Raw genomic sequence first — 144,179 nt, forward strand, 5'->3', positions numbered from 1 at the left:
CCCCGCAGAGTATTGAAATGTTCCACAAAGCAGCAAGTGAAACATTTGCTCTACACCCCAAATACTCTCTTCCCACCACAGGCCTGGACGTTCCCACGGCGGCGGCAGGTGCCCGCGAGGACCGCTAGGTGTCGCTGTGAGCCCGCGAGACCGGGCCTCACGCGGCGGGCGCACTTGAGCCCGGTCTGTTTTCAATCAACACGTTGTCAGTTTTCCTCCCCGAGGCCCCAGGGGTGTGCTAGGAATTTTTATTTCTTGAGAAATCCTGTGATTCAGCTGCCCTTTGTTGGCCCTGCTTGAGAAAATGAAGCCTGTGCTTGCTCTCCCAGCCCCCCAGGCAGGGGCTCCCTGGCAAGGGTCTTTGGACCATCAGCTACCGGGCCACTCCTTCCCGGTTCATGGCCTCGGCCCTTGCTCTCCCCCTCCCTTTTAGCCTCTACTCTTTTTATCTTTCTCTCCCGGTGCCCCGTGACACTAATGAGCCCTCAGGGGTTCTCTGCCATGCTAGAAGCCTTGGCCTGGTGAATTTCATGACACCCCAACCAGCTCCCACACCAACCAGCTTGCAGATTCCGTCCTCACCTTCTACCTTCCCCTTCTGATTCTACCCCTGACCTTGTGCCCTTTCTCCAGCGCAGCCACAACACTAAGGCCATGTTGGGGTGGGAACAGCAAGAGGCTGAGCTATCTTACCCTAGTCCTGGCACAAAGGGGTTAGGAGCCGCGGCGACTTTCAGACCCCCACCTCCCTCTGCCACTCACTAAACTGTGAGACCTCTGGCCTTACTTAGCTGTGAAAGCTTTCTGAGTTTCGATTCTTCAGAGGTAAATTAAATAGTACCTCCAGATGCATCCATTAAGTAAAATTATTAAGCACAAAGGACCCCATGGGATCTTACACACTGCAAGCATTCTATAAATGCAAAGTGATTTTAATTGTTATTACATGGACATTTAGGCAGGCACGTTAGCACACACTCAGCCAAAGGTACAGACCTTAGGCCCTCATTTCTCCTGAAGCCCATGGTAAGACGGTGTGTTAAGGAAACAGCGTCTGGGGGCACTCGGTCAGACGTGCCAAGCAGCACCGCTGATGCTAAGCCTCTCTACTCATGTCAACAGTGATGAAGCCGTCCTGAGCCCAGCTGGGCGCTGTCTTGGTCAATAGCAGTAGCTTGCTTGGCAAACCGCCCTGCGTGTTGTCCTGGGGCCTTCTGGGAAAAGGCCACTTGTGGGCGGAGCCGACCCGCACTCCCTCCTCCCGAAGGTTCAGCACACCGCTCCCTGGTTTCCAGCTACCACACAGCTACTGTGGGTTTTTGTGGGTGACCACGCGGCAGAATCCTGACTGTGGGTGCCCTGTGGCTGCCCTGCAGGCCTCGAGGCCTCACACCCTAGAGAGCTTGGAAAGAAGGCAGAGTCCTCTGTCTTTTACCGAGGCGATTCTGGACTACTCCGTAGAAGCAGCTAAATGGTAACTAGAGCCCCTGCTGGTCGGGACTAGTAACTGCAGCCGCATCCGTCTGCCTCTAGAAGAGGGGGCTGATTCCCAGTGACCTAGATCTTAATCTACCGTCTTTGGAGGCACTTGGATACTCATGGCCAAGACGAGCCTGCTTTTTTTGAGCAGCAGACAGGTAGGGGGTGTGTACAGAACGGGGGAAAGAATAGACTGCTTTTTATGCCGCCCAAAGCCCAGGGCTCTGAGCTTGGCAGGACTCTGGGAGATCATTTCAGATCTCAATCCAAGCCAGACGGGAAAGGACAGACACCCTTGGGGCGTATCTGCTGGTCCAGAAGCTGGTATTGATGCTGTTCCTGTGAAAGCTTGATTTCTGCAGCCGACAGAAGCCTTGGACGTTGAGCGAGGAGAGTGATTCTATCAGAGGCCACTTGAGTGTTCAGTGGTCCGACACCTGTCCCCACCAGAATGCAGATCGAGGGCCATTGCAGAGCCCTTCCTGCTGAGGCTCAGAGCAGGCACCCCTAGGTTCCTGTCCTGGCCCTGTGACCTTTGGGTAGGTCCCCTTATCTCTCCAGCCCTCAGCTTTCTCAACCATGAAATGCAGGTGACGGGACCATCGCAAAGGAATGCTGAGAGGTTGAGGTCATGCAAGGCAGCGTGCCCAGCACATCTCAGACACACAGTCACCATCCTGAGGTTGGTAGAGGCCTAGCCACGGACTACCCCGGGGCAGAGGAAGCTTCCATGGAGAAACTCGGGGAGGTCCACCTGCACTCCAGACCACCCCTGAACTCCTCCTACCACAGTGGCCAGGATCTGGGAAGGGCTGAACTCCCCACACCACAACCCAGACTGGGGGTGCCTCCCTTTCTTTTAAAAATTTGGGAAACTCTCATGCCTTGATGGTGAGAAGGCAAAATGGTACAGCCACTTTGGAAAAATCTGGCAGTTTCTCAGAATGATCTAGAATTACCACATGACCCAGCAATTCCACTCTTAGAGACGGTCCAAGAGGAATTAGAACATAGGTCTGCAAAGAACGTGTACGTGAGTGTTCATTGCAACATCATTCCTAATAGCCAAGAGGTGCAAACAACCCAAATATCCAGCAACTGATGAATGGATAAACATAATACGGTGTGCTCATCCAGGAGACCATCGCTCAGCCAGAGAAGGGAAGGAAGTGCTAGTATCTGCTGCACCAGAAATAGATCTTGATAACATTATGCTAAATGAAATAAGCCAAGTCACAAAAGGACAAATACTCTATGATTCTATTTCTGTGAAATGTCCAGAATAGGCAAATCCATAGAGACAGATGGTGCCAGGGCCTGGGGATGGGGAATGACCATTTATGGGATCCGGGTTTATTTGGAGGGAGACGAAAATATTTCAGAATTAGGTAATGGTGGTGGCCATACCACTTTGCACATATCCTAAAAACCCACTGAATTTTATGGTATGTGAATTAAATCACATTATGAATAATAAAATTGTTAACAACAAAAAAAAAGGCAGTTTCGCATGCCAGCTGGAGAATGCTCTTACTGGGGATGGAGAAAGGAGATGGGCAGTGTGGGGAGGGGCGGAGAGCCTTGCCTATAAATCAGATTAACCAGCTTCCCTCCCTCCACGGTTCCTGGCTCGGAAGAGGCTGGGGCTTCCTCCCCATTTTCTCAAAGCCGCAGAAATCAAAGAGCCGTGGGGATGCTGAGGCTCAGCGTGTGGGCAACAGGATGCGGGCCTCCAGGCACTGCGCCAGCCCCACCCAGTGGGAAACACAGAGGAAGAAAGCAGGGCTCCTGAGTGTGCTTTGCCTTGGTCCTAAGATTTACAAGGACCGTGTTTTCCAAACCCCAGATCAGGACTGATAATTACAGTTTGTGCTCATGGGGACGGTGGGACATACCATTTTAAGTTGCGACTGTCTCCCCAAATCTGATCATAAGGGTTCCGTTTTCTTGGACACCTCCCTCTAAAAGCTTAGACTTTTGGGAGAGTCCCAGGAAACAATTTTTTTCCTACAACTCAGGCCTTCTGGTGAAAGGTGTTTAATCAGAGCTGGACAGTGGTCAACCCTGATCTGTGATTTCGCTTTCAAAGATTTTCATTAAGTGCGGTCGACTGACCACGTTCTAGAAGCAGTGATCCTTTTTCTGGCATGGGGTCAGAGGTCGATAGTACCTCCGTGTCACCAAGCTCATGCTGTTCATCTCATCTCACATCATCACAAGGAGAAGAATGAGTACAGGACAATACGAAATTTTAAGAGATAGAGACCATGTTCCCATAATTTTTAGTGAGCTGTATATTGATAAAATTGTCCCATTTTATTATGAGTTATTGTTAGTAATCTCTGACAATGCCTACTTTATAAATGAAAATTTATCATAAACTTTAGGTACGTATAGGAAAAAATAATAGTACATATAACGTTTGGTACTATCTGCTATTTTCAAGTATTTCAGGTTTCGGGGGTCTTAAAATGTACCCCCCCCCATGGATGAGGGGGAACTACTGTACTTTTTAGACTGAGAGCAAATCTAATGCACTTCTTGGGTCAAATGAAGTGCCTATAACCTTTCCCAGGGCTGGGCACAGACTCCAGACTTAGACAATCGATGCATGTTTCCTCTGTTTCCTCAAAGCCTGTTTGAGACATTGACAGGAAGTTCAATGCAGCAGAAACGCCGAGGGGTTATCTTTACTTCCCCAACACACACGTGACCACCAGTCCCCGAGAGCAACAGATGTCACAGACCAGGCATGGGAGCAGTTGCATTTGGGAGGAACTGTCCGGTGTTCTCTGAAACAGCCGGTAGCTTCCACTGACCAAGTGCCCAACACTGCTGGGGCGTCTTTTTCTTTCCATCTCTCTCTCTCTTTTTTAAAGATTTTATTTATTTATTTATTTGACAGAGAGATCGCACATAGGCAGAGAGGCAGGCAGAGAGAGAGGAGAAAGCAGGCTCCCTGCTGAACAGAGAGCCCGATGTGGGGCTTGATCCCAGGACCCTGAGAACATGACCTGAGCAGAAGGCAGAGGTTTAACCCACTGAGCCATCCAGGCGCCCCAGGGGGCACCTTTTTCTAATATGGAATAGGGCTCGAGAGAATTCCAGACTTCCTTCTTCTCTGAAATACTCAAAAAGTCTCCTTATACCCACCATCCCCCACCTCTGCCACCTTGGACCAAGCCACCGACATTCATATCTGGATTCATCCAGGAGCTGCTTAATTGGGCTCTACTTCCAGCCCTGTTCCCTGCCCCCCAGTCTATTCTCGAGTCAGCAGAGAGATGCTTTTTGTTTTTTTGTTTTTTTGTTTTTTTTAATTTTATTTACTTAAGCAGGGTGGAGGGGAGAGGGACAAGCAGATCCCACCCAGATCCACTGCGGAGTTCAGTCCCATGACCCAGAGATCACCACCTGAGCCAAAAGCAAGAGTCGGCCGCTTAACCAACCACGCCCCCCAGACGCCCCCAGAAAGATGTTTATTAAAATATAAATGATATCACCCCTCAAAACACTGCAATGGCTCCCATCATACTTGGAGTAAAAGCCAAAGTCCTTATTAGGATCCCCAAAGCCCTACTTGATGATCACATTATCTCCTGACTCCTCATCATACATGCCCCACAGACACACATTCCCAGCCTGTCCCCACAGAGACGTGCTCCCTCCCTCACAAAACCCCTCTGCCGTCACCTCCAGTCCTTATGCTCCTCACCCTGTTCTCCCCACTGAGCCTCGCAGCCCTTGCCTTTGTATTCCCAGCCCGGAGGCTCTTCCCACTTCCAGCAATTGCTTCTCAGCTCACCACGGGGCCATTCCCTGAGCACCCTCATTAACGTGGGCGTCCCCACCCTCCTCAACCCTGACCCCATTCACTTTTCTCAGTGGCATTTACCACCCTTAGCCCGTCACACATCTGTGGATGGCTTATATATATACAGATACAGATGTAATATGTATAATCCATTTGTCTGTCATTCCTGTGGCGATAAGCCAAGACCAACCAGATGAGAAAAGCAAAGGCTACTACTTAGATGGCGAGAGAGGGAACATAATAATCATGGGCAGGGGGAGAGGGAGACACAGGGTCCCTATTGATCAGGGAGCCTGATGCAGGACTCGATCCCAGGACCCTGGGATCATGACCTGAGCTGAAGGCAGATGCTTAACTGTTGAGCACCTCCCACATACACACCACTTGACTTCTTGCAGACACTCAAAGGGAAGCTGAGGAACAGGAACAAAGGGAAAGCTTCAGGCATGGTCTGCCTAGGGGCTGTGGGCTTGGGGAGGCTGGAGGTGGGCTCACTGGAGGGGGCGGCGTAGCTTCTGTGACTGGTGAGGAGTGGATATGTGGCTCTCTGTTGTTGGTGCTCAGCTGAAAGTGGACATAAAGTTAGCTGTCAGTAACTCGTCAAGCCCTGGACCTTCTGGGTGGATTGTTAGAGAAGTTACTGCTTGCCTTCCTGGAGTGTTTCTGGAGGTAGCAATCTGGCTTTCCTTGAGCCTGACTTACAGAAGGCTGGCGTCCCGTCCGCTCAGTGTAGATCGGGGCATGGTTTCCTGGGGGCTGTGGGTCAGAGTGCTGTTTTTATCTACGGTCCGCCCACCATTGTTCCTCTGTCTACTCAGTCTCTCGTCCTTCCCTAGGATATAAATGGTAAGAATGTTGTTTTATTTACTGCTCAGACCCCAGAGCCTAAAATAGCGTCTGGAGCCTCATAGGCACACGGTGACTGTTTGCCACCGATTATCATAATGTTTGTCCAGATCTAGTGAGATGTGCCGTGGTTCTGCTGCAGGACCCAGGCAGCAAACCCACCGCAAGCTCGTAGGATGCAGTCCGAGTCTCCCAATGTTTGTTGAATGCTCTCTGCATATCCAGGAGGCTCTGTCTGGGGCTGTGTTCCTCAGTCAGGTGATGCAGGACAAGCATCGGCTGAAAATGGGTCCAAGGCTGGGATTCTGCGTGCTTTCACCTTTGCTCAAAATTTCTCTTCTCTTGCAGTTTGAACTCATCTCCACCTTTAAGGACTCGAAGGTTCCAGATCCCGCATTAGACTCAGAGACTGCTGGGGCCCACACCTGCTTTCTCCAGCACCCACTACCTGTGAAGCTCGTTTATCCCCCACAAAGGGGCTGTGTGGGAGCTGGTCACCTTTTTAATGAGCTGGTTATCTTCTCAGTTGGATTATTCCCTTTTAGAGCAGGAGCTGCCTCTTACCCCCAAAACAGGTGGTCTGAGCTTCTCTCCATACCCCCTCCCCTGCTATGTTTGACCTTTTCCCTGATCACACATCTTTCGATCACATGTCTCACGGGCCCTGGGGTCCTGCTCAGCACTGCCATTTGGAGACGGATGCCAGCCTGACAGCCCAAACCCAGGACCCCCTCTTCGGGCATCTTAATTATTTTCTGAGACGGGCTTCCCATTAAGTCTTCTATGAAAATATTTGAGTAATTCTGAGTTATTTGTTCTTCCAGAAAGATTTGGGTTAATTTATCTTTCAGACAGAACATTCCAGGGAGGGGGCGCCTGGGTGGCTCAGTAGGTTAAGCGTCCTGACTCTGGGCTTCAGCTCAGGTCATGATCTTAGGGTTGTGAGATCGAGCCCCAAGTCAGGGTCAGCACTCAGTGGAGAGTCTGCTTTGGAATTCTCTCTCTCCCTCTGCCCCTCCTTCGGCTCTCTCTCTCTCTCTCTCAAATAAATAAATAAATCTTAAACACACACACACACACACACACACACAATTAGCTCTCTCAAGGAACCAACAAATGAATAGGCCAGGATGGTACGGTGAGTAGAATCTTCGGGGAGGGCTTATCAGCAGGGTAAGGTCAACCGTAACAGAAGGAACAGAAGCTCCTCAAGGGCAGGGACTTGGAGGCAGCTGTGTCTACTCAGGAATCAACACCTGGCACACAGTAGATGCACACAGTAGATCCAGAAATACTTACTGAATGAATGGGAGTTATAAACACGCACATTAAGTTTGAAACGCGAAACGCCAAGTTTGAGTAGCTATTGTTTTCAGTAGTCACTCGATTCGTCGCCTTGACTGCCTCCACCATCACAAAGCACATTTCATTTAAAAAAAAAAAAAAAAGAACAAAAAGGCAAAGATAGAAGCATAGATGCGGAAGAGGGCTCTGAGGCGTGAAAGCGTCCATGTGCGGTTTCTGTTCCGGAGCCACACGTGCTCGAAACGCCTTGCTTCCCACGGAGCGCGAAGGAAAGCTTGAACTCCAGGATTCAGCACGTGGTTTCAGATCCCTCAGCGAGGACGGGTCCCCCTGTGGTCTCATCCCTGAACACCTCTGCCCCAGTTTCATGACTCAGAAGCAGGCGACCGGACGTCAGTTACAGAAGTCTGTATGTGTTTAAGGCCTTGAAAGGGAAATGTGAGAAAATTTTTCACAAGATCCGTAGCACTCCCTGGCTTGATTTTACTCAGATAACACCGCCTCCCGCCCCCAGGCCCCAAACCTGGTTAATGTTAGAAAACAAATGACCTCTGCCTTGGACCTCAGACTTCTGATTTCCCTCACCCAGGAGCCAAAAGTGCAAAGGAAAAAGCAGATTTTCTCTTAGCCAAAGAAAGCCTCTCCTGGTGCTGCTCTTAACCCCGTACCTCGGCTTCCTCCAGGCTCTCTTCTTGGGGCTTAGAGGGTAAGTGGCTCTTCCTACCCGACACCAGAGAAGACTCCGAGCCCTTTCAGCAGACCCCAGCCTTCAGGAAGTCCCTCCCTGTGCCTGACTTAAATCTCTCTTGGCCGAGAAGCCCAGCTCCCGCTTGCCCTGTCATCTCTGGAGAAGGGGGCAACAGCTGCTCACTACTCTCCTTTTAATCATCCTTAATGGGCTCGTAAACAGTTACGAGATCCCCCTTCAGCCTTCTCTGAGCCTCATTTTACTTGCATTGAGGCTGAGAGCTTCTGAGGAAGGCATTCTCTCAGAGCTCCCCAGACTTGTGGAGTCTTAAATGGGTAATCAGCCTCTTCACCCACTTTAACCTCCGCAAATGAACAGCTCTGCCTCCTTTTGCGAAATTTAAATCTATTCAGGGGAGTTCCCTGGCAACCAACCCTTATTAATAAATCACGCCTGCTCTAGGCCAGGACAGGGCATTTTTTAAAATGTTTCTCTCTCTTGAGAAGTCACACTGATGCGCAAGCACACAGTAGACACACAGCTGCTCCCTCGAGGTTCTGCATTGGCGGGATTGTGGGCCTGGGGAGGTCGCATCTGGCTCCCCAGCTGAGAAGGGGGTGTGTTGCTCGTAGACTCTCACCTGGGCCTTTCTTGTGGTTATTGGACTAGGAGCAGAGCAGCAGGCGGGGGGCAGCAGGACATAGAGTTATGGCAAGACCTGCTCAGCCTCCACTAGGCACATCCTGGAAAGTTCCACTTTCTGTTCCATCCTGCTATGGCTCATGCCCACTGGGGAAAGTCCCAGTTGTATGGTTGGTTTGAGCTTCCCATTGTGTCTCCACTTTGGGTCCTGTGGTTCCCTCCAATGGCAGGAGGTAGGGGAGGGACAGGGCAGGGAGGTGGGACCGTGAGCATTGCTTCAGCTTTGAGAAAGAGTGATTTCATTTCAAGAGAAGTTTTCACCGGGATGGCTAAGATGAAAAGGACCGACAACACCAAGTGTGGACAAGGAAGTACAGCCATCAGAACTCTCAGTCATTGCTGAGGGAAGCGTACATCAGAGCCACCCGCTTTGGGATTCTGGGCCAATTCCAGCAACAGCTCTGACAATTCCACTTCTAGGAATATACTCAGAAGGAACAGGGGTTTATGAGCTGTGAAAAATGTGCAAAAAAAAGTTCATAATGATGGGATTTATAAGAGTAAAATAGCAGAAGCAGCCACCCAAGTGCAGAATGGATAAATAAACCGAGGCATGGTCCTGCCGTGAAAGAGGACACACGGCGGAGAGAACTGAATGACTAATCTACAGTGTCATGTGGGTGATTCTCACAGACGTGATGCCCAGCAAAAGCAGCAGACATAGGAGGACCTCAGTGGCTCAGTGGGGTAAGCTTCGACTCTTGGTTTGGGCCCGGTCATGATCTCAGGGTTGTGGGATCGAGCCCTGAATCCGGCTCTGAGCTCAGTGGGTCATCTGCTTGAGATTCTCTGTCTCGCTCTGCTCCTCCCCTGACCAAGAGAAATAACTAAATCTTTAAAAAAAAAAAAAAAAAAGCTACACACAAAAGAGCATGTTCTGTGTGATTGCATTTATAGAAATTCAGAAAAGGCGAAAATTAATCTATGATGATAAAGATCGGAATAGCGGCTGCCTCAGAGGGGAGACTATTATGAGTGGAATGGCTTAGATCTGTGCACTTGACTGACTATAAGCCATACCTCCATAAAAAAAAGAATACAAGAAGGTGTCCATGTCCATTGTGTTTTCGTCTTCCCAGATGAATATCTCATTATTTATGCATCTGTTTTTCTTTCACTGCTCTGCTTCTTTTGAAACAGATTTGAGGTGACTTAGGAAGGTGTGTGGCTTTGGGTGTGTTCATCAGGGAAGCCATCAGAGCGGTGTTACACTAAGGGCAGGGGATCGTGGTGAAACCCACTGGGAGGGGAGCCCTCTGTGTTTTCATCAGGAAGTCCCCGAGTGCTTCCTACAGAGCTTCCCAGCAGTCAACACGAAGAAGAAACACGATTCCACATCCAAAAGTTAACAGTTTATCTGATCAGAGGACAGAGACCCAAAAGAAATTTCTCCCACGCTCTCTCAGAAAAGGGCAACTACATGTGTTTTAAACATCCCATTTGGGGCCCTGGTTGTCCGAGTCCTTCAGCCCATGTTTTCACCCCTGGTGCTCCCACCCCTGCCCACGTGGGAATTAGGGAGAGGCAGTCTCCCAGGGACACTCAACTCCCCTCCCCCATGCTGCAATGTGGGGCCTGCACCCAGATACCCCTTACTTTCCTGGGTGCAGTTTGGGGGAAGCCCTGACCGGGAGGGCTGGGTTTCTGCTCTTTGGGGTGCCGGGCTTGGCATCCTGGTTTCTGGAACTGGGTTGTCCTCAGCCGGGGCTTTGCTGCTCAGCCCATGTCGCTCACTGGTGCTCCTCAGTGGCCTGGCCCCTTCCCCAGCAACAACTCTATTGGGAGCAGCTCCCTGGGTGCCAGGCTCTTTCCATCTTGGCATTTGGGTTGAGGGATCTTTCCACTTTCTGGCTCCCGTGTTTGAGTTGAATTCATATACTGCCCCAGTAACTAGGAGAAAAAAATATATAACCACCACATAAACGAGGGCATTCAAATGCTGTCCTCCCCCACGTCCACCCCACTCCCTTCTAACCCCAGGGAAAGAGGAAAGGCACGAGGAGGGGCGAGTCGTGGAGAGAGGAAGCAGGCCCGTGAATGGCATGATCTTCACCAGCCTGCCCTTTCTATGAGCTTTAGGACTCTGACCACATGGATAGCAAATATCACACCTCCCTGGGTAGATGGGCTTAGGACAGGCTCCTGGTTGCAGGGTTAGAAAGCCACATAAATCTTGAATTCTACATCCACATTGGATAAATTCAGTTCAGTTTCTAATGGTGTTCCCCATTATGTTCTGATTTTTTTTTTAAAAGATTTTATTTATTTATTTATTTTGGGTAGAGAGAGAGAGAGAGAGCAAGAGAGCCTGAGCTGGGGTGAGGGGGGCACAGAGGGAGAAGCAGGCTCCCCGGTAAGCAGGGAGCCAGAAGCAGGGCTCAATCCCAGGACCCCAGGATCATGACCTGAGCCGAAGGCAGATGCTTCACCGTCGGAGTCACCCAGGCACCCCTGATGGGTTTAAAAGTCCCGTGAATCCCAGGTATAAGAAGGAAGTCCCCGGGGTAAGGAGAACGGGACTCTGATTTTGATGTCTGTTGGGTTAGCGGGCATCTGGAGGCACAGCCACGGAGATGGTGCAGAGAAGCCATCTTGGCGGAGTCAGAGCGGCAGACACTAATTGGTGTGCCTGTTCGCATAGTGCACTTGGCGCCTCTCTTTCTTGCCCCCTTCTCTCAAGCACACACGTGTAGATAACAGCCATGGGCTCCCGGGCTTTGGCCCCAGGAGACGGAGTCTCAGGCTACCCTCTGCTCTTGTCATTTCCGTGCGGCATGAGTGGCCTCTCGGCAGAGGATCCCACCAGCACTTATGCTAATGTGGGCACATTATGGTAACAAGTACCTAATAATAGAGGGAAATTTAATTCCAGCAGCAGCAGCAGCAGCCTCTCCTGGAGAGGAGCCATCCTTCCGAGAAGGACCGAGCGGCTTGTGTGTGAGGATGGCAACGTGCCAACACCCTTGCCTCCCGAGTTTGGTTTCCTTCCCTTTATTCACATCTATAATTGAGCCTTTGTGAGTGGAGGGATGTGTGTAAAGGAGCTAAATTTGGAGCTGATTTCATGGGGGTGAGGGGAGCGCTAGGGGCCAGCTTTACCTTATGTTCATCTTGCCGACCGAGAAGAAATTCTTGGCCCTGATCTAGGGGGAGAGGGAGCCAAGCGTGCCATTGCTCCATCTCTCTCGCCACCCATGGGACGGGATTAGGAGCATTCAGAAAGGACTGGGGGAGGAGGTCGCACCAAAGGGCAGGCAGAAGGCACCAGTCCCCTGAGCTGGTTTGCCATTTAGGAAGGGAGGACAGCCGGGGCGGGGGGCTTTCCGTGGAAATCCACGGAAGACCTCACCCGTGGTTGGGCATCTGCCAGCTCCGAGGCCATCTCCCCCTGGGGTGACAACCAGACGGGTCAGGCAACTTCATCAAAAGGGGGGACAAACGGAGTCAAGGGCAGGACCTTGGATAGGGTCCCTCCATGACTTTACCCACCGGCATTATAGAAAACACCTTTTGGATGGACAGCTTTGCCACTTCATTACCTGGGTCGATGGCTTCTCCATCAAAGACAGAGTTCATCTGGATTGTTTCCTAAGGAGGAGAAAGAGACAGCTTGAAGCCCAACTCTACACACACCCCGCCAGGCCAGGCCGCTCATCATCACAGCTGGCTGCTTTCTGTACCCAGGGCCTTCTTGACCCTTGTCTACTCGCTAGGCACGTGCTCGATGCTGGGGACCCAACAGTGAACATGACAGGCGTGGGGGCTGTGTGCACAAAGCTTGCAATCAGGGGGAGCGCCTGCCAACAGGTGCACAGCATAGGGTAATAAAGTGGACCGTAGGACTCTGCCGTGCTGGGGAGGGGGGCGCAGGAGGGCATCTAATCCAACTTGGGAGGCAGGAAAGCATCCCAAGTAAATACTATCTAAGCTGCACAGAAAGAAGAGCAGAAATGCCACACAACCTTGGCCGAGACCCCTTTTGCCTCAGTGGGATCTGTCAGACAAGCAGCCAAGGCAGGCAGAATGGAAAACTCACGTGCTCCCACCTGTGGGCTCTGACTGTGTCCCCTTGCCTAGGCCAACACAGTGTTGCATCTGGGCCGGGCCTGCCTTCCCTACGCCCTGGGCTCCAGCTCCTTGCCTTCCCCCTTTCTCTGTGCCACCCTCCTGGGACTCGACCTCTGTACCCATGGAAACATTCCCTTCCCTCACAATGTACCCTCCGGAGCTGCCCCTCTCTAGCATGCTAATGAGGACGGTATTTGGCGTCTAGGGGGCCTTTCCACACCAGTTCTCATCCCACCAGCCATCATCTATGTACTGGTCCACAGCTCCCCAACTCCAATGACAGAGGAAATGGAGACCATATGGGTTTTATTCATGCAAAGAGTTCAACACTTTTTATGGCCATGGAGATTTACTTATTTAATTGATTAATTTAATAGTACATATTTCTAAGGTGCTCTCTGAGTGGCATCACCAAGGGACTTAAGAGATCCCCTTTCTCCCGAGTGTAGACAGGCTCATCTGGATACGCACTTAGGTGCCGGACCTGAAGCAGAAATGCTGAAGCACAGAATAGCATTCATCACTGTGCATCTCATTCCCCCCATTTATGGGTCTCGGATCATAACAGAATCCAATTATCAGGGGGTGAGGGAGACTGGGAGGGTCACCTTCAAGTTCTGTCACTTCCCAGTGGGCAGATCAGGTTCAGTAAAGGAAGGCAAGGAAGTTAGCGTTGGGGGGTGCGGAGGAGACTCTCCAGCTATATTGTAAACCTTGGCATTTGTGTGAGTTTCAGCAGCTTGCAAGGTAGTTCCTCACCTGCGACCCCAGGGCAGGTGTTCTCACGCCCATATGACAGGCCGAGGGAGACTGCAAGGTCATAGGGCCAAGCCAGCCGAGCGGACCTGTGGCCCAAGCACCGCCCCATCTCCCTCGCTTTTCCACGAGGTTGTGGAACAGCAAAGAAAAAAAATCAATCCCACCGAAGGTTGAGGCTCCCGTTCTGGTCTTTAAGCTCTTCTCCCCCCAACTCACGCTCCCGGGGAGCTGGTGTAGATAATAAACACCACTATTCAATATTTATGAAATCCACTTCTTCTGCAAATATATCAGCAGACATGTTCAGTGGAGGGAACAAATTCTATCAGGGGCCCGTCACACAGCAATCTGTTCCAGTGGCCAAATGTAGGCGTCTTCCTGAATGATAAACACGCCCGTGAGGCTGGGGCGGGCTCTGCCCGAGAGGGGACGGGAGCGGCCCACCACATGTTACCCAAGCCAGGGGCCCCGCAGCCACCCATACTTACCACCAAAACCTCGGGCCTCGTATCCTTCATTTCTGCAGGGAGTAGAACAGATAGAAGTGAAGCTCCTTGGACACTAAATTGACCTTAAAATTCTACCTCTACAATGGGATTTTTCTTCAACAGGCTTTGAACCTAGTATTGCAGACCCAACAAGGAATTCTCTGTCTGTAGAAATGTGTTGTTGTTGTTGTTGTTTAAGATTCTATTTATTTATTTGACACACAGAAAGAGAGAAATCACAGAGCAGCAGGCAGAGAAAGAGGGGAAAGTAAGCTCCCCGCCAAGCAGAGAGCTGGATGTGGGGTCAATCCCAGGACCCTGAGATCATGACCTGAGCCAAAGGCAGAGGCTTAACACACTGAGCCACCCAGGTGTCCTGTCTGTAGAAATGTTTATTGACAGTTTTCTACTTTCTCAGAAAAATACAAACACACACATGCACACTCATATAATAATTACAGAATTTGGGGGGGGAATGTTACTCTTTTCCCAATTTACTCCTATTACTGGACCTGGGTAATAAGCTTTTCACAGAAAGAAAAGAACGAAAGATCCAGTTGATACGTTTGTTCATATTGTGAGGATTCTTTGCCTCTGTTCCCCGAGCCCTTTTTAGAAAGTAACTAGGGTGGGCGACAGTCTGCGAAGACCTCATTAAAATCTTTTCATTTGATGTGATCAATACCATTATAGTCAAATTTCTAACCCCACTGAGTGCTTTGTGCACATCAGCCAGGCATGCCTATGGATTGAGTGATAAACACAATCTTTTTGGGGATGCCTGGGTGGCTCAGTCGCTTAAACAACTGCCTTTAGCTCAGGTCGTGATCCTGGAGTCCCAGGATCGGGTCCCACACCAGGCTTCCTGCTCAGTGGGGAGTCTGCTTTGTCTTCTGACCCTAGTCCTCTAGTGCGTGCTCTCTCATTCTCTCTCAAATAAGTAAATACAATCTTAAAAAAAAAAAGCTTTTTTTTTTTTTTTTTAAAACACACTTCCCAATTCTCTGTTCTGTCTCTCTCCATAGCCTGGGTTCCCCTCAAGGCAGCAACTTTCAGGGCTGGTCTGTCATCCCCCTAGACTTGGTGACTTGGTGTCCTTATTCAGGTGGGAACTTGCTCAACTCACCAGCGGCCCAGCTCTCCCCGCCCATCTAGCTGTACCCCGCCCCCCTTTCCCACTCGCCTGACCCAAATAACTTGTGAAAATGATCAAATCTGCTACAATCTGGGAATAAAGTGTTATTTGTTCTTGCAAAAGAGGCATCTGTCCAATACAGAGCATTCGCTGTCCTCCGGCGCCGTCCCACCCCTCCATGTGCAACAGCCAGTAGATACTGTCTGTGTCTCACTCATGCAGAATTCTTCGCTCCTGTCCCGCTTGGCAGGGAACAGACCTCATGTGCCTCCGTTCCGCTGGAAGAAGGCAATCCTGGGTAGGGACCAGGCAGGACTCAGAGGAGAGATCTGAGTGCGCAAATGGCACCGTGCGCCCTGCCCTGCCCTTTCTCTGGCTACATCTGACCTCTGTGTCATTTCAGCCGCAGAAGACATGATTGAAAACGCACTGAGACAGAACTACACCCCGATTCTCTGCTTAGTTGGAATCCTTCTGATTAGTACAAGAGAACAGGCAAAAACCCAACAACAACAGCAGCCACAGTCAAAGGGAATCGGCGTGGTCCTTACCTCCTTTCTTCACCCTATGGGGAAAAACGAGAGATGGATAAGAATGAGCCTGAGAGTATTCTGCTCTTGTTCGCATGTAATAACTTGGGGCCTTTGGGCAACTGTGTTCCTTGGGATTCAGGGACTGATTAAAAGAGGGGCCAGGCCTGGGGACTAAAGTGAAGGCTGGGTTCCCACCCCTGCTCCAAACAGAGCAGTTCCATCACTGTTGGTGTGGGAACTAAAGAGGTTCTGGGAGTTGGCTAAGTTTGAAAACTACTGCCTTATCGAACTTGAGGGAAAGTATTTCCTCTGACAGCACAGGTGAGGAGGGCATGACCAGCGTGCCCAGCAATTCTTCCTGCCTCCTTTTCCTCCCCAGTAGCCAGCTTGAGCAGAAGGCTTGGCCCACAGCGGAACCTTCCAAGCTGGCATAAACCCTGTTTTCCTATAACAGGAAGACCTGGGCTAGGATGCTAAACCCCTTTTGGGATAACCCTGGGTTCCATAATTTTGCAACTCTCTTATCTTCTTTGCTGTTGGACAAACGTTGGCTGCCATATAGTTCACCTAATTTCCAGAGAGGCCAGGCCTGAGTCTGTATTACTAGCCAGTTTTTCTTCTTTAAGTCAACCATGCCGGAAACAATTAATATTTAGGATGTAAATTAAGGCAACCAGGGTCAAGGTACACATAACCACAAATTACGTGAGAGTTATGGTGTCTAGTGGATGACTTCCTTTAAGGACTTCTGTCCAAACCTCATTATGGAGCACCAACCATCCTTACAAGCTTGTGTGTCACTCTTTTGGAGCCAATTTTTTCTTCCAAATCAATTTGTGAGTAGAGCCCAAACAAAAATGTCTCTTTTAATTTCAGCAGATGCTCACGGATTTCTTACCTTGAAGTCAAGGTTGCCAATAGCAACGAACTTCCCCAATAAATATGGCAAAATGCAATGCACATCTTTATGCTAATGCCTTATACTTTGGAACAGGCTTTTCGTCCATAGATTTTAAATTATTCGACAGTACTCAGTAATCGGCAAAATAACCTTAAAAGGTAGAGGAAGTCCCATCTCTCTCTCTCGTTGTGCCAAAACTTGGGTTCCAACTGCCCGAGATACCTGAGCATAGAGCTAAACTTGGACTCTAGAATCCTGAGCTCACTGGGACTCAGCCACGAAAAATAATGCAACAAGACCCAACAAACACTATATTAAGCATTTACTCAACATTGGGAACAGTGATAAGTGTTTCCTTTGCCTTTGCTCATTTGATTGTTTACTTTTCAAATAAGGAACTGAGATTCACAGAGGTCGCCACTGATCCGAGGCCATATAGAAAATGGTGAGCCCAGATCCAAACTGGTCCTTGTCCCTCTCCAAAGCCCAGGCTCAGAACCATCATGCTGTCATGGTGGGACCTTCTGAGACTCAAGAAACTGGGTCTTGGGGAAGCCTGGAACAAAGACGTGCTCTCTCTCCATTTCACTCTGGTGGCTCACTTCAGCCAGGAAAAGGCACTCCATGGAGTACCTGGTAAGAGGCATGTGAGTGAGCAGGAGGAAACAAGAGGGAGGGGAAACGGCCGCTTCTTCCAGCCCTGGAGAGTGAGAGATTGGGGTCACATGCAAATGAACAATGATGATTTAGTCACGCAAAAGCCCAATGAGTCACTGGAGCCAAAAGCTTAAATCCCTTATCAGTTTTCTGTGCTTCCTCTAATTCCCTCCCATCCTTTAGATATTCTGCAAATACCAGCATAGCATATCCTATCACTGCTCACAACCAGCCTTTTTTTTCCCCCTGAAGCTTTTATCCAGGGCAAGACCACTGGAGGGTGAAGCCCCGGTTTCATTGGGAATGTATCAAGGACAGAGCCGGTGGCAGGGAAAACCAAAGGAGCCATTTCCTGGCCCAGCAGGTGATGAAGAGGGAACCAGGACTGAAGGGAGCTGGAGTTCCTTCCCCCCACCCACTCCTTCCTTCACTCTAGGCTCCCTCCCTACCCTGGAGAGAAATCCCAATTCCTTCCATTCCTCTCCTGACATCGCTGAAAACGGTGTCCTAAAGGAAGTGGTGCAAAGGTCCCAGCCCACCGACAACTTACGGAAGTTTCCTGTGCTTCCTAGTCTTGCGGAGACAGTGTCTGTGGATGGCTTTGGCCAACAGGACGAACAGGGACCCCAGGAGTCCCAAAAGCAATATGGAGCCCAAAGTGATGACAAAAGGCACGTACCACGCTGATGGAGAATAGACGTTTTTTCTCAGGACCTGGTAGATGACCCTGGGCTTGAATGACAGAGGGGGGTGGAGCGTGCACGGAGAGTGGTTTTAGAGCCATCTCTGACATCAGCCCTCTCTCACGTCAAGTGTCTGGGGCATCTGTGTGCTCCCAGTTCTTGCTGCTTCAACCCGTCCCCTTATTTATAGTCTTTCCAAGCACCCAGGAGATCAAAACCCAGAAAATTTAGGGAACTGAAAAGCAACTCCAGGCCTATTTTTACTCTCTTTCTTCCCCTTCCCAAACGCTAAAAATCCCATTGGCTTTTTTCCCTGCCAAATCATGGCATAACCCTGGGACGAATATAGCCATTGTCTCTCACTGGGAAGGCATGCGCCACAAAAGTTGTTCTCTTTAACACTTTGTAGGCTTTGCCGTGTTCCCTGGCTGCAAGCTGCACTGACAGATAACACGGGGCTAATGGCACAGGGAAGCCTCTAGCCTGCTTTCTAGAGAGGGAGACAGGACCCAAACAAGGTATGGAGATCCGTGGGCTGGAGAGATGTCACCGTTGGGTCGTGCAAGCCCCAGAAGGGTGGCAGCTCCTTATGCACGAGAGATGAACGTGGACCAGCTCATGGTAGGACTCTGACAAGCAGAAATTGACCACTGGTCACGGGTAGCTAGGTTCTGACGACTTCTCCTCTAGCACACTGCATGTGTGGGGCTGCCTGCTAAGGACTCATCTTTTCTAGGAACAGGAGTTAGAGTCCCTCCAAGGACAGGGAGGAGATAATCCTATTGTCAGACTCCAAGCCTCTCCCTTCCTTCATCACACTGCTTTTATTAGGGCACCTGCTTGTTTGTTTCCTACTATCTACTATGATCTGCAGTGAATGAATGAATTAGGATACCTGTCTGTCATCTGTCTCCCTCTCTAGATCACAGCTCTCAAACTGTAGAGCATTTTGGGATCCCCTTGGAGCCTTACTAAAGTCCCAGACTGCTAGGCCCCCACTCCCGGAACTTCTGATCCAGTGGTTCTGGGGACATGGCTGAGGACTCCAGGTTCCAGTATCTTTCCCTAGAGGTCATGGTGATCATCGCAAGGGCAGTATTCTGGGGGTGGGCCTAAGAATTTGCATTCCTAACAGGTTTCCAAGTGATGCTGTTGCTGATGGTCTAGGCACCACTGGTCTATTGGGAGCTCGTGACAGCCGAGATCATTTTTGGCTGTTCACCAAAGAGCTTGGTGTATTATAGGTGTTGAATTGATATTTGTAGATTGAACCAGTGAATTTTTTTGGCGTGGGGGTGGGCAGTAGGGTACAGATCGGTGCATAGGGACTCTTCAAAAGAAGTGGAGAAGAGCATACAAGCAGCTGTGTTTATGGACGTTGACTCACGGTGGCTCTTAAGAGCAAGCCCCAAAGCGACTGAGACAGTAGCTGCTGGCCACATGTCCATGAAAACTGACTCCTGTGCCAGCCATACACGGTCAATACCTGATCTGTCGCAAGTCGGTGTGGAAGTGCACATTCTTCTTTAACAACACCGGGAATGCTAATGGTTCTACGAATCCAAGGTCTCACTCCCAACTTTGTCTACCACCCAGCGACTGCTCCAGTCCAGCCCATGGTTGGCGCTCCTTGCAACCTCCTAGCACCTCACCTCTTTTCAGCCCATCCTATCTCTCTCCTGGGTCAAGGGGCTCCATCCCTGTGCATCGCAAGGACCCAGAGCCCTTACCCTGGGGGTTGCGGTGACAGCTGTGGTGGGGTGAGGAATGACGCTAATACTCAGCGTCACCGTCCCTGTTTCAACGCGAGCCTGAGCTTTCTTCCTGCCGGACAGCAAGTTGTCGTCGGTTACATAGACAAGGAGTTTGTAGTCCCAGATCTTGTCAAGCCCACTGGCATAGTCAAAGCGTGTCGCAAGGAGCAGGCTTGTAATGTTGGACCCGGCGTTGGGAGAGAAGGCGAAATGACTGTTGATGTTGCCTAAAGGCGGTGTGAATCAAGGATTTGGGGAAAAGAAAGAAAAAAGAGTGAGAAAAGGGTTTAGATGAAAACCGCATTCCATCGTTTGCTCAAACATCCACGCCTCAGTCGTCGGCCGTGTTTCTGACACACCAGAACTAGGTCAGTGATGGGACGGGGGCCATAATGACACCAGAGATCTCATGGGAACAGAAGAGCTCCTGTGCGGCGTCTGGGTGGCTCAGTCGGGTAAGCATCTGTCTTCAGCTCAGGTCATAATCCTGGGGTCCTGGGATGGAGCCCCTCGTCGGACTCTCTGCTTCTCCCTCCCCCTCTGCCTCTCTCCCTGCTCATGCTTGCTCTCTCTCTCTGTCTCTCACATGCTCTCTCTCAAATAAATAAAATCTTAAAGCAAAAACAAAAGCAAAAAAAAAAAAAAACCACCAAAAACTCTTGCTCACAGTGAGGCTGCAGCAAGAATGAGGTAGAAAAGAAGAGCAGCATGCAGGTCCCAGGAGGATGGCTGCCATCTTTCTGGGCATCAGGTGGAGATGTAATAGTCCTGGGGCAGCCTCTCTAGCCAATCCTCATTGCCAGCGTTTGTTTGCTAATAGTGAGTAACTCACACTCAGACCCTCGGGGTGGGGAGCGGCAGGGAGAAGATAGAGGAGGCTGCGTCTCCAGCCTTGGGTCAAATTCACTCCATTGTCTTGAGTGGAACCTAGCTGGCCACCTTGGTGGCCACAGCGGTGGTACCTCCTGGCTCACAGAGGGTCATGGTCCCAGGTCCTCCTGCATCCACCCTGGACCCACTTTCCCCACAGTGCGGCTGGGGCTCAAGCCTCCCAGCTCAGAGCGCCCCTGGGGCAGAAAGGTTCCCACCCAAGCAGCCCCTGCTCAGTCCTCTGGTGGCTCCAGACTCATTACCAAAGGCAAACCCGTAAATGGAGCAGGAGGTGATGTAATTTTTACTCCTTTAGCGGCGAGGAGTTCCATAAAGGCCCGAGGGTTCTCTGTACAGATTATTTCCATCTTCAGCGACTGCCGTCGGAGGCAGTCTCTGCCCCTGGGTTTTGCGACACAGCCTGCTCACAAGGTTCCCTACCCTCGGAGTTACTGCTCTGCTGGGGCAGCCGGGATAGATTTGTACTCTTTTCCATGGAATTGCTCTGCTTATTTGGGTTTCAATCTCTGGCCCTAGCCCTTCATTAGATGAGCTATTTTGTTCCCATTTCCATCGAGGGGTGCTCTTTTTTTTTTTTTTCTCCCCACGGTGGTATATTTTTAAAGAGAGAAAGTGAATGGAGCAAGAGAGAATTCCTGAGGACACGTTTCAGAATGCATTTAATCTATTTAATCTATTATTACCCAGAGAGAGGACTGGGATTCCCTGCCCCCACGGCAGGCTGGCAGAAAAAGAGGTGGTGGAGGAGGGGGACCCCCCAAATTTAAACTATACTAATACGGTTCATGCACCATGGTGGGTGGGAATTGTGAAGGGTGGGGGGTGCCATCCGTGGGGTTCACTCTTCCTGGGGCGTTTGCACAACCACAGACGGGAGTCTGGGAAGACTTAGGTGAGATGGGGAAGCAGGAGGACTTGGAGGTCCGGGACCATTATGTCCCTCAACCTTGCTTCCCTCATTCAAAATACTGCCCCCCCCCAAACACACACACACACACACACACACACACACACAGCGCTCCATTCAGTGTGTGAGCACACAGCCCCTTCTCCCTAAACAGCTGCTGAGGCCTCTAACACCAAGAGCCCCTGGAAACTGTGTACCTGGGCCCATGGAGTAACGAAACGACCGGGGGCTGGAGTCCAGGTCGGTACACGTCAGCTTGAAATTCTGAATGTTTGTGCCCACTTTCAGATCCACTGGGATGGCCAAGAAATAAGAGTCTGGCATACAAACTGGCTTTTCATCATTTTCTTCAAGGATGTTCACAGTTACCTAGAACAGCAAGAAGGCAGCCATGATTACCAGCCAACGCTCACGGAGAACTTAGGGTACTTGTGGTGCCCTCCCCTGGCTCTCACGGAGCCTCCCCCGAGCTGGACGATGTGGTTATTCCCATTCTCCGGATGTGGAAGCTGAGGCTTAGGGAGATTAGGTAGTGGACCTCAGGGCGTCCCATTTGGTGAGGGGCACAGTTCAAGGAATTTGATCTCGGGTCAGTCCTATTCCAAGTCCTGGGCTATTAACCTCTGTTCTGTGAGTGTGTGTGCTCTCCTGTACATAATAAATACGCACACTCACTTACCACCCCAACCCACGGGCATCTAAGAAACATGGGCTCATCCCCCCAGGATGCAGAGCTGTTTTTCCAGTAATGATGATGAATTCGCAGTGACCACCTGTCGTCCCTTGCCCATTGCCCTTTCGAACTGGAAGTTCTGTCTTTAACTTCGGCATATAGAACACTGGTTCTCCTGCTTTCGCAGGCTTGCTCCAGACCAGGTGAACTGGACTCCCAGGAGGGTAGGGCCCAGGCACGTTTGTAAATGTTCTCCAGCTGATTCTAATATGCAGCCAGGGTTGAGAAGCGCCGGGATAGAAGGAGTCGACCCAGCTAAGCCGGGATCTCATCTGTGACCTGGGCTATGAGCACGACACAACGCCGGTGGCCTAACCTGCCACGAACAGGAGTGAGCCCCTTCTGTTTCCTTGTCGTCTTTTATGCCTGGTGAATTGGAATATGGACTGGGACGCCTGCCAGCACGGAATACTAGAACGTCAGCCCTGAAAGGGACTTATGTGATCATCACCCTTTTTAAAGGCTTATGAATTTTGAGTCGTATTCATTCTACCTTTGAAATTTGGGGATTTCAGCTATTTCTGAGCCCGGGAATAAATTGAAATGTTCACTCCAGTTAGCTCCCAAAGTGGACTCCATTCATTTTTTCAAAAACCCAGCCGAACAAACATGACAATTATCTGCGACTTAGCACGCCGTTTGCTCAGCAACGCCGGGCCTCGCACATCATTAAAAAAACATGTCCCATTAATTCAAAGCCAGTCATCAGAGGAACTGGACTGTTCAGGTGATGGGTTATCAGGTGACTCTCCATTTAAGAGAGAGAGAAAGTGGGACACAAAGATAAGCCTTGCTCAGACCCCCTTGGAAAATTGGGATCAAAGTTGAGAAATGAACTCCATCTCCTGACGAACAGTTGTTCTCTGGATCACACGCGGCTGCCTGCTGCTAGCCAAGAGTTCATTTTGCCTCATGTTCCTTCACTTTACTAATGGGAAAGACCAAGAAACAGTTTTGTCCTTGCAACCATCATATTACCTCCAGGTAATTTTAACCATGGACAGCACAGACTATTAAGCCCTTGTTACTCAAAGAGTGGCCCTGGACCAGCTGCATCCGTGGAAGTGTGGAAATGTGTTAGAAATGCAGATTCCGAGGCCCACTGAGACAGGCTGACTCAGCATCTACATTTAAGCAGATACGCAACACCACGGTTGAGAAGCAGCCCCTCCCTGGGTCAAGCCACATCCTGTGAAGGTCTACTCCATCTGATGTGAAGTGGGGAGGGGTGGGAACACGGCAGAACTATTAACAATAGAACCACACCACCCTTCTGGAAGCATGCATCTCACCACCAGCCCACTGCCAGAGCGAAGAGAGATCTAAAGGGTAATGGGAGGAAGCCGGCCTCGCAGTGGTCGGCCATCAATCTTGGCATGCCTCCCAGCCACCCACAAACTTGGACCTATGGATGCACTCTTTATTTCCTAGCCCTGCTAGTTGTGTCCAAGTGTGGCGTCCTGAACACCATGAGTCACTCCTCCTTACATCTGTGGGATGTGCCTGTCAAAATTCTTTATCACTACAGCTGCACGTGGAAGGTGCCAGAAGAATCCTAAGTCAACGGATCGGGCTGGTGTGAACACACCCATGGCCCCACTCACAGTGACTGAGTTGCTGTCCTCGCCGTTGGTGGCCTGGATTCTGAGAATATAGCTGGGGGTTGTTTCGTAGTCTGCTCTCGTCACCAGCTGGAGTTCTCCCGTCTGGGGGTCGATCCAAAATATGTTTGGGTACTGGAGGCCGGCTCCTCCCATGGAGATGGAATACACGACCCTGCTCTGGGGGAAGTCTTGATCGGTGGCGCGCACTAGTCCAACCCGGGTTCGAGCTGGAAGAATAAAGAACCTGAGATTGGTCCCACTTGGGCGAGGGGGAGGGGAAACGACAGGAACCCACACTCCCACTGACACGGGCAGACAGAATTTTGGAGGTCTCTCTCCTGTTCAAATTCTGTTTATGTCTTCAATTCTATTAAAATCAAATTATGCTAATGAATACACACCAGGTATTGGCCCTATGAGCCAAGCCTTTCTACAGGCTCCAAGCAAGCCAGTTATCACGTGATCATAAGCAACACCGCAGAGGACATCTCACACCTGCTCTGGTCGCAGCAGTGCCGTCTAATGCAGCGCTGTCTCTTTCAAATGATCGGTAGTGAGTGTGAATTACTCTCACGAACAAGATGATAAAGAAAGTTTTTAAAAGGGTGTGGCAGCAATGACTATAGACTTTTAGAGGCTGTTCCATTTTGCTTATTTGACAATGTCTGTTGGTGGGGCTGCTGGAGTTCTGGCTGGCCCCTTCTAGATCTTTCTCACAGATCTTTCTCGTACATTGCACTCCTCAAGGGCAGAAACCTCTTATTTAACTGTATAGCCCCAGGGCTAAGTGCTGGACCCCAAATCGCGATATGATCTGTGAAGCATGAGAAGCCAATGACTACTGCATCTGGTAGCCACTGGATAAGGTATAAGGAATTAAAAGCATTCTCATCAGAGACTTTTTGCACTTTGTTTAAAACTTAACCAGGAAATGGAGACCATCCTCAAGACAAGTAATAATATGGAGAAGAGATCACTGTCGAGGGAGTGTTTGGGTTGGTTGGCTGAGCAGAGAAGAAGAGGAAGTATCCAAGTATCCATGGGTAAAGGATCAAAAGTAGGGCTGAAGTGGGATTATCCTGGAGGTAACGGTCTCCCTTTGAAGTCAGGGGAGATGGGAACTCACAGAAGCTGGAAGAGAGGAAGGACCTTCAGAAACCGAGATGTCGACAGAGGGCACAAAAGAGGCCTCCAGGGATTCCCGTTATGGGCGAGAATCTTTACGTTGTTTTAAATGAAGGAAATCTACAAATGGGAAATCTGTTCTCTATTTTTACATTTCAGTTCTCTGCTCGAGCAGGATAAAAATCACAGTGGAGACCGAGGGAGAACTTAGACCACATAAAGGGAAGATGAGAGGAATCAGGCACGCAGACAAGGAAGCAATCAGGGATTCGGAGAAACACGGCTTAAACAATAGTTTTCAAAATCTAGGTTTCATCTGAAGAGCTCCTCAGCGGTTAGGACAATTTAAAAAGAAACAAGAGATGGAATAAACAAGAATGAGCTGTGAGTTGCCGTGGGCAAGCACTCTCAGGGCCCCTGAGCTGAAGGCAGTTTCCGCTCCGGGGAAGGCGTGTGTGGATGACGGCCCGTGGACAGCGCTGCCCTCGGTGTCCTGTCGCCTCCTTACCTGGCCTTAATTCTGACACCTCAAATACGTAGGATGGCCTGTCAAAGGCGAGAGGAAACTCGTCTTCGGGCTTTGTGAAGATATAAATGTAGATGTTGTCTGAAAGCAGACACAGGAAAAAAATTAAATTGCAACACCCATTTATTTATTCACCATTTTGAAAGAACCTTCTGTGTCCCAGGCTCTGGGCAAAACGGAGGGGATACAAGGCGAAGAAGACCCACGGGTCCTGCCTTCACGATGCTCGGAGTAGTTAGCACCTTTGGCTGAACATGGGTGCAGGTCACCGCGGACACCGGAGGAAGGGCAAGAAGCTGGCTCATAGGGATGTTTAGGGTTACACACGTGGGCCAGTGTGAAGCCGGGGTACGGGGGCGCGGGGTGGTTCTGGGCATGCGCAAGGATACCGAGGTCGAGAACTGCAGGACTGTCTCGGGGAAATTGCGGTTTGGGAAAAGGGGAGCTCAGAAATGGGCAACCAGAGCTGAAGCCAGAGAGTTAGGCAGGGGCCAGAGATGAGAGCACTTGTGTGCCAAGCCAGAGTTTGGACTTGAACTTGATAGCTGCGGGGAGACACTCGGAGGGCTTCCAGAGAAGAAGTAATATAATGCTATTTGCATTTCCCGAAAATCACTGTCAGAACGTGGAGGGTGCCCTGGAAAGGGGCAAGACAAAAGCCGGATGGAAAGATCCTTAAAAGGCTCTTAGTGTTGTAATTGAGCCAAGAAAGGAAGGTTCTGCGTTCGAGCACTATTAGGGGAGGGGGCCGGGGCAGGAGGGGCAGCAGATCCTTGCGATTTTAGGTGACACCGAAGAAAGGACCCAGAGACAGATCAAAAGTGTCTGGCAAAGGACAGGAGAAGGTGGGACCGATTCCCAAGTGTTTGGGTTTTTGAAGTCTGCTTTTGAACACAAATGCCTAGCCCAATACTGAGTGCTGCCTGACACAGTTTAGCTGTTCCTACTCAAAGATGCTTCATGAAATAAATCAAAACGATACTTGCTTTTATAGTAAGGAAGGGCAATGTCCTGCACCTGGATTATCATGGTGTACTTATTGCCAGCTGCTAGATTACTTGAATTTTCATAATCTAGGTCACCAATCAACTAGAGTAAAACAGAGATATCATATTACACAGAATAAACAATCCTTTCAATTAACTGACAGAGACACTTACATGGATGGACTGTTAGTGGATATGTAAATTGCAAAACCTTTCCTATGACACATTTTGCATGTAAGAGGAGTTTTAACAAGTTACATCCATACCTTTCCCCACTGTTAGAGAATTTATTCAAAAGAATTTACCAGGAGAAAGAATCTACGTTTAAAGATGTTCATCAGGCACTATTGCCTAACAGCATAGGCTCAAGACTTCAGGTTAGTTGAAGAGAAACATGATATAGAATCCTATAGGTAGGGATATTTCCATCCTTTAAAATATTTATGCATATGTGTATGGAATATATATAAAAATCTATGCATAGGGAAGAAGACAAGAGGGTAACATATCAAAATGTTAATAATGATTAACATTGAATAGTAATGTTGTTCTGTGTTTTCTACATTCTGCAGTGAAGATGTATTATTTTCCTAAACAGAAAAAATAGAAATTATTTTTTAGTTGACACGTGTGCATAAAATTGTTAAGTCTTTCTTGGGGGTGGAAGAAGGGCTTGAGGTGGGAGGTGTGGAGAGAATGCCTAGTGGGTTGCTTGTTCTCTCTGAGGCTCTCTATCCCTGATGCAAAGACCTCCCCCCACCTCCCAGACTGCTCTGCCCTTCCACTTCCCTCTCCTCTTTTCCCAACAGCCTTCAGCAGGAGCCCTATAGGTAACGGTCTTGCACAGCTCCCTGGGACCTGCCTTTCATGCCCCTCCGACTTCCAATTCTGCTCTTGTGCCCCTGTGGAGATGCTGCGGAGGGGGACATCTCCATACCCCTACTCCCTCAGGTCCCACAGTCAAGGTGCTGGACGTTCTCTCCCCTCACACCCCTCTGGGCCAGAGACGAGCACTCAAGTAAACCAAAGGGCTGGAGCCCAGAGTGCTAACGTGACCGTGACCGCGAGGGGCACACGGAACAGGCACGCCAGCTGCAAGCTTTGCAGGAAAGCATCCAGTCCTTAGCACCCCAGACACAACTATGCATAACAAATGATTCCTGGAACTTGGGTAAAATAAAGAGCGAATGGGGAAAACGGAGTCACTATTAAGTTTGTCAATTACAGTCGCTTTGAGAGGGAGTTACCTTGGATATTTCCCTCTACGGGGCAGCAAAAGCGCTATGCCTGTTACACCAGCCTCCCCGATGCCCTTTCAATGATGCAATGACCATTCACTGACCACGATTTTCCCAGAGCCAGCTGGATCCTGTGAAAATCTGCCGCTGCTCCCCACTCCAGATGGCGTGGTGAAGTTGAATTGGTTGTTTGGTGCTTTGCTGTCATCATCAAAGCAGAACTTGTTCAGGTCCAGAAGCAACGTCCCCTTGGCTGCTCTTTCAGGCACCATAATGCTGGCGAAAAGACACGATTCAGTATTTTCCCCAACAAATGGTGATTGAGTGTTCCTCCTGACATAGGCCCTAGGCTAGACACCTCTGCTTTTAATTTCAGTTCAAAGCTAGTCCATGGTGACGGCAGTCATCACCTAATGGGTTCCCTGTTTTGCCCTTGCCTCCTTTCAGACTCTTCTTAACACAGCAGCCAAAGGGATCCTGTTAAAACGTGTCAGGTCATGCCACTCCTCTGCTCCTAATCCTAAATGGCTGCTACTTCACTCCAAGTCCTCGCTTTGATCTAGAGGCTCTTCAAGATGTGCACACCCTGCCTCGCCTCGCCTGTCTGTACTCCTCGCTCGCTACAATGCTCCCTATTGGCTCCCGCCACCGGGCTTGCGGGCGCTTCTAGAACTCTTCCCCGGTGCTCCCGGAAGTCTGGGCTCAGGCCATCCCGCTAGCTGTGCAAGGCTCTCCCGGCAAACGCCCACCTGGCTTGCTCAACCGCTTTCTTGAGTCTCAATCAATGTTGCTTTCTCAGGCAGCCAGGCTGGGGCCCTTCTCTCAAATATCAGCCGCTCCTGCCCCTTGCTCCCTCTCCACCTCCCCTCGTTTATTTTAAATTCCTAGCACGTATCCTTTTCCCATCTACTACACAGTTACTCATTGATCCCATTTGTCTCCTGCTTCCCCCCTGGAAAGTAAGCTCCAGGAGGACAGAAATCTGTCTGCTCTCTTCTTGGCAGGCTCGCTGATGTCCGTCGATTGAGTGAATGGTGACTTAGGAGACTAGCACAGCCGTGAAGAAGGACAGAGGAACAGAGAAACAGAAAACCTGCCCTGCCTGCCACGGGTTTAGGACCTGTTTAGGGAAAATTGCCAGGAGCCTACCCACCTCACCTCACATGCTTTGCAACTCAGGATTTCTGCCTCTTGTGTTTTAACGGCTTTGACATCACAAAAGGGCCCCCTAACACATTAGTGTCATTTACCCAAGAGAGCTTCATTAAGGGTAGAATTCGGGGGTCCCAACCTCAGCGGACTCCAGTCGCACAAATGAGGAAATTTGCCCACACCCCGGAGCCATCTGGTCCAGCCACGCTGGCGGGCGGTGGCGGGTGGTGGGGGTGGGGTGGGGAAGGTGGTGGGGCAAGGAAGTGTGATTAATCCCTTCATGCTTCCGTTCATTCAGGGACTTGACTGTGCCCCCACGTTTCAGGTTTCCCATCTGTAATCTAGACATAAATCATGTCACCTTTGCTTCGTAACAAACCAGCCTAAAACGTAGTGGCTTAAAACGGGGCACTTGTTATTTCTTACAGGACTAAGGGCTATCCGGGAGTTCTTTGGGTTCCAGTGTCACTTGCTTCTAGTCTCTGTCGTCTGGCCATTCGGTTGGGTCTGGCTGGTCTAAGATGGCTTTGGCCACGTGTCTGGTGGCGGGTCGGCAGGAGGCCTCTGCTTCCTGCTGCCGATAACCTTCCCTGAGATGGGTCCAGGCTCTTTGCATGGACGTCTCAGGTTCCCAAAAGTAGCAAAAGGAGGCAAGTCCCATGTACACACATCATTCGAGCCTGGGCTGTATCCAATCTGTGAATGTTCCAGCGGCCAAAGCAACTGACACGGTCAGGTCCAGATCCAAGGAGTAGAAAGAGAAACCCATCCCTTGATGGGAGGAACGGGGTGGCTGAGGAATATGTGGCTGGTGTGTGGTTTGGTTTTTGCTGTCTACCTCAGTCAGCTCTCTCTTATGAAAGTGTGTCGTGGCTGCCACAAGAATGTGTCCAGAAGACCCTCAAACAAAGAACAAAGAACGTAGCTGACCACAGACCTTAGGCTGCTGTGCTCTGAAATCCACTGCTTCGTAGGCAGTGAGGCCACGTGCCTGCGACCAGGTGTCACAGATGCTCAGGCAGGCTCATTCCTGTCTGAGGGCAGCTGACTCTGGCACTAGGACCCCTTGATGCCTAGCCGAACCTTCCAGAACCTACACAGCATGCTAGAACATTTCTGCCTACCCTCCTTCCTACTTCCCTTCGCTGAGGCCAGTCTTGTGCTGTGGTCTCATGACTCCCCCAGCCTTGTCTAACTCTCCCCTATTTTCTTCCCAAGAAGTGCCCCCCTAAATAAAACACAGTATTATTTATTATATCAGATGGTTTGGGGGATCCAGACCCTGGTTCGGACTCTGGAAGGCAGAGTGCTCCATCCTCCCAAGAATCCCACGTCCTGCAGCCAGACGTTTCAGGCACTGTGCCTCTCGGGGCTGCCTAGCACGTTCTTCTCATTCTTTCCTCCCTGGCGCTTGGTATTTTCCCCCCAAACGCATGACTTGGAAAACCCCTCCCCCTCATTCATCAAGGCCTGCCTCAAAGGCCGGCTGCTCTTGCTCCCAGCCATCTGACCACGTTCCCTCCCTGCGCACAGGTGACTGGCCCAGCCGCAGTCTGAGCCCGCTGACCTTCTCCGCCTCTGGCTCACAAACAGCTTGCCAAGCGCTTTCAGCCAAGCGCAGGGCAATTTACAACCAGAGCAGGGGCTGTCTCGGCGCCTTTGATGCCTCCATCAGGCCCTGGGCTCATTCATCACCAGCCTGGGAAAGCTGCAGGGTCCTCTGTGCTAGGGGCTGTCTCCGTCTCCAGGCTGGCCTGAGTGCCTGCAGGACCCGTGTGACCCACGGGGGCAGGTGGGGGCTGGGCACGCAGCCACCTGCCTCCAACCCACTGGGTGCGGGCGCCCTCCCCCTCTCTTCCACCTGCTCTCCCAAACTCCCCAGCAGGGACCATGCTGAAAGCCCTGGAGAAGGAATAAATATTCAGGGATGTGTTGTCAGAGCTGCTGTCAGTCCTCTTCTGTTTGGTTTTTGGACCCACCTGTGTGCTCCGGCATGGTGGGAATGGGGAAGGTGGTAAGGATCGGGGGTGGGTGATGCCGGGTCAGGGGTGGGTGATGCCGGGTCAGGTTTTCCAGCCAGTGGAGTTTGCAAATGAGGCTGGGTTTCTGGAATAAAGATTTCCACCTCCTGAGGCTGCAGAGGAAGGAGCCCCTGCAGAGGATCTGCCCCTTCTCAGATCCTGGTTTTCACAGGATGCAAGTTGGAAAAGCCCAGAAGCGGGTCTTGAACGCTGTTCAACACCTTCACTGATCCGTGCAATTAGTCTAGTTTCTGCCTGGCATTGACCTTCAGGGCTAATTTGGAGAGATTATCAAGAGCCGGACTCTGCAAGGGGTGGCCTGGACAGCCTCGGATCATCAGACTGTGGTTTTCCCAACCAATATGGAATGCGGTCTACAAGCCACGCATCAGGGGAGCTGGGACGACGCCGGAAGTGCACCGGGCGGGGAGGAAATGGACAAGGAAGCTTGGAGACAGCACGGTCCTCACCAGTCACTGCTTCCCAGAGTTCTTACCCCTCAACACACACCCTCCACCTCTCAGGGTAGGGGAACGAGGAAGAGCAGAAGGGCCTAGGAAGGCAGAGCACGAGGACAGGAAATGCCCCCAGGCCCTAGAACCACCCAAGAATGCTAGCTTTAGATTGGGTTCTGGGATCGAGTCCCACATCGGGCTCCACATCGGGCTCCTTGCTCGGCAGGGAGCCTGCTTCTCCCTCTGCCTCTGCCTGCCTCTCTGTCTGCCTGTGCTCACTCGTTCTCTCTCCCTCTGTGTCTGACAAATAAATAAATAAAATCTTAAAAAAAAAAAAAAGAAAAGAAAAGAAAGTAGAAGTGGGACTCTGCACAGCATCTTGATGCCATCCCCAGAGCCCAGGCTAGGTTAACAGAGGTGGGTTCCATCCATGGGGGAATAGTGTAGAGGTCACCATCTGAACTACCCCGCGGCGACGAGCCCTACCCACCAAACAGACTCTGAGATTAGGGTTGGGATAAAAACCTATCGCATGGTCAAGTCCCTTCCTGACTTGATCAGGGACACAGCGGGAAGGAGATGACAATTTCGGATGATTCTAGGAAGGGCTTTGGTAAAGGGCTATTACAAAGGTGGAAACGGGGTATTTATGGAAATCCCCAGGGATGGTGTAGTATCTCAGAGCTCCTGAGGGCCGAGTTCCCTTACCTCCTCCTGGCCCAGAGGAGCCCCAGGAAGGAGCAGTTCCTGAAGCCAGAAGAGAGACTGCTGTGTGCAATCTGGGAACTTCAAGAGGTGGAGGGACTTCTCCAGCTGACAGGCAGGGAGCCAGGGGGGTAAATACCTTGACTTTATGCTCCCCTTTGCTCTAGGGCTTCCCAATGGACAAGCAGAAGCTACAGCGGAAGGGAGCCAATTCATATCCGTGTAGGTCGTTTCCATACTCCCAGGGCACAGAGCAGGGTGGGGAAGTCTGGAAGCTGCATCTGAAGGGGACAAATAGGGTCTGTCTAAACCTGGATTTAACTGTTTCGCTGCCAGACTCCAGGCCACACTGATTTTTAGCATCGTGCTGGGCTAGCCCTTTGAGAAAACAGGGAGACAATCATAATAATAAAGGAATTCATAGTTCTATTGCCAAACCTCAACAATCTTTGTCCTTTGCCCTACGGTCCTTTGCATGGCCACACTGTGGTCTAGATCTGTGTCCAAAGTCTCCTGGAGCTTAAAAACTGACCTTGCAGGACCTATCAAATGTCACACCTCAGAGGAAGACTCTCCATGGGGACATCTTAAAGGGGGACATGCTCTGGTCTTGAGCCTTGTTTCAGACACAGGGAATGCTCCAGCCAGCATCACTGTGGGGTGCCCCCCCCCCACGAGGAGCCCCCTTCGTGGTCCTGAGAAGCTGGAGACTAGCAAGTAGGAAGCCACAGAGACGAAGCCAACCCCGGGAGCGACTCGGATGGCATTTAGACAAAAGAGCTAGTAGAGAGACAGTGCTGTTCACCAAAAGGCATATTAACACAGAATCACGAGGGACTTTATTTTTAAATAATACCCAAGAGGTGTGACATGAAGCATAGGTCAAAATGTACAAAAGAACTTGTTTCTGTATTTTTCCCCCTTTCCGTTGCCTTTGGTTTACCAGCATTTAAGTTGTGTAAGGTGAATTCAAGGCTCTGTTTTGTTTTAAGTAAATACATGGTGTGATTTATTCCTATTACTGGCGATGTGTTTCTCAGGAAGCTCCTAGCTACTAATCCTAAGTCTCAGGTCTCTGTTATAACCGCTAACGAACAACACCGTCTGGCCACAGGCGGCAATAAAAAAAGAAAAGGCACAGCCCAGGGAATCTCTGTGGTACATTTCACCAACAAAGATGAACATGCTGTAGGAGGGAGCAAAAAAAAAAAAAATTAAAAATATATATATATATTGCCAGATTACGAAGGTACAGAAGGGAAACAAGGAAAAAGAAAGAAAATGAAGAGAGGGAAGAGAGGAAGAGAGAAAACCTGTCTCTGAAATCGGACACCTCAGGTGGGCTTCTGTTATTGAGACATGTCCCAGATGCCCCTGATTCTTTGGTCCCTGCCAGAGAAGCAGAGGAGTTGGGGCCCCACCGAGAGCCGGGGCGGGGGAGGGGCGGCGCCCAGCCCATGAGTATACCTGAAGGAGGTCTTGGAGCACGTGGCCGGGTTGTCATTAATGTCCTCCACGATGAAGGTTATCTGCATGCGATTTTCTTGACCTCCCGAGGGTCTGTCCTTCACTAGAACTTCCAGAGAAATGGAGGGATTTTGTCTTAATTCACCTGCGTCTCGGTCTAGCCTGTGGGCCACGTGGATCGTACCCGTCACTGAGAAGGCAAAGGTGAGAACACGACTCTTTGGAGACTTGGGGACAATTGGAAAGATCGTTTAGTGTGAGGACTGGCTTGCAGGGAAAACACCCTCTCTACAAACACATTTTTAAAAACTCAGGTAACTTCCTGTATTGAACATCGATTGGGATGCCCGGCCTGACCCTTCTAGAATGTTGCCTCAAACTTCAGGGTTGGCCTTGCCCGCTATAGGACTGGCAGACAGCCGACTCCAGCTCGACCCACTGTGCTTTCTCACTAGAGAACAGGTCACCGAGACCCACCAAGCAGGTTAACAGTGGAGCTACGTACGGATCGGGGGCCAGAACTCTTGCCACCGTGGTGGGCGGGGCAGCGCCAGTCCCCACCCTTGCAGTGACCCACCCACTTGTTCTCACGGGATCCCCAGGATCCTGTTGGTAGTTCTCCCCTATCTGTTTTTTCTCCTCTCATGCCTGGTTTGGCTTGCCTCCATTTTTGTTACTTGCAACCAGAGTCTTAATAAAGATGCCCCCCAAAACCACTGCATTTCTTAAAAGTTGCATTTGCAGTACTAGCGTGAACAGATTTCTAAACCATGGTTGTCCATGCTTACACCATTAGATGAGTGAGGTCTTTGATGACAGGACTAGACAGTGCTCAGAGATTGAGCACGATTATTGCCTAAGCCTGCCTCTCCTGGGACCAGACACCCTTCACCATAAAGCCAATGGGGCAAATAACACATCGTCTTTCTGGGACTGTCCAATGTTTGCCTCCACAAAGTCATTATGTAAAGTGAAGCCCTTTGGAAGAATGTGATAGGAACTTACGAGGTGGTATTGCCTAGGAGTGACCTCTTGGGTCACAATCTTTGGTCTGACTCCGCTTCGTACGCTGAAGACAAGTCATTGTCTTGGACAAGTCATTTACCCTGCCCAAGTCTCTCTCTTAGCCTTAGTTCCCTCATCTATAAAGTGTGGGTTACGATATTTGATTGGGTTGCTGTGCTGAGTTGAATACTTACAATGGAATACATATGGGTCACTTAAGATAGTACCTAGCATATGGGAAGACCCCAACAGAAGATGGCTGTCCTAGGAGGGACAGCTTTCCTCTGCACTGACATACTTAGTTGGGAAGATAACTCCCAGGAGCCCGGCAGATTGCTCTAGAATGATGCGGTCCAGTCTGGTAACCACTAGCCCCACGTTTCAGCACTTGAGATGTAGCTAGTCCAAATGGAGATACGTGCTCACTATAAAACACACAGCGAACTTACAGACTTGGTACAGTAAGTGATAATGTCAAATACGTCATTAATAAATTTAAGATCTTTGTTACACTTCATGACAATATTTTGGATATGTTGGAGTAACTAAGCTGCCTTATTGAAGATAATTTCACCTGTTTCTTGTTACTTTTTAAAAATGCGGCTACTGGACTTTAAACTTACACACATGGCTTCTGTCCTGCTTATTTGTGGACAGTGTTGGTCAGGATCTTCTTTTCAGGAGACTCCCAGGCACCCTTAGGGTAGTGAACTCACCCATTCCTACACCTGCTTCGAAGGTGAAGGAGGGACATAGCTGGTCACCTTGGGACCCTGTTCAGTTTCCCCGATCCTTATCCCAGCTGCTTTTAATGCATCCGTTACCCTGATGTGTTATGATATTCTCTACAGAAGGGCATGCCCCAGAACAGAAGACAGATGAAATATTTGTGAAAGAATCCAAATGGCTGAATGAAAGGGTGCACAGGAGGGTGAGTGTGTGTGTGTGTGTGTGTGTGTGTGTAACTTACACTGGTTGATCACAAAATAGCGGTTAGCAGTCGTGATGCTGTAGAGCAGGAAGCTGGTGAAACCCTTGTCGTCGGGGTCCTCCGCGGTGACATTGGCCACAATGGTGCCTGAAGCCAGCTCCTCAGCGATCGTGTACACTCGCTCCAGGCTGAGCAGAAATACAGCAGACACAGCTCATTTTCAGGGGCACGGGAGGGTGGAGTCTGCGGGGTGGGTATTTTGGTTTGCGCTAAATATAGCCTCGAGCTTCTGAAGCTGCATCCGCAGGCTCTGAGAAAGCAGTCACCGCTGAAAGGAGGGGGGACAGGCTTTTGCGTTTCCAAAGATCACGTCCCCGCGGCTGCTACCATGGACAGTGGCCTCGGCCTCCGATGCCGCACAGGCCTGACGCCGATTCACAACGGCCTGGGCGTTAACGTCTTTTATAATCGGGATGCTTGGCCCATCCGGCCACCTTCTCTCCCTCTCCGATTCTTGTGCAAAAGCTCCCTGAGTGATTTTAAAAATCCATCTGGACCCAAGTTCCTGGCCCATCCCCTGGCTGCCACCAGAAGCGATGGTCAATAAACGATAAGTACTTTTATTTCTTCTCTGTCTTCTTTGTTTTGTTCTGTCTTGCCTGCAGAAGCAGAGTTGACGCACAGAACATGCACACCTCCCTGAGTTGCATTTCTCGTAAGGTCAGCTCTCTGAATAGAGACGCCAAGGTCACTGCCCTCCGACGGTGACTTCTTAGAAGATAACCCCAAATCGCAAACTTACCCATCTTCCTCAGGCCTCCCCTGCTTTGGGGACGGGATGATAGTGAGGCAGATAGGTTCCAAGTTTTAACCACATGACTTGGGTAAATTGAGTAATTTTGAAGGCACCAAGGGAGGCTTATTGTTTAGAATAATCCTGCAGGAAATCGTTCTGCTGAGGGAAAGTCATTTCAGTGGGACAAATCATCACCCCCCGATTTACCAGTTTCCTAAGTTTGGATTTTCCCTTCCTTAAGAAGGAAACGTTATATCTCAGGTCTAAATGATCGCATTCGTTTGGTGAGGTCAGGATTTTTCTGCAGTTCTGTCTCATCCTTCTCGCAGGGCAGATGGGACCAAAGGGAAGAGAAAGGAGAGGGAGAGGGAATGTCCAGCTAATGTCAGACCAAGGCAGGCCGAGAGAGGCTGCGACCAGGCCCTCCCTCACCGGGGTTCCTGCCTGGGTTCTGGGTCTTGAGGTGACCCATTCTTGAGGTGACCTCCTATCGGTGCCCTCCACTGTGGGGGTCAGTAATCCTGTTCAGGCCAAGAGGCCACCCAGTGCCCCCCTGACGCTGCCCATTGATCCACTTACTTGCCTGACGCCTTTCTCAGTGAATCTGGGCTGTGGCCCATTGTGGGGGAGGAGTAGACAAAGGGGAGTGGAACCAAGGAGGCAGGGGTGGCAGGAGCCAAACCCAGAGTGGGAGGAGAGAGGGAGGTAGCCTCAGCTCCCAGAGCTGTACTAAGCCCTTGTGTTCCTGATGTGAGAGCCTCTGTTTCTAACACGTTCTATCTTTTCTTTGGTTACTTTGAGTGGCTTCCGTTGACTTCGAACACAGAGACTGCTACGGCTCCTGTGCCACCTTCACCCCTTGGCCCCTCTGCTCCCAGTGTGGTCCCTGCATGTCTCCCAGGTCTCCTCGGAGATTCTGGATCTGAACGCAGAACTCAGGCCAGCTCTGGACTGCAGAATCGAGCGCCGCGTTTTCCCAAGAAGACCGAGGGACTTTGCACTTCAAAGTTTGAGAAGAGCTCTTACAAGGAATCACCAGAGGTGACAACCGCAGATACCCAGGCTGTCCTAGGACAGAGGACCCCTTGGGAGGGGACTTCTTGCAAGACAGTGGTTCTCACTTGGGAGCGACTGTGCTGTTTGTCACAAGCAGAGGCAGGGGCTGCTACTGGCCTCCAGTGGGAGAGCCCAGGGGTGCAGCTACGCCCCATACAGTGTGCGGGTCAGCGCCCACCGCCCACCGCAGGGAATGTCCAAAGAGCAGCTGCTTAGGGCACGCTGTTCTGCAGGTTCCTCTGCCCCGAACCTGGCACTCTGGGAAATCAGGTCCCGTGGAGGGGACTAGTCAGGCTATCGCTTAGGTACACCATTCTCTCCTTGGCTCACCTGATAGTGAGCCTGGCAGAAGGCAAAAAATCTTTGGTTTATTTGGTCTGGGGACCCAAGACCCAAGTGTGTATAGAATTACATTTAACATAAAGGGGGGACCCTCAGCCCACAGTTAAGACCTATACAGCCAGGGTCCCTGTGGTCAGCTGACGGGGTCAAGCTCTGATACCATTACATCCGCATCCCCCCACCTTCTTCCTACTGCCCATCCCCCCTTAATACCGGGCTACCAGGGCCCAGGGGAGGGGGGAGACAAGGACCAGGGGCCACATTCATGAGGAAGGGCATGAATCCCAGAGGATGGCTTCAGTGTTACGAATGCGTATGCAGTAGGTGCATAAAAGTGTGCGTGCACTGCGAGGCACCAGGTTGAAAATGATGGCAGGGAGATACCGAAGAAACGGGCAGTGGGAGAGAGACTGCTGGAGTCTAAGGTAAAGTGCTCTGCCAAAGCGACAAGCATGGTGCTTGCTCCATAGAGGGCAAATAGAAGTCAAGTACTTTTACAAAAAGGTGCTCGACTGTAATAATAGCAGGATCCGTGAGTACACAGCAGGAGGCCACAGAGCATTGGGGGTTTGCCCCCACTCAGGGGGAAGACGGTGAGCTCTCTGCCCCAGAAAGGGCGTTCTCTTTGGCTGTATTCAGTGCGGGGCTTTACTAGCTAGTAAAGATAGGAGGGTTGTTTCCATATTCCGCAGCTGAATCAGTCTGAGGGTTTAATTGTGTTAATTCTGAATTAAAGAACTCATGGCTCGTCCTGGCGCTGGTTTGGAAGGGAAAGAAGGATCATGGCTCCAGGGAACCAGGAAAGCCCTCCACGTCAGTACCTACTTTGAAACCGAGCAGACTCTTGCAAACCACGGGCGGCTGAAGGACAAGGTCGATTCTGATGAGCCCGTGGGTGAAGTCAGGGCAGCCCCCCTGCCCCAGGGCTTCCAGGGATAGGCTCTTTCAGACCTATCCCTGCCAACACCCACGGGTCGCTGTTTGACTTAAAGCCCGATGACTTTTTACGAAACGGTTAAACGGTCACACAGATCTTTTGTCTGGCATGGAGCCTAACAGGATCATTTCTCAAACCAAAAAAGAGAACCCGAGTTCCAGACCCATCTCTGGGGGCCCCAGCAACCAGCCAAGGCCACGTTCTCTTTCTTTTGGAAGATGTCGTCCAAACCAGACAGTCTGCCCCTTGGGAGAACTTACTTCTCCCTTTGCAGCCCTGTTAACCTGCCTCCCCATGTCACAGATTGGAATGGGGGGGGGGCAACACAGCAGACCGCATGGCCGTCGCCTGCCCCTGGGGGTTACCCATGAGTCGGCATTGCTGTGCCGGTGAGTACTGGAGTCTGCATCCAAGCGGGGATGTCACAGCTCGTTATGAACCGCTGGTGCTGGGCTCCCGGGGGAACCCGACTGCAGAAACGGATCGCCGTCAGCCTTCCGAGCTTCGTGGGGCCACGGGCGTCGCTGGGAAGCCTGATGCGGGCGTGTCTGCTGCTCTTCCCTCCACGTGGACCCCCAGCCCCTGGGCTGCAGATTCCTCACATCCAGAAGGCTCACAACTGTGCTGTGTTTTGCCAAACAGGACCGGCTTAGCCGATGCATAGGGCGGCCTTAAACCTGCCGGTCGCAGAAGACTTTTGCAAACGTTCTACATAGTTCTGGGGCCCGGGGCCTTTCTGCTGGTGGAGTCTCCCCAGCTTCCCGTATTTTACTCACGGCCACGAGAGCAGTTACTCTCACTCTCCAGGCTGGTGATTTCACGGTTCCCTCGGGCTGGTTCCCGAGCCCAGCTCAGCAATGGGGATGGGGCCAGTCTGGCAAGCAGTAGGCCGGGTGGTTTGCAAGTCGTTTTCCAGCTCAGAATCCCATCTTCCCTCTGAGATCCCAATCTATAACAGGCTTGACTGTCCCCTTTGGGCCTGGGCTGGGGGCCAGGCCCATTCCCCCAGGCTGCCTGCACCAGACTTGCTTCCCTACCTCACCTCTACCGCCAGATCTCTTTTCTGGACCCACCGTGGCAGGAAGAAATCTAAAATACCCCACCGCGGGCAGGCCTCTTAGGCACCCTTGTCAGAGACCTCTCCTCAGTCAGAGAGGACACCGTTCTGAGAGTGGACTTTATAGAGCCTTGATAGAGCCTTGTCAGATGGCGCGTGTCCTTGAACTTCACTATTAATCATGCTGGACACTCTATTAAATAGTACCTGCCTTGTCGTTACCTCCTACACAGGTCCAGCGGCCAGCCCCGCAGCAGGGGCATCGTGTCCAGCCCCTCTCCCCACTCCCCACCATACCCACAACCCCATGGTGCAGAGGAAAGGCGAGCAAAGCTGGCAGGGGGATGTCCGGAGGTCAGAGAAGAGACACTGAAGATCTCAGGCCTCTTGTCTCTCCTCCGGGCTAGGGCAAAGGGCATCCTTCTGGCGTTTATTAAATGTGTCTGAGAAAGCCAGGCCGCCCAGAAGGGATGGCGGCTGTGGCCCATGGAGCCCCACACGCCCTCAGGCCTACCTGGTGAAGCGTGGGATTTCATCGTTGACATTCACAATGTTCACCTGGAGCGTTGTGGAGGCTTGGAGCCCTTGGCTATCTCTCACTCCCGCAAGCAGAGGGAAACTGTCAGGGAAACCCCCCGGAGTGAGGGACTCAGGCTTTGCTGACACTACCTCTAAGTGGAGTGGGGGGAAGATGGGGTGGGATGAGGGGGGAAGGTTGGTCTGCCCCATTCTGCCCACCGTCCTCCAGATGCACCTACAGAGTCAGAACTGCTAGGTCAACCCTTCCCCTTCCTTGTCTCTACAAACCCACCCTGCCCTTCTTATTATGTGGAGATGAAGATTTGCGATGGGGAAGGAGGCCTTAGTTCCTCTTCCTTTTGGGGGTCTCCCTACCCTCTGAACTCAGCAGGAAGGCAGCAGAATCTGCTCGGGGCCTCCCTCGGTTCCCCACGCCTGCTCCTCGACCCTCAGACTTCAACCAAGGTCATTGGCAAAAGCTACCTTTTGGGTCCTGCTTCAAAGTCAAATTCTATTGTGGAGAAAAGGGTCCCATTAGCAGACATGCTGAAGTTCACCGAGGAGATGATCAGGAAATACTAAAAAACAAAGAGAAGAAAGAATGTGACTAAATGTACCTCTTCTTCTTTTTCTGGGGGGACTATTTTGTTCTATTCCTGTTTTATATTCTTGGCCCATGGAACATCCTTGATGCTTCCAGATGAGGCCCAATGCACAGTTCTCAGACTCAGTGATCCTTGAAGCAAGAAAGTTCTGCATCTGCTGACCTGAGCCTCTGACCTGAGAAGCCACACTCTGAGGAGATGGTCCGTGGGTCCTGCTTCAGTGACAGAGTGAGCGAGAAGGCTCCCGGTCTAGGCACTCTGCTTCCGAGTCCAGTCTCCTTTTCCCTGTCACCGTCTCTCACTTGTGCTTCTCAGGATAATGTCTGGGGTTGAGTCCATGTCTTGGCTTTGACCAGCACTATTTAAACATGGCTACCATGTGTTAAGCAATAAGTCGATACTAACGTACGTAAGACCTGGTCTCTACCCTTGGAAGAACTTGTGATACAGGAGGGTGCAAAAATGTTCACAAGCATCATTCCCTGGCAGGATGGCAGGGAAAAGTGAAGGGACAGGAGTGAGAGAGGAGAAAACTTAGCAGGACCTCAAGTCCAAGTTGGAAGCTGGTTTGTAGCTACGAAGGCTGTTTCAGAGTCTGATCTCAGGCTTATGGCCACGGGGTGAATTCTCTCTGCCTCTTGAGGGTGTTTAGAGTATAGTCCTTTATGGCTCCCAGTGCCCAGCCCAGCTCCCATGATGACCCCTGACTAGCCACACTTGCTCTGACAAAAATACAAGCTTATTTATTTGCACAGACCCCTAAGGGCAGCCTGTGGGAAGAGCACCCTCGTGCTATCCATGCGTGTTCACCAAGATTGCTTCCTGGCTGAGGTGATGACGTCAACGAGGCAGGTGAAGGACCTGGATCGGAAGAGCTGAGTCCGAGTTCTGGTCTCCACCACGGGATCTGGGACAAGTCCCTTCCTTGCCTGTCCTACAGGGACGATACCACCAACCGCTCCTCTATGTTATCATGCAGGTTCCATCAGAAGCCACACTGGAAAATGCAAACCACCACTTTCGTGTTTATGGCCATTTATCCCAAAGGGCTTTAAGGTTTGAAGGTTTGATTATTTCCTACCAGGATGAGAGAGGACCTATCCTCCAGGCCTTAGATCTCTGGATCAGATAATCAGTGGAGTTTTTGCAATCAGAGCCACAGCCCCTGAAGTCTAGAATCAAAGGAAACGCCAGCCAAGGCTTCCAACCCAGCGATTTGCTCTGTTGTGTGTTCGCAGCTAAGCTCCCCATAGGAGAAGAGCGAACGCACAGAAAAGAGATTAACGATCCCGTTTGGGGCCATTAGGAGGTTTTAACCATTTTCCTAATTGTAATAAAACATGCATTCTACACACAAAATAGGAAAGACAGAAAAATATAAAAAAGAAACTCAAGAGTAGTCACCTGTAAAATCTTACAATTTTCACGAATAGCCCTCCGTTCTTTTCTATGCAAACGTACGCCCGCCCAAAAGATTTTGAGATGATGCTCTAGTCAAAATTACATTCTCTCGTTCTTTCCCTTTGCAGCTTGAGCCCTTCCCCATATTCTTAACTCTTCCTTTATAGCCCAGTTGGTTAATGATGGCACACATTCTACTGTAGGGCTTACTTTACTAAGTCTTTCTTGCTGGTCCTTTAAGTGGTTCTTACCCATTTTTAAGGGGAAATGGGCAGCACCAAGGAACACCCTTCTTCCAGCCCCCCAAGTTGTATAAACAGCTTGGCAGCGCTCAAAGGTATGACGTTTAAATCCCAAGGACTGCCCCACCCCCTCCACTGTCTCTCCAGCTCACAGCCTGGGCAGCAGCTGCCTGTACACAGAGCCATTCTGTGCCTTTGAGCTGAGCCTTCCCTGCAGAGAATCCTCACATATCCATAGATCAGAGGCGCAAGCTGGATGTGATGGCAAGGTTTATAGACCCAGGGGAGCATTCACTCTATGCACCTGGACCGGGATGCCTTTCCAGAGTGTTTAATGCTCAGGAGATAGGTCCTCTATCTATCTCTCTCCTATGTATCCCCTAAGAGATAGTTCTGCTCAGTCTCAAACAGGAGAAAATCTCGGGATACAAAGGTGACAGACAAACCCTGCTCTCCCAAAATTGATGGGCAACTGATGGAACATAGGGGAAATGTGGGAGACGTGCTCAGAGGGAGACAAACATAGGATATGATGGAAACAGAGAAGAGGAACTTAGCCCCGTCTAGAATCCACTGTCTAGAAGAGTCACGAATGGGGGTGGTTGAGTCAAGGGCAGGGTCTTTGGAGCCAGACTGCTCAGTCTAAATCCTGGTTCTACTACTTTGCAGATGTGAGAGCTTGTGCAACAAAGACTAATAATAATAGAGCATGTCGAAGGGGTTATCACATAAAGTTCTAGAACAGTGCCTAGCACATGATAATCCCTCAATTAACTAACTACTGTCAGTTAGAGTGTAAGATCCATGAGGGAAAGGGCTTCATTTTATTCGTTACTACATCTCTAATGCCTAACATATAATAGATGCTCAATAAATATTTTCCTTAATTAATACATATTTGTAAATGTTAAATACTGGGCTTTTCTTCTTGCCTATGTCCCACTGGAGACCAGCATTCCCACCCTAAAGAATCTTAAAAAAAAAAAAAAAGGCAACAACAACGAAAATCTTGCTGAATTTAAAAAAAAAATCTGTTTTACTTAGGTACAGTGAGGCTTGATTATGAAATCTCCCCCAGTTCTGCCTAGGTCTGAGCAAACAAGAAAAACCGAACAACAGCAGGCAGAAAGGGTGGGCGACTGTAGAATCAGGAACGTGGGGGATTTCTTTTTCTTTTTGATTAAGAGGCTGATTTCCTGGAATCCTGATTTTTTTTTTTTCTTTTAACACCAGGCTAATTTCCTTATCCCTGAACCTACGAGCCTGAGTTAATGGGAATAGCGGTTTTGTACTTAGAAAGGAGATAATATCCATAGACTAAAAATATTGTGTCCTGTGGCCATTTGCCAGCAACTTGGTAAAGCTTTCTGTAAAACCTGGCATTCACTCCCCTTTTTAAAGGCTTGTTTAATCAAAGCTGCTCCCTTGGTATTCATTCTTGGAAAACAGAAATTAAATAGAATGAGAAGCCACTGCAGCCCCTCTCTGCTGCACCACCGGCTAGGAAAAGTCCTGAGTAATCAGATCAATTCGGTTCACAGATGCTTGTCAGACAAGCACCGGAGTGTCCCCACTGGGAATATTCCTTTACCAGGTCTCTCTCTTTGCAGCCCCTTGCCAGCTACAGTTGGCTCCCGGACACAATGTCTTCAGTGTGGAAGACAACAGAGCCCGAGCTTCCTGCCCCATTCCCCCTTCATCGTGTTGCTAGTGTCGCTAGTGTTGGGAGAAAGGAGGGTGAGAGGCAGCTGGCCCAGTTTCCTGAAATGTCAGGCTCCTGGGGGCTGGCGGGGCGGCGGGGGGGTGCAGATTGCGCCACCTGGGTGGGGTTCACTCACTGCAGCCGGGGCCACGGGCAAATTCTAATCCAACCTGTGCTCGTGGGCAGCCATCCATGGCTTTCAGGCCTGCCGTGGAAATGAGTGACAAGAATTCAGCCTCCGGTCTCCCGAGAACAGAGCCATCCACTTCCAGGGGCCATGTTTCCAGAGGGGAGAGGAAGGACCCTTCTGCCTCCCGAGGCCAGGAATGCCAATGGGTCAGCAAGCCCCAGAGATCATGCCCAGCCGCCCCACCCCCACCCCGCCGAGGACCCACAGCACACAGCATCGTCTTCCAACGGGGCTGTAGGGGGCGATAAATATGAGGCCACGTTCCCACTGCATTTTTTCAGTGTAAGGTGGACATTTTATAAAAGCCTTGATTCCTCTTTCTTCCCTGGTTCCACCCCTATCCCAGCTCAGAGATAGGAGGTGGGGGACAGAAGTAGGAGGGAAGGGTGCCTGGGAGGGGAAAAAAAAAAAATCACCATAAAAAATCCTACTGTGAACCTTTAACTTGGCTTGGGCAGTATTATTATGAGGGTGAGAGTAAGCGGGTCAGAGGCAAGCCTTCGAATATTTTTAAGAGCCACGTTTACAAACGAAAAATGCTATAGGTACGGAATCCTTTACTGGTAAGGCTGCCAAGGATTTGACCCTCTTGAATTCTCTCATTCCTTTTCCAAAATCTGCCTCGGTCCTATTTTCTGATTCAGGCTTCACTGATCTTAAGGACAGCAGACCCCATCTATTTGAAGAAGTGTCTCTCCCAACATATGAAGAGTCTTCAGGGGTGCTGTATGTGGAGAGGGAATTGTCCCAAACTACTTTTTCCTTTCTTGAGCATTTTAGCAAGAAGAACCTGGAGTAGAACATGTTTTGCAGACTCCTGAGTTAGCAGGCAGATGCCACAGGACAATGAACAAGTGGTGTGCGTGGGGGGGAGGGGGAGATATGTGGGGAGCGGGAAGGGTGTTGTCACTTGGGAAATCAAGGGGACACCAAGAATAGAATTTGCTGGAACAAGCTAGAAGGGAAGGAGCAGGGCCTGGGCCAGGAGAACTCCATTCTCACTAGAGTTCCGGGGCCCAAGCAAAGGCCTCAGCTCCTTCCCTCATCTGGAAATAAAATGCTGCTCATTGCACCTAAAAAGTCCCAGCCAGCCAGCACCCACAGCGGAAAGAACAACCTTATTCCCAGGAAGAGGGAAAGAACAGCTCGCTGCCGCATCTCAGAGCCTTGTGCAAGCCGGAGCAGGGAGAGAATGACTCCCCTGTTGCCCTCCCGGTAGCTCAGCTAGTAGCAAGGTCATTGCTCTTTTAATTTCATCCTTTGTCTGCCCCAGTGAAGACAAAGCACATTTCACTTTATGCAAAAGTCCTTCCCTAATGGAAAGGCTGAGAGAAAGCTCCTTAATGGAGGAATCGCTGCACTAGATCACTTTGCCTCCAGCTGTGAAACTGATTAACGTCCTGAGAGTCTCCGAGGAGGCTTCCCTGCCATCATGGTGGCCCTCGCTGAGCAGAGGGGGAGGTGGAGTGGGGGAGTTGGGTGGGAGGGGCTTGGATCTCTCTGAACCTCCTTCAAGAGGTAGGGAAAGCGCTGATGGAGGGGGCCCAGAGAAGGAGTGCTGGTTGGTATGATTATTCACAGACAAACCATTCTGAGCCCAGTATAAACACATGCCTCTGAGAATGTCCTCCTGGAACTCATAACAACACAGAAGGCGCCCAGGGAGGGGGAGCTGCTGCCAGATCCAAGCCTGCTCCCTATAGCAGGTGCCACCAGCTGCCAGCACCTGTGATGACCGAGCATTTACAATGGGGCTGATCTGAGAGGAGACGAGCTATAAATCAGCATAATGGAAACGATGAGCCCGGAGACTTACTATTAAAAAAAAGGAGGTAAAACAGCTCATGAATCATTTGATGTTGGCCACATGTCGAAAGGATAGTAGTTTGGATAAGAGTATTTAAACATTGAAGAAGTGTATTAAAATTAATTTCACCTGTTCCATCTTATTTTTTAATGTGGCTCCTGGAGCATTTAAAAGGGCATACACGGGCGTCATTTCCTGCTCAGAGGCCCACTCTGTGGGCAGTGCTGGTCCAAACAACGTACAACTACCGGCTTTTACAACTGCTTTGGAAAGGAGGGAGCAAATACTAGCGGTTTCTGCATCAGCTCCACTTTCATGTTATCTGCAGCGAAGTTTCAATTTATTAAGGTGGGTAGGGATTGTAGGATTTGTCATTTAAGGGGTTTCTGGAGATCTCCTAGAGCTATTTAATTCATCCTTCCCCCTTAGCGGTTCTCACTGGCAGGGCAGCTCCTTGGAACCCACCAGGAAAGCTGATAGGCACAAACCAAGCCAAGGTGTCTTCACGCGCATGCTTTACTGGTTTGTTCTTGTTCCGGTTTTGTTTCGTTCTTCCTTGTGGGAAGTCGTGTAGTTTATTCATCAGTTTAGCGCCATCTGAAATGGGCACCTTCTCCCTCCACCTCCACCGTGATCCCAAGATCATGTAAGAACTGGTGGTAAGTCTGAACTGAGATCCCATAATTATCTTGCGGGTCACACCTTTGCCAGGTAGAGGGTTGGCTGAGGTCACGGCAGCAGGGGAGCCAGGAGGCCCCGCCATCCCACTTCGGACTCCTCCCTCAGGACCACCCTTGCAGCCAGGGCCCAGTTTGCTGCAAAGTGCCATGACCCGACCCACCGCCAGATACGCTGACTATCAACCCCAGATCCTTCAGACCATGGCAGTACCGACCCAGCATCCTTAACACAGGCTCCCCTCTGATCATGGGACACAATGCCATTTTTTTTCAAACACCATTCTTCTGAAGACCTGTGTCGTAGAGGAGTCCCACACGGAGAGGACTCCCCAGCAGCAAGGTTGTCATGGGCACCATTCCTCTGTGTAAGTATGGCTCAATATCCTCCTTCAGGCTTGCTTTCACCCCAGGGTTCTCCGCACATATTCCAGACCATACCGTCCTCAGTGCCGTGGCCGACAAACCAGCTGGCCACAGAAATGACATGGTTTAGGTCACGGTACTCCCAGTAGATGCCCCCTGTGTTGACCCTATCTGCTGTGGGTCGGGTGGTGCTGTGGGCCCAGCAGGAGCTGCCGTCCTGGGGATGGGCTAGTTCCTGGAGGACACACTGACCCCATTCACCTTGTACCAGTCGCAGCTCATGAGCAGAGGCCTGGGGTGTGTCCTGAGCCCCAGCTTCAACAGCTGGTCCTCCTGCAGGGCCAGTGGTGGCTTAGGCCCTGCAGGAAGAGCCCCAACAGCAACAGCGGGATCTGTGCCGTGGCTCCTGGCCCTGCTCTGATGTCTCATTAAACCCTCCACTTGTTTCTTCAGTTCAGTGGTTCTCGAAGGGTACAGAGCATCAGAATCACCTGGGAAGTTTGTGTTCCAGGAATCTGTGCTTTTTTCATTTATTTTAATTAATTAATCAATTAATTTTTAAAGTAGGCTTCTGCACCTAGCAAGAAGCCCAGTGTGGGACCTGAACTCACAAACCTGAGATCAGGACTTGAGCTGAGATCAAGTGTTAGCCGCCTTAACTGTCAGAATCTGGTTTTGCTTTTGTTTTTAAAGTGGCCTACATATATTCTCAAGCAGGGGCCTTAACACCTTCTGAGAAAGCCCCCCCAGCCATGCTGACTGAAAGACTTGTCCTGGGGGATTGGGCAAATACACAGACTCCCAGGCCCCTCCCAGACCTACAGGAAAAAGAAAGTTTAAGAGAGAGACTTGGGAAATTTGGGAAGCCGTGCCTTAAACAGGTGGTTCTCAGTCCTCACTGTGCAAGAGATTAAGCTGGGGGCCCCAAAAAGCCTGAGGCCTGGGACACACACCAGGACAATCACATCAGACTCCTGGGGGGCAGGACCCAGAAACCTGTCTTTTTTTAAAGTTCGTCTGCTGGTTTCAACGGACAGCCACGGGCTTCAGTGACAAGGACGGGTTTGGTCATAGTAAATCAACCCAGTTCCTTTCTCCTTATATAGGACAAAGTCTATCCTTTCATACCTTCCAAGCATCCAGAATAAAATGTCTAAGCACAAAGGCCACACGATGTCACTTCCTAAACTGTTAGTACATTTTTCTCATCTGAGAAAAGTGCTTTCTGGATTGTCTGCCCCTCCAGGATGACTGTCAAAGGTCTGGGCAGCTGTTCGTGCTAGTGCAGGTGTGATTAACACTTTCTGCTGCGTGGGGAGCCCCCTCCCCAGAGAACTCCTAAACCCACGGCAGAACCCACAGGTGTGGGCCCCCTAGTTCCAGGTCCCAAGCCTCTGCAGCTGCTCTCAGACCTCTTTGGACTGCACTGTTTTCTCCTGAGGGAAAAACACTGCTGCTCCATCTGCTCCTCACATGGGGCTGCTTCCCTTCCTCAGAAAGGGCAACAACCTGGTCTATAAGGCATTTTTAAAGGGGTGCCATGACCTTATTCTTTCTAGATAACTTAAAGATGGAGATTTAAAAATAAACCTTTTTTTGACACTTGAGATTCCTTCCACTTGGCCCCCACTGTGTCTTGTATGAACTTTAGAGTTGTTGCCTTACTGAATTCTAATAATCTGGTGTAGTGAACGTCTCCCATCCAGACCGTAAACTTGTGGAGGTACAAAGATGGGTCTTTCTCGTCTTTGTGCCCCAAGTATCCAATAGAAAGCCTGGCACATCGTGGATTCTTGGTAAGTGCTGAAAAGAACTAAATGTATAGATGAGGTACTATATTCTGCGTTGCTGACCCATCCAAAATTCCTTTTCGTTTGGTCACCGTCAAAAAACAGTGGCCAACAGTTCTGGCTGGTGAGAAGTAGGGCCTCCAGGAGGATCTTTGAGATACAGACTGGGTTGGCCTCTCCCTTCACCTTGTACCCCTTCCTGCCTTTTTTGTTTGTTTGTTTGTTTTCTTCTTCTTCTTCTTCCTGCCTGGAACTTAAAGCCTGGAGGTGTAGCAGCCATGTTGTGATCATGAGGTGAACAAAAAGAAGACAAAACCAGCCCTGGACTGCCTGCCCTCCTCTGCACTTCTTATAATGGGAGGGGTAAAAAATCCCACCTCTGCCACTGTGGTTTTCTGTTATTTTCAGAAAAGCATACTTATAACTGATATAATAAGGATGCTATTCGTAAGTTCACATTTAAAGCACCTCGTATTGTTCTTAGCATACAGTAGGGACCCATTAAGTGTTTGCCTATTCCACTTACTCATGCAAATAGAACCTTGAATAAATGATTTTGGGGACGGAAGAGTCATCTTCTAATAAGAACAGACTATTCCCTCACTCAAAATGTGTCTGCTAATTTGAAAACAGTGCTGTTTCAGACCCTGTAGACCATATTATACGGGTCCTGGAGGTTATTTCTAAGGCTCACGTCCTCCTGTTAGAAAAAGTAGCCCCTTTGAAGCTGCAAATCAAGCCTCCAACAGCAGAAACAGCCTCCCGGCGTTACCCATTCCCTGAGCGTCTTATTTCAAATATGCCCTTCTCTGTAAGGCGGGCTTTGCAGGAGTGATGCCTGCTCCAAGGTTAGTTGGCTGGCTGGTGTGAGCTTTGTTTTTGCTTTTCTTTTTCTTTTTCTCCAGCCTGGACTCCCCAGCAGCAGGGTGCGTGGACCGCTTGAGGGGACAGAGCTAGGAGCCACAGCGTCCTGGCCCAGGGACAAGCTGACAGGCTCCTTCGCCTGAGGGTTGGTGTTTACAAGAGCTCCACTGATAACTGCATGAAGGAAATGGATTTAGGAAGAAGAGTGATCAGCTGTCCCGGAATGAAACGCGAGGGAAAGTTCCGGGACCCAGTTTCCAATTTCCCCTGTGGGATTTCCTCCCTCTTATTCGGAATTTCTGGGATTCTCTTTTAACTTTTTTATTTTTTACTTTCTAATTCAGCTCCAAGCAGCTTGACATCACCTCTGGAAAAGGAAGAGTTAATGCCGGTCTTTGGGGTACGCATTTTTTGCTTACTTTTAAAAGAATACAGCTGGATTTTTAGCACCTTAGAATTAAAAATACTGAGCAATTTCAATATGTCTAACCCTGTGCTAAGTGGTTTTACGTTCATTATCTCATACTTAAAATCCCCGGTGTGTAGGTCCTTTTATGCTTCCATTTTATAGATGAAGACATGAGAAGTTCACGAAGTCTGATCTGGTGTGTCTACAGCCAGAGCTCCCTTACCCATTCTGACGTCCCCAGTGCTCTGCGCCGTGGCGGTGGACAGCCTATTCCTCCCCTCACCACTGCCCGAGTCCCCGCCCGAGACTCCAGGCTCCCATGTCAAAGGCAGCACAGAGAAGCCCGACTCATTTATCAAGGAGACTTACACTAAGGGGTATGTTTCGGCTTATGTCTTCCGGATCAAAGGCTTCAACCTGGTAAATGAATCCTGGGTTTGTTCCTTCCAGTATGTAGAGGTCTAGACCTAGATCAGCGCCCAAAGTGTAAGAAGAGGCATTTTAGTAGATAAAGCCAATGAGGAATTACAGAACCAGGACGGCCGTACGGAGCCAAGGAGAACCAAGCACACTTGGTGGGGTGGGAAGAGGGGATAAGGCTGGGAGTGAGCCCGCTGGCTGGCCTGAGCAGACCGCTCATGGAAATTTATGAAGTACTCCGGGGGCGGGGGGGGGGGTGCGGCGGGACGAGGTGGGATCATGTTTCCTCCACTGAGAGGTGATCTAGGGGAGGAACCTCCTGGTACAGCTCCTCCGTGTTACTGATCTATGCTCACGGGCAAATTCCTCCAAAACCATGCTAGGGTCACCTGTTGAAGGGCACTGAGCCCGTCAGCTGAAAGGACTTGCAGCAGGAATAAGGGAGAGGGCTGCGGAGGCCCAGGAACGGGACCAGAAATTGCTTCATCTCCTTCAGAGTTCTGGGCAGCCAGGGGGAACCCGGCACTGGGCCCCAGCAGCCTGGCCCGAAGGGTCCCCGCACCCCGCTCCAGCCTCTCTTTCCCAGCACCCGTCCATCCGCTGAGAGGGCTGAGAACGTGCACGCCAGCTCACTCTTTGGGGCCACTGTGCCGAGGGCTTATGTTTTCTCCTTTATCGTCATAACCCCCTGTATGCAGGTATTGCAATTCTCTCCACTTTACAGACAAGGAAACAGGCTTGCGGGGACTAGGAGGCTGACTCAGCGAGGAAGGAGGTGAGAGCATACAGATTCAAGCCCCGCCTGGCTTCGAGCTGAGCTCCAGCTCTCATTCTCCTTTATCAGGGCTCACGCTTGCATTTAAAACGGTGTTTACGGAGTCCTCACTCTGTACCAGACACCGATCTGTGCAAGCACTGGGGACGTAGCGGTCCTCCCAACGCACAACCACACGCTCTCACAGAGCTTGCATGACAGTGGGACGATACAGGCAATAAAATAAATGAGCAAAATAAGTGAACGTTACTGAGCTGGGTGCTGGAGAAAATCAGGGAATGGAGTGTTGTGTGAAATAGTGGTTGGGGAAGGTTCGCAACACTTGAGTCTAGATTCTTAAAGAGATGAGGATCGTAGAGATGGGGAAGGGGTAAAGAGCCACTGAGACGATGCGGGCGAGAGTGGTATGGGGGCCACAGTGGGGGGTGGGGAGGAGAAATGTGTGGAAGAGGACACGGTGGGGGTGGAAGGGGGCAGATTGGATGATGCCTTGAGATTCTGGCTCTGATCCCGAGAGAGATGGGAAGTTCTTGCGGGGCTTGAAGCAGAGGAGTGCCTTGATTTGATTGACATTCAACAGGATTCTTCTGGCTGGTCTGCGCAAAATAGACTGACAGGGGCAAGGGCAGAGCAGTCAGGCCGGTTAGCTCGCCATTGCCATTGCCATCGCAGTAAGGCGGGTGACCCATGACTAGTGACATGCTCCTGTTGGTGGCAATGGAGATGCCGGAGTCAGTCAGACTGCATAGACTTGGAAGTGGCAAGATTTCCTCATGGACTTGATGTTGGGTGTGAAAGACAGAGGAGTCAAGGCTGACTTTGAAGTCTGGCCTGCGTCACTGGAAGGTTATTGGTGCTATTAGCTAAAATGGGAAAGACAGGAGAAGCAGGGTTTTGGGGGTGGGAAGGAGGGGTGGAGTGGAAGTCAAGAGTTTGATTTGGGGGCAATGTCGTGTTCTGGCACCAGTTCTAATGTGTGAGGGATACTCCTACAGCATCAAGCAATCCTCTGACACCAGCTGGGGGTTCTACAATTCAACTCCATTCTGATACTATCTACCCAGAGCTAGCCTTCAGATTATACAGACCAAGAAATCACCCCCATGAGACAACCCCCATCCCACTTCAGACACCAACTCCAGGTTCAGGTTATTGTCCGTGCTCCTGACCCACGGGCTATAAATCTGAGTTTCCCACCATCGAACGTCTTTGGGTTCGATGCATTTGCTAGAGGGGATCCCAAAACTCAGGGAGATATTTTACTTGCTTACTAGATTACTGGTTTTATTATAACCAGGTCTAACTCAGGAACAGACAGAAGTAAGAGATGCAGAGACCATGACATGAGGAAAGGAACACAGAGCCTTCATGCTCTCTGGGCACACCACTCTCCTGGAAGGGCGAGGTGGCTCACCAGTCTGGAAGTTCTCCAAACCCACCCTTCGGTGCTTTTCTGGAGATGTGATTACACAGGTGTGGCTGATGACATCACTGGCCATGGGCAGGTGAGTTCCCTCTCTCCCCTTCCCATAGGCGGGGTTGAGGCAGAGTACTGGACTGGAAGTTTCGACCTTCTAATCACATGGTTGGCTCCGCTGGCAACCAGTTCTCACACTTAGGTGACCTGGGGGCATTCCAAAAGTCCCCTCACAACATCCCAGATGCCTATTAGACAGGGCAGACAGAGCTGTGGTATAAGATGGCCAGATATTGGAGTCAGGAGTTCAGAGGAGAAGCTGGATGAAATTGACAGAGCTGGAGGTTGTGAGTACGGATGGCGGTCAAAGTCATGAGCCTGGGAGAGCTCACGCAGGAAGTCACCCTGTGCTCCAGTCCTATATGTTGGTCCCCATGCTGCAGCACACCCCAGTCCATGGGGAGAATAAACAGGTCAGTCATTGGCCACAGCACACAATGACCACACATGAGCCTCTGATGCCTGGGCCCTGCTTCCTCCAGAATGACCCACTCGAGGGCTCTGAGCCTTAATATCCCCCCACCCCCACCAAGGACTGAAAGAGGTGCAAGAAAAACCAGAGGTGAGGGGCTTTGTACGTTGTTGGGCATCATTTTGGGGAGTCCTGTCCTGGAGGACATTTCATTTATTCCCTGCTCATTAAGCAGCTGCCTGTTCCAGGCAAACAGCTGCTTGTTTACTTACTTTTCTGTTTTGCTCTGTCCCCCAGGGTCCCCCCCGCGATGCCACCGTCTGGGCTGCACGGCACAGCCCAGTGAATCTTACCTTGTGCCAAGTTGCCTTGAAACTGAGGCGGCTCGTTCACATCTGTTACCTGGACAGTCAGAATCTGAAGGTCAGTGACACCAACATCATCCTTAACATAAATCTGCAAATCAAATATGTTTGGTCCCGTTTCAAAGTCTAGTTGTTCCTTCCCCGTGGTGACAACCTAAAAGCAAAGGCAGAATTCTTCGTAACCGGGTGAAACGAGATCTGTTTCGTACGCATGCATTTTGCAAAGGGATGTTACTAGGAGGGAAGCAAACAGCATTCTGGAAAACATCTCTCCCCCACCACCAGAGGAACCGGTTGTTTTGCCTTCGTCCTTCCAACCCAAGCCCCTGAGATTTCTACCAAAGGGACTCCTGCAACGTGAAGCTGCTTTTCAGAGGAAAGAAAAATATTTAGGCGGCATCCTGGTTCCATTGACTGGCGATGGAAAGCCAGGAGTTAAAACCCAGTCACTACTTGGGGTAGGCATCTAGACGAGTCCCTTAGCCACCCTGAAGATGGTTGGACTTTCTGGTCTTTAAGAATAAGCCACTGCACTTTCCTGGGATTGTTGTGAAGTCACATCTTGACTCGGCACCCCATGCTAATTTTCCCAAGGCCACATCTGTGAATAAACAAGGGAAGGATACATCTGCTGAAATAAGGAACAATACACACTTACATCAACAGCCGGTTCAGGGTTTTAGTGCGTTTCCACACATTCTCCCACTGGTGGAAACTTGTTCCCTGCACTCTAAGTGTTTTTGGAGCTGTGGGAGGGACACTAAGAACGAGGGCCAGAGAAATATCACCGGAATCATCAGCAGGAACCCAGCTAGTCCACAATGTGAGGGTCCTCCTGAGGCCAGCTGGAGGCCAACTTGTGACCTCTCAGACCTACAAGCATGCTTCTGCCACCAGCTTAGACCACGGAGAGCCCCTGGCCTTTTGGGACCTCAAGGGCTAAATTTCATAAATGTCTTAATTATGCTTATAGAGATTTTTGTTTACTAAAACGCCTGGGGCCAGGCAGGTGTTCATTCTCCTGTCGTTAGGCGAGCACTTAGCTCCCATCTCACTGTCGTGACTGACAGTGTGACCTGATGGGTGTGACCTTGAGAAAGTCCTTTACCTTTCCCTGATTTTGTTTCCATGTGATTATAATTAAGCAAATACTCCTTGCCCCAGTAAAACAGCTGAAGCGTAACACAGGGGATTATAACAAAACGCTAGATCAGGATACAGGTGCAAAGTTCATTGTGAGCTCTGTGTAGTCAAGGAAGACTTCATGGAAGAGGCTGTGCATGATCTCGATTGGTTGAGAGAAGAAAACCACAAATGGGAATGAGTGCATGCGGCGGAGGGAGAAAGTGTAGAGGAGGGTTGAGAGAGGAAATGACGTAGTCTCATCGCTACCTGTGAGCAGGGTCAGCCTGGGACCCACATACCTAGAGATGACCTGTCTCCATGCTTGACGTGTGACAGGCGAGACCTCTCCGTGCCTCAGTCCCCCCCCACAACGTGTACATAATAGTAGTACACTGTGTTGTGGGGCTATCATGGGGATTAAATAAATGAATTCCCAAAATGTTTAGGGGGGATTCCTTGTATATGGTCAAAGCACCATAAATAAGAGTTGTTATCATTAGCCTCATTATTATTAACCCCCCTTACCTTCCCTGCACCCCGAGACGTCCCAGCAGCTGTGTTTAACAGAGAGGACTGGCTCCTGGCATGAGTCAGAGGTCACCCTCAGAAAGCCTAGTACAACAGAGTCCCAAGGCCAACAGTGACCAGACCTCTGGGCCAGAAACCCAAAAACCTTGTCGCTAGCCTTCTCCTGCAGAATGTCAAGTTGACCCATGGGAGAGTCAAGTTCCACCTTGGGGATGGCACTGACCCATTCTGTAGGCCTCAGAAGCCACTCTTGTGAGCATTTTGGGTTGGAGAATAGGATCTTTCTTGTGGGGGTGGGGATAGTTGATGCTGTTGGGTGATTTCTGGGGAGAAGCAGTCAATGCTTCGGGACCCATGAACGTGTGGCCCTTCCTAGTTACTGACATAGCACCCAGGAGGGCACCGGGCCTACGACAATACACTGGACACTAGAGCCAACATCAGCTGAGGTGCTAAGAAAGTCACCATTTCTAGAGGTCAGACACAGGATGGAATTCTTCCTTGATTGTCAGCCCTTTTGGAATCATATCAAACTTGGAAAGGATGGGTCCTTTTACCTGACCGGGGGGCTCACCAACCAGCAACAGAAGCGCAGCGCAACACGGAAGAAAGAGCCTAGGATTGGCCATCACAAGACCTGAGTTAAGTATTTCATCTGTTATGGTTACGTGATCGTGGACACACCAGCCAACCCTGCCATCTCTCTGTGATCTTAGTTTGAAAATAGAAATAAATCCTTTGCAATGGTGGTAACGTCAGTGTCAGTAGTGACAATCCAGAGGTCACTACTGGATTATGTTTCCATGTGATTATAATCAGGCAAATACTCCTTGCCCCAGTTAAACATAACTGGGGTCATAAACAGAGGTTACATAATCCAGAGAATGCGCGGTGGGACCACTGCACAGTTGCCATCATCACCATCAAAGGCAATAGACTTCTAGAGCCTAAGGGTGAGGGTTCTCAAGGGAGAACCACCCCAATGCGGGTCAGCTGCTGAACAGATAATCAAACTGTGGTCTATCCTTATGGAGGAATATGACTCAGCCATGAAAAGGAAGGAAGAGCTGACCCAGGCTAAAAGGAAACTAGCCAGTCACTAACGACCACATACAATATGAATCCATTTATAGACGACATCCAAGATAGGCAAATCCATAAGGCAGAAAGGAGATCCGGGGGTGCAGGGACTGGGGGAAACAGGATAAGCATTCTAAAGCTAGATGGTGGTGATGGGGCACCTGGGGGGCTCAGTGGGTTAAGCCTCTACCTTCTGCTCAGGTCATGATCCCAGGGTCCTGGGATCCCGCTCTCTGCTCAGCAGGGAGCCTGCTTCCCCCTCTCTCTGCCTGCCTCTCTGCCTACTTGTGATCTTTCAGTCAAATTAATAAATAAAATCTTAAAAAAAAATAAAACTAGATGGTGGTGATGGTCTGTGAATGCAGTAAAAACCACCAAATTGTACATTTTCAATGGGCGAGTTGCATGCTGTACGAATTATATCATTTCCAAAAATAGGCAGAGGTCTAAAGTCAGACTGCCCGGGCTCCAGGTTCAGCTCCGCCCCCGAAGCGCTGTGCTACCCAGTGCAGTTATTTAATGAATTTTGCTTCAGTTTCCTCCACGTGTGAAAAGGGGATAGGAACAGCAATAAAGTTATCAGCTTGTTTGGATATTACAAGAGGAAACACACGTGAAGCGTGCGCCACGGTGTCCAGCATATACGCCATGCCACACGAGTGCAAGCCGTGGGCGGGGCTTCTAGGACCAGGTGCACAGCAGCTGTGGAAGACGAGCCAGATGTCCAGGGCCAGGGAGAGAGAGGAGATGAGTCGCAGAATCAGCCTCTGGGGCTGGGGCCTCTACACCGGATGCTGAATGTGCACACTGTATGCACCGAAGAACCTGCTTCCCCACCCCCCACCCCTCCGCCAGGGTGCTGAGAGTACTGTCTTCCTGAGCTCTGTCTGCAGGTCACGGGTTCTCCAGGTCTGCCCTGGGGTCCAGACATGCATGCTTTTTAAGAGCTCCCCTCGGGACTCTCATGATCAGCTGTGTTTAGGAACACCTAACCTCAAGGAGGCAACCGAGACTCGACCAAGCAGGCTGAGCCCACAGGGTCCCACCAGTTCCCCAGGGTAATGGCAGGCAGGACTCATGTCAGGGCTAATGATAACCGCCAGAGGTCTCTAAGCAGATGGAGGGAAGGGCAGGGGTTGGGGGTGAGGGGTTCAGACATCAGGATCCTAAAGGCGTTCCTGAAAAGGCCTCCGAAAGTACCGATAGAAAACACGCAGATAGATTTGTCCTACCTAAGGAGGAGCGCCGACTTTGGAAAAGACTTAAATGACAAACTAGGAAAGAGAGCAGAGTGTAACAGCTCCTGAATGTGAATGATGGGGTCTGAATTATCCAAGAGGAAACATTCACACAGCACAGCTGGGCTTTCAGGCTTGTATTTTTATGAAGGGTGTGTTCTTCCATATTAAATAAGTCTCCTCATAGATTTCCTTCTGGACACATCACAGAATACGAGAAGAGCAGAATCAACAGACACAAGTTCATCAGGGCCTGGCTTTGGAGGAGATGAATCCCCACGCTATGCCCCCCAAAGGATTTAGATAGTCTGCACACGCCTAACAGATAACATCCCGCGAGGGCAGATGGCCATGAGAAACAGGACTTTTATTTGTAACAATTTGTAATAATTTGAGCATATTGCCTATCACACTGGATTAAATGCAGAAAGAAGGTCCAAAGTATTTAGGGGCCTCTCTCAAAGAGAGATCTCGGATGCCCCAGACGGGCCTGCTAGGTCCTAGCAGAGGAGGGAGTGAGCCCGGGAAAGAGAAGGAACAGGTCCACCATCTAGAATCCATCCATCCTCATCTTCAGGACCCATCTCTGTGGACAACTCCCCCAGGGCCATGTGCTTGCCTCAAAGTCGGTGCCTGACAGCCAGTTCACTTTGAAGGCCTCAGTGAGGGGGCTCGTGTTGATGATCAGGGGCCACCCTGGGATCACAGGAGACAGCGAGGCTGATAAGTTCACAGAAAACTTGTGCACTGGCGTCTCAGGTGGAGAATTTTCAGCCACGGTGCTTGTAGCCGGCAAGTGGACAAGGTGTAGCGCTTCTCTCCCTGTGGGTTTAAAAAGGATGCAAAATGGCATGAATGCAAAGCCTTGTGCTGGGAACAAGGACTGAACAGCTTGGTCTGTGGCTTCAACCTGTAGCCCGGGGCACTGATGGAACCTGGTCACTCCCCAAGAGCAGACACTCTTGCCAAGGACTGGAAATGGAAATACAAGATCTTTTAGAAAGCAAGAAAATGACCACCACCAAACAACCATGAAATCTGCTTCTGTCATTCTGTAAAGAAAGCTGCTGCTTTCCTCGTCTGCCTGTGACCCTTCTCTTTTCTCACAGCCTTTGTGAAGAGCTTGGGAAAGAGGAACGTGATGCCTCAGGGGGCAGACCTCCCCCAAGGCCAGCCATGACACACTGTCTTACAAGGACCAGGGAGTTTATGGGAGTTTCTTTTCCTTGTCTGTGTCAGCGTCTGATTCAGAGATCATCAAAACTGAGTGTGCATGACCGCCAAGCTCCAAAATCATGGTAGACCTCCCCGCATCCATAACTAATCTCAAGGACAATTGTTTGTCATTCTAGGTTTGAGGGGTGGTTGTCATGATGCTTAAGACCCATCAGTACATCTTGATTGACAGATTAACTCCCATTTCACAGGGAAGGAAATGAGAGAGACTCAGGGAAGGCATGCGTGTTGCCTTGGGCTGTGTCTCAGCCAGAGTTTTACAATCTAAGAGAAAGGATGTTTCTTCCAGGAAAGCCTTGGGATTTTCTTCAGTCTCCTTGATCCTCTGCAAGATTTTGCAGGTATGGAAGAGAGCGCCAGGTCCTGTTCTTTCATGTTTCCATAGTGATGGTTACTCTCAGGAGGGGGTGTGTGTGTGTGAAAAGTGTCCCCCCTCCAAAAATATAATCCATGTTCACTCAGAATCTCCGAATCTTCTTTATTGGAAAATAGAGTCTTTGCAAACGAATTGGTTAAGAGGCAGCCATTCTGGATCGGGGTGGGCCCTAACCCACCAAATGGCATCCTTCTAAGAGGAGGAAAGGGCACCAAGACACACACAGGAGGCAGAAAGCCATGTTATGATAGAGACAGAAGATGGACTGATGCAGCTAGAAAACAAGGACCAGCAAGCAACCACTGAAAGCTAGGAAGTCCATGGAGAACAGACATCCCTCAGAGTTTCTAGAAGGAACCAATCCTGCGAGCACCTTGACGTCAGACCTCGGATCTCCTGAACTATGAGAGAACACATTCCTGTTACTCACAGCCAGCCAGTGTGTGGTTTATTATGGCCACTCTAGGAAATCAAAGTCAAAAAACCATTTATCGGGACACCTGGGTGGCTCAGTTCATTAAGCGGCTGCCTTCAGCTCAGGTCATGATCCCAGCATCCTAGGATCAAGTCCCACATTGGGCTCCTTGTTCCGTAGGGAGCCTGCTTCTCCCTCTGCCACTCTGTCTGCCTGTGCTCACTCTCTCTCTCTCTCTCTAAAAAAAAAACAAAAAACAAAAAACACACACACATTTATCCATTGTTCCAAGTAAGCACACAATGTAAAATCCTTTCTCTCATTTACTCCCTAAAATAATCCTCTCAGAGATGAGTATTAGTGGCACCATTTTGCAGATAAGAAAACAGAGCTGAATAATAATAAGTAAAAAACCAAAATTTATACTGAAGCCCTACTTTAAGAAGTAAAGCCAGCTTTCTGATCTTGGCCCCCATAACCCTTGAGGACAAGCCACTTGGAATGAGAGGAAGGTTCTGGGGACAGGAAAACGATCTGTCCTACCAAAAAGCGTAGAACTTCTGGGAATAAATGAGCCATGAGGAAGTGCTAGCTTTTGTCAGAGAATGTTTTTATTCAGACTTGGGGGAAAGGATGCAGAGAAGTAGATGGCCATGTAGGAAAAGTTGAAATACAAACACATTGGTACAAGCTTTCAAAAAATCTAAAATCATTTTAGTTTAGAGACTAAAGTTCATTATGCATAAGTTATTTTTGCTCCTCGAATGTTCCTGTTTTGTGGACACAGACAGAGCAAGGGCTCAGAAATAACAAAGCAACTGAGGTTTAGGGTGACACTGATGGGAATAGATTTTTTAAAAATCTATTAAAATTGACTTTAATATTATAGCATTCTCGTGGTAAAAATTGGGAGCCAAATAATAAGCTATTTCAAGGCAAAAAAAGAAAGAAAGAAAGAAAGAAAGAAAGAAAGTTCCCCCAAATAGTTTTTTTTTTTAAAGATTTTATTTATTCATTTGATAGAGATCACAAGTAGGTAGAGAGTCAGGCAGGGAGAGAGGAGGAAGCAGGCTCCCTACTGAGCAGAGAGCCTGAGGCGGGGCTCAATCCCAGGACCCTGGAATGACCTGAGCCAAGGCAGAGGCTTTAACCCACTGAGCCACCCAGGTGCCCCACCCCCAAAATAGTTTCCTTAAATGAGCAAATTAATCAGTTGCTTTGGTGCTTGGGGTTTTTTTTAGACATCATTCCCTCAACGCCCTCTCATCCGGCGGCCGGAAGTCACCAGGCCCCCTGAGCTGTTCACCATACTGTTTCCTCTCTGTTCAGCAAGACAGGGATGGTCATAAGCAAAGTGGAAGGTTGGTAATTTCAAGGAAACCCCCACCTTCTCTTGTCCCCTCCCACTCACCCCAGTGACTCGGGCCCCTCCCGTCAAGGAGGAAGGAAGACTCCGCTCATATTTAAACAAAGATAGAGCTCACTGGGTTTTTCTCAAGAATCGCCTGCGGTTAGGTATGTGCCCAGCCCAGATGAACGGACCCAAACAAGTAACCACTTGCCTTTACTGAGCACCTTTTTGCCAGGCTTTGTGCAGCTCTGCTGCCTGATCTCAGCCGTTCTCAACACAAGCCCGTGGTGCAAGTGTCACTGTCACCGTTCCACGTGCCTGAGGTGGCACAGCGAGGGGCCATGGGAGGCCTGGCTCGCAGCATCCGGGGCTTCCCGCTAACAGGTGGCACATGCCTACTACAGACAGTCTGTCGCATGCCTGTCAGGTGACCACACACGCATTACGTTTCATGGTTATTCTACGACCCGGTGACATGGTAGCCAGATGGTGCCGGGGTCTGGTACGACATTGGCCCCTCCACCCAGATGTTTGGTCATGCTGATGCAATCTGGGGGAGGCTGTCTGGGGGAACAAGATAAGGGATCGTGCTGCAGTATCAGCTTGACATGGGCTTGGTGGGGGGAGGGGGCTTGGTGAGAGGCTTTCCGCAGCCTTGCCCTGAGCCATGGCCACCAGCTTGGCTGCGTCTCCTTCAATGAACTGAGAAGGCTAGATACACTGTGCTCTTCAAATATCCCCTGCCAATCGCTCCTAGTTTGCTCTGCTGAGAGTGTGTTTATAGATCTTGTTGTGTTCATTTTAACTTCGATAAGCCCTGGTTTCTGGAAACTCATTCCGTGAAAGAAGCAACCTTCCCATCCAAGGCATCTGACTCCAAGGACGGGCTCTTTGCATGGCTCCACACATTATGGAACTTTCCATAGTCCTTCTTGAATGGCCTTTTTTTTTTTTCGTGGCAGAATGAGAGAGATATGTTGAGGGCAGGAGTGGGTCTATTTGTGCCCGTCAAGCACTTTGTGTTGGGGACTGCCTGTTTCATGTAATGGCTAAAGCCCGCTGTATCCTTGGATATGTCCTTTCTTTGGGCATTCTTTTCTCTCTCGCTCTATTTTCCTGTTTTGTTTTTTAAGTAGGCTTGGGGGCTTGAACTTACAACACTGAGATCAAGGCCTGAGCTGAGATCAAGAATTAGATGCTTAGCCGACTGAGCCATCCGTGCAGCCCTCTGCTCACATTCTTGCTGGAGATATTCTGTGCTTCAGCCTGTGGCGTCCATTCCCAGGGCAAGGTCACATGTGCCGGGGCATGCCACCAAATCCTGAAGACTTCGTGGCAGATCCTCCAAAGACACTGGTAAGAAAGGCGGTCAAGTTGAGATCTCCTGATTCTTAGGTCAACAACAAGCTCCTCCAGCCCTTTGGTTATTACAAAAAGTAGTAGGAGCAGCATTAATAGCCATAGTAATAATAACAACTGGTGCCTAGGGTCCATGCCCCCAAAAAAGAGCATTTAATAAGACACAAAACTCACCAAATGTACAAACCATTCATTATATAATCGGTTTAAGGAATGTGCCCAAAGGTGCTCAGCTGATCAGGGGCAGACAGAAGGTTAGAAGCCAGGGAATGGCTCTAAGACACTACACACACTTGCCTTCCAAGGCTGGTCTTCCGAAATTTCTCCGGTGGTCTGAGGGCTAGAGACCAAGAAGGAGGCTTTAATGGAGTTTGACTTACACATGCATCTTAATTAAGGATCAAATTAGAATTGCTTGAAGCGTACACTTTGAAAAAGAAAGAGCACGCAGAAGATTTATTATCAGTCACTGAGCCCACTGAAATGTCTTCCTTGCTGTAAAGATCTGGGGACATGACGTGTTCACTTGTTTCCAAATGAGCAAAATCATCACCTTGCCAGAAATGGACGCACAAGGCCTCCACAGCCTCAGTTGTGGGAGCAGAAGCCGGCCAGCCGGGACCTCTGTCACCAAAGCGGTGGTGGGGTTTAGGAAACATGGGTGCTGTCGCCCTCTCCCCCACCCAGGCCTGCAGCGGCTCTTACAGTGTGACTTCAATACACAGAGCCGTCCTCGCCCAACACTGTCGCTCCATAAAGACCTTTTCATTCTCTCCAGAAACTACGGAAAATGGTAGTGAGAGAGATTGGGGAGTGTTGGGAAAAGAGCACAGGACTGGCAACTAGAGCTCTTGCTTCAAGGTGGACTCTGCCACCGCTTGACTGTGTGACCTTAGGCTGGTCCTTTAACTTCTCTGGGGCCCTCTGTCAGCTCTGTCCCTCAGGGCTGTGGTGCCACACCACCAGTGCCCATGAAACAGAGCTTAACTGCTCAAGAAGGCACCTAGGACCCGAAGGGAAAGCTTACACGTCTACAGTTTATTACAGAGAAAGGAGGTGGGTTCGTATGCCCCACAGGTGAGGGCTGCCTCCTAGGACCTTGGGACTGAAGAGGCCACCAGCCTCCATCATCGTCTTTTCTTTCGGGGCCATAACAGAATGCACTCACTCAGATCAGAAACCATCGATGTAGCCTCGAAACCAGGGAGCCCAAAATAGAGCCTCGGCTGGACATTTTTATATTCTGCTGGTCATGTAAGCACCATCTCGTTACATAACTGGCCTCAGCAGCAGAGCCTTCCAAGCCAGGTGCAAATCATCAATCTCACCGTTATCCACGAACAAGCTTACAAGCCCCTACAAACCGTGCGTGGCAAAACTCCCTGGACCCAGGGCTCCAAAGAAGCACACCTCATCAGTGTCCTTCTGGCCTTGACCCTAAGTCTGTTCTGGGCAGGAACTTTATTTTAGCAAAGCAACTCAGGCTAGTTCCGGGCCACTAGAATTCACTCTCCCAGCACAGATACCATATCCTGAACACGTATATACTCGATAAACCATAAAACATTATAGAATGTGGTTTCATTACTTGCAGTGCCTTCTCCTACTTTTAGTTTACATGATACCTACATCACCGGATGGGACGCTCACCTGCGTCCTTTGGGAGGACCGATCCATGCCAGGCAAGGCTAATGGCGGGGAGCTCATAGGAGGACGCAGAAGGGAAGGCGGTGACTTTACTTGCGATTCTGTACGTTACCCTGGGTCACAAGTAGCAGGAGAAAGATGTGTTTGTCTTGGAGCAGTAGTCTGCCTTGGAGCTGGAGAGGGGAAGACAGCCAGATTGCCACAGAAAGGGGGTGGGAGGAAAGCCGAGAAGAGGGACACCTTTTGTCCTTCTGATGTCAACTCTGAACAGGAAAAGTGACATCATCGGAAAAGTAGAAACCTTTTGCAATGTTCACTGGACCACTCCCCCCACCCCCAGTACAGTATTAATCAGCCAACAAGATTTTCTGGAGATGGACTCCATCTTCCTGACTTTTCAAATGAAGGGAGCCTGAATAAGGAAGGGTTGCTCCTAGCTCCTCAAAGAGCTTGAGACACTGAGTCTTGGGCCTCTTTTTGATTTCCCGACATTGCCTCGCAGGGGCCCAGGCGCGATGGCAGGCTTGGGGGAGGAGTTCTTCCTACAGAGACACGAGTTAGCCTCCTACCCGATGCTCGGCTAGGAAAACTCAAACCAATGAGGTTTGTACCTTTCTGGGGCTCACATGGATGTTCTAGGTACTGGGGAACCCTTCTCTCATTAAACACTCTGGCATTTTTTTATTTCCAAGAGAGTGATACAAAAGTTAGTTCCTTGGAGGAACTTTCCCAACAATGTAGACAACTTCAGGATGTGGTGGATTTAAACACAGCAAGGAGTCCTCGCTAAGCCCTCCAGCTTTGCGAATGATGCTCGCTCCTTCAGAACCGATGGAACCAGAAGACTGTTTTAACCCAACTCTCCCACTGCTGTGCTTGGGAGGGTTTGTCTAGTTTATGTTCTCCTGGGGCCTTCCCGTGTAAGCCATGGGGGGAATGGGACACTGCAGCATCCGCAAAGTCCTGAAGAGAAATGGTTTCATTTCTCTCATCTTCATAGGAGGTGGGAAGGACAGAAGCTAATTTAAACGCCGACATGAGATGTAAATTTCTGCATTTGGAAGGGTCTCAATAAATATGAAAAAAAAAAAGAAGACCCCAAAAGGGATGATGATCAATGAAACCAACAAATATTTATTGGGTCCCATATATGTGTGTGGAATGCGGGGACCCCAGAGCAATACGAGAAGCAAAACCTGTGACTGTGGGGCCCACATTCTCCTCATGGAAACATGACAGATGAATTCTATAACCCATGCTGCCTGTTCTTGAGCACTTATTCTGTGTTGGGCACTGTAACCAAACCTTGGCATACATTCCACGTATAGGCAAGAGGAGCGCCAAGGGTGTGGTGGGAAGACTACCCACCGGGAGTTGGGGCAATCCGGGAAGGCTCCATGGAGGAGGTGGGGCTTGACTTGGTTGTTGAGGGGTGTAGAGGACTTAGAGCAAATGAGAGGAAAGAGGACAGTTTGTTTGAGATTATTATGGTGATGCCTGCTTCCAACAGCCTTAAGGCAGCTACCAGTGTGGCTGCCTGCCCCTCCCCTTCATGCCATGGAACTCTGGTGTTGGAGAGCCAGGATGAGAATCATGTTCCCAGACTCACAAAAAAAGATGAGAGGGAAACAGCCTGCATCACAGCAGACCTTCAACAAACCAGGATTTGCCCCCATGGAAGCAAAAGCAGGGTACAGTGCATGGTCTTTTGGAGACGGAGGGATGGGAGTGTGGTTTTGACAAGGAATTTCAGATCTGCTTGCAAACCTTTGTGATCTGTCCCTTTCACACACACGTCTGATGATTAAGTTCCAAATGATAATGTTCAGCGTGAGACACTGGGTTCTTCCTAACCTCACTCTTCCCCCAGTGGCGACAAATGTCACCTCTTAACTCAAATGATCATAGTCCAAAAAGCCTATAATTCCCGGAAAATCTCAAGTGTTTGCTTAAGGGAGAGTCTGAGCTGCTTGAGACGCGGCCTCACATCCCCAGCTCCACTTGCCCTCTGCCAGGAAGAGAAGCCCAAGATTAAAAAGGGTTCAGTAGTAAGAAACCCAGTCATTTACTTATGTTATAAACAGGTCAAAGGGGAAAATTAAGTGGTTATTTCCATAAATCTGGAAAAAACATTTGATTTAAAAATCTACTGTGATTCAGAAATAAATGCCTGAAAAAAAAAATTATCTCCTTAACATATAAACCATTTCCGTTTCACACCAAAGGTTGACATCATGCTTAATGGAGAATAAGACAAGAGTGTACATTCTTATCATTATTCAACAACAGCCTGAAAGTATGGGCCTGGTAGTTAGATAAGAGAAAGAAATACAAGACAGAAAAATAGGCAAGGAGAAGTATAAATGTTGATTATTTTCAAACGTGGGAAATGCATGAAAGTCACCTGGAAAACCATGACAAATAATAAGAAAAGGCATTAGGAGGCATTCATCCATTGTATGATAATCAATGAAAACAGATAAGGGAAGAAAAGATGTTATTCACAAATATGGAAAAAGAAAAATAATTGAAGAAAGAACTAGAAATAAATGTAATCAGAATGTGCAAGATCTCTGTGAAGGAAATCTTAAACTACTCCAGAGGGAAACAAAGACTTGAACAAGTATCTAGAACTGTCAAACAGGAAGGCTCAACGTCCTACGTAATAATCACTAACATTTACTAAGCATTTACCATGTACCTCTTCCAAGTGTGTTACTATATAACTCATCAAATATGTAAATTACCCCAAACTAATCTGAAAATTTAGCATGATTGAATTCCATACATTATGCATATACTACCTATTCAAAAATAAGATTGAATTTAAAAAGCTCAATTTCCATAATCCAACCTGACGACATTAAAAGGATCACCCAAGATTCTCCAAACTCTTGAATAAGGAAGCGGGAGTACAAGACGCTCTAGCGTGAATCCAGTTCTTCAATCAGAAGATGTTTTCTTTGCTCAAGACTGAGACAAGAGCCCCTTGATACCTCGGTTTTCCCATAGGATACTTGCCAACTTCCGGTTGCCTCCAGAAGGCTCCAGAGAAAAGCCAGAGTCTCCACAAAGACTGGCTTGACATACACACAAAGCTCTGCTGTGAAACTCATTTTCCCAACCTTACATCTTGGAAGGACGTCTGGCACAGGCCAGCAGGCAAGGAGAAAAAGTGAAGTCTGCGAGACCCGAGACTAGACTGTGGCTTCGTTCGGCGCCCCTCTTCCCCAGGGCAGCCCCACCCCAGCCTCCGAGAGCTCCCTGTTCCCGCATCATCTCATTCACCAGTGCCGATGAGCCCACCGTTGAAGAAGACCGCCCAGAGGCCATTTCCTCTTTGGGGACGTTATCGCTCAGTGACAGTAACTGGACCGAGGGAGGTGGCAACATGGCGTCCCTACCTGACATGGCCCCCAGGAGACCCAGGAGAAAAACTGCTCCCTGCATCTTGGAGAGTTCACGTCTGTAGGCCCTTCCAGCATATTATCCAGCAGCAGAGTCCCGCCCAACACGCAGACTTTATTCCGGATGCCACTCATCTGCAGCTCCTGGCTTTGTTGCCATGTGAGAAATCAAACAGAGGCTTTGCTGGTAACTCAGGGAGACTCCAAACACCTCGGGACTGTTTGTTCTTTGATTACCTGCTTCTGTGACCTCATGGTACCCAAAAGGCCAACCAGCCAGCCCTGGTGAGCTCACAGAGCCATTCTTAAAAGTCCACAAGAGCAAAGAAAGCAGAGGCCCGGAGATGGTGGTAAAAGACATAAGCATCTATGTCCGCGATGGTCCCCACCGCCCTGGAGCGAGGCGTCTCATCATTCCCAGAGGCCAGGGCTGTGTGGGAATTTTTCTGCTGCCCTGAATTAAGGATCAGGGCTCAGAGTTGGGACCAGACCCCTCCTCAAGGCAGACTAGCTGTGATAGACCCTTGCCCATCACCACCGGCCCTCTAGCCTTCAGTGAAGTCTGTGGCTTTAAGATGACTGAGGTAGTGAGGCTTCTGCCCAGTGGGGAGTGATGTGGCCCCAGGCTGGGCCCCTAGGCCTGGTGAGTGAGACACAGCTGGGCTGGGGTCCAGCCTCTGCTCAGAGCAGGAGCAATGGCGGCACAGAGGGAGGTGGGGAGTGGATATTAGCTGACATAGCAGAAGGAAGTCAGACTTGGACCCTCCCTCCTGCTCCTCACACTCGAGAACTGCCTGCTGCATGAGGGGTGCCCAGGAGCCCAAGGCTGGTGGCAGGAGTGGGGGCACCCCACCAGTGAACCAGTACTTGGCACTCAGAGATCACCACTGGCCAGTTAGTCGGTCTGAGCCAGAGGAAGGTCCATCGAGAGAGACAGCCATGAGTGCCCACTAGGTGGACACACCAGTCGCTTCCCCTCTGCCTCCTCCCTGTCCTTCTGCTCCGTGACAGAGGGGAGGCCTGACCACACCCCACGTCCAGGCCCCAGGCTCTCCGAGTCCCAGCTCCCGCCGCACGAGCCTTGAAATGAGACTTTGGTCCAGTATGAGATGGAAGCAAAAGTAAAACTGGCCTCCTCCTCGCCACAGCATCCAAACCTTCGTCAAGCCCCTTCCAGCCTCCACTGTACCACCTGAGGCCCCCTTTCCCCATTTTGCCGTGTGACCGTGGGCAAATTACCTAACCTTCCAGAATCTGAGTTCTGCTTCTATAAATCCAGGAGGATAACGCCAGTCATGCCGAATTCTTGCAAGCAGCAATAAGATAACAAAGAGAAAGAAACCGGCCCTTGGATATGCTCTGGCGATACTATTTTTTCCTAGTAGGACATCTCTAGGGCCACGGCAAAGGCGAAAAGCTAGGAGGTCCTCCCTAAACGCGGGCTGGAAACACAAGAATAAATAGTTGCCAAGTTACCAATTCTCACCTCTCAGTTTTTCCTGTCATATTAGTTACTGTAAATAATCCATTTCATTATGCCTAATTAAAGTTGAAGTGATGGCTCAGATTAAGTTATGGAAAACGTCAGAATAATTAAGGCTTTGAATTAAAGAAATTCACATCTGTTTAATTTTCAGCCTGACTGCACAGAGTTCCTCATGCTGCCATTTTCACCAGGATACGGAGAACCTCCACTTAACTTCCCCCTTTCCGGCCTGGGGATCGTAAGGGTCACGTTTTGGAATTTGTTGTGGGTTTGTTCTCCTGTAATTACAGCTTCTGTTCTTAGCGCTGAGGTAGTTTCTTCCATTATGATGTTCTGTGGTCCCTGCGTCCGCTCCCCTCTTCTTCTCGAAGCACGTGGTCCTGGCACAAGGGACCCAGCTGGACCAGTCATGTGAGGTGGGACGCTGAGGTCCCCTGGATCTCCTGTTCTTGACTGTGGGCATTCTGAGTCCTCCCGGTCCCACAGGGGTTGCAGCCAGGTGAGATGAAAAAGAGTGACCTGAAGAAAGCTGGGACCTTTGGGACAGGCACCCCTCCAGCTGCCCATGAAAGACCTGGGGAGCCTTCTCCCACATTGTGTCCGGCCACGAGTGGCTCAGGTCCTTCGAGTATTTAAAGCAACTTTTCTGGGACCCAGCTACTGCAAGTGTCTAATTTGCCAGCAAAGATGTTGTGCTCCGAAGATTTGTTGACTTAGAATTTGGAACACGCTTTCTTACAGATGAGTTGTTCACAGTCCAGAAATCCTTGTGTAAGCTGGGATGCGCTGGAAATGCTATAGACTTGAGATGCAGCAGAGATTTTTAAACGTTGAGCTTCCTCAGCAGTTCTACCAACACTGGGGGGCCGGCCAGGGACCCCGGCCACCTTTATATCATTGGGCAAGTTCTGTCCATGATTCTCATTCATCCAGTCCTGGAACTATGGCCTTCCAGAATACAAGCTCGGATACATGGCACCCAGGCTGCACAGTCCCAGCACCTCTGCATGGCAGGTCCCCCTTAGGAAGAGAGTCCTCAAGGCCAGTACCACACTCCCAGCGATGGTGGCCATGCTGATGGCCTGCAGCTCCTTGTAGGAGTGGACACCCGCCTTCCCGTGTCTTCCATGTGGTTCAGCGTATCCGCAGGCACATCTTCTTTCAAACCACACTCTCTCAATTCTCTCATTGTCAGTGTCCAGCCAGTCTCAACAAGATTTTCCAAGCCAGAGAAGCTCTTCTCTTTCATTGCTTCCCAGTTGCATTGCATGTCACCTCGTGCCAGATGCATAACCAGAGAAGTTGTGAATTCCTGAAATTGCTTTATACTCCCTTGCCCTGTGCTATCCTCTCCCCTGTCCCAAACACCCATCCTGGGAGAGCCCCTCGGCTTTTTGGGAAGGGAAGAAAGTGCCACAGCCTTCCTCATTTCCGGAACACCAGCAGCACTCACTCCTGGCCCTGAAGAGCATGGGAGGGATTCCTCTGAGGCAGAAGCCCTGTGGAAGGGGAAGAAGAATTTCCCTCTACCCTTCTAAGCTCTTGGCTGAGACCCCGGTAATAAAGGACAGAGTGACAAGAGAAAAACAAACAGAACTTTATTAATGTATATATTTCATGGATACACGGGAGATAACTGGGGGAAAATGAATAACTCCCCAAGGGGGCTCAGAATTCAGGATTAAATATCTTAATAAGAAAGGGGAAGGGAGATGTTCATGATCTTAGGGGAAGGAAATTGATTTTTCAGCAAGATGAATGGGCCCTTAAAAGAACAGATGAGAGGTATGATAGTTTGTGACCTACTTTGTCTGGTGTGGGGTTGACTTCTAAACTCCTCTCCTGTGATAAGAGCCAATCTTATGTGGTTGATGGCCCTCCCCGCGAGAAGATTTAGGACAATTGAGTTTCTTTGGAGGATCTGTCTTCAGGGAGATGAGGAGAATTTGAAGAAAGCCTCTCCCTGTATTTGCTGTTTTTCAAGCTCAACTCAACATGATCAGTCTGCCAAGGCTGCATTTCCTGGAGCAGCACATCCTGACCTCTTACCGTCCCATTTTGGGATGCCATCACCTGCCACCCTGTAGCCCGCAGGACCCACTGGCAGGGCCCCTGCCCTAACTCTAGTGGTGGAGGAGTCAATGAGCTTGACTTCCCTTAGCTTAGCCCTACTTGGCTCTAAGGAACAGAATACTGGTCAACACGGGCTAGGCTCCGCCCTCACCTCCAAGAAACTCCAGATTATTCTTATTTTCTATAACAGCATGACTGATATGTGCAAATCAGTGGTTTTTTAAGTATATTCACAGAGTTGTGCGACTATTGCCATAATGAATTTAAGGACACTTCCATCCCCCTTCCCGCCCCTTAGCACTCAATGCTCCATGTTTCCCCAGCTCCATTCCTCCACTGCCCCAGCAATCACTGATCCGCGTTCTGCCTCTATAGGCTTTCCTGTTCCAGATGTTTCATAACAATGGAATCATACCTTATGTGGCCTTTCTGAAGACTTCTTTCATTTCACAAAATGTTTTCAAGATTCATCCCTGTTGTAGCATGAATCTTTACTTCATTCCTTACCATTGCTGAATCGTATTCCATGGTATGGATATCCCACATTTAATTTGTCCATTCATCAGCAACGGACATTTTGGGTTTTTTCCCCTACATTTTGGCTATTGTGAATAGTGCTTTCAACATTCCTGTATAAACTTTTGCAGGGACATATATTCTCCTTACTCTTTGATATATACCCAGGAGTGTAACTGGTGGGTCATATGGTAACTCTACCACATCATTCTCTCCTTCCCAGCCCCCTGTGGTTGGTTTTTACATATTTATGGGGGCCTCTGACAGGGAAGGGGGCCTCATAGTTTCTTCAGCCATTCCATGCTTGAACCTGGGGATCCTAGGCTGGTTGGCATGTGGAGCACATTCCCATCATCTCAGAAGGGCCCTGGGTGGCTCAGTTGATCATGATGTTGATCATGATGTGGGGGCTGAGTGGGGGCAGAATTACAGCAAGGCCCCCGATGGTGAAGGACTTCACTGGCACAGCCCTTGGCTCTGGCATTCATAAGGAAGGTGGCACATCTAGCGGCCATCTTGGTTTTGTCAGCTGCCAGATCATTCTGTGAATACACTGAGAGCCACTGAATTATATACTTTAAATGGACAGATGGTATGGTATGTGGATTCTATCTTAATAAAACTGTTAAAAAAAAAAAAAACCAGTACACAATGCAACCATTCCATTTCTAAGTATTTACCCAAAGGAAATGAGAACGTATGTCTGTCCACCCAAAGACTTGCCCATAAATGTGCAAAGCAGCTTTATTCATAGCAACCACAAGCTAGAAATAGCCCAAATATTCATTAGCTGGCAAATGCATAAACAATTGTGGTATATCACAATTTCACAAACAGAATACAGCTCGGGGGCAGGGGATGGCGGGGAGGAATGAATGATACAGTCAACATGGATAAATCTCAAAATCATGCTCAGCGAAAGAAGTCAGACACAGAGAGAGAGAACGTACTGTTCAATTTCATTTATATAAAATTCTAGAAAATGCAAACCAATCTAAGTGTCAAACGACAGATCAATGATCACACAGGGCCGAAGATGAAGGGAGGGGTTAACTGCAAAGGGACAGGAACACTTACCTGGAGGTAGTAAAAATGTTCTGTGTCTTGATCGTGGTGGTGTTTTCACAGGCACACAGTTGTCAAAACTCATCAAGTTGTACACTTTTAATGCACACAGTCCATTTTACATAATAGATTACATAAATGTATTTACATGTACTACATAAATATATTTACATAAATATACCTAAACAAACATTTTAAGAGTGCACTGTAAACTGTAAAGCATAGGATGTTTATTTGCCAGGGGCAGTATGAACCCCCTGGGGCCTTTGGTAAAGTCAACTACTTCCCACCCCATAATCACTTTATATGTAAAATTAAGAGTATTTCAAATACTCTCCCAAACTTTTCTGTTGACCCTTTGTGAGCATTTATTGAAAACCTTCTATGTGTAAGGCCCTATGCTAACTAGAGGAAGTGCATGAATGAAAAAGCACTTAAGCTAACAAAGTAGCTCCAAGGCTGATATTTTGCCATTTGAGGAAGGAAACAAAATATGCTTTCATGAGTATTTTTCTGGTAGTTCTTTTTTTCCCTTTTTTTAAAAAAAGATTTGATTTATTTCTTAGACAGAGAACATAAGCAACGGGAGCAGCAGACAGAGTGGAGCGGGAAACCAGGATCATGACCTGAGCTAAAGGCAGACACTTAACCAACTGAGCCAGCCAGGCGCTCTGATATGTCTTTTTCTATCTTTTTATTCTCAAACATTCTATGTAAATTTTAGACATGATTTTTTTTCTAAGATTTTACTTTTTAAGTAATACCTACACAAAATGTAGGGCTCAAACCCACAACCCTGAGTTCAAGTCCCATATTCCACTGACTGAGCCAGTCAGTTGCCCCTCAACATGATTCTTGATTAGTAAGTTATATCTTGTTTTTAAAAATTCTATCTAAAATCCCTTTCTTCCAACAAATACTTCTATTTACGTTTATTGGGATAATTAAGACTATTTTCATTCCTACTCTTCTTTTTATTGTCAATCAAGTTTTTCTGGGTTTTTTCACCTTTTTAAATTTTTTTTTTTTTAAAGATTTTATTTATTTATTTATTTGACAGAGAGAAATCACAAGTAGACGGAGAGGCAGGCAGAGAGAGAGGGAAGCAGGCTCCCCGCTGAGCAGAGAGCCCGATGCGGGACTCGATCCCAGGACCCTGAGATCATGACCTGAGCCGAAGGCAGCGGCTCAACCCACTGAGCCACCCAGGCGCCCTCACCTTTTTAAATTTTTTAATAAAAATGAGCAATATTTGGGGCACCTGGATGATGGAGTTGATTAAGCTTCTGATTCTTGATTTTGGCTCAGGTCATGATCTTATGGTCCTGGGATTGAGCCCTGTTCAGTGTATTACAAAACATAATTTTTAAATTAACATATAATGTATTATTTGCCCCAGGGGTACAGGTCTGTGAATCATCAGGCTTACACATTTCATAGCACTCACCATAGCACATATCCTCCCCAATGTCCATAACCCAGCCATCCTATCTCTACCCCCCCAAAACCCAGGAACCCTCAGTTTGTTTCATGAGATTAATAATCTCTTATGTTTGTCTCCCTCCCAATCCCATCTTGTTTCATTTTTTCCCTCCCTAGCCCCTGTGACCCCTGCCCTGCCTCTCAAATTCCTCATATCAGAGACATCATATGATAATTGTCTTTCTCTGATTGACTTATTTCGCTTAGCATCATACCCTCTAGTTCCATCCACCTCCTTCCAAATGGCAAGATTTTGGGTTTTTTGATGGCTGCATAGTATTCCATTGTGTGTGTGTGTGTTTGTGTGTATACACACACCACCTCTTCTTTATCCATTCATCTATTGATGGACATCTAGGTTCTTTCCATAGCTTGGCTATTGTGGACATTGCTGCTATAAACATTTGGGTGCACATGCCCCTTTGGATCACTACATTTGTATCTTTAGGGCAAATACCCAGTAATGTGATTTTTGGGTTCTAGGGTAGCTCTATTTTCAACTTTTTGAGAAACCTCTATGCTCTTTTCCAGAGCAGCTGCACCAGCTTACATTCCCACTAACAGTGTAGAAGGGTTCACTTTTCTCTGCAACCTCACCAAAACCTATCGTTTTCTGACTGTTTAATTTTAGTCATTCTGACTGGTGTGAGGTGGTATCTCACTGTGGTTTTGATTTGTATTTCCCTGATGCTGAGTAATGTTGAGCACTTTTTCATGTGTCTATTAGCCATTAGGATGTTTTCTTTGACGAAATGTCTGTTCCTGTCTTCTGCCCATTTCTTGATTGGATTTTTTGTTCTTTGGGTGTTGAGTTTGACAAGTTCTTTATAGATTTTGGATACTAGCACTTTATCTGATATGTCATTTGCGAATATATTCTCCCATTCTGTCCATTGTCTTTCAGTTTTGCTGACTGTTTCCTTTGCTGTGCATAAGCTTTTGATCTGATGAAGTCCCAAGAGTTCATTTTTGCCCTTACTTCCCTTCCTTTTGGTGATGTTTCTAGGAGGAAGTTGCTGTGACTGAGGTCGAAAAGGTTGCTGCCTGTGTTCTCCTCAAGGATGTGATGGATTCGTGTCTTACATTGAGGTCTTTCATCCATTTTGAGTGTATTTTAATGTGTGGTGAAGGAAATGGTCCAGTTTCATTCTTCGGCATATGGCTGTCCAATTTTCTCAACACCATTTGTTGATGAGAGAGTCTTTTTTTCCATTGGACATTCTTTCCTGCTTTGTCAAAGATTACTTAACTATACAGTTGAGGGTCTATTTCTGGGCTCTCTATTCTGTTCCACTGATCTATGTGTCTGTTTCTGTCCCAGTACCATACTGTCTTGATGATGACAGCTTTATAATAGAGCTTGAAGTCTGGAGTTGTGATGCCACCAACTTTGGTTTTCTTTTTCAACATTCCTCTGGCTATTCAGGATCTTTTCTAGTTTTATATAAATTTTGGGATTATTTGTTCCATTTCTTTGAAAAAAATTGATGGCATTTTGATAGAGATTGTGTTAAATGTGTAGATTACTTGAGGTAGCATGGACATTTTCACAATATTTGTTCTTCTAATCCATGAGCATGGAATGTTTTTCTATTTCTTTGTATCTTCCTCAATTTCTTTCATGAGTACTTTATAGTTTTCTGAGTACAGATTCTTTGCCTCTTTGGTTAGGCTTATTCCTAGGTATCTTACGGTTATGGGTGCAATTGTAAATGGAATCAACTCCTTAATATCTCTTTCTTCTATCTTGATGTTGGTGTATAGAAATGCAACTGATTTCTGTGCATTTTATATCTTGACACTCTACTGAATTTCTGTATGAGTTCTAGCAGTTTTGGAATGGAGTCTTTTGGGTTTTCCACATAAAGTATCATATCATCTGCAAAGAGTGAGTTTGACTTCTTTGCTGATTTGGATGCCTTTTATTTCCTTTTGTTGTCTGATTGCTAAGGCAAGGAATTCTAGTACTATGTTGAATAACAGTGGTGATAGTGGGCATCCCTGCCATGTTCCTGACATTAGGAAAAAAGCTCTCAGATTTTCCCCATTAAGAATTATATTCAGGGCACCTGGGTGGCTCAGTGGGTTAAGCCGCTGCCTTTGGCTCAGGTCATGATCTCAGGGTCCTGGGATCGAGTCCCACATCGGGCTCTCTGCTCAGCAGGGAGCCTGCTTCCATCTCTCTCTCTCTCTGCCTGCCTCTCTGCCTACTTGTGATCTCTCTCTGTCAAATAAACAAATAAAATCTTAAACAAATAAATAAATAAATAAAATCTTAAAAAAAAAAAAGAAGAAGAAGAATGATATTCAATGGGGTGCCTGGGTGGTTCAGTGGGTTAAAACCTCTGCCTTCGGCTCAGGTCATTATCCCAGGGTCCTGGGATTGAGCTCCGCATCGGGCTCTCTGCTCAGCAGGGAGTCTGCTTCCTCTTCTCTCTCTGCCTGCTTCTATGCCTACTTGTGATCTCCTTCTGTCAAATAAATAAATAAAATCTAAAAAACAAAAATAAAACAAAACAAAACAAAAGAATGATATTCACTGTGGGTTTTTCATAGATGACTTTGATGATATTGAGGTATGTACTCTCTATCCCTACACTTTGAAGAGTTTTTATCAAGAAAGGATGCTGTACTTTGTCAAATGCTTTTTCAGCATCTATTGAGAGTATCTTATGATTCTTGTTCTTTCTTTTATGAATGTATTGTATCACATTGATCGATTTGCAGATGTTGAACCAACCTTGCAGCCCAGAAATAAATCTCACTTGGTTGTGGTGAATAATCCTTTTAATGCACTGTTGGATCCTATTGGCTAGTATTTTGGTGAGAATTTTTGCATCCATGTTCATCAAGGATATTGTTCTATAATTCTCCTTTATGATGGGGTTTTTGTTTGGTTTGGGGATCAAGGTAATGCTGGCCTCATAGAATGAATTTGGAAGTTTTCCTTCTGTTTTTGTGTTTTGGAACAGTTTCAGGAGAATAAGTATTAATTCTTCTTTAAGCGTTTGGTAGAATTTCCCTGGGAAGCCATCTGGCCCTGAGCTCTTGTTTGCTGGGAGATTTTTGATGACTGCTTCCATCTCCTTACTGGTTATGGGTCTGATCATGTTTTCTATTTCTTCCTGGTTTAGTTTTGGTAATTTGTATATCTCTAGGAATGCATCCATTTCTTCCAGATTGTCAAATTTGTTGGCACATAGTTGTTCATAATATGTTCATATAATTGTTTGTATTTCTTTGGTGTTGGTTTTGATCTTCCCTCTTTCATTTATAATTTTACTAATTTGGGTCCTTTCTCTTTTCTTTTTGATAAGTCTGACCACTGGTTTATCAATCTTATTAATTCTTTCAAAGAACCAGCTCCTAGTTTCGTTGACCTGTTCTAGTATTCTCCTGGCTTCTATTTCATTGATTTCTGCTCTGATCTTTATTATTTCTCTTCTCCTGCTGGGTTTAGGCTTTCTTTGCTGTTCTTTCTCCAACTCTTTTAGGTGTAGGGTTAGGGGTGTACTTGAGATCTTGGATAAAATGACCTATATTTATTGATTTGGAGGGTGGTTCTCTGTGCCTCCTGGATTTTGATGCTTGTGCCCTTTGCCATCTTATTCTCTACTATAATTTGTTCTAATATATTTTCTGCCTCTCTCTCTCTTCTTCTTCTTCTGGGATCCCAATTATTCTAATTTTTTTTCTTTTTCTTTTTCTTTTTTTTTTTTTTTTTTGTCTTATGGTATCACTTATCTCTCGAATTCTCCACTCGTGGTCCAGTTTCTTTGCTCAGCTTCTTTATTCTCCATCATTCGGTCTTCTATATCACTAATTCTCTCTTCTGCCTCATTCATCCTAACAGTAAGAGCCTCCATTTATGATTTCACCTCATTAATAGCTTTTTTTATTTCAAGTTGGTTAGATTTTAATTCTTTTATTTCTGAAGAAAGGGATATTATTTCTCCAGAAAGGGATTCTCTAATCTCTTCCATGCTTTTTTCAAGGCCAGATAGCACCTTGCTAATGGTCATTCTGAACTCTAGTTCTGACATATTACTAATGTCCATATTGATTAGGTCCCTAGTCATCGGTACTGCCTCTTGTTCTTTTTTTGGGGGGGGTAAGTTTTTCTGCCTTGTCATTTTATCCAGATAAGAATAGAAGAATGAGAGAACAAAATACTAAAAGGGTGGCAAAGACCCCAGAAAAATATACTCTAACCAAATCAGAAGAGACCCGAAACTGGGGGAGAAGAATGGGGGAAGAAATAAATTAATAATAATAATAATATATCTATATTATATATATATATATAATAAGGGTCCTCTAATATATATTAGACTGGTGAATAGAACAGAGCCACCCACTCAATTTTGAGTATATTCTGGTCTCTTAGAAGAAACTACCTCCCAAAATTTTAAAGAAAGAACAACTTACATATGTATATACAAAAGTAAGGGTAAACACAATGAAAGGATGGAATATGACTGTAAAAATGAAAATTTTTAAAATTCTATAAAAAGAATTGGTACGATAAGTTGATTAGAAAGGAGGGAAAAAAAGAGGAGAGAATGTGATCAGGCTGGAGCCTAAAACAAAGCCATGTGATAGATTTAGGGTATATTTTGATCTATTAGAAGAAATTATATCCCAAAATTTTAAAGAAAAAAAAAACTCTATATGTATACAAAAAAATAAGGCTAAATACCATGAAAGGATAAAATATGACTACAACAATGAGAACTTAAAAGATTTTTTTAAAGGTATTGATAAGATAAAATAGTTTTTAAAACATTAAAATAGGAAAGAGGAAAATTTTTAAAAAATAGAATAAGAAAAAAAAATTTTAATTTAACTTTGAAAGACTAAAGGATGATGGGGAAAAGACCATAAATTCTATGTGTTGCTTTCCCCTAACTCTGGAGTTTCACTGTTCTCATTGACTAATGAACTTGGTCTTGGCTGGATGCTCTTGCTAATCTTCTGGGGGAGGGGCCTGTTGCAGTGATTCTCAAATGTCTGCCTGAGGTAGAATTGCACCGCCTTTGCCAGGGGCCAGGCTAAGTAATCTGCTTGTGTTCACTCTCAGGAGCTTTTGTTCCCTGAACGCTTTCCATACAGCTTTGAAGGACAGAAGTGAAAATGGCAGCCTCCCAGTCTCTGGCTGGAGAAGCTAAGAGCTCAGGCCCCACTCCTCAGTGCACCCTCAGAGAAAAGCAGCCAATCTCTCCCATCTTCCTGGTCTCTGGCCACACTCCATGCTTACCAGGCCTGTGACCAAACATTTCTATCTCTGGTGCACGACCCCGTTTGGAGTCTCCAAACCCAGCAGATTCCTGCAGCTTGCTTCTGCACCACCTTTCCTGGGAGAAGAAGGTGAGTCTCCCGGGTCTGCCACTTGTGTGGGGTCTCTGCTCGAAGAGTCATAGTCTGACTGTGCCTTGGAGCATGGTTTAAGGTATCCCTGAGCTGGAAATCCCCTCCTCGGCTCCATACAGCTGGCTTCCCTGTTCCAATACCTGGGAGCTCTGCTGCACTCAGGCACCCCCTGGGTCTTTTTGTGACCCTGCAGGTCCTGAGACCACACTGTCCCCATGAGGGCTTCACCCCCTGGGGGAGTGATGTCCCTCAGTGGAGCGTGCTTCTAAAGTTCTGATTTTGTGCTCCGCTGCTCTAACACTTGCCAAGAGCCAGCCCCTCCCCCCGCGTCTCTGTTCCCATATATCCCCTTAGATTCACTTCTCTGTACGTCCTACCTTCTAGAAAATGGTCGCTTTTCTGTTCCTAACATTTCTGCTCTTCTTCTCTTCTATCTCCTGTTGAGTTTGTAGGTGTCCAGAATGGTTTGATAACTATCTAGCTGAATTCCTGGGACCTGATGATATTGAGCTCTCCTACTTCTCTGCCATCTTGATCCTCTCTCTCTCTCTCTCTTTTTTTTTTTTTTTCACTTTTTCTGACAGATCTCTCTTTTTTTTTCCTTCACCCCATTACCTTGGAAGACATACATCTATTTCTATTTCTTGTGCAATTTGCCTTAATTTAATAAAACACATAACTTTATGTTTTTTTCCCCAAAATGCTAAAGGTCAATGTTAGTTTTATCTTTGTCCTCTCTGAACAAAGACCTTAGCTTCCTTATACTTCTCTAAAAGATACTCTCCCATCTTGTCTATTTTCTATGTTATTTAAAGTTAAGTTTCTCCTTGTTTCTAAAAGCTTTTAACCATCAATATTGTCCGTATTTACATTTATCAATATAATTTGCAGATTCCTTTGCACATTTTTGCTTCTTGCATCTCAATACTTTTTTTTTCTAGATTCATTTTTCTTCATACTTAGCTGTTGTTTTTTTTTTTTCTAGATTCGTTTTTCTTCATACTTTAGCCATTTTTTTCTGCCTGACTCGGTAAGCAATAAGTGCTCTGTATGTCTGGAAATATTGTTTATTTCATCCTCACTTGTGAAAAGTAGTTTAGGTGGGTATAGAATTCTAGCTTACACATTTTACCCTTTCTCCTCTCATTGAGGATATTTCTCCCCTGTCTTCTGCCATCAGCTCCTACCTGTCGTGGTTTGTTGTCTGATGGTTTTCTGGGTTTTGTTTTGAGGAATATGTCTTTTCTTTCCAGTGACTTTTAAGGTTTCAAGCTAGCCTCAATGTCCTGCAATTACAGGATTCTAATTTTGTTGTGAGACTACAAGCTTAGTTGTTCTTGAGGACGCATTATAACTTCCTGGTCTCAAAAACCTAACAGATTAATAACTGTTTTGAAAGCTCGAATGGTTTACTGTCAAGTGAAGAACTTATTCATTGAGTCAAATAGTATTATTATCAAAGAGTTTCTCATTATGTTGTCTCTTCAAAACCACTTAAATAGATCTGATAGAAGTAGCCATAAATCAGGACTTCTGCTTAATGTGAGGTACTCTCACTTACTATATATGAAACCCAGCTTTAAAATAACACAATTTGCAAATAAGATATGAAAATCATTTCATGGTCATCATGTATAGGTATGTCTCATTACAAAAGTTATTTCCAAGAAAAAGACTATCTGAATTTTCATACCAGATAAATAATATTAAGGGTTCTTATAAGACAAATTGAGAGTTGTATTGGTCTGGTCTGGTTTGGTTTTGCTTAATTTTGAGGACTTATTAGGATTTTCTACCTTTTCAAAATGTTAGTATACTCTCTTTGTGCAGTCCAAATATTTCAATTTACAAAAATCTAGCTTAATATGCACCTTTTCAGAAACACATTATCCTTTAATATATGACTCTTTTGTTTGTGTATGTTTGTAGTGCATGTGAGTGATTGTCTTTGTGTGGTAGATAAACCCACATTCCAAAAATAAGTTCCAATTTAACCATTTGGGCTATAAACAGCCCTCTGTGCTTCTGTGGGGCTCCATAACCTACATTCAAAACCTCGACTATATTAAAAACAAGAAAACTCTTTGCCTCTGAACTCCTAACAGATCTGTCCCTTGTTAAAAGTTTTCTGGACATTCAGCTAATTATATGCATGGAGTTTCCTCAAATGACTAGAAAATGTGAAAACTGTGTTAGCACTATCGAATGTTAGAGGCTGAAAGGGCCACAGAGATCTTCTAGTTGAGTACTATATAAGCTTTGCATTTTCTAGGTAAGAGAACAGTTTAAATGCCTTAACGGCTCACAGAGCAGTTAGTAGAGATCCTGGAGTGGATGGATGTCCAGCCTCTGTGTTCTCCTCCCTGCTGCCTTTCTCTCACTCTAAAAGTGTTGATTAATAGTAGGAAGAGTGCACCAACAGCAGTAAATGATTGATGCATGTATGCTACTTCATAGAAAGCACTTCTACGGGCAGATAATGCCTTCTGCTAGGACTACTTCATTGACCAATGCTTAGAACATAGGTGTTTCAAGCTATTGCCTCTCTCCCTCAACAGATAATGTGAGAATATAGATATCCTGCTACAGAAATTGCCAGAACAGTGGCTGTTTACCAGGCAAAGAACCATGGCTGGACAGGATTCTGGGGAAGGGCCTGAGAAATGAGAATGGGAAGTCAGTCTCTAGCTCATTGGGCATGATCATCACTAGCATTACACAACTCCCCAGGGCCCAGCATATGGGTAGCTTACCTGAGGTTCCCAGATTTGGAAAGCTCTGACCCAGAAGATGATGGTCAAGAAGGAAGAGAAGGCTTCTGGTCCACAGGTATTTAAAAGGACCCTTCAAATATGTCTATGCATGAATCTGCTCATGTATGAAGGTATTGCCATGAAATGAGACTTTTCATCTTGAATTCCCATTTTGAACTGATACAGAAAATCTTATCTAGCTATTTTCAGGTAAATCTACCCAATTTCAGTGACTTCCTAGCCATTCCAGTTTCATAACCAAGTCATATCATGATTTTCTTCTCCCTCTTTCTCCTTATCCCTGAATTTGACCCTAATATCCAACTCCTTTCACATTTGCCAACATGGTGGTGAGGGGTTGGGAGAGAGGTGGTGGCTGGGCACCTAATTCTTGGTGCTTTACTGCCTTGTTGCTTCAAATGTACCCCATACCGCCTGGTCTCCAAGAAGTCTTCTCAGATTTCCTACAGTCCTGTCCAGTGCTAACGCTCAAGGTCCCATGGGCTTACTGCCTCCTAGATAGCTTTTGTGTGTCATTGAAGAGCCTTGGACATATTTACATGGCCACTCACACACACTTTCAGAGACACAGGGAGCTCAGGCTACCTTCCGGCCCTGTATGTCAACTGCTATCTCCACCTTACTGTTGATACACAACCATGGAGCCAGTTACCGTCTCCCTGGACAGGGCACAGGTCCCCTCCATTCTCAGATGCCTAAACTCAACAGGAGCTCCTTGTGTGCCTTCAGCAGACACACCCACATCTGCGAGGTGGCTAGCATAGGGGTGGGAAGATAGGAGCATAACTTCCACACTGCACCCAGCTATCTTATTTCCCCTTCAGCTCTCCTCTCTCCACTCAGAGTAAGGGTTTCACCCATTGGCCCAGAAGTGGGGAGGTTGCTGGTGAAGAGAAGGCAGGGAAAAATGGGTGCTATCTTCTCATATCCTCTTTCAGATCCTCCCTCTGTCTATACCTGGAGAAGGCCTTCTGAGGCTTTGTTCTTGATTTCTGCAGTTTGGATTATGGCAAGTGAAGGGGAATGTAATCACATACTACAGGTGGGTGGCATTTTATTATCCTACAGTTCTGGAGGCTGAAGTCTGAGATCAGAGTGTTAGCTGGGTTGGTTCCTCTTGGAGGCTGTGGGGAATCATTTGCTCTGTGCTCTGCTCTGCTCCTAGCTTCAGGGGGTTTGCTGGCATCACCCCGATCACCCTGAAGCATCACCCCGAAGCATCCTTTCATCCTCACATGGTGTTCTCCCTGTGTGCATGCCTGTCTTTGTGTCCAAATTTCCCCTTTCTTAAGGAAACTGATCGCATTAGATTAGGGCCTTTTTAGCTTAATTACATCGCAAATAAGGTCACTGTGACACTTCATTTTTATGTGTCAACTCAATTAGACCATGGAACCCAGATTGTCGGTCAAACATTAGTCTAGATGTTTCTCAGAATGTTTTGTTTGGTTGGTTTTTGTTTTTTACTGGAGATTCATGTTTACATCAGTAGGCTTTGAGTAAAGCAGATTACTCGCCATAATGCATGTGGGGGAGGTGCACCTCCTCATCTGCAGGCCTTCGTGGAAGACACTGACCTCCCCCAGGCAAGAAGAAATTATGGCAGCAGCCTGCCTTTGGACTCAACCAATGACTCCTCCCTGAGTCCCCAGCCTGCCAGCCTCCTTTGCAGATTTGGGAATTGCCAAGCCTTCATAATTACATGAGGCAAGTCCTTAAATCAACCAATTTCAGGCCACCTGGGTGGTTCAGCCTTTAAGTGTCTGCCTTCGGCTCAGGTCATGATCCTGGGGTCCTGGTATTACACCCCATATTAGGCTCTCTGCTCAAGAAAGAGAGAGAGAGAGAGAGAGAGGGAATGACAGAAAACCTATTGGTTCCATTTCTCTGAAGAACCTGACTGGTATTAATATAATTACGGGAATGGTGGGGAGTTAGAACTTCAACATATCTTTTTGGGGTGGGGGGAGAATTCAATCCATAACAGAAAGCATCCAGACCACAAGAGAATGGTGTGTGTGATGATGGCAGGGGTGGGGGTGGCATGGACAGGCATCTCCACTAATGCTATGTACGTCCCATACTCCAGGACTGTTGTCACCAGCAATGTATGAGGGTTCCAACCTCTCCACATCCTTGACACATCTTCTTAACTCTCTTAGTCTATAGGCTCTCCCCTACCTTTTTCTACATTTTTCCCCCTTGTAAATTATTTGTTATTTGTCAAACTTTAGGTCATTTTTCCTGTAGTTATTCCCTCAGTCTCTATTTTAATGATTATATTCACATGGATTATTTAAAGTGTCTCTATTTTCCCTGTATTTCTTCTTAACTACCCCATCTCAAGCAGTTCACCCCCTCTTCCATTCCCGCGAGCCACGCTGGCTTTATATCAAGTCAAGAATACCAAGCACTTCCTGGCCCAGGGCCTTTGTACATGCTGTTTCCTCTGTTTGGAACTTTTCCCTTCACTTTGAACTTGTAGATCTCTGATTAAATGTCTCTCTTCACTAAGCGTTTCCTTAATTACTTTCCCTCCAAGCCCCCTGGGTCCTCTCATTCATGGCTCTTATCACACTTCACTGTGTATTCCTTTCTTTTCTTAGAGAAAAAGAGAGAGTGTGCATGCATGCACACGAGCGGGGCCAGCGTGCGGGATGGGACAGGGGAAAAGGGAGGGGGAGAAAGAGAGAATCTTAAGTAGGCTCCACGTCCAGTGCACAGCCCGACAACAGGGCTCGATCTCACAACCCTGAGATCATGACCTGAGCCAAAACCAAAAGTCTGACATTCAACCAACTGAGCCACCCAGGTACCCATTCACTGTATTTCTTCATGAGGTCATTTGCAGACAGCCCATCAGACTGTGAGTGCCATGAAGCAGGGCCCACATCTGCTTCATTCATGACTGCTGCAGCGTGAGTCACAGAACCATTTACTTGCTAACCAAATCAGTCAGTCCTCTGAGGAGCAGCGTTGGACCTGAGCTCAGGCCCTGGGCAAGACTATGTGGCCACCCAGGTCCTAGATCACAGACGGAGGCTCTCATTGAGAAGACCGTAATAAATGACCCACAAACTGTCAGCACCAGAATCAATTAAAGCCCTGTTTACATTTCTTTGTCAAACATAATCACTTAGTGTTTGAATTAAAGTCAGGCTCACTATTGACAGCCTCTACTGTGCGTCAAATACTGATATGATTTCTACGCTATAAGACCGTTGTACGAATGCTCACACACACACACCCCACCCTTTGCTGGATGGGGGAAAGCAAGCCACCCGGAAGTTCAGTAACCAGCCCAAGGTTACAAATCCAGGAAGTGCTAGAGCCAGGATTCAAAGCCGGGCAGTTTGGCCCTAGCGTCTGGGTTTCAGGTCACTCTGTTGATAACCTCTGTGTCCCAATTATTGAACTCCATAGAACAACCACATACGTAAATAGCACACGGGTCCTCTAAAATGGAAGGGTACCTCCCTCTCCTACCACCGCCCCCTCAATCTTCCTCCTGCATTCATTGGAAAGAAAAGTAACTGCAAATGGTATCTGGGAGTGGGTGGGGAGGGGGGAAGGCCGAGAGCCTAAAGAACCAAGATTAAATCTGGTTTAGTTTGGTTTTGTTCTTTCTTTGTTATTTGCTGCTCTAACAAGAAGCGCCCTCACCACCACCCCCCACGGCCAATCACTGTGCAGGTGGGGTGGGGAGGAGTTCGGTCATCAGGGAGGAAAGGAAGGGGTTTCTGGTGTCTGGGTTCTCCTTGTGTTCAGAGCGAGGGGACCACCTCATAGGTGTTTTAAGCTCCAGGGCATCCTGAATGGGCCACTTGGCACTTACTGGTGAAGCACCCAGCTTGACCCTGGGGGAAAGGGGCAAGATGAATGAATGCCTTTTGGGAACTTTGTCTAGGGAGATAAGGAGTGCCTCAACCACTGGAAGTCCCCAAGGCCAAGACCTGGATAGGGGGCTGTGAAAGCAGGTATGGAGTCAGTAATCGAGGTCAGTGCCTCTGTAGGGAGGGGACCCTCTGGGGCATTGTCTGATCTGAGAGCCGAGGGACCCCTTTACAAGCGGGCGGCACTGTGGCCGAGTGGGCAGTGGATCATCTGTACACCTGGACGACAGCTGCGGACAAGGAGGGGCAGCAGCCGGTGAGCCTCATGGCCCTGCCCCATCCCAGGTGGAGGACTCCTGGCAGCGTGACAAGAGACCAATGCTCCAGCCTAACCACACAGGTCCAGACCCCATGGCACTTGACAGTACTCCTCAGAGCAACTGGATGGAGGCACAACTGGAAAGAAGAAAGTTTTTATTCAGTGCCCTCAGTTCGGGACCCTTCTCCAACGGTCTTTCAGGAGAGAATATTCTACCACTGACATAATTATTCATGGAAGTCAATAAGTTCTCCAGGCATCTGAGCTTGAGGGAAGCAGGGGAGGGGAGGGGCAAGTAAATATAGGTTTTTACTCAGATCTCTCCTATTCCTACTGTAACAAGGGTGGTCTGGGAAGGAATAGTGAGTCATTTCTCTTTAAGTGTTTCTGAGGTCTTTGATTTGGCAAGGTCCTTTCTGCCTGAGATGTCTCCAGTTTCTTGGCATTTCCTCTGCCCCTGTTAAAGGGGTATCAAGCAAGGGGGAAAGGGCATGAGGAATGAGAGAGCCTACCTAGGCAGAAGTGAGCATCTGCAGGAAGCCGGACACAGGGCTCTCTTGGCTTCAACACCGTGTCTGCTTAAGGGTGCCTGGCTGATACATTGGTTGATGTACCAGTGTCCCTGGGAAACTCCAAGCAGTCAATGCAAGCAAGCATGAAAGAAAACAGAGGACAGTCTGGGGTTTCTATGTACCCAGGCTGCAGGACAGCTTTTCTTTCACGGATCAAATCCGTGGGTTGCGAGCTTATGCTGAGGTCTAATTGTTAGAGCCAGGATGGAGGCCAGCGTTTCCTTGGAAAGTCCACCATAGAACCAGGTTCTGTGACTCACAGCCTTGACAGTGTGTGGTCTGGGAGGGACAGATGGCACCCTGCCAGCCATGGCAGCACCCACAGGTGGTGGCAGTGGCTATCCTTAATGAGAAATCAATTCTGACCTTCTTGGGTTGCAGCTGAGAAGGTGGTATTTGTGGTGGTGTTTTTAAGCAGCCTTCCCACCCAGTGCAGAGCCCGACACGGGGCCCGAACTCACATCCCTGAGATCCAGACCCGAGCTGAGACCAAGAGTCAGATGCCTAACCAAGTGAGGCCCGGCGCTCTGAGAAAGGGGTATTTGTAGCAAGTGAGGTTTCAGAAAATGGTAATAAGAAGTCACTTCTTTATGAACCAAATCAAGAAGACACATTATGCGGACATTTGAATATCTTAATTTGAATACTTGGCCTTTAGCAGTAACTCCTGGATGGGCTTCATCAACTACACAGGGTATGAACGCGCGTGTGTGTGTGTACACATTTGTATGCATACGCACACTCGCACGCACACACACAGTGCACATACAAGGGAATTTTTGGCAAGATACTACGCTACTGGTCAGTAGGATTGGGGTAGGCATGGCAGAGATGCTGGTCAGAGCCTTTCCAGCATCATCATCTTCTTGGGGAATTTAGCCTCTCGTGATCCCTAGAAGGAGAAGCTTCGTTTACCCTACTCACACCACCCCTAGCCACAAATGACTAGAACACAGTGCTCCACCACCTCCAAGGACGCCAGGCCATAGACAGGGCTGTGTCAGCCATATTTGCTCTTCCCTTTTTTTTTTCTCTCAAGACCTTGACCTAAGAGACATGAAAATGGTCAAGTGATGGTGGTTATGTAGAATCAAGAGAGGGGAAATGAGAGGCACCTGGCTGGCTCAGCTGGTAGAGAATGCAATTCTTGATCTTGGCATTGTAAGTTCAAGCCCCATATTGGGTGTAGAGATTACTTAAAAATAAAATCCTTTTTAAATTTTTTTTAAGATTTTATTCATTTATTTGACAGACAGAGATCACAAGTAGGCAGAGAGGCAGGCAGAGAAAGAGGAGGAAGCAGGCTCCCTGCTGAGCAGAGAGCCCGATGAGGGGCTCGATTCCAGAAATCTGGGATCATGACCTGAGCCAAAGGCAGAGGCTTTAAACCACTGAGCCACCCAGGTGCCCCAAAAATCTTTTTTTTTTTTTTAAGATGTTATTTATTTATTTGACAGAGAGAAATCACAAGTAGATGGAGAGGCAGGCAGAGAGGGAGAGAGAGGGAAGCAGGCTCCCCGCTGAGCAGAGAGCCCGATGCGGGGCTCGATCCCAGGACCCTGAGATCATGACCTGAGCCGAAGGCAGCGGCTTAACCCACTGAGCCACCCAGGCGCCCCCCCAAAAATCTTTTTTTAAAGGAATTTACGTATGTATGTATTTGAGAGAGAGAGAGTACGCACGCAATGTATGAGTGAGCACAAGCAAGGGGAGGGACAGAGCAAGAGGGAGAGGGAGAGAGAATCCCAAGCCGACTTCCCGCTGGGCATGGATCCCTACACGGGGCTTGGTCCCATGACCCTGAGACCACAACCGCAGCTGAAACCAGGAATCTGATGCTCAACCAACTGAGCCACCCAGGTGCCCCTTAAAAATAAAACCTTAAGAAAAGATTGGGGGAGTGTGCTGATAAGTAAATAGAAAGGGAAAGAGAAGCAGGAACAGAAGCAGACGCTCAGATGAAAGCAGAGAGGAGAAGAGTCTGTGGACCCTTGAGAGAGGCAGGGGAAGCTTGACATGCCAACACCCCAGGTCCGCTCTGAGTGATCCAAAGAGCCTTCAACCCTAATCTCAGGGTCGAGCCTTTAACCCTGATTAAACTCAAACCAGTTTGAGTAGTGTTCTTTTTCTTGCAACAAAATGATCCCTAAAGCAGTACAAAAGGGGAGGATAGGTGTCCAAGACCCCAAGGACAAGCATATCTATATGAGGATTGTTAGGATGTCTGTGATTTCGGCAAGGTAGAGTCAGTCCTATGACGTGTGTGCCGGTTCATTTAAGCTTTGAGCTTTTCCTCTAAGGGCCGTCAGTCGCTCTAATGGAAAATTCCACTCCAGGGCAGTCAGCTCGTATTCTATCAGAAAAGCCACACTCCAGAAGCAGCCACTCCAAGCACTTCTGTGATGGAAGTCTCACGGAGTACCTGAGGCTTGGTTAATTAGCATAGTGAGTGTCAGAAATGGAGTTTTACTGTTTAAGTTAGTACAGTGTTAATAGGTACAATGAATATTAGAAATGGACTCTATGGTGAAATTAAAGGTCTTCAAGATAGTTGGACTGGCTGAAACAGTTGGGTCATGTACCATCCTTCACTCTTCCGCGAGCAGCACGGTGGATGTGGGGATGTGTGGCCCGGGGTCCCCTCCCAGAAAGGGCTTGCAGCCAAGAGTGGGGTCGGCAAGCATCTCTGGCCGCCCGCCCCTCCAGGGTCCACTTCAGCTGTAGGAGCCTCCTTGTTCAAGGCCCCCTTCCTGGGGCAGCCCTTGTGCAGTGATTGAATGGGCCCAGCAGGGACGAAGTCCCAGCCGTTTTGACAAAGTACTAGGCAACCCTGTAGGGCAGCCTTCAGTCCAGGGCTCAACTGGGGGTTGCTTGATGTCTCCTCCCATGTACATTATCGTTCATATTTTCCGTCTGCTCAATCTCTATTCCTTCGTCCACCTTTCTAAACAAAATGTACTTCAAATTGTATTGAATTGAAATCCTTCTAACTGAAGTAGATTCCTATAAAGCTGTTCTTATTAACGAGTAAAGAATAACTAGGGGCGCCTGGGTGGCTCAGTGGGTTAAGCCGCTGCCTTCGGCTCGGGTCGTGATCTCAGGGTCCTGGGATCGAGTCCCGCATCGGGCCTTGTGCTCAGCGGGGAGCCTGCTTCCTCCTCTCTCTCTCTCTCTGCCTGCCTCTCTGCCTCTCTCTGTCAAGTAAATAAATAAAATCTTAAAAAAAAAAGAATAGCTATTATTTCATTAGCATTCATAATATATTGTTATTGACATTGATAAGCCTCTTCAATTTGTGGATTATAACTCTCATCAATATGAAAATAGATTGCATCATACTCTTTATAAACTATGACGGGAAAACACATGCAATAAGTGTCAATGAAGTTTAAAGACCATCATACTCTGTGATATTCAATTTTGGGCTTTTTTTTAAGAAGCGGAACGAGCCAGCCCTATATGTTAACTCATTTCATGTCAGTTGCATTCTGTTTCTGATCATCGTTCCTTCCCCCTTTCCTTTATGGGATTTGGTCCCTAACAGACATTTTCCACCCCAAACTCTGTCTCAGCACCTGCTTGCAGAGAGCCTGACTGGTGACAAATGGCATAGGGTGCCACTGCCGAGACAAAGCACCAGAGACCGGGTGGCTTCAGCCACAGATACTTACTGTCACACAGCTCATCCCAAATGAAGAGGTTGGCAGGGTTGTTTCCTTCCGAGGACTGTAGGGAAAGCGTCTGTCCCAGGCCTCTCTCCGTGGCTTGTGGATGGCTGTCTCCTCCCTGTGTCTCGATGACATCTTCCCTCTATGCCTGTCTGAGTCTGTGTCCAAAATTCTGTCTGAGATCTCACCAGAAGCACCATTAACATTCCTATTTTGAGCAGCATTCTGTTCAGGATGGTACGTGTGTGCTCTAAGACAATAGAGACTTGCTCTCCAGCTCTTTCCACTTTCATACCCGTTATTTCTACCAGTGATGTCTTCAAGGCAATTTAGTCTTTTTCAGTCCCATGTTTATGTTTTAAATTTGTCCATTCCCCTACCCTTTCCTCACTCCAAAGCCACTTTCACATTTTTAAGGCATTTGTTACACCTGCAGCCCACTTCCTAGTATTAGTCAGTGTTCCCCAAAGAAGTAGAACCAATAGGAGACAAAGATCTAGATATAGACAGATTGAGATTTATTTTAGGAAATTGGCTCACATGGTTGTGGGGGTAGCAAATCTAAAATTCAAAGGGTAGGCTGGGGGCTGGTACCTCAAGTAAGAGTTATTGTTGCAATTCTTGAGTCAACTGATGAGTCTGAAGGCTGGAAACTCAGGCCGAATCTCTATCTGTAGTCTGGGGTTAGAATTTCTTCCTCTTTGGGGCATCTCAGTATTTGCTCTTAAATCCTTCAACTGATTGAATGAGGCCCACCAACATTATAGAGGATAATCTATTCAAAGTTTACTAATCTAAGTGTTCATCACATTAAAAAAAAAATGCCTTAAAAAAATGCCTTCACAGTAACATCTAGACTGGTGTTTGACCAAGCAGCTTGACACCACAGCCTAACCAAGTTGACACATAAAATTAAACATCACAAATATGCATCCTGGGATGGCCCCTGAGGCATGGTCCAGTATAGTTCAGTGTCTGTGCATTGGTTCAGGTGTGCTCTGGTCACCTGTTGCTGAGTCCTAGTGTAACAGAACCCTGCCTCTGAGGTATTATTGTCCCCCCTTCAAATGACCCTCTCATGCAAGGCAGTGCTAAGAGCTCCTGAAAGAACAGAGTGCCCAGTCTCCATTGAGTTTATTAAATAGTTTGTTTGAATAGTTTATTTGAACCAGTTAGTTAAAAGCATTTGATAAATTTGTGTATGATGACCAAATTCGGTAGAAGATCTGGTCTCTTTACAAACTGGGAGCAAAGTTATGGGGGAGCAATTCACCCTTATTTACCTCGATCTCCCTCAATAGCTGTCATCACTACCAAGAACCTAAAAGCATCGTGACCAAGTTGACATAGGTCAGTTCATAGTGACAGTGATATGTAGTCTCATTTTAGCTCAGGGACCCTCCCATGACTCACCACTTCATTTCATTCAGGTCTTATTGTTCAAATGTCATCCCTTCTGGGCAGTGAATCTAACTACATTAGCCAGTGGACACGTGCACACACATACGCCATTTTCTGTCACTATGTCCAAATCCTGCTTCATTTTTCTCATTGGCGCTTATCAAACGTGAATGATATTTGGCAATTTTTAAATTTGGTTTGTTTTTCTCCTCTGCCAGTACAGGAGTATCAGTAGGGTACATGCCTTGCTCATGGCTCTGTCCCTAGAGCATAGAGCCATACTGTGCCTATGTCAGAAGTTAATTATTATGTGTTGATTGAATATAGGAATGGATCAATGCAGAAGATCTACCTCTGTCACATGGTGATTATGGGGCACTGGGTCTTTAAGGCACAAAAGAGGTACTTTAAAACAAGTGGTCAGCTGTTAACTTTTGGTCCTGTAACTCTGCTTTGCCACTCTCTCCCCTTGCTGTTCTCACCCTCTGGAGTATCTTGATCCCTGGTCTTCCCACATAAGGAAGGCTCAATTTCTGGTCCCCAGGAAAGAGTTCATTTAACCTGCCCAATTGCATGAGAACTTCAGTAGATGTTGTTTTATGTCAAGTGGTATGTTTTGACTCTTCATGGGTCACCCAGTGTTTCTAAACAGAAACACTGAAATATAGTGACAGGTTGCTAATTAAGAGGATAAGGGCTGGCAAGTGGGGGGTGATGGCTAAGCAGAAAGAGGACACTAAATAAATTGATAAAGCAAACAAAACTCCAGAGGATATTTTAAGTCCACATAGAAGAATACTCTGTTTTCAAATATTGCTTAATTAGATAAGAAGCAACTAGTTATTTACCAAAAAAACTACTGTGTCAAGTACAAATCATTCTTCATTAATGCAGTTCTTCTCCATTTCTAAACCAGGCAGACTTTTGTTAATATACTTGCAGCATAGATATGCAAAAAAAAAAAAAAGAAAAAAGAAAAGAAATGTATCTCTGATTAAATCTCTCTTCCCAGAGTTGGTTTACATGAAGTTTTTCTTTTTGACACCTACAGAAACAATAGCAACCTGTGTGACTCAGTAGTGGTGATAGTGGAGGAGGCAGTGAAGGTGGAGGCCAAGGAAGTGATGGTGGTGGTGGTGGTGGCGGTGGTGGAGGTGGTGGAGGTGGTGGTAGAGGAGGTAGAGGAGGTGATGGTGGTGGAGGTGGTGGTAGAGGAGGTAGAGGAGGTGATGGTGGTGGAGGTGGTGGTAGAGGAGGTAGAGGAGGTGATGGTGGTAGAGGTGGTGGTAGAGGAGGTAGAGGAGGTGATGGTGGTGGAGGTGGTGGTAGAGGAGGTAGAGGAGGTGGTGGAAGTGGAGGAGATGGTGGGGGTGGTAGAAGAGGTGTGGGTGGTGGTAAGGTGGGGGTGGTGAGGGATAGTTTGAGGTCAGGGTGTGGAGGCCAAAAATGTGGAGCTCATCCCAGTGGAGGCGGTGATGTTGTTGGAGGTGGTTGTGGTTGGAGAGGTGGTAGTAGAAAGAACAGTATACACCTCTGAACCTCTCTCTGGACCACCCCCAAGAGAAGTGCCATGGAGGCTTCCCCCTCCACCCGATCTGGCTTCAGTTGTCTCATCTCCAGAAGTTCAGGTTTCATAGAATGTGTTGAGATTGGCAGCTGTGAGGGGTTGACCTTCTGTGAACAGGGCCTCACCCTTGCTGAGTTTTGGAGAAATGTTGCCATCTAGTGCCCCACGGGAGTGTTCACTCTCTAAGACAATAAACCAGCCCCCACCCCCAGCTTCATTGTCCCCTCTCCCCCACCAGAGGTCACACACACCACAGGCCAGGACTGGTGAGCGCAATCCCCTTACCTACAGGAGGAATCATGGAAATGTCTCCAGATATTTTCCTAATCCCTTTTTCTCTTTACAAAATGCACAAGAGTAAGTTAGATACAGCAAGAACAGCGACAGAATGACGATTTAGGCAGGAGTTAACATTTACTGTGTAGAGCACACTAAACTCAGTGAGGAATTAAGGAGAGTTCTAGACACAACAGTGAACTACATGAAGGGAGTCGTGGCATGGCCTGAACATTGCACTCTGGGTCATCTCCTTTTGGAACCTCTTATTCCCCTCCAGGCCCACCAAAATATAAACCCTCCCACCGTGGCCCACCTTAAGCTCCCAGTCTGTTCTCTCCAGCTCATCCTCTTGGCTTTCCGCAGGAACGGCTAGTGACATCCATCACCGACACTGTCGTCTGTGTTCCTTGACCTCCCCTGTCAGGTAGAAGAGGCCTATTTTTAACGGAAACCCTCAATGATTTCACAATGATTAGTGACTCTGTAGAGGGACAAGTGGCAAGCCAGGCCCGTGGGGAAGCTGCTTTGATTAGGAAGCTTTCTGTAGTTTCTTTCAAGCCCCAGGCATGCTCCAACTTCAACCCTGACCTTATCTTTCATGACGGATATATCTTGATTTAGATGTACGTACTCATTTGTTTCCTTGATGCCAACCTCCCCAACTCATCTGTGGGCTCCATGGGTATGGGGACCTGGGCTGTGTTGTTCACTGCTAAACGCCCAGTGCCTAGCACCATGCCTGGCTCACAGGAGCCCTTGGACAAATGCTGGAGAGAAAACTGTGCCCATCTATAGGGGTATTTGGGACAGTGAACGGAGGCTGAGCACAGAGTTCAACACTCTAGTCAGAAGGGACATGGTGGTGTCACGATTCTCCAGTTGTTTTCCCCAAAGCCCTTGGTTCACTTGCTATTAAGCTGAAACCTACCACCACCACCCCTCACCTCCCCCATCGTGAAGAGAACCCCTTTCTCTATCTCCTCAGCCCATCCTCTGGGCCCTGGCAAGCCTTTAAAACATTCAAGGCAGCACAGTGAGAAAACAGCTCATCAGGTCCCTTCATTTTACAGACAAAGAAATCCGTGGAAAGCAGAGAAATGTGGAAAGGTGACAAAGGTAAGAGACTGAAGACCAAAAAAAGTGTATGTCAGAGAAGGAAAGTGCTTTGTCACAGTTTCCCCTTTCAGCCCTCGCTGTGATTCCAGAACACTCTTCAAGAGCTGGCCTCTCTCCTTTGGGAATTCACAGCGAGATACATCCAGACCAGCCTGAAAACAAAGCGTCCTGGAGAGAAGTCAGGAGCTCAGTATGCTGGAGGGATCTGCGGCCTCCCAGGTGGCTTGGAGGACCCTGACGGGTAAGGGGGATGCAGGCATCCCAGAGGATCTGTCTGGGAAATCGTGGCCACGTTGAGATGTTGAGGACAAAGGCTTTTCTGTCCTTTGCCACCCGTGAGGCGGTGCTTTTCTGAGCAGCTCTGATTATAAATCCCTGTCCTGCTAAGATGGGTAAACTTGGCAGCATTCAAGATCTGCCTTGTGTCTTAACTGTTTCTCAGTTGGTTTGGGTCTGGCAAAACCCCAAACGCATTCTGCCAAGTACTCTTTCCCTTAATTTCAAATCCCCTGAGTGGCTTAAGGGAAATTTCATCCATATGTTTCTGAGTCATTTACTGTGAACTCATCTTTTGGTAAAAGAAATATGTTCTCAAGCCAGCACAGTCCAGAGAATAGCAAAGTTTGAGGCTGAAATAGGTCATGCTTTCTTTGGGGAGAATTTCCTGAATTTTCTGAGTACAAGGAGGAGGGATGACAGCAATATTTCCTTTTCTCATATTGCTTCCTCTTTCAGCATGTCCTTTCTTAAGGTTTACTTGAAAGCGTCTATAATTTATGAAGCTGGTAAATGCCATATTTGCATTTGGATCTAAACAAAGTCTATAGATTTGTCGTTTTCAACACAAATTCTCATTTTTAACCTACGCCGGAAAAGAAACAAACAATTATTGAACACATACTACATAGTGAGTATATATCAGCAGCCTGGTGAGATAGACATTATCTTCATATGTAAAGAATCTGAGGTTAAGAAATTAGAAAAGGTGTCCACTTAATGAAAGGCAAAGCCAAAATTCAACTCTATGGCTGACTCCCAAGTTCACATTCTGCCCACCAGTGCAGGTTCGCCGAAATGCACAGAAGAGAGGCCCAACACATTCTAGCTGACAGTCATCCTAGAGCTAAGGATGGATTCTGGCTAGATGTGTTTTAAGGCAACGGGAACTAGACCTGACCTTACTGCAAAACAGTTATCCTCTTTTCTGTTGCCTTGGGAAGGTTTAGAACCTGCCTAACTACGGTGAGATGTCATACAATGACATGTTGTGGAAATTGTCAGTCTCAGAAGAGAAGTTTCCTCTATCGTTAATAGTGATGACAAGCCTCCAGGTACTGCCAACGGCTTACAAGAATTACAGGTAATAGAAGAACATGATAAACAATACCATGGGGATGCAGGTCCAAATCCAGAATGTTGAAAAGTCCACAAGGCAAATATCCCAGCTTCTTCAATAAATAAATACCATGGGTGGCTCATTCACTTAAATAGCCGATTCTTGATTTTGGCTCAGGTCATGATCTCAGGGTTGTGAGATCGAGTCCTGCCTCGGGTTCCACATTCAAGGCAGAGTCTGTTGTCTTTCTCTCCTTCTGCCTCTCCCCCTGTTCTCTTTCTAAAATAAAATCAATCAATCAATAACAAAGGGGGGAAAATGAAGGCAAGAAAGCCTGTAGATTCAAAAAGACAAGACATTTCAACTGAATACAATGTGTGGATCTTATTTGGATCCTGATTTGAGCAAACTAAGAATAAAAAGAAATCACAAGATAATCAGGGAAATTTGAGCACTTCCTGCATATCTCATATTAACAAATCAATGTTGTTTTTTGGATGTGGAAATGGTATTGTGATCGTGGTTTTTTTTTTTTTAAGATTTTATTTATTATTTGACAGACAGAGATCACAAGTAGGCAGAGAGGCATGCAGAGAGAGAGAGAGGAGGAAGCAGGCTCCCTGCTGAGCAGAGAGCCCGACGTGGGGCTCGATCCCAGGACCCCGGGATCATGACCTGAGCCAAAGGCAGAGGCTTTAACCCACTGAGCCACACAGGTACCCCTGTGATCATGTTTTTAAAATAGGAAGGACGGGGGACGCCTGGGTGGCGCAGTTGGTTGGACGACTGCCTCCGGCTCAGGGCGTGATCCTGGAGTCCCGGGATCGAGTCCCACATCAGGCTCCCAGCTCCATGGGGAGTCTGCTTTGCTCTCTGACCTTCTCCTCGCTCATTCTCTCTCTCACTGTCTCTCTCTCTCAAATAAATAAAATAAAAAATCTTAAAAAAAAAAAAAAAAAAGGAAGGACGGGTGCCTGGGTGGCTCAGTGGGTTAAGCCTCTGCCTTCGGCTCAGGTCATGATCTCAGGATCCTGAGATCGAGCCCTGGCTCTCTGCTCAGCGGGGAGCCTGCTTCCCCCTTCTCTCTCTCTGCATGCCTCTGTGCCTACTTGTGATCTCTCTCCCTGTCAAATAAATAAATAAATATCTTTTTATAAATAAATAAATAAGGAAGGACAGATCTTATCTCTTAGAGATACTACTGACTTATTTACAGATGGAACAATATGATGTTTTAAACTTGTTTTAATGTAATATGGAGTGGAGACACAGATAAAGGGAGCCGGGTCACATTTGAACATCCACTGAGGCTGGGCGATGGTAAAAGGGATTCCTTCTACTAGACAGACAGACATTTATATGTTGGAAAGTGTCCATAATGAAAATTTTTAAAGTTGTTATAATTATGATTTTTTAAAAATAAAAATAATTCTAATATTTTGCTTCCTGGATAAAGCTATGAAGGGAGAAATTTTAAGTGACCTTTTGCTAATGATAAAGTGAATATATGCTCCCTTTCTAGCATCACATGAAAATGAGAACAAGAACCCTAAATTAGGTCGTATGCCATCACATATATTCTTCTGCGAATTTTTTGATGGCCCTTTCCTAATGAGCACTGAAAGCGCCCATGAACCGACATGCTCCCTTGACATCCAGCGCCGGCTGTGTCCACAGCCGTCTTGTTTCATCTATGCCTTTCTTTCCCTCGCTCCCGATGGATTAAAAACAAATTCCAACACTTAACCACGATGGGCACGGAGTAATGTATCGAATTGTTCAATCACTACATTGTACCCCGGAAACTAATATGCCACTGTACGTTAACGATCCTGGAGCTAAAATTTAAAACTTAATAAAAAATAATTCCACGGATCATTATTGTTTCATCTGTAGAACTTCTGCGTGCATCTATTTTTCTCTCAGATTCATGGGATTAACAGACGAGCTTCAGGTGGATTTGTAGAGTGAAGAGTCTGCCCAGAGAGAACAAGAGATAAACGCGTGCGGATTTGGAGGTGCGGGAGACAGCGGAGGGCGGTTGGTGGAGGAAGAAAGGCAGCAGGTGCAGAGTAACCGTTGAGGGCAGATTAGAGGCTCAGAGCCACACCGGGGGGCTGCGGTTGCTGGGAGGGGACTCCCGTAGCTGATAGCCAGAGCAGGGGAGGGGCTGGCTGGGGAGGACAGCAGGGTCAGCCCCTCCGGCCTCTGCGCTCACCTCCTGCGCTGTGTGACGTCATCACACCCGAGCTGCTGCGGAGGGGGCCGCGCGGGGACCCGCAAGGTTTGGGATCCTCAAATTTGTTCACTGGAACTGTCAAAACGTTTCTTTCCATCCAATTTGATAAAAACTCTCCTCTGCCTCCTTCAGGAAAGAAAGGCAGGGAACATTTAGCCTTTTCCCCATGACTTAAAGCTGGTCAAGGACAATTTGGGGACTTATTTTACATGTGGGGCTCCTAAGCCAAAGGGTCACTAGATTGTTCTGTCTTTTTTAACAGGGTAAGATGAAAGTGGAAGGCAATCTTTTCTCCCTCAGCTGGACCTTGTTACAGACATCAAGATACCTGTTCCACTTCTGACCTGGCCTTTCTAACCCGGGTGTGAAGACTGTGACTAGGGGCACCTGGGTGGCTCAGTGACTTAAAGTCTCTGCCTTTGGCTCAGGTCATGATCTCAGGGTCCTGGGATCGAGTCCCGCATCGGGCTCTCTGCTCAGCAGGGAGCCTGCTTCCCTCTCTCTCTCTGCCTGCCTCTCTGCCTACTTGTGATCTCTCTCTGTCAAATAAATAAATAAAATCTTTTTTTAAAAAATCAGTAAGTCTAGGAGGGAAAAGACGCTCATCTGATGAAGTGAATGAAAGAAGTTTTCCCAAAACAGAATATGAACCTTTGCATAAAGACAGAGAGCAAGTATGGAGGGACTCGACTCCCCAGACATTGGTTACAGGTCTCGGTCTCCCACAAGAAGAACAAGAAGAACCTTTCCTGCTATCTCACTGACAGTTTCCTCTCTGAGCAAGGAGACCCTGTGTTCCATTCCACCTTGACCGACAACAGAGTGTAGTTGATGTGTTGGAAATGAGAGGGATCTCCAGTCCAATTTTCATGGTGGTCTGGGGTTCCCAGCAAGAGAGATTGGAATGCAGGATGCTGGCAAGCAAAGGGTCTGGATGTCAGAAGGAAGGTTTTCACACTGTAAGGAAAAGACAGAACACATTTTATTCTAGCGGTGACTCTCAACCCTTCCTGAGCCATAAGATCATGTGGGGAATATGTATTCCTCGAACTTCTCCGGTTGAGCTGTAATTTAGATAAACCCAAATGGACAACATTTAAGACCCCTACCCTTCATATGAGTTTAGATGAATGCATATGCTTTGTTACCCACACTGCCATCAAGATAGAGGATATATCTGTCACCCCAGAAAGATTCCTCACACACTTCCCGGTCACGGGTAGGCTGTGCCGTAGAACAGGCAGCGTCTGTTCTATTCCTTTCTCCATATCTTGGTTTTGACTGTCCTTGAGCTTCATATAAAGAGAATCACAGAGTAGGTCGTCTTTTGTGTGTGGCTTCTTCGCTCGGCATCGTATTTCCGAGGTCCATCCGTGTTGTCAGGTGAATCGGGACCTCTTTTCTGTAACAGTGGTATCTAACTATATGGACGTACCACAGTTTGTTCCTTCCGTCTCTAATTGAGGGGCATCTGGATTGTTTCCAGTTCGGGGCTGTTACTCATGTAGCTGTGAAGTCTTTGAGTGTGTGTGTGTGGTTTGGTTTCTCTTGGATAAAAACAGATGTGGCATTTCTGTCCTGAGGAGGGTGTGTGTTTCGCTCTGTGAGAAACTGCCAAACCAGCTAGTGGTCACACCATTCTGGTCCGCTAGCAGCAGCCTGTGAGAGTTCGAGCACTTTCCATCCTTGTGTTGTCAGGTTTGTCTTTTACTTCAACTGTTAGTGGTCGTATCATTTTGGTTTTACTTTGTCTTTCTCTGATGTCCAGTGGTGTTGAACACATTTTCACATACTGATGGGCCCCTTATATATTTTCCTTTGTGAAGTGCCTTTTAAGCTTTTTGGCCATTTTTTTAAAATGGAGCTGGTTGTCTTTTTACTGAATTATAGGAATTGCTATGATACACTGGATACAAGTTCTTTCTCAGATATATGTGTGGCAAATATTTTCACCCAGTCTGTGACTTACCTCCTTTTCCTTAACAGTTTCTTTTGATGAGTAGACGTTTTTAATTTTGACAAAGTCCATTTATACACTTTTTTTTTCTTTTGTGACTATCTGGGCAAACTTAAAGTAAAAATACCCATACCCAGGCCCAAGAGATCTCCTTCAGTGGGTCTGGGTTGGGGCCAAGCATCAGTGCTTTTTAAAGGTTGCTCGAACCTCCCAGTGTGTACAGTCAGGGTTGAGAACAGCAGCACCAAGAGGAAACACAGCTTGACATATAGATCATTGTAAAGAACGAAATTCTGGAAATATTATAAGGCATAATCCAAATGAACATTGAGGAGGGACCCAAAAACCTCTGTGTGTCAGTACAAGGGACGTGTCAGTGAGGGTAGGGAGAACGGCAGAAGGACAGGCCAGGAAGGACTGTGGGCTTGACAGCTCTGGTCTCAGGCCTGCAAAACACCCAGGGAGCAAAAAATGGACCTCGCAACATGGTGTTTGGGACAAGAAGATGAGCAAGAAGGACGAGGGTTCCGAGTAGATGAGGAACAGATGACGGATCTGCCCAGCCACGCTTGTCCTTCTGTCCCCCGCCATCTGGAAGCAGAATCTACAGCACCAGTAAAACAGAACACAGACGGCGCAGAGGGAACGGCAGCTGAAGATGGATGGGGACACGGAGAGGCAGCCCCAGGCAGCTCCAAAAGAGCTCAGGTCTTCGGGCCTCATGAATTACAATCCAGGGAACGGGAAGACCTCGCAGAGGTAATTGAGGAATCACACTGTGATCTCTGAAAATCATGGACTGAGGGAACATGGCCTGAAAACCCACAAGGAAAAGAAAAATGCTCCAAGTCTTGAAGCGAGGGCTGTCAGCAATCGTCAGGTGGTGGTCGTGTCCAGCATGTACCCCCGGGATGGGCCCATTGAAGACTGGGCAGACGGAGACAGCTGTCCCGAGAAGCCCAAACCCGTCCTTTCCAGAAAAAAGTAGGTGTGACTACAAATCCTATTAATAAGGCTGTGCTTGCCAGGTTGGATCTTAGGAACACAGGTCTGGGCCCAGTCCCATTTCTAGCTTCTGTTATAGGAGTTATAATCCTGTTGTTAATTATTTACATTTATTGAGTACCTACTAGGCGCTAGGCTCATGTTTCTCAAATTCGAAACTTGTGAGTCCTCAAGGATCCACACTTAGCCCAGACAGAGAGCCACAGATCCCTCTTTGAAAAGCACTGGGTTGAGAGCTAAGAGCTAGCTAGTGGATGGATAATTACAGCCAGACCACGGAATATTATTCAGCATGAAAACGAGATGAGCATTCAAGACCCAAAAAGACATGGAGGAATGTGAAATGCATATTTCTAAGTAAAAAGAGGCCAATCTGAAAAGACTAGATACTGTAGGATTCCAACTATATGACATTCTGGAAAAAGCAAAACTACAGAGACAGTAAAAAGATCAGTGGTTGCCAGGGCTTGGGGAGAGTAAAGGGAGAATGAACTGGAAGGGCACAGGGGATTTTTAGGGGAGTGTAATGACTCCGTATGGCACTTCAGGAGTGCATACATGTCATGGTACGCTTGTCCAAACCCGTAGAACTCACAGCATCAAGAGTGAGCCCTTATGTAAACTAGGAAATCTGAATGAAAATGGTGTGTCAGTGTAGGTTCATTGACTGTAGCAAATGTACCACTGTGTTTGTGGGGGACGTCGTGCGTGTGCGGAGTGAGGGGTGTACGGGAACTCTTTTTTCTGCTCAATTTTGCTATGAACCTCCAAGTCCTCTAAAAAATAAATCTGTGTTTAAAAAATAAGCTAAGAACAGAGAAGAAAAATTTCATGGAGAACATTTGGATTCCTAAAAGTACAACCATGGACCCAGTTGAAGAAATAGTGTGTAAGGGGCTTCATATGCATTATTTCTAATTTTTTTTTCTAAGACAGTGGGGAGTGGGGGCGGGAGGGACAGAGGAAGAAGGAAGAGAATCTCAAGCAGGCTCCACACGGAGCACAGAGCCTGATGGGGCGGCAGGACGATCTCACAACCCTGAGGTCATGACCTGAACCAAACTCAAAACTCGGATGCTTAAAAGGGAGGCACCCTGGCGCCCCACATTATTTCTAATTCTTAAAATGACCAGCAGGATACATATTATTATTCTAATTTTAGAAATGATTTAACTGGGACAGATTTAAGTAAGTTGACCCAAATCACATTGCAAGTAAATGGCAGTACAGGACTGAGCTCAAGCCTTCTATGTAAATGAAAAATCCATTGCTCTTGACCATGGCACCCCACCACCGCCCCCCTGCCTCCTCGGCTTACCTGCTGTGTACTTACTTAGCCAACTTCACTCCATCTCAGACCTCTCTCAGCCTACCTCTGCTTGCATGCTTCTCCTCTCATCCTGACTGTGTTGCTGCCGGGACCCCTGACCTACCCTCAGTCCAGTCCTCAGTTGTTTGGTTTTTTTATATATATATTATTTATTTGACACAAAGAGAGAGATCACAAGTAGACAGAGAGGCAGGCGGGGGGTGGGAAGCAGGCTCCCTGCCGAGCAGAGAGCCCAATGCGGGGTTCGATCCCAGGACCCTGAGATCACAACCTGAGCCAAAGGCAGAGGCTTAACCCACTGAGCCACCCAGGTGCCCCCAGTCTTCAGTTTTAATTCCCAACCCTGATGACCGAATGCTTGCCAACCTCCTTCTAAGCTAGCCAGCCCTTTAACCAGCACCACTCCTACCTGCAGCCTCAATTCTGCCCTTTCTCTCCCCTGTATACCCAGCCGTGCCTTGCCTAGCCCAGCCCCTCAGTCCCAGGAATCAGCCCCACACATAGCAGATGAGTCATGAATGGGAAGGACTTACGCTGCCCTCTGCCACAGCTAAAGGAGACCAAACCTTCATCACTTCCAGGAAGTGATGTCGTATATTATCTAAGACCAGTCAGAGACTGACGTTGGACACCATCTATGAATTTGAGGTGCTTTGCTTTGAGAAGAGACTTTATCTATTCATCCACATGTTGGGAGCCTTTTGGAAAAATGGCGATAATGTCAATACTCTGAGCGGTAGATCTCAAGAAACAGAAGAACAGCAGTCATCAGCCGCCTTGCAAAGTTAAAAAAAAAATTTTTTTAAAAAGATGTGAACCCAATTTTGCATCGTTATAAGGAACCACGCTCCATGAATTACTGCACCAACAACGCCTGTATAGTGACTTCATCTCTTTCCAAGACACGGCAGCCAATGGCCCATACTTGCCTGGGAGCTTCAGTAATGCTGTTCCTGTGTCTGTCCGAAGATGAGTAGCAGTATCTGTTACCTGTTTAAACACCTTCTGGGACTTGGGAGCCTGCATATCTCTAAGGTGATATTTCAACTTTTTAGTGAGTTCACTCTAAGCATAATTGCCTTTCTGACTTGGTATGTGAAGTCAAGTTCATAATAAAGCTGTTGTTATAGGGGAAAAACGCAGGCAAATGGTCAGCCAGCCAGTGAGTGTTGGAATCGGTGGGTGGAATTCCTGAGCTCCTCATGGCAACTATCACATCTTTTCTCCACAAAGGTGAAGTGATGCCTTCTGGAAGCCCAGCAGGGGCTTCGCCTTAGCAAAATAAGGGCTCATTACCTGAGCTCCATCTCTCTGAGTCGTAGCCGTGGTCTACGGAGGGAACGGGGACAGCCTAGGAGGCTCAAGGGTACTCTCATCCGAGCCAAGGCTAAGCACGAATGTCAATTCCGTTAATTATTTTGTGTGTGAGAACTGAAACGTGTGTAGTCCTCAGCAGCCGTGATCCTGACTTTGTTGCCAGTGACAAACATGACTACCAGGCTCCCACTGGAGTGTACTGGGGTACAGATCCCATGGGACACCACCCCACACCCCGCTGCTCCCCACAAAGGGTTCCTCAAAACCAAGTTTTGCGGAGGAGTCAAGATGGCGGAGAAGTAGCAGGCTGACTACTTCAGCTAGCAGGAGATCAGCTAGAGAGCTCATCTAAAGATTGCAAACACCTGCAAATCCATCGGCAGATCGAAGAGAAGAACAGCAATTCTAGAAACAGAAAAACAACCACTTTCTGAAAGGTAGGACTGGCGGAGAAGTGAATCCAAAGCGATGGGAAGATAGACCCCGGGGGGAGGGGCCGGCTCCCGGCAAGCGGCGGAGCAACGGAGCACAAAATCAGGACTTTTAAAAGTCTATTCCGCTGAGGGACATCGCTCCGGAGGCTAAACCGGGGCGAAGCCCACGCGGGGTCGGTGTGACCTCAGGTCCCGCGGGGTCACAGAAGGATTGGGGGTGTCTGAGTGTCGCAGAGCTTGCGGATATTGGAACGGGAAAGCCGGCTGCAGAGACGAGGCGACAGAGCCGACAGTAAGCTCGCAGCTCGGAGTTGCCTTGAACCGGTCGCAAGCTCGGTGAGCTCGGAGCGCGGCCGGAGGTTAGGCAGACGCGAGTTACTAGGAGCTGTTCGCTGAGGGCGCACTGGGGAGCGGGGCCCCGGGCTCTCAGCTCCTCCGGGCCGGAGACCAGGAGGCCGCCATTTGTATTCCCGTCCTCCGGAACTCTACGGAAAGCGCTCAGGGAACAAAAGCTCCTGAAAGCAAAGCCGAGCAGATCACTCAGCCCGGCCCCTGGTAAGGACGGTGTAATTCCGCCTGGGGCAAAGACACTTGAGAATCACTACAACAGGCCCCTCCCCCAGAAGATCAACAAGAAATCCAGGCAAGACCAAGTTCACCTACCAAGGAGTGCAGTTTCAATACCAAGGAGAGAGCAGCAGAATTTCAGAGGAGGAGAAAACAAACCACGGAACTCATGGCTTTCTGCCTGTGGTTTTTTAGTCTTGCAGTTAATTTAATTTTTTTCTTTTTCATTTTTTTTTCTCTTCTTCTGCTAAAATTTTTTATAACTTTTACCCTTTTCTTTTTTAACGTTTTTTAACTAGATTATCTAATATATATATATTTTTTTCTTTTTTATACTTTTCTTTATTCATTTTCTTTTTTTTAATTCTTTATTTTTCTTTTTTTTCTTTCTTTCTTTTTGAACCTCTTTTTATCCCCAAATCAGAAGAGATCCCAATCAGAAGAGATTGGGAGATCCCAATCAAAGGAGATCCCTCACTCAATCGTGAGAGGGGAGAAATCCCCCCTCACGATTTGGGATCTCTTCTGATTTGGTTAAAGCATATTTTCCTGGGATTGTTGCCACCCTTTTAGTATTTTACTTGCTCCTTCATATACTCTTAGCTGGACAAAATGACAAGGTGGAAAAATTCACAACAAAAAAAAGAACAAGAGGCAGTACCGAAGGCTAGGGACCTAATCAATACAGACATTGGTAATATGTCAGATCTAGAGTTCAAAATGACAATTCTCAAGGTTATAGCCGGGCTTGAAAAAGGCATGGAAGATATTAGAGAAACCCTCTCCAGAGATATAAAAGCCCTTTCTGGAGAAATAAAAGAACTAAAATCTAACCAAGTTGAAATAAAAAAAAAGCTATTAATGAAGTTCAATCAAAAATGGAGGCTCTCACTGCTCGGATAAATGAGGCAGAAGAAAGAATTAGCGATAGAGAAGACCAAATGACAGAGAATAAAGAAGATGAGCCAAAGAGGGACAAACAGCTACTGGACCATGAGGGGAGAATTCGAGAGATAAGTGACACCATAAGACGAAACAACATTAGAATAATTGGGATTCCAGAAGAAGAAGAAAGAGAGAGGGGAGCAGAAGGTATACTGGAGAGAATTATTGGGGAGAATTTCCCCAATATGGCAAAGGGAACGAGCATCAAAATTCAGGAGGTTCAGAGAACGCCCCTCAAAATCAATAAGAATAGGCCCACACCCCGTCACCTAATAGTAAAATTTACAAGCCTTAGTGACAAAGAGAAAATCCTGAAAGAAGCCCGGGAAAAGAAGTCTGTAACATACAATGGTAAAAGTATTAGATTGGCAGCTGACTTATCCACAGAGACCTGGCAGGCCAGAAAGAGCTGGCATGATATTTTCAGAGCACTAAATGAGAAAAACATGCAGCCAAGAATACTATATCCAGCTAGGCTATCATTGAAAATAGAAGGAGAGATTAAAAGCTTTCAGGACAAACAAAAACTGAATGAATTTGCAAACACCAAACCAGCTCTACAGGAAATACTGAAAGGGGTCCTCTAAGCAAAGAGAGAGCCTACAAGTGGTAGATCAGAAAGGAACAGAGACAATATACAGTAACAGTCACCTTACAGGCAATACAATGGCACTAAAATCATATCTCTCAATAGTTACCCTGAATGTTAATGGGATAAATGCCCCAATCAAAAGACACAGGATATCAGAATGGATAAAAAAACAAAACCCATCTATATGTTGCCTCCAAGAAACTCATTTTAAACCCGAAGACACCTCCAGACTTAAAGTGAGGGGGTGGAAAAGAATTTACCATGCTAATGGACATCAGAAAAAAGCAGGAGTGGCAATCCTTATATCAGATCAATTAGATTTTAAGCCAAAGACTATAATAAGAGATGAGGAAGGACACTATATCATACTCAAAGGGTCTGTCCAACAAGAAGATCTAACAATTTTAAATATCTATGCCCCCAACGTGGGCGCAGCAAACTATATAAACCAATTAATAACAAAATCAAAGAAACACATCCACAATAATACAATAATAGTAGGGGACTTTAACACTCCCCTCACTGAAATGGACAGATCATCCAAGCAAAAGATCAACAGGGAAATAAAGGCCTTAAATGATACACTGGATGAGATGGACATCACAGATATATTCAGAACATTTCATCCCAAAGCAACAGAATACACATTCTTCTCTAGTGCACATGGAACATTGTCCAGAATAGATCACATCCTCGGTCCTAAATCAGGACTCAACCGGTATCAAAAGATTGGGATCATTCCCTGCATATTTTCAGACCACAATGCTCTGAAGCTAGAACTCAACCACAAGAGGAAGTTTGGAAAGAACCCAAATACATGGAGACTAAACAGCATCCTTCTAAAGAATGAATGGGTCAACCGGGAAATTAAAGAAGAATTGAAAAAAATCATGGAAACAAATGATAATGAAAATACAACGGTTCAAAATCTGTGGGACACAACAAAGGCAGTCCTGAGAGGAAAATATATAGCAGTACAAGCTTTTCTCAAGAAACAAGAAAGGTCTCAGGTACACAACCTAACCCTACACCTAAAGGAGCTGGAGAAAGAACAAGAAAGAAACCCTAAGCCCAGCAGGAGAAGAGAAATCATAAAGATCAGAGCAGAAATCAATGAAATAGAAACCAAAAAAACAATAGAACAAATCAACCAAACTAGGAGCTGGTTCTTTGAAAGAATTAATAAAATTGATAAACCCTTGGCCAGACTTATCAAAAAGAAAAGAGAAAGGACCCAAATAAATAAAAGCATGAATGAAAGAGGAGAGATCACAACTAACACCAAAGAAATACAAACTATTATAAGAACATACTATGAGCAACTCTACGCCAACAAGTTTGACAATCTGGAAGAAATGGATGCATTCCTAGAAACATATAAACTACCAAAATTGAACCAGGAAGAAATAGAAAGCCTGAACAGACCCATAATCAGTAAGGAGATTGAAACAGTCATTAAAAATCTCCAAACAAACAAAAGCCCAGGGCCAGATGGCTTCCCGGGGGAATTCTACCAAACATTTAAAGAAGAACTAATTCCTATTCTCCTGAAACTGTTCCAAAAAATAGAAATGGAAGGAAAACTCCCAAACTCATTTTATGAGGCCAGCATCACCTTGATCCCAAAACCAGACAAGGATCCCATCAAAAAAGAGAGCTATAGACCAATATCCTTGATGAACACAGATGCGAAAATTCTCACCAAAATACTAGCCAATAGGATTCAACAGTACATTAAAAGGATTATTCACCACGACCAAGTGGGATTTATCCCAGGGCTGCAAGGTTGGTTCAACATCCGCAAATCAGTCAATGTGATACAACACATCGGGTGGCTCAGTGGGTTAGGCCGCTGCCTTCGGCTCGGGTCGTGATCTCGGGGTCCTGGGATCGAGTCCCGCATCGGGCTCTCTGCTCAGCGGGGAGCCTGCTTCCTCCACTCTCTCTGCCTGCCTCTCTGCCTGCTTGTGATCTCTCTCTGTCAAATAAATAAATAAAATCTTTAAAAAAAAAAGAAAGAAAGAAAGAAAGAACAAGAACCATATGATACTCTCAATAGATGCTGAAAAAGCATTTGACAAAGTACAGCATCCCTTCCTGATCAAAACTCTTCAAAGTGTAGAGATAGAGGGCACATACCTCAATATCATCAAAGCCATCTATGAAAAACCCACTGCAAGTATCATTCTCAATGGAGAAAAACTGAAAGCTTTTCCACTAAGATCAGGAACACGGCAGGGATGTCCATTATCACCACTGCTATTCAACATAGTACTAGAAGTCCTAGCCTCAGCAATCAGACAACAAAAGGAAATTAAAGGCATCTAAATCGGCAAAGAAGAAGTCAAATTATCACTCTTCGCAGATGATATGATACTCTATGTGGAAAACCCAAAAGACTCCACTCCAAAACTGCTAGAACTTGTACAGGAATTCAGTAAAGTGTCAGGATATAAGATCAATGCACAGAAATCAGTTGCATTTCTCTACACCAACAACAAGACAGAAGAAAGAGAAATTAAGGAGTCAATCCCGTTTACAATTGCACCCCAAACCATAAGATACCTAGGAATAAACCTAACCAAAGAGGCTAAGAATCTATACTCAGAAAACTATAAAGTACTCATGAAAGAAATTGAGGAAGACACAAAGAAATGGAAAAATGTTCCATGCTCCTGGATTGGAAGAATAAATATTGTGAAAATGTCTATGCTACCTAAAGCAATCTACACATTTAATGCAATTCCTATCAAAGTACCATCCATCTTTTTCAAAGAAATGGAACAAATAATTTTAAAATTTATATGGAACCAGAAAAGACCTCGAATAGCCAAAGGGATATTGAAAAACAAAGCCAAAGTTGGTGGCATCACAATTCCGGACTTCAAGCTTTATTACAAAGCTGTCATCATCAAGACAGCATGGTACTGGCACAAAAACAGACACATAGACCAATGGAACAGAATAGAGAGCCCAGAAATAGACCCTCAACTCTATGGTCAACTAATCTTTGACAAAGCAGGAAAGAATGTCCAATGGAAAAAAGACAGCCTCTTCAATAAATGGTGTTGGGAAAATTGGACAGCCACATGCAGAAAAATGAAATTGGACCATTTCCTTACACCACACACAAAAGTAGATTCAAAATGGATTAAGGACCTCAATGTGAGAAAGGAATCCATCAAAATCCTTGAGGAGAACACAGGCAGCAACCTCTTCGACCTCAGCCGCAGCAACATCTTCCTAGGAACATCGCCAAAGGCAAGGGAAGCAAAGGCAAAAATGAACTTTTGGGATTTCATCAAAATCAAAAGCTTTTGTACAGCAAAGGAAACAGTTAACAAAACCAAAAGACAACTGACAGAATGGGAGAAGATATTTGCAAACGACATATCAGATAAAGGACTAGTGTCCAAAATCTATAAAGAACTTAACAAACTCAACACCCAAAGAACAAATAATCCAATCAAGAAATGGGCAGAGGACATGAACAGACATTTCTGCAAAGAAGACATCCAGATGGCCAACAGACACATGAAAAAGTGCTCCATATCACTCGGCATCAGGGAAATACAAATCAAAACCACAATGAGATATCACCTCACACCAGTCAGAATGGCTAAAATCAACAAGTCAGGAAATGACAGATGCTGGCAAGGATGCGGAGAAAGGGGAACCCTCCTACACTGTTGGTGGGAATGCAAGCTGGTGCAACCGCTCTGGAAGACAGCATGGAGGTTCCTCAAAATGTTGAAAATAGAACTGCCCTATGACCCAGCAATTGCACTACTGGGAATTTACCCTAAAGATACAAACGTAGTGATCCAAAGGGGCACATGCACCCGAATGTTTATAGCAGAAATGTCCACAATAGCCAAACTATGGAAAGAACCTAGATGTCCATCAACAGATGAATGGATCAAGAAGATGTGGTATATATACACAATGGAATACTATGCAGCCATCAAAAGAAACGAAATCTTGCCATTTGCGACAACATGGATGGAACTAGAGCGTATCATGCTTAGCGAAATAAGTCAAGCGGAGAAAGACAAATATCATATGATCTCCCTGATATGAGGAAGTGGTGATGCAACATGGGGGCTTAAGTGGGTAGGAGAAGAATCCATGAAACAAGATGGGATAGGGAGGGAGACAAACCATAAGTGACTCTTAATCTCACAAAACAAACTGTGGGTTGCTGGGGGGAGGGGGGTTGGGAGAAGGGGGGTAGGGTTATGGACATTGGAGAGGGTATGTGCTTTTAGGTAAATTGGAAGGGGAGATGAACCATGAGAGACTATGGACTCTGAAAAACAATCTGAGGGGTTTGAAGTGGCGGGGGGGTGGGAGGTTGGGGTACCAGGTGGTGGGTATTATAGAGGGCACAGCTTGCATGGAGCACTGGGTATGGTGAAAAAATAATGAATACTGTTTTTCTGAAAATAAATAAATTGGAAAAAAAAAAAAAAAACAAGTTTTGCCATCTATCTTCTTTGGTCATCTCTATGAAAAAAAAATAACACCAGGGAGCTAAGGCTATGAAACGGGTAGAAGGTTTCAACACCACAGTCATGCATGGCTGCTGCCTAATTCACCAGGCCAGGTCTTGGCAGTCGTGTTCTCTACCAGATTACACTCTCAGAGGCTTTATTCCCCCAGATAAGTGAAGGGTGGAAACAGACACATAGCCTCTGGGCTCAGCCTAATCTCTAAGCAAGCTTTCTGTGCTCACCAAGCGATGATTTTATTATAATTTGTCTTCATACAGAATGGTTATAAGCTAAGAATGCACTAATTAGTGAACATGAATATTCTATCTTCTTAACAGTTATATTTTTCAAAATAAATTATTTAATAATCTTCCACTGTATACAAAAGGAATTCGTTTCCTACTGCCACTATTAATAATTACCATGAATGCAGCAAGCTCAACAACACAAAGTTACCACCTTAGGGTTCTGGAGATCAGAAGTCTAAAATCAAGGTGAGCAGGGCTATATTTTTGCCAGTGGCTCTGGGAGAGAGTCTATTTCCTTGCCTTTTCCTGCTACCAAAGGCCACCCACCTACATTCCTTCACCTATAGAATTCCTTCACCCACCTACATTCCTTCACCCTTCACCTGCCTCTGTCTTCAAAGGCAGCAATGCTATAATTCTCCAATTCATCTTGTGTTGGTCTCATTTCTTTATTGACTGCAACTCAGAAAGGTTCTCTGCTTCTGCTCTTCAGAATTCATGTGACAACATAACAGCCCACCTGGATAACCCAGGAAAATCTCACCATCTCAAAATCCTTAACTCGATCACACCTGCCAAGTCTGCTTTTTCATGTAAAGTAGCATATTCCCAGGTTCTGGGGATTAGAAACGTGGTTATCTTCGGAGGCCACTGTGCTGCATACCATAAAAATAAAGGGTAATCTTAGTACCATTCATGCTTTCAGCGCCTCTCCTAATCCCTGTGTTTGTGAATTAGAGTCAACGAGACTGGTATCCCTTATCTCAATTTTCTAAGGGGAGGAGCATCCTTCATTTATTAGACTTACTAACATTACAGAACAAATTATTTGTCAAAGAGTATTTGTTGGAAGCCACAGTATGGGCGAGGACTATGGGGGAAGGGCCAAGTAGTGCATAATCTTTTAGGGAAAAGATTTCAGTATCTATTAATTTCTCATCCCTTATCTAAAAAGCCCTGATATGCCTCTGGATTTACAGGTCAAATACAAAACTATAGAAGCACGTTTTTTTAACTGGTGGAAGGCAAATTTCTGGATCGTATCAACTTCAAGTATGGCGTCCAGATAGAGTAACACCATCCCCCAGACACCTACCCCACTCAGCTCCAAGACGATCTGGGTTTATATTTTGAGGACCTCCCACAAAAAACAGCTGCCAAAAATTTATAACTTTGAGGCATTATCTACTGGATTTTTAAAAACCTGAGGAAATTATTTACCTCTGTTCTGACTCACAGCAACCTTTCCTGGGGGAGGGAGAAACTCTTCTCTATCTCCTATCCTTTCCTGGTCTAAAATTCACCAGCCTGGTGACCTTGCAGGAGCACAACTTCCTACAAATTCTTCTCCTTCAAAGAGATCTAGACCAGCATTTTCCCAGAGAACTTTCTTTAATGATGAAAATGTTCTGTAATCAGCACTGATCAATATAGTAGCCAGTACCTACATATGGCTACAGAGCATTTAAAAGGTATCTAGTGGGACTGAGCAACTGAATTTTTTTTAATTTTATTTATTTATTTGATAGAGAAATCACAAGCAGGCAGAGAGGCAGGCAGAGAGAGAAAGGGAGAAGCAGGCTCCCTGTTGAGCAGAGAGCCCGATGTGGGGCTCGATCCCAGGACCCTGAGATCATGACCTTAGCCAAAGGCAGAGGCTTAACCCGCTGAGCCACCCAGGTGCCCCAAGCAACTGAATTTTTAATTTTGATTCATCCATTTCAATTTTATATCATTGTGGCTACTGGCTTCCATACTGGACAGGGCAGATCAAGACCATCTGAGAAAAAGGAATACTTGTCCATCAAGGTCATATTTTTGATCCTGTAGATTCCACCTGGAGGGGTAGGAATCAGGCACTCTGTCATATCGTGTGTGGGTCACGGCAAACCCAAGCATTTCCAGAGTCTAAGATGCTGACGCCAACCATCAAACCCACTGTTTCAACATCAATACACAGAGGACCCTGAGTATCCGGAACCGTAGGTTTTCTGTTCTGGCCCAGAGGACTGACTACCTGGCCAGTTCAAAGAAGCAGGCTGAATGCACAGGAATACCCAACTCAGTTTTACTGTCTTTGCATTTTTCCACAGAGAGCAGCAGACCAAGGCATGGACCATGGCTGCTGCTTGGCCACTGAGGCAACCATAGGGTACACTTTTTTTTTTTTTTTTTTTTTTATTTAATGAGTTGAGAGAGAGAGAACATGCGTGCCTATGAGTGGGGGGAGGGGCAGAGGGAGAAGCAGACTCCCCGCTGAGCATAGGCTCTATCGCAGGACCCTGGGATCATGACCTGAGCTGAAGGCAGACACTTAACTGACTAAGCCACCCGGACACCCCCAGAATGCACTTTCCAACACCCAGACACTGTGGCTAGGTCTTCCTTCTCAGTTGGCACTACCATTATATTTTATAAATTGGACCTTCTAGTGGTTCTAGAAGGAGATGCCGACAGAAAATGGACACATTCAAGGAATGTTCTTGGGTCAACTCTTCATTTAGTTCCTGCCACATTCCTCGTAATTTAACCCAGTAACTAGGTTGTGGGGGTGACTGGTGTTTCCCTAAGCTCCCCAAAGCAATTCACCATATTGGCTAATGCATCTGCTAACACAGCTTATTTTCTATCAGGCCTACAAGAAACCCAGTGTGGCTACGACTGCCCAGATGCGTATTTGAAACGCGTTTCGTTTTCATGAATCCTCCCAAGCGGATTGCCTCCATATTGTAGACTCAGTTTATACTTCAATTTTTGCAAAGCAGAAATTAAAGATGGCTTTTTCTCTATGCTCTACTACCACCATCACCAAACTATCACTTCTCCTCACCGTTAAATTTCCCCTCTAATACCCATTTGTTCTGCTACATTTACGCCAGTTTCTGCCAGCCCCCAGATCTCTTAAAGCCATCATGATAAAAATAACTACCAGTGCAAATGTCCCATTGACAGGCCAGTTTATACATAATCTTACACCAGATCAGGTCTGTCTATGAGATTAGGTTGAACAAACTGTCTCCCTGGAGAAATTCTCCATGTTAAGAACCTAGTACAGATACCCACCAAAATGCCCCAATTCTGCCTTTTCTGCTTGTACGCCAAACTCTAAGATGATGAATGACTTTTCTCTAGTCCTATTTCCCACTGCCTGGGTCATTTACTCTGGGAACCTGGGGCCATAGATTCCCCTTACCCCTCAAATCCATCCTCTTCTTCATCATCCCCTCCTCTTGGCAACCAAGCTTGATTCTATGTCATGACCATAGCACCTGGCTTCCTCCTTTCCTGATAAAGGATATGAAAGGATTCTGAAAAAGTTTCAGTTCCTGGTGAACTAGGAGATGTGACCTGGTATCATACCACCTACATACGTAACCTCTAAAAAACAAGCCCCTCTGTCACCAGTAAGTATCAAGACCCACTAGACTTCACTTGGATAGGGGCACATAATGTCTCAAGATAGAGACCATTTAAAGGGCTTGTCTTCAAAGGGGGCTGTTCTTTCTTTCTTTTTTTTTTTTTTTAAGATTTTATTTTTTATTTATTTATTTGATAGAGATCACAAGTAGGCAGAGAGGCAGACAGAGAGGCAGGCAGAGAGGCAGGCAGAGAGAGAGAGAGAGGAGGAAGCAGGCTCCCCACTGAGCAGACAGCCCGATGCAGGGCTCGATCCCAGGACCCTGAGATCATGACCTGAGCTAAAGGCAGAGGTTTAAGCCACTGAGCCACCCAGGTGCCCCCTGTTCTTTCATTAGTATTGAATGTATGGACACCTGGATTCAACAAATATGTTTTGTTTACCTCGATGTGCCAAGCTCTATGCCAGGCACTAGGGATTCTAAGATATTTTCTGGCCCTCAAGAAGCTCACACTCCAGAGGAGAGGGAAGCAAATAAATCAGTTATTACAATACAGGACAAGTATATCCTGTGAAGGAAATGAGATAAGGACACTTAGGGAGGGTCACGTTCTTTACAAAGGGGAGAGGGAGCAGGTGGTAGGCAGGGGAGACACCGGAGTGGACTAGCAATTAGGTGGGTGGGGGTAAGTTTGGGACAGGTATTTCTGGCAGCAGGAGCAGTATGTCCAGTAGCAAAAAAGGGAGCATCTATGAAATGACCACACAGAACGCAGTCCCCCAGAGCCTTAGTCAGGTAAAATAAGGTGGGAGGCAGTGGGAAGAGAGGCATCCCTAAGGAGGAGCTGCCGTTTCATGCTGAAGGGCTTGATTTTATCCTGGAAGTCATAGGAAAACCACTGAAGGCTTTTGAAGAAGGGGAGAGGTATGATGAAGTTTGTGTTTCAGAATAAGGGCTGAATCCACAGCGTGGAGACCGGGAAGCCAAATCTGGAGGCAAGAGGACCGAAGAGGTGTCTGGGTAGTGATTCAAGAGTGAGATGACAAGGGGAACCTGGTTGGCTCAGTCAGTAGAGCACTTGACTCTTCACCTTGAGGTCAAGAGTTCCAGCCCCTCGTTGGGCGTAGAGATTACTTAAAACAAACAAACAAACAACAACACAAAAACAAGAAACAGAGTGAGATGACAGTTTCCAGGGTGAGGACAGAGTGCTGGAGAGAAACAGGCAGTTTGGGGAAATATTAGAGGTAGAAAGAATAGGGCTTGGGAGCCTGGGTGGCTCAGTGGGTTAAGCCTCTGCCTTCAGCTCAGGGTCCTGGGATCGAGCCCCGCATCGGGATCTCTGCTCAGCAGGGAACCTGCTTCCCCATCTCTCTCTTTCTGCCTGCCTCTCTGCCTACTTGTGATCTCTGTCTGTCAAATAAATGAATAAAATCTTAAAAAAAAAAGAATAGGGTTTCATGATTAAACTGACCAATGGGAAGCCGAGGGAGAGGGGTGCTCTAGGAGAACCCCAAATTTCTGGTTTTCACAGTTGGCTAGTTGGTGTCATTTGCTGAGACAGGGAATGAAGTTGTCCCATTACAAGACCTAAGGAGGCAAGTCATTCCTCCAAGATTCACCCTCACTCTTTTTTTTTTTTAAGATTATTTATTTATTTATTTATTTGACAGAGAGAGAGAAAGAGAGAGATCACAAGCAGGCAGAGAGGCAGGCAGAGAGAGGGGGAAGCAGGCTCCCCGCTGAGCAGAGAGCCTGATGCGGGGCTCGATCCCAGGACTCTGGGATCATAACCTGAGCCGAAGGCAGAAGCCTAACCCACTGAGCCAATCAGGCACCCCCACCCCCACTCTTAACTCACATCAGCCTCACTGCCCTGACTCTTGGGTTTTCTAGGTTTCTTAGTTTCAATCAAACATCAGTCTCCAGTCTTCCCCTGTTCCGCTCTTTTGCTTCCTAAAGGAACATCTGCTCTTGTCCCATTCTTGATCTGTCCTGGTCCTTTGATGCATCTGTAGGGTAGACCCTTGAGTTCACCCCACTGAGTGGTTGTCAAGTCTCCCCTCTAATTAACCAGCCCAACTTATGCATGTAACCAGTCACCCACCTTGTCTCTGAAACCGCCTTCATTCATCACCCTGCTGGCCTTGGCTCTGCCTGCCATTCCAGGCTCCGAGGAACCTGGCCCCTTTCAGAGCCACTCAGAGCCCAGCAAAAAAGTGAGTTGATATCAACCCACAGCAAAAACTCTCAACCAGACTGTAGAAGATATTGTGTGAACCTGAAAGGGGAAAGATGATGACAACTAGGAGCTCACATAGGGTTTGCTAGAAAAGAATTAAATACTTCCCTTTTTAGACAGGCTTACTAGGTTAATTATCAGGAAAATGCTGCGGACAGAAAGGCATTCGACCAAATTTCCCTTGTCCTGATAGACAAGACTGAATGGTCAGTTAGGGTTCTTCACCTTTGGTTGGATAACTGTAGCCTGGGAATGTGAATTAATTGATTAATTAAATGATTGATTAATTCCCCTGCATGTGCTCAAAGACTCTGTTCTTGGTCTTACCTTCAACAAAACCTTTATCAGCAATTTGGACACAAAGAAACATTAGAGTCACTAAAATATGAGCATGACATTGAGCTCGTTAGTTTAATGGGCTATCACATCGGGAAGCTACATGATCTGTATCCGTTGGGACGATAGGTCACCACAACCAAGAAGAAAGATACTGGAGATGGAAATGAGGTCTCTCTTTGAAGAAAAAGAATTCTGTTTGCAAGGATCAACAACAGTTTATGAAAACAAACAAAAAACTAAGGGTTTTCTTGACACCAAGGGCAAAATGAGCAAAGACTTTGTTCCTCCTCATTCCTTCTCGTTCCTCCAAGCCCACAAGGCACTCAGAGGTCAGAGCCAAGGAGACCGGTTCCCCTCTGTTCTGAATGGAACATCCAGCTTGGCAAGCGTGACAGTGTCTCCCTGCTGGTAGAAGAATGGGGGGAGGAGGGGGGGCTCTGATACACTTCAGTTTAATACTCACTTAGCACCTATTTGCATTTAAACCAAAGAAAAGAAAAGTTGGGAGCACGACATGTTAGTTAAGAGTGCAGAATCTGGGGGCGCCTGGGTGGCTCAGTGGGTTAAAGCCTCTGCCTTCGGCTCAGGTCATGATCTCCGGGTCCTGGGATCAAGCCCCACATCGGGCTCTCTGCTCCGCAGGGAGCCTGCTTTCCCCTCTCACTCTCTGCCTGCCTCTCTGCCTACTTGTGATCTCTGTCTGTCAAATAAATAAATAAAATCTTTAAAAAAAAAAAAAAAAGAAGAGTGCAGAATCTGGGGGCGCCTGGCTGGCTCAGTCGGTTAAGCGTCTGCCTTCAGCTCAGGTCATGATCTCAGGGTCCTGGGATCGAGCCCCGTGTTAGGCTCCCCACTCAGCAGGAGTCTGCTTCTCCCTCGCTCTCTGCCCCTCCCCCAACCCCCACCCTCACTCGTATTCTCGTTCTCCCTCTCTCTCTCTCTCACTCTCAGAGGGACAAATAAAATCTTAAAAAAAAAAAAAAAAGAGTGCAGGATCTGGAGTCAGACAAACGCTTCGAATTTCAGTTCAGTTACTATTAGTTTGTAGGAACCAGGTGGGGTGGGTCACTTACCCTGACTGGCCCTCCGTCACCTCTTAACCCTGGAAAGATACCTCCTCCATCAAGTGCTCACGAGAGATCATCTGAGAGACCTCCCTAAACTCACTTTAGCCATATTCAAGGCAGAACAACCAGGACTAAGAGCCCAGGACTGAGAACAGAGATCTTGAGAAGGAAGACAGTAGCTGTCTTTAAGTGCTGGGGGGAAAATAGGAGAAACGTTTTTCTGTGTTGCTCTAAAAGATACCATCAGGATCAACGGGTAGAAATACTTGTGGCGGAAATGCCTTTCAATTCGCCGTAAGGAAGAGCTGGTTCAGCACCGACCATGTGGGAAAAGACGTGAGGGTGCCCGGGCTGAAGATCACGCACAACCACCTGCCCGAGAAGATGGTCAGGGAAGGCTGGCCAGAGGCATTAGGCTGGGCCAGTGGTTCTGAACCCAGGCTGATCATCAGAGGCACAAAGAGAGCTTTCCCATACGCAGCTTTCCTGTCCCCATGCAGTCCCGATGCGTCTGGACAAGTCAAGGGGCCAGAATATGTATTTTAGTAAAGTTTGCCAAGAGACTGATGAAAAGCCAGGCCTGGACACCTCTAGATGATGACCTCTCTATTGCCTTGAGTTTAAGAATCTGCAATATGATATATCACATCATCCCCGGGGGATTCTGGCCTCACCCGGGTCGCTCAGTCAGTTAAACGTCTGCCTTTGACTCAGGTCATGATTCCAGGGTCCTGGGATCGAGTCCCCCCTCGGGCTCCCCGCTCAGCAGGGAGTCTGCTTCTCTGTCCCTCCCCTGGATTTTGCTCTCTCTCCCTCTCTCTGTCTAATAAATAAATGAAACCTTTTTAAAAAGGATATATGCTGACTTGAATTTTGAAGAGGGAAGCTAGTGTAAATGAGGGCCAGAGAGTCTCTGTAGGAATGGAAAAGGGGGAGAAGGGGGTTACCCCATTCCTGCAACAACCCAAGTGAGGCCAGGATCCCCCGGGGCCCTGTTGCCCTCTGACAAGGGACATGTCAAGTTCCTACAAATCGCCAGCAAGCATTTTCTTTGGAAACCATCATCCCAAACAATCCCTCCTTGGCAGAATCATAGAACATATCCCACTCTGAACGGTAAGCTAGGTCTCGGACAAAACTGCAGGGAAGGGGAGCTGTGAAGATGCTGGAGCTTATGACGGGAGCAGAGGACAAGTGCAGCCTTAGGTGCTTTTTAATTGGAAGGAGATGTTATTTCAGACAACAAGACATTCAGGAAACATCATTAATTGTTTGTTGCTGTCACCGATGAGAAGAAGGTAGACAGGGAACGGACTTTTTAAAATTAGCCATGGTTAAAAAGTAAGGAGGGGGCACCTGGCCGGCTCAGTTGGTTAAGTGTCTGACTCTTGGTTTCCACTCAGGTCATGGTCTCAGGGTCATTGGATTGAGCCCCACAATGGGCTCTGTGCTCTGTGCGGGGGAGGGGTTCTGCTTGGGATTCTCTCTCCCTCTGCCCCGCCTCCTGCCTGCACATGCACTCACACCCTCTCTCTCAAATAAATAAATATTAAAAAGTAAGGAGGCGCTCCTAGGCCTGGCGGAGGGGGGTGTGGCTCAGAGTATTAAATACTAGTCAGTTACATCATTACAAATCATCTGAACTCAGTAAGCACCTCTCTGTTGTAATATTGAGATACTGGCTTATTCCCAGAGCCGCATTTCCTAACTTCAGGCAAAGGAGGACACCTGAAGAACTCAAAAAATGCACATGGACCCAAACATTGCGTGCGTGGCTGCATACACTGGTCTCCTGCATATTTTCGCTACTATTTTTGAACTTCACGTGGACCCTGTTGTAATCAGTAGAATACATTCATAGTCACTTATAAACATTACTGAACTCACAGCAGTTTTCCACCCCTGAGATCTGTCCTAATCGATGGGACCAAATACAAGTACGTCTGGGTATGCACCAATCTTCTCCTGCTTTCAGGAGTCAAAACTGACTTCCAGGGGCACCTGGGTGGCTCAGTGGGTTAAAGCCTCTGCCTTTGGCTCAGGTCATGATCCCCGCGTCCTGGGAGCAAGCCCCGCATCAGGCTCTCTCCTCGGCAGGGAGCCTGCTTCCCCCACTCTCTCTCTGCCTGCCTCTCTGCCTACTTGTGATCTCTATCTGTCAAAAAAATAAATAAAGTCTTTTTAAAAAAAAAAAAAATCTAGTCCGCTGCAGACTTTCTGGGACTGTGACTCACACCAATTTCTGTTATAGACAGAAAGTTTGTATTAGAAAAAGAAACTTAGGGGCGCCTGGGTGGCTCAGCAGGTTAAAGCCTCTGCCTTCAGCTCAGGTTATGATCCTAGGGTCCTGGGATCGAGCCCCATGTCGGGCTCTCTGCTCGACAGGGAGCATGCTTCCTCCTCTCTCTCTGCCTGCCTCTCTGCCTGCTTGTGATCTCTGTCTGTCAAATAAACAAATAAAATCTTTTTTAAAAACAAACAAACAAAAAACTAACTTCCACAGCTTAGGAGGTGCCTGTCTGTGTTCATTTCCTTCCCATATACCCTGCAAAGAGCTTTCCCTGGCTTCACATGGAGCTGGCTCTTAAGGTATTGGGAGACACAGAGAGGGGTTGGAGGAAGAGCACAGAGATAGCTGCTTCCTTTTGTGGTGGGGAGGTCTGCTTCCTACCAATAAAAATCTTCATACAATTTTCCAGCAAACAGCTCTCTGAGGCTACCAACATAAGTGAAATAAGTGTACTTTATTTTTTAAAAAGACTGCTGGGGCACCTGGGTGGCTCAGTCACTAAGCATCTGCCTTTGGCTTGAGTCATGATCCCAGAGTCCTGGGATTGAGACCGGCATTAGGCTCCCTGCTTGGCAAGAAGCGTGCTTCGCCCTCTCCCACTCCCCCTGCTTGTGTTCCTGCTCTCGCTGTCTCTCTGTGTCAAACAAATACATAAAATCTTAATAACAATAAAAATAAAAAAGACTGCTATTGGAAAACCAAAGAATTATCAGGAAGAGGATTGCCTAAATCCTTCATCGCTTCAAAAAGTAATCATTGATTTTTTATGCTGTGCAAGGTTTATAAGCTGCCCTCCAGGAGTTTACAAGAGTAGGGATGGAGAAGACAGGTTTTGGGCATGCATGCCCAAAAGTTAGACCCAGGAACTTACTAGCTTCTATTAAATTAGATTATAGTTTTTCTAATGATGAAATTTGGTGCCGGCACATTGCTGAAAATGGGGCAACCTCCCCCCAACCCCATGCTGGCAGCCTAAATTGTTAGAGTCCTTTACCAAAGCAATTTAGTGGTACACTCAAAAGCCTTAAAATGTTCAGGCCCCTTGATCCAAACACTTATGGGAATTCTATTTTGAGTAAATAAACCAAAGGAAGTTGAAGTTATATGCAGAAATAATTTCATTGCACACAATTTCTCATATCAAAACTTTAGAAGCAAACAAAAGGCTTTAACAATAGAGGAATGTAAAAGTAAATCATAGTAAGGCTATTCAACAAAATACTGTGTAGCCTATAAAATGTCAATATTAAAGAACTATAGAAACATGACAAATGCAGAAGTACTGAGTTAAAAAAAACACAATGGAAGAGTGTATCAATGCCATAATTATAGTGGAATAAAAATATGTTACCTATATTGCTTACGAAATATGTTACCTATATTACCTACGAATAAGGGCTGAAGAGAAACATGAAAAAAATCCACATGATTTTAATTATTGTCAGGAATTACTGCGTGAATTTATCTGCTTTTATCCTAGAGGGTGTTTACGTCATGATAAAGCTCACTACACAAAAGAAAGTACAAACGTGAGCACGGGAAGGATCTCCTCCTCCTCTTGCACATTAGAGATCCTCAAGGCCGTTACCATGAATTCTCAGTCTAAGCATGTCCCTCTCCTCAGGTGGAGGGAGAAGATCGCACCACAGTTCAAGACACTGCGGTGCTGGGGTTCTTACAAAAACAAGGCATGGTGGCTCCCCCAGTCTAGAAGGACATACAAAGCAGAGTCTGAGACCTGTTATAACCAGGAAACTGGTCGCACAAAAGCCCTCTGGAGTATGTTCTTTCCAAAAGGAGAAAAGAGGGGCTGGCCTGGGTGACTCAGCTGGTTAAGCATTTGTCTTCAGCTCAGGTCATGATCCTGGGGTCTTGGGATCGAGCCCCACGTTGGGCTCCCTGCTCAGCAGGGAGCCTTCTTCCTTCTTCTCCCTCTGCCTGCTATTCCCTCTGCTTGTGCTCTCTGTCTCTCTCTGACAAATAAATAAGCAAAATCTTTTTAAAAAATAAAATAAAATAAAGGAGAAAAGAGACTCCTGCCTTCCATAGGCAAAAATAAATCTCAGAGAGGCGATCTGGTTGGTCCAAGGTCACACAGCAAGTCGCTAGTGGGGCTGATTTTCCAAACTGTGTCCAAAGCCTACTTGCTCTTCTCTCCAGACCAGGAGAAGACTGGGGTGCGTCTAGGATGTAGCCCAAGTCGGTGCACCCAAGGGCTGTCAGCCCACTTGGCCCTTGAGATTTTCGGCCAGTGTTCTCAGTCCTGCTTTTGCATTACAATGGTCTGGGGGTAAATTATAAAATTTTTGGTGCCTGGACCTCCCCTGCTGAGATTCTGCTCTAACTGGTCTTACTCAGATCTGAATAAGACAAGGGTGGACTATCACAAGTCCCCAGTTCATTCTTCACAGCACGCAGGCTGAGAACCACTGATTTAGGCCCTTTGCACTTTATCCTGGAAGACTTACCACTGGCCCCACGATTTGAATCAAAAGAGCGCTCCGTTCACTCTTTGTACTTTTTATTGTCATAAAATACAAATGACCAATTGACCACGTGCATCATTTTAAGTGTTCGGTTGCATCACGTCTGCCTAGTTCCAGAATGTTTGCATCATCCCAAATGGAAACCCAGTAAACAGTGGCTCCCCATTCCCTCCTACCTCCTGGTAACTGCCAGTTTGCTTTCTGTCTCTATGCGTTTACTTCTTCTGGGCATCTCCTGTAGATGGAACCATGCTGTGTGTCCCAGCAACTGGCTGCTTCCGCTCCGCATGTCTTCTCGGTTCTTGCATGTCATAGCCTGTGTCAGTATCGCGCATCTTTTCCTGGCGGAATAGTAGTCCGCCATAGGGATCTACTGCCCTCTGCTTATCCCTTCACTGGTTGATGGATATCTGGGTGGTGTCCATCTTCAGACTTCCGTTCACTTTTCTCCCCAGCTCTGAAGTCCCTCAGGGCCAGAAGACCTGGAGAGGAAGCGCTTTCTGAGTCAAGGCTCTGAAGTAGGCGTGTCGTTTTCCAAGTGTGATCTCCCAACCAGCAGCTCTTAGGAACTGGAAATAGAAATGCAAAATCACTGTCCCTGTCCTAGACCGACTGAATCAGAGTCTCCGGGGGCAGGTGGTTATAAAACTCAATGTTTTAACACGTCTCGCAGGTGACTCAGACACAGGCTGAGGTTTGAGAACCACTGTTACTGACTCCGGCTGGGGTTCCAACTCGAGGCGAGTGGGCTGCCTTCGCTCGGGTCAGCCTGCTCTATGCTCAGGTCACGCTGCCCCACGCTGTGCACGAGGCACCTTCAGAGCCGCACGGTCAGGCCCTGGGCAGCCTCCCTGGGCTGCGGTCATAACACCCTGTCTGTCGGGATCCAAGTTGCCAGGGGCACCGAGTTCAGCTGGCGCATGAGACAAGGTTGACGCGACTCCCTTGTGTTATCACAGCTCTCGGTAATAAACAAACACATGTTGTAAGAAAATCGACTTAATGAGAGAGCTGCATCCTAGCAGTTTACATTGTTGAGTGTCTTGTACATGGGGATCTGCAGTCAACATGCTAGAACCAGCTTCTCTGGTAGAGAAGCTACCAGAAAGCAGTTGGCAGGGGCTCCATGGTTTTCGGCTCTCTGCTTCTCTTTCCCACCTGGGAAGACCCCTGCTCCTTCCACCAGCCCGCACTGCTGCTCACCGGTCCCTCCCCCAAGGCCAGGAGCCATGGCAGCTCCGCACCTTGGATCAGGCTGTTTCTCCCGCCTGTGCTGCACCGCCGCCCCCCCGCCCCCCACTCACCGACCCCATCCACCATCTCTTGTTATTCAGCTCCAATTCCTCCTTCTCCCCTAAGAGCCAAGGCGGGTCATGCCCGCTGACATCTATCCATCTGTTCCTCCTGGTTTCCAGTGCCACCACCCCTTATTGAGTCATATCATATGGCCATCTTCTGTTTGGGGCTTTGTTTTTGTTTTTGTTTTTGTTTTTTTAAATAGACACCGGGATGCCTGGGAGGGAGGGTGGGCTTCGTCATTAAGCTTCTGCCTTCAGCTCAGGTCATGATCCCAGGGTCCTGGGGTCAAGTCCCGCATGGGGCTCCCTGCTGAGGCAGGAGCCTCCTTCTCTCTCTGCCTGCCACTCCTCCTGCTTGTGCTCTCTCGCTCTCTGTCTGACATAAATAAATAAAATCTTTTTAAAATGAAAAATATAAAGAATCATGTCATCTGCAAAGAGAGAGAGTTTGACTTCTTCATTACCAATTTGGATACCTTTTATTTCTCTCTGTTGTCTGATTGCTGTTGCTAGGACTTCTAATACTATGTTGAACAAGAGGGGTGAAAGTGGGCATCCTTGTCTTGTTCCTGATCTCAGTGGGAAGGCTGCAAGCTTTTTCCCATTGAGGATGATATTTGCTGTGGGTCTTTCATAGATAGATTTGATAAGGTTCAGGAATGTTCCCTCTATCCCTATACTTTGAAGCGTTTTAATCAGGAATGGATGCTGGATTTTGTCAAATGCTTTTTCTGCATAAATTGAGAGGACCATGTGGTTCTTCTCTCTTCTCATATTAATTTGTTGTATCACATCGATTGATTTGCGAATGTTGAACCATCCTTGTAGCCCAGGGATGAATCCCACCTGATCATGATGGATAATCTTTTTAATGTGCTGTTGGATCCTATTGGCTAGGATCTTGTTGAGAATCTTAGCATCCATATTCATCGGTGATATGGTCTGAAATTCTCCTTTTTGGTAGGGTCCTTGCCTGGTTTGGGGATTAGGGTAATGCTGGCATCATAGAAAGAGTCAGGAAGTTTTCCTTCTGCTTCAATTTTTTTGAAACAGCTTCAGGAGAATAGGTGTTATTTCTTCTTTGAAGGTTTGGTAGAATTCCCCAGGGAATCCGTCAGGTCCTGGGCTCTTGTTTTTTGGGAGGTTTTTGATCACTGCTTCAATCTCGTTATTAGATATCGGTCTATTCAGGTTGTCGATTTCTTCCTGGTTCAATTTTGGTAGTTTATATTTTTCCAGGAATGCATCCATTTCATCTAGGTTGCTAAGATTATTGGCATATAACTGTTCGTAATAACTTCTGATGATTGTTTCTACTTCCTTGGTGTTAGTTGTGATCTCTCCCTTTTCATTCATAATTTTATGAATTTGGGCTTTCTCTCTTTTCTTTTGGATTAGTGTAGCCAGTGGCTTATCAATCTTATTGATTCTTTATATGGAAAACCCAAAAGACTCCACCCCCAAACTACTAGAACTCATACAGCAATTCAGCAACGTGGCAGGATACAAAGTCAATGTGCAGAAATCAGTGGCTTTCTTATACACTAACAATGAAAATACAGAAAGGGAAATTAGAGAATCGATTCCATTTACTATAGCTCCAAGAACCATAAGATACCTGGGAATAAACCTAACTAAAGAGGTAAAGGATCTGTACTTGAGGAACTACAGAACACTCATGAAAGAAATTGAAGAAGACACAAATAGATGGAAGACTATTCCATGCTCTTGGATCGGAAGAATAAACATTGTTAAAATGTCTATACTGCCTAGAGCAATCTATACTTTTAATGCCATTCCAATCAAAATTCCACCGGCATTCTTCAAAGAGCTGGAGCAAATAATCCTAAAATTTGTATGGAATCAGAAGAGACCCCGAATCGCTAAGGAAATGTTGAAAAACAAAAATAAAGCTGGCGGCATCACCTTACCTGATTTCAAGCTTTATTACAAAGCTGTGATCACCAAGACAGCATGGTACTGGCATAAAAACAGACACATAGACCAGTGGAACAGAGTAGAGAGCCCAGATATGGACCCTCAATGCTATGGTCAATTAATCTTTGACAAAACAGGAAAAAATATACAGTGGAAAAAAGACAGTCTCTTCAATAAATGGTGCTGGGAAAACTGGACAGCTATATGTAGAAGAATGAAACCCGACCATTCTCTTACACCGTACACAAAGATCAACTCAAAATGGATAAAAGACCTCAACGTGAGACAGGAATCTATCAGAATCTTAGAGGAGAACATAGGCAGTAATCTCTTTGATATCAGCCACAGCAACTTCTTTCAAGATATGTCTCCAAAGGCAAAGGAAACAAAAGCGAAAATAAACTTCTGGGACTTCATCAAAATCAAAAGCTTCTGCACAGCAAAGGAAACAGTCAAAAAAACAAAGAGGCAACCCACAGAATGGGAGAAGATATTTGCAAATGACAGTACAGAAAAAAGGTTGATATCCAGGATCTATAATGAACTCCTCAAACTCAACCCACACAAAACAGGCAAACACATCAAAAAATGGGCAGAAGATATGAACAGACACTTCTCCAATCAAGACATACAAATGGTTATCAGACACATGAAAAAATGCTCATCATCATTAGCCCTCAGGGAGATTCAAATTAAAACCACATTGAGATATCACCTTACACCAGTTAGAATGGCCAAAATTAACAAAACAGGAAACAACATGTATTGGAGAGGATGTGGAGAAAGGGGAACCCTCTTACACTGTTGGTGGGAATGCAAGTTGGTGCAGCCTCTTTGGAGAACAGTGTGGAGATTCCTCAAGAAATTAAAAATAGAGCTTCCCTATGACCCTGCAATTGCATTCCTGGGTATTTACCCCAAAGATACAGATGTCGTGAAAAGAAGGGCCATCTGTACCCCAATGTTTATAGCAGCAATGGCCACGGTCGCCAAACTATGGAAAGAACCAAGATGCCCTTCAACGGGTGAATGGATAAGGAAGATGTGGTCCATATACACTATGGAGTATTATGCCTCCATCAGAAAGGATGAATACCCAACTTTTGTAGCAACATGGACGGGACTGGAAGAGATTATGCTGAGTGAAATAAGTCAAGCAGAGAGAATCAATTATCATATGGTTTCACTTATTTGTGGAGCATAACAAATAGCATGGAGGACAAGGGGCGTTAGAGAGGAGTAGGGAATTTGGGTAAATTGGAAGGGGAGGTGAACCATGAGAGACTATGGACTCTGAAAAACAGTCTGAGGGGTTTGAAGTGGCGGGGGGGTGGGAGGTTGGGGTACCAGGTGGTGGGTATTATAGAGGGCACGGATGGCATGGAGCACTGGGTGTGGTGAAAAAATAATGAATAATGTTTTTCTGAAAATAAATAAATTGAAAAAAAAAGAAAAATATATTTAAAAATAGACACCTTTTTAATTTTTTTATTATGTTCAGTTAGCCAGCATATAGTACATCATTAGTTTTTGAGGTAGTGTTCAACGATTCATTAGTTGTGTGTAACACCCCGTTCTCAGCACACCACGTGCTCTCCTTAATACCCATCACCCGATTCCCCGATCCCCCCACCCCCACTCCTTTCTGGAACCCTCAGTTTGTTTCTTGGAGTCCAGAGTCTCTCATGGTTTGTCTCCCTCTCTGATTTCCTCCCATTCAGCTTTCCCTCCCTTCCCCCGTGCACTCTTCTTTATGTTCTACATATGAGTGAAACCATGATTATTGTCTCTCTCTGCTTGACTATTTTCACTTAGCACCATCCCATCTCCAGTTCCATCCATGTTGATGCAAATGGTGGGAATTCATCCTTTCTGATGGCTGAGTAATATTCCATTGTGTATGTGGACCACATCTTCTTTACCCATTCGCCTGTTGAAGGGCAGCTCGGCTCCTTCTACATATTGGCTATTGTGGACACTGCTGCTATGAATGTTGTGGTGCACATGCCCCTTCTTTTCTCTACATCTGTATCTTTGGGGTAAACCCCTAATAGTGCAATTCCTGGGCCATAGAGTAGCTCAATTTTTAACTAGACAACCTTATTAGAGCAGCTTTAAGTTCTTAGCAAACCTGAGCAGACAGTACAGAGATTTCTCCTGCGCCCATTGTCCCCCTCACAAACACCACTGCCTCCATTATTAGCATCCCCCACCAGGGTGGTACGTTTGTTGGGGACCTCCAGTGACACCCCTTACATTAGAGTTCACTCTTGTTGTACATTTTATGGATTTGGACAAGGGTATAATGCCATGGGTCCGCATCACAGCATCCCAGAGAAGAGACTCACTGACCCTCAAAACCCCACGTTCCTCCTGTTCTTTCTCCCGCCCCACAACCCCCGGCAAGCCCAGATTCTTTTACTGTCTCTGCAGTCTTGCCTTTTCCAGAATGTCACAGAGTTGGAATCCTATAGTACAGAGCCTTTTCAGATTGCCTTCTTTCACTTGGGAATATGCATTGAAGATCCCTCCATGTCTTTTCACGGCTTGCAAATGCCTTCCTGATCATTTTGTATTATGCTATTATTTTTGTCTTTACTTTGTAAGAATTTAATTCCCAACGATTCTGTAAGCTCTGATGTGTCAGATCTAGTAGAGAGAAATGTTATTTAAAACCTTGACTGTGGGGGTGCCTGGGTGGCTCAGTTGGTTGAGCATCTGCCTTCTGCTCAGGTCCTGATCTCAGGATCACAGGATTGAGTCCTGCATCGGGCTCCCTGCTCAGCAGGAAGTCTGCTTCTCCTTCTCATTCTCTCTCTGTGCTCTTCCTCCTTCTATCTCTCTCTCTCTCTTTCAAATTATATATATATATATATATATATATATATATATATATATATATATATTTTTTTTTTTTTTTTTTTTTTTTTTTTTAAAGAAAGAAACATGCTGTATGAACTTTGATGAGACTTTATGGGTGAGAAAATCAAGCTCTGGGCATGGCTGGGAAGTAAAGGGGAAAATGCAGAATGAGCTAAACTCTGTTCTGTAAGGACGTAACTGGAATTTGGGGGTTGGAGGCACTAGTCAGCTGGGCAGACAGGAGCTCCTGAGGAAGAGCAACCCCGTGAAGATAATGCCAAGCCAGGGCCTTAAAGGAACATGGTCAGTAATCCTGCTAAGGGACGGGACATCTGGCTTTCTGCTCTTGCCTCTCTCCTCTGCTGTGCCCCGTTCCCTCTGCTTAGACCAAGCACAAAGCCTGAGGCACAAAGGAGAAGGGAACGGGGGCTTTGTATAGCAGAGGGACATGAGCAGGGAGAAAGCAGTCACCCCCTGGGCCTGAGGAGCCTCCGTGAGCTGAGCAGGAGACCATGAGCCATCAGAGACAGACTCTGGAAATCCAGAGGAGAGCTTGGATCGCACAGAAGGGGAGATGGGACTCTGCCGGTTACTCTGAATCGCAAGCAGAGGAGGAGTCCAGAAGGCTGGGCCACTGAGAATCAGGCTTTGTTTCACAATTGTGATCACACAATGTCTACCTCGCAGAAGCAGCACAATGCTATCTTTGGCCTTTCTGGATCATTCTGCTGTGACGATGGTTGAGATGGGGGGGCTTTAGGTGTGTTTCCCGCCAGATAGTTTAAGAGGCCAATATCTAGGGCCAAAATCACAATTAAAGGAAGATGCATTGAGTATCCTATGGGGGCCATAGACTCATTTTTTTCAAACAGCCAAAATGAACTTCAGTGCCTTGACAATTTTTCAGACTAAAACTATTGCAGGCATGACACACAGAAAATTTTAGGTCTTTCATCATCCATATGTCCGCACCTTCAAGTGGACTGAAGATCCATCTTTTTTTTTCTTTTAGATTTATTTATTTTAGAAAGAGAGGGAGAGAACATGTGCATGGGGGGAGGGGCAGAGGGAGAGAAGCAGACTCCCCGCTGAGCACTCAATCTCTCCCCACTCCCCACCCTCCCCCACCGCCCTCCCCTCGCTGGAGATCATGACCTGAGCCAAAACCAAAAGACTCTCAACCGACAGAGCGCCTCTGAAGATCAATTTCCAAGGTGGATCTTGGACCTATTCCCCTGCTTGCTCTCCTCCTTCCTGAACCAAGTTCATGAGCACCTTCGGTTCAAGCCCTTGGATAATCTGTTGGCTCTGTCCCATCTTGGCTGACAGAGAAACCACACCATACCTCCCTAACTGAACCCACAGATGTCTGCTCCTCAGGAACCTCTCAAGAGGCAGACAGTCTCTTGAACTCACTGCAGCCCAGGATCAGTCAAAGCCTCAGCTGACAAGGACCATGACAAGGCTGTTGAGTCCAACTAGTTTTCCAGATTGAGAGAGGCAGTGGCACGGGCCCTGGAGACTGCCTGCCTAGGTGTGAAGCCCGGCTAGAGATCATGAGTTCTGTGACCCTGGGGAGCGTCCTTCACATTTTTTCTGGGCCTCGGTTTACTCATCTGCAAAATAGGACTATCGTAGCACCAATCTCACATGATTGTGGTGAGACTTGAGTGAGGCGATCCACACGGAGGACTCAGTGCCCTCACTGGCCCCTCATAGTGCTCAGTAGGCATTAGTGATTACTGGCCCTGGACAGGCCACTAGAGCCCAGGACTCTAGCATGTTGGCTCTCAGTGGAATGCTTTCTGTTGGATTTTGCTGTGGCTTGTTGCCATTGGTCTCTGTTAAGGGACAGCCAGTAGCACTTGTTACGGCATTTATTCTAAAGAAGTTGTTGAGGAAGATGGGATCCAGAGGGAGACAAACCATAAGAAACTCTTAATCTCACAAAACAAATTGAGGGCTTCTGGGGCGGGGGGGAGGGTAAGGGTAGGGTGCCTGGGTGATGGACATTGGGAAGGGTATGTGTTATGGTGAGTGCTGTGAAATGTGTAAGCCTGATGATTCACAGACCTGTACCCCTGGGGTACATAATACACTATATGTTAATAAAAAAAAAAAAGAAGAAGTTGTTGAGGACACTGTTTATAATGTTGCAGTGTCCCCCTTCAAAGGGCTCTAGAGATCTTTCTTTCCACTTTAGTCTGGGATGTTGCCTCTCCTGAGTGCTCTTTTCATGAATGATTTAACGATCAGGTTTATGGCCTCACGGGGGCCCTGAGAAAGTAAGTACGCTTTGCAGTAGGTGTCTTTGCATGGGCCTCATGGCTGGCTTCCGTTTGTGACCCTGCCCCTTGTTCTCCTTATACAGTGTCGTTCTCGGCCTGGGAACAGTAATTCTTCATCACCATTCACATTATCACCCACTGAGACACGGAAAACCTTCTGTAGGCCAGCCCAGGGCTGGGAGCTGTCCTGGATGTTTGCCCAGATCCACCAGGGAGCAGTGATCACCAGTCTCAGATAAAGAAACCCCGGGGCAGGAGGACAGTGGGATCCATCCAGGTCCCCGAGAAGGGGAAGGGGAGCGCTGGGATTCCGGCCGCACAGCCCTAACTGATGTTCTTTCCTAGAAGGCGAGGCATTTCCATGTGCTGTCACAAGACCTTGAGGGAACGAGTCATGGGATAAATAAATGAATCACATTTTAAATGATGCCTTCTCTCGCTAGTTCCCTGATTGAACCGGTGGGACTAGGAGTGTGATGTCTGATGCTCCCAGGTCCCCTGAGGGTCCCAGGACACCCTGACTAAGAGCCCTGGTGGAAATGAAGATCAGGAAGCAGCTAAGGCACAGGTGAATGTGGCCCCTGGGGCCCGGGACACCGGTTATTGATCACAAGGGGCCTCGAAGTAGTTCCGGGCCGGGTGGGGTTTGCGTCCTCGGCCTTGCCACTGCCCACTCCAGCCTTGTGATGTCTTCAGCTTACTTCTCCCGTGAAGTGTGGGATCGAGAGACTTTTCCCATACGTCCCTGGAGGCGGCAGCATGACATAGCAGATAAGACTCAGGCTCTGGACTCCCTGATCTTCTCACTGTGCCTCAGTCTCCTTATCCACAAGATGGGTAGGCTAAGGATACGGAAACTTCCCCAAGGGGAGGTAGTGCGGTCAAGGGTTAAGAACACAGAGCCCAGCAGTCTTTGAATCCAGGCTCTGGAAGGAGCTGAATGACCCTGAGCAAGTTTTTTAACCTTTCGGAGCCTGGGTCTCCTCTATAGAGTATGCATGCTGGTAGCTACTCCTTCCAAGGAGAAATAACATAAATTAACATACAATCGAATTATTTCAACTACGCTTGGCACCCGGTAAGCACCATAGTAACTGTCAGCTCTTCCCATTGCTATCACGACACCTGCGAAGTGCTTGGAGTGGCCGGCAACAGCTGCTCGCTCTCCTCCCTCCCGGATTATAGAGACTGAGCTGCAAGCAGCACTCTGGGGAACTTCGGTCTCCTCCAGTGCGGGCAAGGGCAGGAATCCGTGAGCGACTCTGCTGGGAAACTTGAGCGTGAATCCACCCCCCTCCCCTCCGCCAAGCCCTCTGGCCTTGCTGAAGCCAGGAGGGAAGGCTGGAAGGAGGGAAGAGGAGGAGGACAAACCGGTTTAGGTGCACTTGGCCGAGGCTTTCTCAAAGCGGAGAAAGCCTCTACCTTTGAATTTGCAAACGAAAACCCACCAGCTCAACTCTTTGGCAAGTCTGTCACAAATGAGCTCCAGGCCTGAAGAATGTGTTTCTTATGGAAATCTACATGAATAAATAGAACACATTCTTCTTCTTTTTCCAAGTAACCCAGCCTGGGAACAAGAAGTCAACATCTGACTAAGCAGGGGTGAGGCTGCCACCCAGGTGGAGGCCATTCTAGGCTTCCTGCTCCTCACAGCACCCGGTGCTCCCGTCTCCTCTCTGCACTCCCGAGTCCTTTTCTGTTATTATCATACCTCCCGGCACAGAAAGCTGCCTGGGCAAATTAGAGATGAGGTCAGAAACAGACACAGGGCTGCTACTGAGAAGAATTCCTAAGGAGAGAAAAGCATCTACAGAAATAGAAGCTGGAGGAGAGCAAAGAAGAGAGCTTTAAGGTTCCAGGTAAAGAAACACAAGCATGAGAGAGAAAAACACAGGAGAATAGAATCCAAGAATCAGGACGTATTATTATGTTTATTATTGAACCTTTTTTAAATGCTCACTGTGCACCAAGCCTATATGCATTCTCTTATTTGATTTTGAAGATAGATGCTATGACCCTCATCACTTTATAGATGGGGAAACGGAGGTTTAGAGAGGTTTGGAGATTTGCCTGCTCATGACTGTCCTGTGTGAGTCAGGAAAGTCAGGAAAGACTGGAGAAGAGTCACAGAATATCCATAAAAAGGAATCTGAAATTCACAGCTTTTATCAAGAGGCTAGAAATCTTAGCATTGTTTAGTGGAGTAAAAAGAGGGCTGAGGAGCGGGTGTCAGGGGGAGGAAAAATTGTAGGGACGTTCATTGCCCCATTTTCCTTTTCTTAATGTTTTTTTAAAATTTTATTTTGTTTTATTTTATTTTATTTTATTTTATTTTATTTTCTGTGTTGCAAAAGTCATTGTTTATCTTAATGGGTTCTTGAGGGTCCCAGAGCCCTGGCTGGGGGAGCTTGCCACACCCTCAGTTCCAGGAGGGGGCGCTAATGTGCTCAATCCGGTCTGCACTGCCCAACTCCCACACTCACTCCCCTTCAGTGAGTACTGTGGGGTGGCTCACTCTGAGCCAGTGAGATATGAGGTGTGTTTTCTGGGGTCTTCTGAGAAAAATAAATCTTCTCCCTTTTATGGACGCCCCCTCCCCGATGTGACTGTGATCCAGCCAATGAAACACAAGCAAAAGTATTGTTTGGCGGTACTTCCAATGAGTCTCCTTCCAAGTGAGGGGGCAAGACTTTCTCATGTTCCCTCCTCTTGCCTAGAATTCAGAGATAATGGTGAGAGTTTCCAGCAGTCATTTTGGACCTTGAGGTGACCTTGAGAAAGGGATGAGGAACTTCAAGTTAGACATCTGGGCCCATGACATGATGGAGCCATACTTCCACCCTTGGATTGCCTGCCTCTGAAGTTCTCTGCCATGGGGGAGAAATATGCATCTGTCTTGTTATAACCACTGTAAGAGGGGATTTTCCATTACAGAGTAAACCCAATTCTGATAGATGGACCCAGACATCTGCTGACAAACATCTTGTAGCTATAAAGGAAGGCAGACTTGGAATAAAGCTGATACCATGGCAGCAGAACAGAAACAAAAGAAACCAGCTCTTTCAATAGATCATGGAGCTGCTGGATCAAGCATGTCCTGAATCTGACATTTATCATGGGATTTTGCAGTTACATGAACAAACACAATTGCTTTATTGTTAAAGCTTATTTAAATTGAGGGTTTTGTCGCTTACAACAAAAAGCATCTTAGTAGCTATATACTTACCAATGCTCTCAAGGAAGTAATATATTAGTATTTCATTTCTGAAGGAAGCTGTACAAACAGAAGTGTATTTAAAATGCCTTGGGGGGGACGCCTGGGTGGCTCAGTTGGTTAAGCGGCTGCCTTCGGCTCAGGTCATGATCCAAGCATCCTGGGATCAAGTCCCACATCGGGCTCCTTGCTCAGCAGGGAGCCTGCTTCTCCCTCTGCCTCTAGCCTGCCACTCTGCCTGTGCTTGCGCTCTGTATCTCTCTCTCACAGATAAATAAAATCTTAAAAACAAATAAATAAATAAAAAAAAATAAAATAAAATGCCTTGGGGTGCCTGGGTGGCTCAGTGGGTTAAGTGTCTGCCTTCAGGTCAAGTCATGATCTCAGGGTCCTGGAATCAAGCCCCGCATCGGGCTCCCTGCTCAGCGGGGAGCCTGCTTCTCTCTCTCTCTCTCTCTCTGCCTGCCTCTCTGCCTACTTGTGATCTCTCTCTCTCTGTCAAAATAAATTAATTAAAATGTTTAAAAATAAAAATAAAAATAAAGTGCCTCTGACCTTTCCTTACAGCAGACTCATTAAACACATGGAATAAGGACTGGATGATTTTTTTAAATCACCCAACATGCAGTGAGCCCCTGCTATGAGCCAGGCATTTGACGTAAATTAGTCTTCATCCCTGCGATGGTATTGAATGGAAGAAATTATTATTCTGGTTTTGCGAATGGTAGAAATCAAGGCCCAAGGTCATGTAACTAATAAGGACAGAGCTGAGACTTGGGAGCCAGGCCTGTGGAGATCTCACACCCACAAACCTTGCTCCAGCCTGAGCCCCGGCCTCAGACCCCACATCCTCATTAACATTCTGCAGTTCCTGTGTTTTAATCTTTGCCTTTGGGAACCTCGCAGCTTGGGCAATATTGGAGAGGACTTGTACCAGACAACGAAGAGGGGCCTGCAGCTGGGTGAGCCGGCATATCTTCCTGCTCACAGATACAACTGTCCCCTCTCTTTCTTGCCTTGCCCGCTCTCGGTCTCTGGCTTTCTCCGAGGAATGGCCCATGTGGATTTGGGACTGGACCAGTTGTGAAGAGCATCTGTCCTGGATATTGGATCCAGCTCGTGGTTCTGCCTTAACAAATGACTCTGTCTCCCTAGCCTTTGTTCCACTCTCTGCTAAATGTTGAATCTCCTTTTCACTTACAATTTAGAGTTGAACGTTACGCTCCAAAATGGCATTGGCACCAGTGAATTAGTGCTGATCCAGTACGTCTAGACTGAGCCCCCCCAACATCGGTCCACACTGGGGTTTCGGGCCCCATTTTGTTCTGTTGGTTTGTCTGTCTGCGCCTGAATACAGTGAAGAGTTTTGTGTAATATTGATTGAAGTGAGAGCATGTGCATTCATTTGCTGACGTTATGTAATTCAGTTTAAGCAAACGCCGATTCCAAATGGGAGATCATGCGAGGTGTATTATCTGTGACTCTATACTTTGCAGAAGTGATCCCCTTCAGTTAAATATTTTCAACTAATTCAATTTTTATAAAAAGACCAGACAAATTTAATACCATTTCTTCCCCTGGGCCCAATGGCCTTGTTTCTTCCTTGGATGAGGCACTGTGCAACATCAGTGAGGTAATATCTTCAAAGCAGTACATGAATATATAAATATCAGTCATTGACATTTCTTAGAATGCTAATAACATTTTGTCTGTTCAGACAAGTCCGAGTCTCAAGCTTCTCTATACATAAGTCACCGCAGTATAATTTATCATGGAGCTCTCAGCACATTAAATAATATCTAAGCAACTTTCCCAAATATACTACTTCTCTGGAGTGTTTCCCACATAAGATTTTCACTAATAGCCAATAAAAGAAGCAATGGGGATCCTTCTGTATCCAGGAAATGGGCACTTCCCAATAAGCAACTTCAAAACATGAAATTCTATCTTAAATATATCTTATATGTTCATACAACATTTAGCAGATCACTGTTAAAATAGTGTACGTTGAAGAGCATGAGCAGACAAGCCACGGACTGGGAGAAAATACTTGCGAAAGACACATCTGATAAAACACTGTTAGCCAACACATACAAAGAACTCCTAAAAGTCAACAATAGGAAATCAAACAACACGATTTTTCAAATGGGCCAAAGATAGGGAGAGACCTCTCCCCCGAAAAAGTTCTACAGATGGCAAATTAACACATGAAAAGATTTTCAACAGCTGTTATGGGAGGATTACAAATTAAAATAACAATGAGAAACTACTACATACCTTTTAGAATCACCAAAATACGGAACATGACTGACGTCATCAGATCCTGGAGAGGATGCTGAACAACAGCAACTCTCATTCATTGCCGATGGGAAGGCAAACTGGTAGAGCCACACTGGAAAACAGCACGGCACTTTCTTTCAAAATGAAATACACTCTCTCCATTTAGCCAACAATCATGCTCCTTGTTGTTTCCCCAAATGAATTAAAAACTCATTTCTACAGAAACCTGCACATGGATGCCTATAGCAGCTTTATTCACAACTGCCAAAACTTGGAGGCAACCAAAATGTCCTTTAGTAGGTGAATGGATATATAATAAACTGTAGTACAGCCCGACAATGGAGGGTTATTCGGCGCTAAAAAGAAATTAGTTATTAAGATACAAAAGGACATGGAGGAATCTGAAATGCATATGACTACGTGAAAGAAGTCCATCGGAAAAGGCTACGGACCATAGGGTGCCAACTCTGTGCCATCAGAGAAAAGGCAAAAGCACAGAAACAGTAAAAAGATTTGTGGTCACCAGGGGTTGGGAGAGGGAGGGATTTAAATAGGAGGAGCGTGGGGGATTTTTAGGCAAATGAAATTATTCTGAATGCTGGATACATTTCATTATATCTTTAACCAAACCCAGAGAAGGCGCAACACCAGGAGTGAGCCATAGCATAGACTGTGGACTTTGGGTTCGTGGATTGTAACAAATGTGCTGCTCTGGTCCGGAATGTTGGCAGTGAGTGGGACAGGCTGTGCGTGTGTGGGCGCAGGGTGGCTGGGAACACTGTACTCTCTACGAACCTAAAACTACTTAAGAAAACAAAGCCGGTTTCACCAGGTAACGGCAAAGGCTCAACACAAGCCACCTCCTGCTAGAGATGCCACCGTACGCCCCCATTATCCTGGAGGGGGGCAGCGCAGTCTGAAAAGCAGGAAGTAATGCGTTCCCACTGGACACAGTCATGGAAATAGGCCGGAAAAGTTTCTGTAACCCTGGAAACAAAGCCAGACATATCAGTTCGGTTCTAAAGGGCCAATTCTAAACAGCCCCAATGCTCTCCAACGCCCCCCCTCCCAATACCACACACGCGTCCTCACACAACACATGCAGATCATAGGTGGGGCAGCGGGAGAGCCCAGAGGAAAAAGATCGGGTCTGGAATTAAAGCAATAAGTGTGGGAGAGCGTTGAATGCAAATTCTTTCGCTTCTAAAGCTAAGAAAGCTACTTCTTTGCCGGTCAAAAAGCCTCTTTACAAATGTTGTCAGCTAAAAGACTAGAAGAAAACAACCCCAGAGGGAAAATCATTTTCCCATGCCTCAGCAGTTCTGACGAAGTTCATGAACATCCACATGAAAGTGCTCCAATAGCTTACACGTCAGAGTATGCACTGAACTTTGGAGTTTCCTCTATTTTAAATGAAAGTAAGCGTAGAGCGCAGCCCCCTATGGGAAGCTCTACCAAGACCCAAACTTAGAATTCCGGCGCCTTTGAAAGGACCTTGAAAGTCGTTTAGTCCAACCTGCCATCCAATGCAGGAACTTCTGAAACATATGTACTGCCTCTGCTTAGAGGGAGAGAATGTGTTGGGTCCTCAAACTCCCCATTTCGCTGTTAGGACATTTTTGGCTTCTGGGTACCAAATTGTCCCCAACCCCACCACCCAATGTAATTTCTAAACACTGGGCTATGCCTTCCTTGCAGAACCAGAGAGTAAGAAGGACCCTTCATCCTGGCCCCAGCCCTCAGCGGCTGCGTGACCTACAGCAAGGCCCTGAATAGTTGAAATGTTAGCCGTGTCTGGCATCTGATGAACACCCATAATTATTAGCTGTTACTAAAATTCACTTTTAGACACAATCACCCTTCCCATAACCATGGAATGGGGATTCCATTATTCGGCATGCAAGAAGCAGAGACATCTCAGTTTCCTTTAAATCAGGGGCAGTCAACCTTTCTGTGGAATACCAGGTTTGGGGGCCACACGCTTGAAGGGTTTAAACGGCACCCACGGTTACCCTGGGGTCACCTGAATCAGTCCTCTTTGGGTGTGGCCGATAGACTCTCAGCAGGTCAAGTAATCGCGTGTCCTCGTTTCTTTGGCACCAGCTTGCCGCCAGGGGCCGCCTTTAATTCCCGACCTCTGACCAGCCAGCAGGCTGGCCTCTGGCTGTAGGCCATGTCCCATGGCCCTCAGTTCAGCAATCTCACTTTCTGGAATTGCATAGCAACAGAGACACTTTAAAAAAAAAAAAAAGTTTAACCGCTTGCCAAAATTTGGCAGCACACTTTGGTAGAGTCTGAGGCAGTCCAGTAAACCACCGCACATCCAGTGAGAATGGCTGAACGAAGCAATGAGATTTATCAGGAGGCCACTCTGGGAACCAGAGGGGTCCAGAATCTCCACCTCAAAGCCAGGCCTCACAGAAACTGGTGCTGAGTGCAGGAGCTGGAAGGTTGCTTAGGATACAGTGCAGCTCTAACAACTGGGTTATAACAGTAAATAAAATTGCCATCTGTTGAGCTCTTAATATGGGCCAGGCACTGTGCCAAGCATTTTACAAGTGTTAGCTATCTTTTCTTTTTTTTTAAACCTGTTTAAATTGTGAAATAAAATACTCTTAGATTAAAGTGTTCAAAACAAATGTACAGCATAATGAACAATCACAAAGCAAACACTAGGATAATGACCTCCTTGGTCAAGAAATAAAAAAGACCTTCAAACACTGCAGGAGCCCCTCCATCCCGGCCCCAAGTATCCCTGTCTATCCCAGAACCCTCCGCTCCCCAGAAACAACCAGCCTCCCAACTTTTGTGATCATTGCTCCCTTGCTTTTCTTGATAGCTTGCTCAATAATATATGCTACACAATATAATCTCCATTATATAGAGTTTAGTGTTCCCAATTTATAAATTTTAAAGTAAAATCATATAGTACACATTATTTCTTTGGTTCAACATTGTGTTTGTAAAATTCATTCATGTTGTTCCCCCTAGCATAGCCCATTCGTTTTTTGGTGCTGTATAGTATTCCACCGTGTGAATATTTCACAATCTATGTATTCACGAACAGTTGATGGATCTTTCTGTTGTTTCTAGCATGAGGTGATGGACAAAGTTATAGACAAGCTTGTATATAAGACGTTCTTCCTAGAGGTGCACGTCCAAGAATAGAATTATTGGGTTGCGCAATGCGTCAGCCATCAGGTTCCTAGATAATGCTGAAGCGTTTTTCAAAACGCTTATACTTATCTACATTCCCACCAGCAGCATTGAGATTTCTGGTTCTCCACATGCTCTTCACTGGCACTTGGTATTAACGGATTTTTCAAATTTCACAAATCTGATGGACACGTGAAGTGTTTAATTATAGTTTTAGTGGTAGTTTTCTTTTTAAACTTTAAATGCATTGATTCCTACTTCATGCATCCATCTTGATCTTGTTACTTGTGCTCAACGCTGTGTTTATAGGATTCGTCTGTGTTGTTGCACGTGGAGCCTCACTGGATTTCCCTCATTAAGGAGGTTGAATGTATTTCCATGTATTTTTGAGTCATGCTCTATCTCCTTTCAGTAACCGCTTGTTCAAGTCTTTTGCTCGTTTGTCCATGGGGTTGGCTGGTTTTTCTTTATTGATTTGTAGATTTCTCCTGGTTTGAATCTAGATACTGGTTCTCTAGTGGTCTCCTGGGCTGCAAATACCTTCTTTCACTCTCTCATGTGCCTTTCAATCCTCTTGAGCCGAACAAAAAGATATTGTGGCATCTGTTTCATGGTCGAGGGGACAAAACAGGGCCTTTGAGAAGGTCACTGCTTTGTTTGGGGTCCTCCCAAGAATCAGCCTCACAGTGGGGCAAGCAAGATTGGCTCTGTTCCCCAGCCACAGGCAGGTGGGGCTGCCAGTCCTCCCCGTGCTCTGTGATCCTTCTACCCCTTCTGCCCCTGCTCCTCTCCTCATCCCTTCTTCCTTCCTGCTGACTCCCACTTTCTGCCCTCCCCTCATGTGACCTTCCCCGTGTCCCTACTTCCAGATGTTGCCACCCCCCAAAGGACAGCGTCCGCTCCATCTGGCACCATCCCCGTCACGGGCAGGCTTCACACCAGACCACATCACAGCCGGGGCTCCGGCGCTCTCCCAGCCCCCTGTGGCCAGCGTGGCAGAATCTCAGGGTCAGCCTGTGGGCTGGAGCTGTGGGCACACAGGAAACTGCAGAGAGATGGCTCTGCAAAGCCGCCGTCTCCTCCTGATTTTCACTTTTCTGGCTAATTCTCACCTGCTCCTTTCACATCATCCCAGTAACAGCTCCCAGTCAGTCTGTCCAACACGCCTGGGCATCTTCCAGGATGCCACATTCCCCACCCAAGCCCAGCCAAGCCTCAGTTCCCATCAATTCCTATCGAGCCCTGTTCCATCTCAGTCCCTCCAAAGTCTAGCCACTCTCTCTAGGGTACATCTGTTGGGCCTCCACCCGAGTCCAGGTTCTGCCCTGGGGTAGATTACCACCATCTCCTACCTGGAAGCCAAAAGCTACCTCGTGTTCTCTTAGCTTCCAGTCTCTCCTCTTCCTCATCTGTTCTCCACACAGCAGCCAGAGGAATCTGCTCCAAATGCCAGTCCAATCATGTCAGATTGTTCAAAAACTTTCAACTGGCTTCCATTTCTCTTGGCATAAAATCCAAAACCCATAAGATGAACCTCAAGGCCCTGCAGAGTTTAGCCTTTGCCTCTTCTTCACTCTTCCCCTCACTCCCTGCTCTTTGCTTCCCTGAGAACCCTTCCGATGCCATGGACAGGCCAGGCATGCTCTCACCACAGGGCCTTTGTACGTGCAGTGTGAACTGCCCAGCATGCTGCGGTCACCTGTCACTACCCCCCGCCTGGTTAATTTCAGGCCTCAGTAGTTGTGGCCTCTCTGACATACACAGGTGACCTGCATATGTCTGCATATCCTTTATCTTGGTTGTAGGCCAAACATGGTTCGTGCAAACAATATAGGATTGTCTCCCACCTGTCAGAGAAAAAAGATTATGATTATTGATAAAAATGCACTCTGATGTGCACTGTCATTCAGGTACCACCTGAATTGTAAAGTATGGCCACAACTGTCATTTGGATGTTTCATACCCTACGCCCCAGGGTTCCCACCTCCAGGGACTCATCCTTTAGGAAGAAATACTCCCACCAGTTCATTGGGAAGGTTTTGCAGAACAAGTTTGGTGGTAACATGTTTATAATAGTGGAAAGTGGAAACAGTACACATATCAATAAGACACTAAACTGTAGTACATTCATAAAATGCAGTATGACTCAGCCATTTAAAAAACAGGGTAGATCTTCTTGTATTCATGCAGATCAAGCTAAAAAAAATTTAAAAGACTATGGTTCCATTTTTAAATTTTAAAAATTTAAAAATGCATTTTATTTTTTTTGTAAAAAAAGACAGCTAGATTTTTAAAAGTTGGAGAAAATGCACAAACCTCTTGATGGTGGCTATTTCTGGGGAAGCAAGATGAATTAATAGGGGATTTTTTTCTTTTCGGTGTTGCATAGTTCTGTGATGTTTGATTTTGCCCTTTTATTACTACAGTTTATAATCGGGAAAAAAATTAATGCAGAAAGAAAGATAGGAATTGATGGGAACTGAGGCTTGGCTGGGCTTGGGTGGGGAGGGTGGCATCCTGGAAGACGTCCAGGCGTGCTGGACAGACTGACTGGGAGTTGTTATTGGGATGATGTGGAAGGAGCAGGTGAGAATTAGCCAGAAATGTGAAGATCGGGAGGAGACAGTGGATTTGCAGTTACATAATTAAATCTAGAGTGTCTCTCTTCTCCCTAGAAGCTCTCTGAGGTCAGCAAATGCTGTATCTTATTCAGTGTTTTTTCCCCACAGCCCAGCCAGTGCCAGTTACATAGGTGTCCACCAAACATTTATTCATTGCATAAATGAATGAATGAATAAACTGTTTCTGTGGCCCCATAAAATGTAATGCCCACTCAGTGCTCCAGAAAGAGCCCCATGGCTGCCTCCTCTCTTGAGCTGTCCTCCATGCCGTAAAAAGCTGTAAAGAAGTTTCACCATCAGGTTGCTTGCTGATATTGTTTCAGGGCCTTCACACAAGTACTGATTAAGGCAAGTAATTTCATATTTTGTCTCTGTCAAATTTTATCTTTAGAGTTTTGTTCACACCTGCCAAGATATTTTAAAAGCCAGTCCCTGGCATCTAACTAAATATAAGTCCTACCAGCTCATGTGACCCACACTTGATTTATATGACTCGTATGTTTACTTCTAATTTAGTCACAAACAAAGAAAACTGCACAGGACAGGGCTTTCAACAGAACCCCACAGCCCTCTGTGAGATGTGGCTCTCCACGCTGACATGGAGGGATCTGGTCTTTCTGGGCACAATTAAGCTCAAGCACATTAAGCTCATACCTACCTCAGGGCGTTTGCACTTACAACTCTCACCAATTAGAAAGCTTCGTCCAGATGGTAACTCCTTCTTGATATTCAGGGCTCAGCTCTGAGATTATCTCATCAGAAAGGCTCTCCTACTGCCCAATCTAAAATAGTTCCCTCCCCAATTCCACACCACCTTGTTTTGTTTTCTTTAGAGCACTTATTGAAAACTGAAGTTACCTGGTCCATGTACCTCTTTACTACTTGCTCCCTCCCTCCACCCTGGTATCAGTGGGGACACAGTCAGCCTTATTCTCTCTCTCCTATGCCTGGAACAACTGTACTCAATAAATATTTGCTGAGAGAATGAATAAACGGACTTTCAAATGCCTGTGATGCCACCTGCCTGAAAACTGTCCTCTAGATCCTTGTCCCCGTTTTATATGCGAGGATGTTTTATTAGTTTCTTGGGGCTGTGTAACAAATTACCACGTTTGGGAGCTTAAAACAACTACAATTTATTCTCTCATAATTCCGGAGGCCAGAAGTCCAAAATCAAGGTGTCAAAGGGCTGTGCGCTCCCTCCGGAGGCTCTAGGAGACAGTCTT

General features: G+C 47.1%; 1 protein-coding gene across 2 annotated transcripts; it reads right to left on the reverse strand.

Moving 5' to 3' along the window:
* Positions 1-10,171: 10,171 nt before the first annotated feature.
* Positions 10,172-90,791, reverse strand: CDHR3 (cadherin related family member 3). Of its 2 annotated transcripts, XM_044244518.1 has the most exons (19): positions 67,527-67,643; positions 58,358-58,560; positions 53,756-53,921; positions 50,688-50,785; positions 40,749-40,843; positions 40,261-40,365; positions 35,598-35,746; positions 33,623-33,812; positions 27,927-28,098; positions 26,585-26,687; positions 25,581-25,679; positions 23,948-24,174; positions 21,808-21,979; positions 19,789-20,039; positions 17,926-18,107; positions 15,836-15,849; positions 14,150-14,181; positions 12,374-12,422; positions 10,172-10,724 (listed from the first exon to the last, which is right to left on the reverse strand). In XM_044244518.1, the coding sequence occupies exons 1-19, from the start codon at positions 67,570-67,572 to the stop codon at positions 10,300-10,302; spliced, it is 2,778 nt and encodes a 925-aa protein (XP_044100453.1). In that variant the 5' UTR covers positions 67,573-67,643; the 3' UTR covers positions 10,172-10,299. The 2 variants fall into 2 exon arrangements, with proteins under 2 accessions (XP_044100453.1, XP_044100454.1); XM_044244519.1 differs by lacking the exons at positions 58,358-58,560; positions 67,527-67,643 and adding an exon at positions 90,691-90,791.
* Positions 90,792-144,179: the final 53,388 nt, after the last annotated feature.

This window comes from Neovison vison, chromosome 4 (genome assembly GCF_020171115.1).
Source record: "Neovison vison isolate M4711 chromosome 4, ASM_NN_V1, whole genome shotgun sequence".
In the NCBI taxonomy this organism is placed as follows: domain Eukaryota; kingdom Metazoa; phylum Chordata; class Mammalia; order Carnivora; family Mustelidae; genus Neogale; species Neogale vison.

What these genes read in the sequence shown, in the direction of transcription:
- CDHR3 (XM_044244518.1), bottom strand. Translation starts at nt 67,572, where the DNA reads ATGCAGGGAGCAGTTTTTCTCCTGGGTCTCCTGGGGGCCATGTCAG. An exon ending in TCGTTACTCCATGGGCCCAG is followed by an intron (nt 20,040 to 21,807) that starts GTACACAGTTTC and finishes CACCGCCTTTAG; the next exon opens with GCAACATCAACAGTCATTTC. An exon ending in TGGAGAAGCCATCGACCCAG is followed by an intron (nt 10,725 to 12,373) that starts GTAATGAAGTGG and finishes TTTTTCTCCTAG; the next exon opens with TTACTGGGGCAGTATATGAA.